The sequence below is a fragment of the Dermacentor silvarum genome, chromosome 1, assembly GCF_013339745.2.
Source record: "Dermacentor silvarum isolate Dsil-2018 chromosome 1, BIME_Dsil_1.4, whole genome shotgun sequence".
In the NCBI taxonomy this organism is placed as follows: domain Eukaryota; kingdom Metazoa; phylum Arthropoda; class Arachnida; order Ixodida; family Ixodidae; genus Dermacentor; species Dermacentor silvarum.
The window spans coordinates 110315695-110442913 of NC_051154.1; the positions used below are offsets into that span (position 1 = coordinate 110315695).

Here is a 127219-nt window from a genome sequence, read left to right on the forward strand (position 1 = left end):
ACCAGTTTCGAGATATTATTTCCCAAAGTGTGGGACGAAATAAATGGGCGTTCCAGTTACTTTTGTGCTTCAATGTATAAAACAGCATTTTGGTAAAAAAGTAAGGGGGAGAACAATGCATTCATTCCAAGTGGATACACCTGACAAGCTCACCGGCTACAATTCCTAAATTGCAATATGTGTCGTAAACTAATTAGCTAAGAAGTTAAGTAGTGAATTTTGGTTAATTAGTAGAATATGTGTTTTGATTTCTCGTGCTACTAATGTCCGCCTCATCGAATAACCCAGCTCAATGATAAGAATTATGCTACCTGCCACAGGCGATTTCAAAAAATTCGCAAAACTTAAAAATCAACACTCTGTATACCACTCCCGTAGATCGGACAAGGCTTCGATCATCATCATCATCATCATCATCATCATCATCATCATCATCATCATCATCATCAGCAGCAGCCTATATTTATGTCCATGCAGGACGAACGCCTCTCCTTGCGATCTCCAATTGCCCCTGTCTTGCGCTAGGTTTCCCAATTCGTAACTGCTGCTAACCTTCATACCGGCATCACACATGCAAAATTTCTGTATTCCGCCGAACGCGAAAAAAAAATATACATATATATATTTTCATTGAGACACGTTTGTGTTCATATTGATGCGTCGCAGCCTTAGTAGTGCACATTTGAAAGACTACGGTGGTTTGTTTCATATCGAGCTTTCCGCTGTCTCTTGGGAAAATCTATTTTACACAAAGGAATTCGATAGATCCTATTTGATAATTTTCTTGGTAACTTCATTAAAGGGTGTATAAAACGGCAACCGTATATATTGAATGGCTCGCTTTCTGGGCAGCCTCAAGTATAAAGACTTCGCCACAAGTTACAGTTAAACAATAAAAATAAACACCAAAACTGGAGGAGCATTGCTAAAATACACAAAGAGAAAATTCAACTTTGTATATATGATTTCATTTTGACAGGTCCACGTACTACATATGGCAATAATAATTATTGTGTGGATTAGCAGGCTGCAGTAGAGCTTCTGCATGGGCTGGTTGGTGGTGCCAAGTCGGTATTACGTGTAACTGTTTTTCTAAGTTGTTTATGCAAGGATTTGGCAACTGAAGTCGCTAGCTATTGTCTTCCTTACAAATATCACCAATGTCTCCTCCTACTACTCAATATGCCAAATCGTGCTGAAAGCTGTAGTTTTCCTTACAAGCTAAGAAAAAATGTGGCGCGGGCTTTTGTTATGTTCCGACTTTGCAGCCTGGTTGTTGCTGCACACGTGGCGCTTGAACGGTAGTAAAGAAGAAAGAAACAGCAAGATGACAGGCCACAAGGATGAAAGTAAAGCAAAAACATACATGCAGGAACAGAAAAAAAAAAACAAAAAACGCGCAGGTCGCACTAATCACAGAAGGATGTTGCTTGTGAAAATAATTAGAACTCCTTCTCTACAGGGTTTAGCGTGTTACGTTGATCATTTGAAAGCTTTCAGAATAACATGTTTTCGGGAATCGTGGCCCTGTAGACTTTTCTCTTGGCTCTACAAGCATAACTTTCTCGCCATTTTCAGTCATTCAAAAATGTACAATGTACCTCAATCATATTGTTAATGTAAACTTTGACTATCAGTTTAATGTATTTAGCACAAGAGCACCTTTCATATGCATTTTATGCATAAGAATGAGTAATGTTTATTAAGGTAATCGCGTTATTTGTATTTTGTTGAATTCAACACGACTGATCTAAGCCTAATAAATACCATATTGGTCGTTTTCTGAAAGTTCAGCCGCAAGATCAGGGGCTCGCATATGCTACAAGTTTGTCGAAATCAATAATTTCCACGAAATCAATGATTAACTGATACCCAACCCAATAAACACTTTCTGAAAAAAGAAAAGTGCAGGTGGTCAATAACTACTATAGAGTCGGCACCTTAAAGAAATGCTACAGAGTCTGTCATTAAATTGCCTGTTTGTATGCTTTTTGTTTTGCATTTCCTCGTGTGCTCGTCTTTTTTTCGCGATGTTCATGTACCCATTAGATATATGTCGTTACTTTTCAAACAGTTGGCGCAGGTTGTCCGAGTGCGAGGTTTTTCTTGCGCCGCTTACTGTCGCAATGTTTAAACGTGGCAACAAACGCAAAACGAAACGACGCCCTAGTATTCTAGGTTTTGTTACTCTGCCAGGATCGACGACCCACTTTCGGGTCCATGTGGACTTGATCCAAACGCTGTCTAATCTCATCTTGTGAATGAGTCTCACTACACGACCGGATGCAAACATGCTATGCGTGCCCACTTGTAATGAAGGCCGCCGCTACACGCACAAATGGTGGCCCGAACCTGTGACGTGACGTCGCTTCTCTATCACCTGGGCAGGTGCCATTATCAGCCATGGTACTTAGCCCTCGTGAAAACGCATCTGGCGGCTTTCGATCGCTCACTGAAAGCGGGCAGGGGACGAACGCTGTTTATACACAAAACGGTGCCATTGAAGTCCCTGGTGAGACAAAAGCCGACTCAAGAGGGTGAGCGAAGAGAGCCGCAGGAGGGCGGTTGGGACCGACGGAGGACAAGGATCTGAGCGCAACCGCGCCTCGTTACAACTATGTTACAAATTCAAGCTTCTCACAGCTAAGTAACGACCACGTTAGGAGAAGGCTAAGAAGAAATACAGACACAAGCAATATATATATATATATATATATATATATATATATATATATATATATATATATATATATATATATATATATACAGGGTGTCTCAGCGAACACTTTCAAAATTTATTTAAGGTTGCCTGTGGCAGATAACCCAATTCTTGTTAATCAGCTGGTCTACTCGAAGATTCGGACATTACTTGCACAAAAAATTCACTAATGAAGTTTTTAACTAAATACATGATGGCCTATATATTGCAATTTACAAATTGTAGCCGTGGAGCTCCCAAGGCGATGGATCCACTTGGGATGAATGAGGATGACACCAGTTTCGAGATAATAATTCCCGAACTTTGCAGAGAAATGCATGGACGTTCCTGTCAATTATGTGCTTCAATGCATAAAGGAAAATTTTGTAAAGAAACTAACTGGAACGCCAATGCATTTCTCCGCAAAGTTCGGGAATTATTATCTCGAAACTGGTGTCATCTCCAGAATTCATTCCAAGTGGATCCGCCTTGCGAACTCCATGGCTACAATTTGTAAATTGCAATATGGGCCATCAGGTAATTAGTTAGAATCTTAATGAGTGAATTTTTGTTAATTATTCAATTATGCATTTCAATTTTTTGTGCAAGTAATGTCTGCCTCTTCTAGTAGACCAACTCATTAACTAGAATTGGGCTATCTGCCACAGGCAACCTTTAAAAATTTTTGAAAGTGCTCGCTGAAACACCCTGTATAAACATACAAGGTCTTTTACTTAACTTGGGCCGAAGTTAAAAATATGCAAATGCTACGTAGATAGGCAGAACATAGGTACTGTTGCTTGCCGTCGCTTGGAGGTACTCAGATTATTTTTTTTGCATTCCGCCTAATCCCGCGACCTCGTGCTTAGCAGCCCGACACCGTAGCCACTAAGCAACCACGGCGGGTGTGACATCCCTACGTCGACATCTCTCAGAGTTCATCCACCTGATTTGGTGTTTGCGTTTCGCCGTAGCTCGTGAACGCTGCGATGCATAAACATAAACATTGTATAAAATAAAGTCGGAACTGGTGCGTTGCATATACATACACTATGCATCGGGTTACACTTTACATAGGATAATCATAAACACAATTGTACGCATCACCATTAGTTGCATAAGATTTAATTAACCGCGTCACACAATTTTTTTTTCGCACTTAAGTACCGCTGGAAATTTGGAGCTGCAATTTATCTTCTGCATAATATTAACGCCTTGCATTGCGAAAGCCTGCCAATAATATTTTATTCATGAGACTCAGAAGTTGAAATTCGTCTCGTCGTGAGGGTCTCATTGAGCTGGGTGGACTACTTACCCACCGCACCGTCTGCAGGTTACGAAAATAACGAAAGGCTTTTGGAACGAATCAACTACATGTATGCCTCATGTCCTGGTAATCAAAGCAATACAGCAAAGCATGTGGACGTTTCTAGATCACTTCAACAACATTAGAGATGCTCGTCTTATTTGATGTGTTCATGAACAGTAGTGAGACGTCAAGAATAAGCGCATAGCCGCTGTCTGTACCGTTATATCTAGTGCTCCACGAGGGAAGTTCGTGACTGTAGAACTCAAATTCTTATTTCTGCTGAGCGGCTCGCCAGTGTCCTTGGGCATTCCTTGCCACGTGGAGAAGATACAGCTAGGCATGTAGGGAAAACAGGAATCGTACTGGGGCAAACTAGCTCTCTGCTACCAAATGGGCAATATGAAGCAAGCAAAAATTACGGCAGATTATGGGGCCGTTGAATATTCTGCGATCAGTATCTTGACATTGCCTGTAAGGTGGTGCTTGGTGTCCGGTGCTATATGGCACCTTAATCACATGGTCAGGCAGTATGTTTAATGTTGGTTCTTGATTACTGTTTGGTTGTATTAAATGAACACTTTCTCAGCCCCTTTTCAGCCATTGCCTATTCTTAACTGATATAAATGTTCAGATCACTACACACACGAAAACGACCAGGTAACTATATACTGATAAGATCTGAACGAAAGTATGATCGAATTAAAGTGAATTAGAGGCATTGCATTCGTGAACATATTTTCTCGCCGAAGGCGTTCTTAAAGCAGGGTAGTTCACTCTGTCAGGGCGAAAAGCAATTTTAGTGCGTGGGGTTTTTCGGACCTACACGTGAAATCGGCCCTACACGCGAAAAGACAGCATGAAACAAAAATGAAACGCAGCACGTTATTTAACTCCTTTATTCCAAGTAAATAGAGCGTATATATATATATATATATATATATATATATATATCCCTTCAGGATCCTACCCCCACCTTAAGCGCACATTTACAAATAATTCGCGTACGTGCAACATCGTGCTTGAGGGGTTGCATGATTTCTTCAAGTACTCATTACTGCGTCAATCGTGTCGCTAGCACTGTTTACGAGAAATGGTCGCCTGGGACGCTTATAGCGATAAATTAACATTTTCTTGGCCATAAGCGACTCTGCCAAACATAATGAGATACTTCAGGGACAAGTCAAAGCTAATAAAAAGAAACAAGCAAGCAAAGAAACAAAAATAATCAATGTGCCTCCGATATCCAGCCCCTGATCTGTGCAGAAGTTCAAATGTTTCTTAAAAACGTCACGTGCGCAACTTTCTTGACTTTTCGCGTATTTTTTTGTACCGTTGTTTCGCTAAGTTTATTATTGCAGATAAAAACAAACGGCAGTAAAACTCAGTAACAGCGAACAGTATAATCATATTTATCTCAAGTGCAAGCGACTGTTGGCGGGGTCTGCCTAATAACATGATAAAAAAATATCAACATTTAAAGGAAGAGAGAAAAAGATTGTTTTGTTAAGCTCGAGATCACATGCGCCACCTGAGACGTAAGTGGGACGTAAGCGGTTGTCACTGATGTATGATAACAGAAATGTGTATCTGTCGCATTTGCTAGAGTATCCGTTTTCGGCGAAGAAAGTGTCCATTTTCGGCACATTGTTAGAGGCGAAGAGCAATTGTAAAGTGGTACGTCAGACAACGATGATCTAGCGACAGCGTTGGGTACACGAATTTGATTGTACCCGTAAAACTTTCCGCCCCTACGTTAATTCTCTTTGTTTCTTCGTGAACTATCACCTGTTATTCCGTATTGTATTTCCGGAATACTCATACGTTCAAGAAAGCGGACAGGAAAGCAATGAAACCATTGACAGGCATTGTTCGGGCAGCTCAACGCTGCATATTTCAGAACAGGCTAGGTGCGCTGAGAACTAGTTATTTTACTTAGTGAACTGAGAATACAACTTCCTTGACTTTTCGGATATCTTACGAATCTTCCATTAAGTTTATTACTACAGTTAATAAAAAAGCGACAGTAAAACTGACAAGTAGGGAACACTAACAAAACCCCAAACCACTTTATAAAGGACTCCATAAAAAAATAACGTCAGAACATGAAGCACGTAGCAGTATAAACAGAAGTGTCAGGAAAAAGCAATGGTAGAAACAATGAAAAATGGGTCCAAAAGGAAACCAGCTACATAGCCACCTATAATGTGCCTCGTGGATACGTGCATATTGTTGACCCCGACACTGACTCAAACAGCGATATAGCCACGTCAGTTCTTCAATATTAATTTCTGACTAACCATATTTTAATCTTATTAACCAATCTCCAATGAATTTATATATATGAAAGCAAATGATCTGCAGCGATCGCGTTACTACAGATGTCCCTCCTTTGAGAACGTGCTTGTGCACTGACTTCTCGTAGCCCATATGGTCTGCCCTCCTGCAAGCGCTCACTAAATCATGATCGTTTCCATGTTTCAGATGTGAGGGGCCTGCTCGGAGCCACTATCATCTTAGATACACGCCCGTCCTCTCGTGCCAGTGAGGCCGCCTCGACCGAGAGGTCGAACGCGTCTGCCTGAATTGAAGTGTGCTCGTATGGTCGGCAACAGCGGCATACATAGCACCCTCTCCGCGCCTTTCGCGTTGATCACGAATCGCTGTTACCAACTCGGCACCAGAGGGGAATCGTAGTCGCACATCGGTCGTGCAAGATGCGTGCTCGAAGGCATCACCTGAACGGAGCTCGCGGTACTGCGGTACATCGCAGGCATATCCGTTGCCACTTCTGAAATCTGTGGACACTAGAAGATAGGCGCGCATGCGGATGGTCGGTCGCCGACAGTCCCAAGGGGTGACCCCTGTGGCGCGGCCCTTACCCGGTCCTTGAGACTTCAGTCGCAGGCCAGTCGAGGCGGATCCGGTGCGAGCGGCGTGCCCGACTGCGGCTCCGTGGCTCCTTTCGCTTGGCCCGGATCCCAGAGAGCGGGCTTTATTTTGGGCCACCCCCTCTCCCCCTGGAAATACTCTTGCGGCTGAGCCCCGGGAGCACGCCGACAATCGCGTCGGCGACGCCGCCGTCGGTCCTTGGTGAGAGCCGCGTGGCCATTCTCCGGGGCCAGCAGCGGCGGGTACCGAAAAAGACCGCTCGCGGGCCTTGCGTGTTAACGCCTAGAGCCGAACACGTGCATCTGCCGGCCCGTACCACGCTTTCCCTTGGCGTGCGCGCGTCGCGTAAGCGTCCACGTGTTCTGTGGACATCGAAGCCGGCAGCCAGTAACAGCAGTTTCTTCAAAGGCTGTGCGGTCGATTTCGGTTCGACTCTTCATAATGGAGTCAAAGGCGAAAATAGTTGTCACGAAGGAAGAATATTCCGCCATAGCAAGGCCATCAGGAGGAACATGTGTATTGGGGTGCTTCCAATGTCGATTTTTATGTTCTACAAAATGAATCTCTTTCCCTTCACCGTGACTAAGGCGTGACACACACACACACACACACACACACACACACACACACGCACGCACGCACGCACGCACGCACGCACGCACGCACGCACGCACGCACGCACGCATGCACGCACGCACAGAGACAAAAAAAAAGAAGCTAGTGGTACTAGACATAAGCACAGAAGCGCACAGAAGTGCACAAAAAGCAAGGGGCATAATTTTATCGCGTAAGCACTTGTATGTGGCTTTGGGCTGCCACAGACATCCCTGCAGGCTTGTCATGCTAAGTAACCATAACGTAACGAAGCCTTGGTTTCCCAGTCTGCCGGTGTTTGGTGAGGTCCCGAGTCCCAAGACTTTGCCTCGGACAGCGATTTATTGTCGGGACCGGCTAGTGGTAACGGTAATTAATATCTGAACTCTGACAATAGGACAGTGCATCAAATGAAATCAGATTGTTCACGTGAATTAGTTGACGTGAAATGCATTTCCGACAAATCACAACACTGAGGAGTATAATCACGTTGAGAACGGCTACACAGCAGACAGCTGAGAAGGAGAGGGGCCAATAGCATGTATAGGAGAGAATGGAAAGCTATCGTGAACGCTACTGATGTAAAGGAAAGTTGTTTGGAAGTGAGAGAAGCAAGAAATAAAGCTTTAGGAGTTGGACCTCACAGTTTTGTAGTATCAAAGCCACTGCAGCATACATTTATTTTGGTGAAATAATTATCAACTGTAAATAAATTAACACAGCTGCAACTTTAGATGTTGGCTGAAGAAACGTGAACTCGCCAACTGAAAAAACACAAAACAACCGATTGACGTTTCGGCGCCCAATACGGGGCAGCCGTATTGTCAAACGTCAATCTGTTGTTTTGTGTTTTAGGGGCGAAGCACGTTAGGGACGAGCCTTGTCCCCCCCTCGTCGTCGTCGTCGTCCGTAGCTCTGGTTTGCATGGAGTCCGATAGGGGCACTACGGTGCACAAGGGCGTTCGTTCCCGACGCGCGCTCTCTTTCTCTTGTCAGCCATGGATGATAACGGTCGCTACTGATAACGGCTTGCCTGCTATGGATGAAAAGGCGAGAGTGGCGGCTCAACTGCAAGCGGAGTAGAGGGCTCGCAAAGCTGCTGCAGCACGGCGACGCCGGCATGCGGACCCGGAGCTGAGGGCTCGCAAAGCTGCAGCAGCACGGCAACGTCGGCAAGCGGACCCGGAGCTGAGGGCTCGCGAAGCGCGCGCTTGAACCGAGCATCGGCGCCATCAACCTGAGGTAGAGAATGCTTCCGGCGTTTTGCCGCCGCTTCCCGCGCTCTCGCCGTCTCTGGGTCCGCTTGCCGGCGTCGCCGTGCTGCTGCACTGATCACAAGGCAGTCTTAATGAAGGAAAAATGAAGGCCGCAAAACAACATTGTATATACTGTACACATGTGTTTTCACTCATTTGCACGTTCGAGTGGGCAATGTACGGGGGATTCACGGTTACCCGAATGATTCCCCGGTGCTTCGCCCACTCATCATCATTCACTTCGTGGATATGTGGTTCTTTTTTCAGTTGGCGAGTGTAAGTTTCTTCAGCCATGTTCTTTCCTCGCCAGACAAGTTTTCGTCAAAACCTAGACTTCAACTTTAGATGTTGAAGTAGATGCTTAGAAGTCGCAATAACTTACAAGAAGGATGAAATGTATATTTAAACGAGAACACGTACACTTTCTGGAAATGCTCAATGCTGTTAACAGTCACACACGGTGCTAGTCTCAAAAGTCGCTTCGGTGGTCTATTTTGGTCGGTCGGTTGATTGATTAGGGCCTTTGATGCAGGTTGAGTTATGCCTGTCGGTCCGGGCCGGCAATTGCTCCATTCTGAGAGTGTCCTTCCGCTATCAGCAACGTGTTGCCTCATGCCCATCTGGCCAGTAGAAGACGCTAGTAGAAGATGTGAGACCTTTTCACACTATATTCGTTTCTTCGGGGAACACTATCTGCTGCACACATGATATTAGATGCTTCTTATTTGCTAGTTGTCAAAGCTTATCTTTCTATCATTGAAGCGCCGACAGGAGCAAAGGAAGGTTCCGCATACAAATTTTCTTGCGTTCTGTGCATAATGGCGAGGAAAATAGCTATGTTTTGAACGTCCAAGCTAGTGCGTAGGCGGTTCCTGCACGTATTTTGTAAATTAAAGTGGCTTCGATGTGAATAAGCACCTTCATTATACGTATAAACCGAGCTCATGTGGTGGTGCCCAAAGCGACCGAAAGTGGCAGCAAATTATCTCCTTTGAGAACTGGTGGCCGATCGGTGTTCCGTCTGTAGGTAACGTCGATATCGGTCATTTTGTAAGACTGCCCACTCCTTCGTTGGCATATACACCAACATGAGAAGGTGCCCACTGAAAGACAATCATATTTATTTTGGTTTTGAAATGTTGCAGTGAAGTCAGCGATTTTGACAGAGTGTGTTAGTAGGTGTGCCACAAAATAGTTAATGAAGTGCAGGCCATGAGTTCATTAACACGACAGCGTTCCGTGCCGGACAACTTTCCAGTTTGTCTTCTGACTTCTCCGCCTCAGAACTTCTTTCAGTAATGCGAAGTCGTGTCATCATATGCCTGTTAATGTGGAACGATAAACCATGATATAGAAGGCGTGAGCCATCCATTCAAATATTCAATGGCCTTCGCGAGGAAAAATTTGATGCAGATGAACATGTGGAATTCCTTACTCCATTTCTTCAGTGAAATTTAGATATACAGATAAGAATTCGTACTGTTGTCATGCCGACCACTTGTCCCTTCCGCTTCTCAGATTGCACAAACGACAGAGAAGTGTCTATTCATACCGTAAAATATTCAAAATTCGACACATTCAATCAACAAGTACAATGTAAACGCTACTTTTAGTGCAGGCGACCAATAATATTCTCGACGCGACGTCTAGGACACTGGTGGATGGGCCGGAGCGGTTGAGGTCGCACCACAGCAGGCTGCTGTGGCTACATCTGACTCAGCTGTTTACGCGTTGATAGTTTTGTCCTGTTGTACATACATTAAACGACAGTTGTGCAAGATCTGGAAGGTGCTATTGAAAAGAATTCAAAACGATTCACAGGATGCAGACGCCATCCCATTATTTAAACTTCCAATGGATGGATGGATGGATGGAACGTCCTGAGGTACGCGACTCAGCGCGCAGCGGGCCGCTCCCACGTTGGGACAGTCAGGCCATGCCCGACCGCCGCATCATGGGCCCTCTGGACAGCCCATAGTTGCGCCCCGGCATCGGGGCTCTTGATAGCGGAGAGCCACTTGTCCTCATTTATTTAAACTTCCAATGAAATAAAATTTTATAGGAATGCAGAATGAGACAAAGCAGAGGCACTATAATTACATTGTTCACAGGTGTGCTGAGTACGAATCACGGGTTCGATTCACGGCAGCCCCGCCAATAAGGTGGCAGGGCTGCCGGTTGGATAAAGGAGACGCGTTGCTTACTTGGGGCGGGCAAAGGCGAGAGGCATTTCCTCTGGGCGTGTAATTTGTGTTGTTCGTCAGCGCAGTTTTGATTTTTCCTGTCCAGTTAGCTACTTAATGCGCCACAGAACCTTATAGCATGGTGCTTTCAAGTTGTCTAAAAAATGGAGCTTAATGCATGCACTTGGACCTACGTGTGTTAAATTAGAACGAATTTAAAAATTAAATTATAGGGTTTTGCGTGCCAAAACGACGATCTGATTATGAGGCACACCGTAGTGGGGGACTCCGGAAATTTAGACCACCTGGGGTTCTTTAACGTGTACCTAAATCTAAGTACACGGGTGTTTTCGCATTTGGCCCCCATCGAAATGCGGCCGCCGTGGGCGGGATTCGATCCCGCGACCTCGTGCTCAGCAACCCAACACCATAGCCACGGAGCAACCACGGCGGGTAGAACGTATACCACCGGAACCGCCAGCTTAAGTGTATTTCAGCAATTTTAGCTAAATTAAGCGATAATTCATCAACTTCCATCACGGGGATTGGGGTGACTCGGGTGAAACCACTGATTAGCCAAACATAAGTACTATATATAGAAAATTTTGGAAGACTAAGCAGAAACATAATGTAGGAAAATCACTGGTGACTTCCGTGCGTGAGTTTCTTTTGTCATTTTTCAGGGTCTTCAATATAAATTCGGAGGTTTTTCACATTAAGTCTAGCCGCCGCTGTAGCTGAATGGCTATACCGTTTCTCAGCTGAGCATGAGGTCGCGGGTTCGATCCAGGCCGCACGGCGACATCTCGATGGGGGCAGAATCCAAAAAAAGGCGAAAGCTTGCACTAGGCCGCGCAAAGCTCAAGACACAGTGAAGCTGGCCGATTGTTTGCGTCTTTTGGTTGTAGCTGGGTTGAACTTGGCTATGTCGAGGTTTAAACTTGGTTAAAGCTAGGCATGTACTCGTGTAGCTAGGTTGAACTTGGTAGTAGCTAGGTTCGGCCTTGGCTGCGCCTGAGTTCCAATGCCGACACCGCGTTCCAGGAGACCCGCTCCGTGAATACGTCTCTCTCTCACTCTCATTTTATTTATCTCTCTCCCGAGCATAGCGTGCAAGACCTCTTCTTCACCTCGCAGAGCATTGGCGCGAGCGCGTGCAAACGCGCCAGTTGTGGACGAAGACGACGACGTTCGTACGCGATCAAATGGTTCGCATAAATGTATGTTCTGCAAGCGTGGCTGTATAGGACGCTCGCCCGCGGGTGCGTGGGCCCGAATCCCGCGTCCGCAAGAAAGTTTATTTCCTTTTATTTATTCCTTTATTACTGATGATGATAATTTCTTGATACGAACCACAAATTACGGCTGGCTTGAACAGCTTCGCTGTTAAAACGCTCGTCTACCGTGGAATGAGTGCACGTATTGCATTGAGTCCCCCATTACAACGTGCCTCATAATCAGATCATGGTTGTTGCATGTAAAATCCCAAAATTTAGTAACATTCAGTCTGGCAATAATGCGGCGTAGAAAAAACTGGCCGCACTTAACCTGTGGTGCAACGTCATTCAAAGACGAATCGCTTACCAATAAGCAAGTTGTGACTTGCTCAACGATGAGCTGCGAATGCGACCGGAGGATGGCGCTACTTAAATCGCTTCGCGCCGGGAAGACACTCCAGCAAATGACATGTTTTGGTCACAAGAAAACGAATGTGTTCCACATTGCCAAGATCTTCAGGGAATGCAAACATACAGGAAGATGTCAATGTGTACCGAGCCAAGCATACAAAGCAAAGAGATCACACAAGAACAGCAAAATTCTGCCGTCAATTGTAAAAAAAAAATCGACCAAGATACTGGGAGTAGCGTGAACAACCTCACAAAAACCATGGGTATGACGTGGTCCACAACCATTGGCGGTGCGTGAAGACTTGCAGTACAATTCCGTTGTATTGAAAAAGCGCCAAGTGTTGACTTAGAACAAGCTTGACAGGAAGGTGTAGGCCCAGGCTCACCTGAACGACCTGAAGCACACCAGCTCTTGGTTTTTGAGGTTGTTCTGGGACGAGGCCTTAATTAAGACAGGACGGTCAGCAGCAAAATTAAGCGTGGGATATGCCAGAATGCATGTGACTGACGTGCCCCACAGTCATATGCGCAGCAAATTGCCAGGCTTTGTGAAAGTGCTGGCTGTGGTGAGCAGTGAGTATGACGTCATGATACCCCACTCCTTGAGGATGGTCTGAGGGTGACTTCCGACAGCTATGTCAACATGTTGGATATGGTTTTCAAGCTCTGGATGGACAACGTGGTTGTTGGAAGGAAGTACGCACTCCACTATAGGACACAGCTCCGGCTCAAAGCGCAAGAAAGACACAGTCCTGGCTTTATGACAGCATGCCCGACGACGGGTCCCCTGACTTGTGGCCCACTTCCCGCGCCGACTGCAAAACGCTCGACGACAACTTGTGACTTATAACTTGTGTTAAGACAAAGCTCAACTCGAAACACCACAACACCAAGAACTGCCTGTTGTAGTAGTGACTTTAAAAAAGGCAACTGAAGAGAAAAGTGCAACGACGTAACTGTATCTCATTGTGAGGACACATCAACAGCACTACACAGGGGAGGGGCAAGGGGAATAAAAAAGAGAAAGAGCGGACGGGCGGGCAGGCAGGCAGGCAGGGCAAGGCAGGGCAAGGCAGGGGAGGGCAGGCAGGCAGGCAGGCAGGCAGGCAGGCAGGCAGGCAGGCAGGCAGGCAGGCAGGCAGGGCAGTGCAGGGCAGGGCAGGGCAGGGCAGCGCAGGGCAGGGCAGGGCAGGGCAGGGCAGGGCAGCCAGGCAGTTAAATTAATGAATTGCTGCACCTAAGGGCTCTTTGCAATTTGAAATATTGCTCTTTCAAGGCTGGAAGTTCTCCGGCATGTGAACTACAGCCATTGTAGGAAGGCGATGCTCATATGTGGAGAAGCCGTCAGTTTCCGCGTTGCCTCCGAAAGCTGTTTGATAGCGGTCGAGTTCAGCCTGTACTTGAGCGAGCAAATAAGCCTAACGCTCTTAAATGAGAGGCTACGCACAAACCATTGCGAAATTTTTTACCCGTCGCGTGTTACGTTTGACTGTGCGATTATACCCATGGCGATTATCAACTTCGGTTTTCGACCATACCTTCGGTTTCTATGCCGACGCGATTGTGCTTCTCGTCTTTCTTTCATGTTTCTGTTTCCTCGCTGTTTTCTCTTTCTTTTTTTACCTTGATCAATATTCAGATAAAGTATCTTCCGTATATTTATTTCTCATTCATTGTCGTTGCCTTTTTTCCGAAGCTTTAGAATTTGTGCAACTTGCGTCCTAAGTCGATCTTAGTAGCTAAATCAACTTAGCTAGCTCGTCTTTCTTAAGAAGCTTTGGGCCTTGTCAAGGTTGATGCACAAAAACGATACACTTTGGTTTTTTTTGTGCAAAGTTAGACATGGAGAATTCAATTACACTTTCACATCAGTAGAAAGCTGGGCATTTCATTTCTTATAAATGAGCACGACGATGCGTGGTAGCATAAAATGTTGGTGCATTATTAAACTCTTGACTGAGGTATCGTCAAATTAAGCTTAGAGCTTTCAGTTTATGGTACCATTGGACTATCTGCTGAATACAGATCTGCCGCCATCGTATTGATATGATAGCTAGGGTTAGATGGATTAGTAGGAAAGTTAACAATCGAGGCTCGACTAAACTTGCAAATATGATGTGTCGTTTTGTTGTTTGCAAGATAAAGTTATGGCAATAAGTAAATGTCACAGGTAACAGCCAGCGGCACTGCAAATTTCAATTGCTGTCTCATGAAAGACAAAAAGACGAATGGAACAAAATGAGAAACATTGCCCTCCACACTGCGGATGGTAGAGTTCTAGGGCACACAATGTTTTTTTTCTTAATTTTCTTTACGTTCCTGTGAGTTATTTATGCTTGTGTTGCTCTTTTACTCCAAGTTATCATTTTCTTTATATCTGCCTTTCTTCGTGATCCACGAATTTGTTTCGATAGTGTTTTCGTATTATGTTACCTCTTTCTTTTTCTTGTTATTTTTCATGTCTAAGATTTTCGTATAGCCGGCACTTCTGGTGGCCAAACTTCCCATCTTTATAATTGATAAAATATAGAAGAATTTCTTATTTGGTTCGCCAGATGAGAAATATGTTGGACACGAACGAAAATATAAAAAAATAAAGGTTGTTTGGAAGGTACGAGGCAAAGTAGTAACGCGCTGTTGTTTTAGTGATAGAAGGCACAGAAAAATGAAACCACACAAGCTCTGTCTTCACGCATTGCTTTTGCCATAGTGGGCGACGAAGACAGGAATGCATTATCTCACACGCTAAGAGCCTATTTCAAGAGTGATTTGTTTTGTGCTCAGTGGCATTATCAGCGTGTCAACTTCACGCCGAACTAACTTAATCTTTTTTTTATCGCATACATTTCTCAGTCAGTGACCACTGCGCAAGGCGGCCTGTATATCATCCGGTGCATGCTGATGTTTCCTTACACGAATATCTCGATTGCATACTAGCAAACAATAAATTTAATTAAGCCACTGCGCAACTACTTTTGTTAAAATCCGCAGAGCTGCAGACTACGTTGGGTGTGTCTCACCGTTTAGGGGAATGTTGGCTGATATGCAAAATACGCGTTGGCACAGTACTATGCCGCTATTATTATCCCATATGTGGGTTTAAATGTTGATCGCCGCTCGCCTTGTGAGCATGCCTTCTCTCTTTCCGCAGAATTTCCTTTACAGCGAAGGACCGATTCTTCCACGGCAAACGAGGAAAGTTTATGTGGTGTGAGTGATATATTCCAAGACTTTGGAAATGTTGGTAACTGTTGTGTAGCCGTCTTCTCCTCAAACAATAGATTGTCCAATGAGCAAAGAATGATAACATGAGGTGATATGAAAAAAAAATCAAGCAAATAAATGATCTGGCAATAAAGCACATTTCGTAAAATGCCTGAACAGCAATCAATATAGAAAACAAAAGAACTCGAATCAATCTATAACCCACACAAAATTGCTGCGATATACCAATAATACACTAGGACATGCAAGTTTTCGATACCATACCTACCAACCTGTGAACTTTACAATTCGTTAAATCCCGTGGCAGGCGAGTGGGGAAGGGGAGGAGAGGGAGATAGCACGCATTTTAAAAAAATGTTTCTCTGTGCACACGTCTTTTTAGGGATACATATGCAGTTTAGTATTGAGGATTTAACTTTAAACACAGCATACCGCGCAGAAACAAACTTGGAACAGCAAATGACGACAAGCAACAAACTGTTTCTAGATCACAGTGACGTTTTCAGCGACTTATCTGTGGCCATTTTCACGTGCTTCAAGAACCTGATTGCATAAACCTGCGCGAAGCACGTATCCCTCTTGCATCCTTTCGCCGTCACAAGACTTCAAACGGAAGGTACGGAGACCGATTTGTGAACATTTTCGCAAGCAAAATTACTTTCTCGTAAAACTTTACGCAGCGTTCGTAAAATTATAAAACGGGCCGAAATTTGTAAACATAGAAAAAATTCGGGAATGGTCGGCAGGTATGGTTTATACATAGATACAATGTTACTTTTAGTAAAGAAAGTTAATAAAGCTTTCAGAGCTGATTGCTTTAATGGTGTGTTACCCCATTGATCCAAGCAGCTTTTATATGCTGAAAAGACTATGATCAAGGGTCATCAACGTTGACGTGAAAGCACATCTTTGCTGTTCAAACTAAGGACACCTATAGAAGGCGTTCTGCATTCGCCCATGAATGGCCACACGTGCAACAAGGCATATCTGAATGAAGTATACGATACAAAAAGCTACCTGCATACGCCACTTCAAACCTGATACGATGAATGAGAGAGTCTATGTCACGGCCAGCGCCAGCAGATATCGGAAACTGTAAATGTGGGTCAGTTCTATACAAAAGACTGTTCATAGAATTGGTGTGTTATTATAAATTATGTATAGACTTGCATAATTGTTTTGTTCTAATGTTAGCATTACATCTCTTGACAGGAGCGGAATGAGGTGCATCTCTAGCCATTTTGCAGTCGGCTTCAGTGTTTCCTGCTATACCGACGTGTCTGGGAATATATTGCAGCGTCTTTTGATGGCCTGATGACGCAGCTGTATATGTTAAAGGAAATATGATAACCATCATTGCGTTTGGATCAAGTGGGCAAAAGCGCCGCAAGCATTTAAGGGACGTCCACACGGCAGGCTTCTCCTGTGCTTGAATGAATTCAGCGGCCAATAGTATTGCATCGAGCTCTGCTACCATTGATGATGTCTCATGTGAACTTTCACCTTTTCCGAAAGATGGAATTACAAATGAAAATATTGATCCCGACTAAGTTGTTGAACCGTCAGTACAAATGGGCACACTTCCATTGCGATAATCATGTAGGTGACATATAATTAACGTTTTAGCAAAAAGGTGCAGATAGCATTTTTCTTGTCCAGTCTGGAAATGTCGGCATTTATCTGCAGTGGAGGAAAAATCCCAGGCGGACAATGCCAGTCAACACTCTACTGCGCATGCTCTGGAATATAGAACGAAAGACTGCCAAGTAACCGGCAGAAGTAGCTGTTACGTTTTGCAAATGTATCAAGTAGCGCACCCGCAGAAAAAATTCGCAACTCGACAAAAAGGACTGCACACTTCCCTTGATCGAAGGGCAGCTACTGGAGGTTCGTGTGCTTTGGCCATCACAAGGGTGCTAGATGCCATAGGTGGCAGTCCTAAGCAAACCCGCAGGCTGCGAGCTAAAATGAACTTAATTCCTCTTTCTTGAGTAGAGGACAAGTTGTTGAGCACCAGTAAACCATAAGCCACGCACTGCCTCACGAGGCTCGTGTTCACCTGAAGGAGAACATCTTGTTGGGCGCCCTACCGAGGCCCACACAGGCATTGCTAAGCATGAACAACCTCATTTAAATTTAACGAGATAGTGTAAAAGCCCCCGTGTCGCAGAAAATCTGGTGTCGGCGTCCGGCGTCGTTGCCGGAGTTGGCGTCCCGTGAGCGAAAATTGCCGTATATATTTAGGTATGTGTATATGCCAAATAGAGGTAATGAATGAAACCGTAACTAGGTTGATCTCAAAAGCAGCAATTGAAGTGGGAGGTAAAGCACCAAGGCTTCCCAATAGGTAAGCTCTCCCAAGTAACAAAGGACCTAATAAAGAAATGACAAAACATGAAAGTGTCAAACTCAAGAGATCAGATAGAATTCGCTGAACTGTCAAAACTGATCACCAACAAGAACAGTAAAAGAATATTCGAAATTATAACGTGTAAAAAATTGAGGAAGCAGTAAAATATGGACACGGCATGAAATAAGTGAGAAGAAAACTTGGCATAGGACAAGGCAAGATCTATGCACTGAAAGATAAGCAGGGTAATATCATCAGCAATTTTGATGACATATTAAAAGCAGCGGAAGACCTGTACAGTGCCCAGAGCAGCCAAGCTACTTTCATTCGAAGCAGTGATGAACAGGATACAGAGGCTCCTTCTGTAACTAGGGATTAAATTAAAAGGCCTTGCAAGACATGACAGGGTAAAAGCTGCTGGAGAAGATAGAATAACAGTCGATTTAATGAAAGATGGAGGAGATATCATGGTTGAAAAACTTGCGGCCCTTTATATGTAATGCCTCACGACTTCAAGTGTACCAGAGAGCTGGAAGAAAGCCAACATTATACGAATCCATAAGAAGGGAGACGTTAAATAATTGAACAACTATAGATCCGTTAGCTTGCTTTGAGTATTGTATAAAATACTCACCAAAATAATTTCCAATAGAATAAGGGCAACACGACTTCAGTCAACCAAGAGAACAGGCTGGTTTCAGGATTCTACAATGGATCACATCTATGTCATCAATCAGGTAATCGAGAAATCTGCGGAGTACAATCAACCTCTCTATATGGCTTTCGTAGATTATGAAAAGGCATTTGATTCAGTAGAGATACCAGCAGTCATAGAGGCATTGCGTAATCAAGGGGTACAGGAGGCATACGTGAACGTCTTGGTAAATATCTACAATGATTCCACAGATACTTTGGTTCTCCACAAGAAAAGTAGAAAGTTACCCATCAAGAAAGGGCTCAGGAAAGGAGACAAAATCTCTCGAATGCTATTCACTGCATGCTTAGAATAAGTATTCAAGCTCTTAGACTGGGAAGTCTTAGGAGTGAGAATCAACGGCGAATACCTCATCAACCTTCAGTTTGCAGATGACATTGTCATATTCAGCAACAATGGGAACGAATTACAACAAATGATTGAGGACCTAAACCGAGAAAGTGTAAGAGTGGGGTTGAAGATTTAAATGCATAAGACAAAGGTAATGTTCAATAGCTTGGCAAGGAACAAGAATTCAGGATCGCCAGTCAGCCTCTAGAGTCTGTAAAGGAGTACATTTATCTAGGTAAATTACTCACAGGAGACCCTGATCATGAGAAGGAAATTTACAGAAGAATAAAATTGGGTTGGAGCGCATACGGCAGGCATTGCCAAATCCTGACGGGGAGCTTACCACTATCGTTGAAAAGAAAAGTGTACAATCATTGCATTCTACCGGTGCAGAAACTTTGAGGTTAACTAAGAAGCTCGAGAAGAAGTTACGGACCGCACAAAGAGCGATGGAACGAAAAATATTAGGCCTAACGTTAAGGGACAGGAAGAAGAGAGTGGTGTGGATCAGAGAGCAAAAGGGTATAGCCGCTATTCTAATTGACATTAAGATAGAAAAATGAAGCTGGGCATGCCATGTAATGCGTAGGATGGATAACCGGTGGACCATTAGAGTTACAGAATGGATACCAAGAGAATGGAAGCTCAGTCGGGGATGGCCGAAAACTAGGTGGGGAGGTGAAATTGGGAAATTTGCAAGCGCAAGTTGGAATTAGCTAGCGCAAAACAGGGTAATTGGAGATCGCAGGGAGAGGCCTTCGTCCTGCAGGGGACATAAAAAAACGTGGGCAGCTCGCACTAGGGGTGCAAGGCTGGAGTAAACAGCGGAGCTGGTGATCGACCAAGCTTCTTCCAGGTTTTACTAGGCTTCGCTAACTTTTTCTAGAAAATGCTAAGTGCTGCTAGGCACGGTATTCCGATTCGGCTCGCCGCCGACGCGTAGATTCTCTCTTGGCCGTGCGAAGCGCTTCAAGATGAGCGGCTTCTTCTTCGGGTGTCCGGATCTTCGGTCGGTCCATGTCAAGGCTACATGTACTCGCCACAGAGTCAACGAGAGTTCTGCCGCCGTCGCGGCGGCTCCGAGGTTTATCTCCCCGGTAACGTCACAGCCAATCTGCGCCTCCACGCTTGCCGGGGCTTGGTTGGTCGAAACCTGCCGAGCCGCTGCCAGAGGCGCCTGCTGCAGTCACGGACACGGCGCGCCTTCGACGCGAACGAGGGGAAACGGGGAAACGCGGACGGCGTCCGCAGCAGCACTGCGCGTTGCCTCGTTGGTTCTGCTACAATTTATCTCTCTCTCTCGCTCTCATTTTATCTTTATTTCTCTCAAGCGTAGCGCGCGCCGCGTGCATGCTCTCCTTCCCTCTCAACGTCCCGTGTCAGGGCAAGATATGCACGGCACGGAGAGGAGGCGAAGCACACGCCGCTCCGCGAGGTGGTTGCCAGGCAACGCGTGCTGCTGTCATCGTTCAGCGAGGCTTTTTTGTACACACTCCACGGACTGACGGTCGGCTTAAAGAGCTCCGCTGTTCACATAGGCTGTTCATGATATGCCACATCTTGCTATATGACATGCGGTATATGCGGGTTATATTGCCATACCATTAAAAAAAATTAGGGTTTTACGTTTTACGCGCCAAAGTTTTACGCGCCAAAACCACAATCTGATTATGAGGCTCGCCGTAGTGGGGGACTCCGGAAATTTGGACCACCTGGGGTTCTTTAACATGCACCTAAATCTAAGCACACGGGTGTTTCGCATTTCGCCCCCATCGAAATGCGGCCGCCGTAGCCGGGATTTGATCCCGCGACCTCGTGCTCAGCAGCCCAACACCATAGCCACTGAGCAACCACGGCGGGTTGCCATACCATCCTATCACTAACGTTGCTCATACTTTGTCTTCCATTCCTGACAAAGTTTTGCTCGGAATTTCGAGAATGACAGCCCACAAACAAATGTCATGAAACAGAACATCCACAGTGCATGACTTTTATGTTAAATCTTCTCAGACTGAAATATTAAAAGTGTGAAACAATAACAGAAACCTGAAGATGATGTAATTTTTTTTATCCGTTAGTGCGTTATCTCCGGGATAGGCCTACGCAAGAGGCCGCGTTTCTACCAGAAAGCTCGCCTTCGTGCATAGCGTTCGCCGCCAGCGTTTCCCAGTAAACATTACGGTTTACTGCAGTTGCCGAAAAGCGGGAGAAGCAGTCAGGGATCTTTGAATGCTATCGCCTTCCACTCTTAGAGGCGAAGCTTAAGCGTCCTCCAAATGTTTTCCTTGTCTTTTCCAGGACCATGCCAGAGACACTTCAAGGACCTTACCAAGAAATTTATGGTGATTAACTCGCTCAATGGTCTTTCGATTTAGAGAAAGAAAAAAAAAGATCCTTAATCGGTTGCAAGTAAATCGCAGCTAGACTGGCTTTTCTAGCGACAAATCCATGCCCCGAGCAAGCAGAAACTCTTCCACAACATCAATGCCTGACTACAATTGTTGCTGCATAAGCAAAGGATTTGTTACGGATACCCATGTGCAAACATGATCGGTGTTTATTGTGATGTGCAATGGCGGGGGAAGTTTTGACGGTAGCAGTCAACATAATAACAATAAAGAAAGTCGGATTCAACATAGGTGCAGCGTGGTCGGAATATACGCCAGCAGATTGGTTGGTACACGCCGCTTACGTTGCAGACGCGTTGAGATGACGTCACGGCAGAGAGGATAAATAAAACTGTGCCGGCCACCGCCACTGGGGCTTGAACTCTTGCAACTGCGGCAGCATGGAACTCGGAGCCGGACGTGCTAACCACTGAGATCTAGAGCACCTTGCGTGTTTGATGTATATTCTACATGCACGTTTTTGAAATTTTTTGCTGTGCCGCAGGGCAACCTTTCTCGAAAAAAAGTCGCAGTTTCACCCAAAAGGCGAAGCATCGATTGCGATAGCAAATTAGGGGACAGCTATACAAAGTAAGGATAGTAGTTTTATCGGCCGTATAAACTTGTAAACGTAGGCATACTAACTAAATGAATAAGCATGGTGTGACGAGCGCACAAGTAAACATGCACATATCTCACTCGATGACCGCGAATACTCGCTGTCAGAACGCTGGAGTGAGCAAGCGCGGTTGCAGCACCGAGCGAATTGACTTTCATGCTGCCTCTCGCATCAGCGCAAGCTAAACCGTGAAAACAGAGCTTACGGCCGGGCGGGCGCCCCGGCCGCCCGGGCTGGCCGGAGTAGAATGCCCCCCCCCCCCCCTCTCTCCCCTGCCCCCGGAGCGTTGCGTGCGACGGTAGACGGCGCGCTTTCTTCCCGCTTCCCTCCCTTGCGTGCGCGAGATTGAGTCATGATCGCCGGCTCACCCTTGCACGCTTTCAGTCGCACATACGGCGCGAGGCGACGATTTTATCACCCTTGGACTTTATACGGAATCTCACGGCGACGGTGACGGCAGAAATGCGCCTGCAGTCTCCCTATAATTGCTATCGCAATAACAAAAGCCAAACTTGCGCATTTAGCAGTTTTTACGAGGCTTGAAGCATACGTGACGCAGACTTGGATCGCGGTCGCGTCTGCGCACGTATTTCAGAGCCAGCAGCAGCACATGCATTAACACAACATAGTTCGCTCAGCCTAGAAATTGTAAAATCAGAGCTGTTTTGTTGCTCGTTATAGCAGACGACGGGGAAAGAAATCCTGGAGTGAAAGAGGACGATGGCCGACGGGGAACATCAACGTAGAGGGCAAATATGAGTGAAGGGTAGAAGACGGCTGCTAATCAAATCTCCGCGATGAATCGCAGAGCGCCCAAAGCTAAATTAACAGGTATAAGCCGGAAAAGACGGTTCTTCGCTATCGCAGACATCAGTAATGAAGTGAGGCAGATACCTCCATAATTAAAAAAGGGAAGCACCTAGCTGAACTATCTGAAGGATGTAGGAGTAATTTCAATCACTTTGAAAGTCCAACACAACTTCCAATGTCCCTCCGAAAAGTGGCTGAACGAAGATCGTGCTCAATTTAAGCTTCAGAAGTACCCTTTCCTCATACGCTCAGACAAAGATCGAATACGTATGGGCGTCCAAAGGCTCACGAAATTAAACAGAATACTCAAATGCCGCGTGTTCGAACTTCGTGATGCATGAATGATTGAGCTGGTTAGCCTTCCCCTCCCACCCCCCCTCCAACCCCGTCTTTCTTCGTGAGTGATGGCTGTTATTTCTTTCCTTCTTTGCTCTCTGTATGCATATGTATGTGTGTATGCATAGGCGGAACGTTTTCATTTTTCCGGGGGGGGGGGGGGCTGGGGCCTGACCAGCTTTCCGAACCCTACCCATGTATGCATATATACAGGGTGTTTCAGCGAACACTTTCAAAAATTCTTAAAGATTGCCTGTGGCAGATAGCTCTATTTTAGTTCATGAGCTGGTCTACTCGAAGAGGCGGACATTACTTGTACAAGAAATTGAAATGCATAATCGAATAATTAACAAAAGTTTGCTAATTAAGTTTTTAACTAATTACCTGATGGCCCATATTGCAATTTACAAATTATAGCCATGGAGTTCGCAAGGCGGATCCACTTGGAACGAATTCTCGGGATGATACCAGTTTCGAGATATGAATTCCCGAACTTTGCAGGAAAATGCATTGGCGTTCCAGTTAGTATCTTAACAAACAGTCGCTTTATGCATTGAAGCACAAAAATAACTGGAACAGCAATGCGTTTCGCCGGAAAGTTCTGACATTATTATCTCGAAACTGGTGTCTTCCTGAGCATTATTTCCAAGTGGATCCGCCTTGCGAACTCCACGGCTACAATTTGTAAATGGCAATATGGGCCATCAGGTAATTATTTTAAAACTTAATTAGTGAATTTTTCTTGATTAGTCGATTATGCGTTTCCATTTTTTGTGCAAGTAATGTCCGCCTCTTCGAGTAGACCAGCTCATTAACTAGAATTGGGATATCTGCCACGGGCAACCTTAAATAAATTTTGAAAGTGTTCGCTGAAACACCCTGCATATATATATATATATATATATATATATATATATATATATATATATATATATATATATTACCTTTAATAATGATTACACTGGAAACTTCGAGTGACCTCGGAATATTGTTCACTGAAGTGACGAGCTTATATGAGTATTTGCAAGACCTCACAGTAGGAGACAATTCAGTTTTACAGCCTGAGTCCCCTCTTACCACCAAGAGAGTGGTATCTCTCGGATGAGCCATGCGACATGCGGATTCAGTTAAACACGTTAGGGAGTTATATTTCCTTTGTGCGCATTACGTCGCACAAATACACATTAATGAAAAAAGCCATGTAACGCCTTGCAAATGTTTTAATACAAAAGATACGATCAAGAAATCTTTTCTGACGAAAGGTCACTTATTCAGGAGATAAGACATAACATATATAAAAATTAAACGATATATAACAATTTCTGAGTCAAACTTATGACGAATAAGTATAATGTGATTTCATAACGCAATAGTTTCATTACTTGTCAAAGCATGCCTTATGCCCCTGGTTTCGTTTATTTTCCGGGGGCAGAATAAAAGATTAGAGAGTAAAAATGATCAGGTGCCCAAATAAATAAACGTATTAACAAATAAATAAATAAGACAGTGATACCTCAAAAGCGCGAAATGACTCGATAGCAAATATAGGAACAGTGTGGATTGTGTTATTGAGCGGCAAATGCAGCCAATGACGAATGAAAATTAATAAGGAAAATGCACAGCATGGACTAGAGAGTTTTACAAATAGCGCAACTACGCCTCTTGTCTTACCCAAATGCCTTCACTCTTCTTGCGCTGTTATGCACCCCATTTTCGTTCTTTTGTATAACTTTTTGCTTTGTTTTCTAAGCCAGGTGGTTTGTTTTGACTTGTAAGTTGGTGCCTTTCACTCTCCAATTAAAGAGATCAGTTCGTTGTCTGATGCGATGATTCCACCATCATTGAGAAAGTGTTCGTTCGGGCACTTGATCTGGAAATGAAGTCGTCGGCAATCTAATTTAAATTGATTTTGTGGAAGAGTTCTTTGCGGGCATGCAAAATTGCCAGATGGTTAAAACGGGCTTGTCCAGTCGTCGACCGCAAGTACATTTTCAGTCGCCGAAAGCAAGAAAAGGACCTCTCGAATGTGGTCGACGAGACCGGTATGGCCAACGCAATTTTTTTTAGCTTGGCCATTTCCGGCAAAAGGTTTCGCGGGTGTTCGCCCTTGCCTCCCGTAAACATGTGCACGACGTCCCCAAATGTGTGCAATGATGTCAACCTTTGATGGCTTAAAATGTCAAACAGCATATCTCTGCGCAAAATCAGGCGTCTTGGTTCAAGGTCGTCAGCGTAGAACTGTTATATATGCTTCGTCTTCCTTCCCTATGCCAAGCTGCTCAGTGTGGGACTTATGCTGCCACATATCAGGTGGATACCTGTTGTTTAATGAAGACAGCACTGTGTCAAGTACTTCATAGAACCTGTGGCGGTACATGTCACTCGCTGATGGAAACACGTGAGCTGAGGAACCTTCTTGAGAGCGGCGTGGAGTCTTCTTTCGCCTAACGGCTAGACCACACGGGTCCTCAACTTCTTCTTTTCCTGCCTCTACCATACATATGTGGGTCATGCGCTTCATTTTGGAGTTTATGTGCGCTGAGTTCAAGCTTGGGCCATCCGAGATGGCTGGTCCCTTCGCGTGCGCTGTCTCCCCGCGTGCTATAGTGTTATGTTTCCGCTGGCGATTATACGGTGGAAAATACGCTTCTTTTTCAGCGTTGGACGGGTTCTGGCGAAGTACCGATAAGCGAGGTACCCACTATTGGTTTTGTCGTTGGTGCTCATGCTGTGTTTGCAGCTCAGTGCACATTGCAACGTCCGCAGCCACCGTAGAAGCGAGCTCGACGCCTGTTTTCTATTTCTCCTTTTATTGCGACAGCAATTGTATCGACACTCCAGACAAATTTTCGCTGTCGTCGTCGCCGTGATATTCCCTATCAAGTCCAAAAGTCATATGAGTGAGCGACCCATACACTGTGGGTGCGAGAGAAAGCGCGTAACAGTGAGCCGAAAAGTATGGCGGATTTATCGACATTATATTCCCACGCGGTCAATATTCGGGTTAGTTGGAGGTCACATGATCAAATGCGCGCATGGGGAGGAGAGCACGCGTCTTCTCATCTAGCCCTGCCGCAGCTGCGAATGACTGTGCGCGGTTGACGTTTACGTGGCCCGCGTGCCGTATCCAGTTATTGGTAATCATTGGGGGGTGCAATGATAAAGGGCGAGCAGGGATGGCTGCTAACTTCATACGCGCTGTCTTCCTTCTTAGGCTGTTTTTCCGCGCCCAAGTGTTGCAGATCGCATAGTCTAAGTTAAGAGACAGGAGTAATTGGAGAGTGCTGACAGAGGCCGTCCTGTAGTGGACATAAAAATAAGCAGATGATGATGAATCTAATTTTCGGAGTCGCGGTGATACGCATGGCTATACGAACCGTTTGCCCCCGCATGCCGGGATTCTTGATAATGCCAGCGTTGTGATAGCGACTGCTCGTGGTCTTCCAGCGAGATAATTACAGGCTTACATGGTCCGTGCATTGCACGATGTTTGTTATTTTAATTAGTAAGTAAATGTTACTACAATTCCTATAGGCGATATAACCAACGTACAGACTTGTGTGGGGGCCGCACTTTTTTGCCGCAATTTTGACGAGCCTTACATGGGATCGACCGGGCCATTTTATCTAATTTTTCTAACTATGAGTATGAAATCCGCCGTAAACCTCCGCGATCGCCTCCTCTCGCCATCTATAGTCGTGTACAACTTTAGAGGGCACGCACTCTAGACTGACGTCATGAGCCGGACGGCCGGTGACCCCGCTGACGCAGGACATGGCAGCCCGCGCTTCGAGCTGGGCCGAGTCGCGTCAGCGGGACTATTTCTTTAGTCGTGGTGGCAAACGGCTGCTGGGCTTCAGTGATCAAAGCGGGGCGCCTCTCCTGTCTTCTTAAGTTGTAACAGACTTTTTTTATATACAGTTGCGACGCGCGAAAGTACGCTGCGCGGGAAAATTCGCAGTGGAGCGTGATCGGAATCAGCGGTGAACGCGATTGCTTCTCGGTTGGATTAAAAAAAATACATTTGCTTTCAAGTTGGGGGTGCGGCTCTAACACGGATTTATACGGGAAGAATCTTCCTTCGTGTAATTGTCTTATGCTTCGCTATCACTAATACTGCTTCGCCTTTGCGGCGAAACTTCAGCCTCTCTTTTTTTTTTAAGTTCTGAGTCCTAGTAAAAGCTCTGCTGCGCATGACTGCTATTGATTCTGATTTCGAGTGAATCCGGCTTGGCGTCACTTTGGTTATTATATAAATTTATGAACTCTGCATGCACGTTGCGATGTTTCCATCCCCAATAAATGTTGTAAATTATTATAAGTTTTTTTTCCTGAGTCGCTAGCATTACCTACTGGAAAAAGAAGCAAGGCTGAGACACATATCACTCACGTGCATTTCACACACCGTTGATAAAAGACTCTGCCGAAGGGGTCACTAAAGTCTGCAGGTCTTTTTCAGTGTCAGAAAAGCGCGCAAAGGAATTTGTAGCGAGTTGAACATAGAGAAACATATTCATTTTCTAGACATAGACTAACAATATCATTAGAAATAATTGTTAGTTGGCTAAATCTTTCTCTTTAAAAATATAACAAACTTTGTCCTGCGTACACATTGAAATATAATGTGTCTGTGCATGGTGTTCACACTTGAAATTAAAATAACATGTAGAAGTGAAAAAATATGGATGATGTAGGTGCTTCTATTGCGCTTGTTTTCCTACTATAAGGGTTTTCTGAAATACAGCGAAAGTATGAATAAAAGCCCTGCACGTCCGCGTCAACAATGATGCAATTAGCTTTTAGCCACATTAACATTTTAAGGGAAACGGTAGAGGCAACTCAAAATAAATCATAAATGATTTGGGTAACAGGACTGTGGTAATGACATTGTAGGAGTGGCGGGGGGGGGGGGGCAGTCCCCCCCTCCTTCGGAAGGGGCTCGGAGGGGGCTCGAGCCCCGGAGCCCCCCCCGTAGTCGGCGCCTATGTGTGCATGTGCGCTTGTGTGTGAGTTGTAAAAAATTGTAATCAGGTCACTCAGGAAGTAGCGTAACGGCGTGTCGTTCTCTTAGATTATGCTTGATTTTGTGCTTGCTAGCTGTGTGCATTTAATCATAACGCGAATGCCGGTACTATAACTGCACTCGAAATTCATAGATACAAGACCGCCAAGTTACAAGCGACGTATTTCATCCTTCACGTGCCGGGTAATATTGCCTATGTATAGAGCCTCTGTTTCAGCAAATATTACTCCCCAACAATGGCCATCGATGGACGGCGGCGGGAGCACGTATGCGCGCTGTTCGGGCGCGGCCGGCGCGATAGAGGGCACGGAGAGGGGCTGCCCCTTTCGTCGCGCCGAAGCGTGTTGCCATCGCCTCAGAGACGCCTCTGTCGGAGCACGAGAGGACATCGACACTTCCTGCGGCCAAAGGAACAATGGACAGGCCGGTGCAGGCTGCGAACGTTATCGCGTTCAGTCGGGGGCACGCATTCGGAAAAGATCGTTGTTTTCAGCCAGCCGTGCGCGGAGTGGCTTTGTATCCTGTTGTCGCGAGCGTCGTCTCATATTTCGTAGTCTCCGGGGCGACGTGCGAGAAAAGGAGAGCAGGGCTCGTGGGCCACTTGTCTCCCTACATAATACCGCCGAATATGTGCCACCAGATTAGGTTAATCCACGCTTACACCAGAACAAAAGTACCAAATAAATGTTCAGTACAAAAAAAAAGAAGAAAAAGAATGATACGCAGTAAATCAACGGTGCTCATTCATCCCGCGTCTAGTTCTGTAGGACGTGGCGTTACTTGGGCGCATACTTACTCCTGAGAAGCACCAGCCGAATCTGTTTCCTTAGAATGTAAATGTCAGATGAAACAAGCCCACAATGAATGAATGAATGAATGAATGAATGAATCAATCAATCAATCAATCAATCAATCAATCAATCAATCAATCAATCAATCAATCAATCAATCAATCAATCAATCAAAATGTTATTTCTATTAAGATAGCGTGAAGGCACCTGAGGCGAAAAGCGCTCAGAGGCACCTGAGCGCTCCTGGGAGTCTGGACACAACACAGCATTTATGCATACCAAACATACATTGCCTACACAGAAAAAACAAACGGAAGAAGCAGTGAAGGAAAAAAAGAACCTTAAAGAAAAATACCAATGCACATATATTTTAACCGATTCACGCGTCGCAAAGGTATACAGGGTGTTTCACTTAACTTGAGCCAAACTTTAAAAATATGCAAATGCTACGTAGCTGGACACAACCAAGGTAATACCGTTTGCCATCGCTTGGAGATACTCAGATTACTTTTTGCATTCCACCTAATGAGATAATTATAATAACTGAGAAGTTGATTAATTAATCAAGGCTAATTATCTGATTAGGCAGAATGCAAAAAGTAATCTGAGTATCTCCAAGCGACGGCAAACAGTATTATCTTGGTTCTGTCCAGCTACGTAGCATTGGCATAGTTTTAAAGTTTGGCTCAAGTTACGCGAACCACCTTGTACATTCCGACCTGGTTTACTAAGAAAACTTCGCTAGTAATATTACACAGGCTTTTAAAAAAAGCGGTGTTTGGCCGCCGCATATAGGTCACGCAAAGCAAATAATATTTAAAATTTACTTGTACCTGAGGTGCTACTGTTAGATTTGAAAACGTTTAAATGACGCTGCCGATTTTATGAATACCTGGCTAGCATGTTCAGCTGCGGCAAGTGGAAAGAACATGACCACGCGTACATTTTCCTTTCTCTACCCTCCCCTTATGTAATGCCTAAACCCAGGGCCCTTAAGGGACAATAAATGATGATGATGATGATGAACAGTTGAAGGTGGTATTAACTTATTTCTTGGCCAAGGGATGCCATTTTTATTTAAAATCGAAGTATTTCTTGGCAAAAAACGTACGGCGCCATAAATACCAACACGCGTACATTCGGTATAGCGTCCTCAAGGGAGGGGCGTGAGAAATGCAAGATGGAAAGACGCAGCCAGTAGACTGCAGAGGGGAGGGTTCACGTGTTAGCGCAGAGCATGAGAGGGGTCGCAGCTGCCAGAAGAGTGTTCCTCTTGTTCTTTGTTTAAAGTTACTGCCGTTTTTGTGAGGCGACGAAGACGGTCAACACACCCCCCCCACCTGGTTATAAGCCACCCCTGCCTGTGACCTCCACTAACCTCTGAGTTCCGCGAACTGGATTACATTGCATTTTTGCCCAGGTGGTATGTTTTGTGATGACGGGCAAACTGTCTTTTATACAAAGTCTATGCGTGTATGAAAAATAAAAGAAACGATAAATGAAAAATTATACGACAAAGTGATATACAGGGTGTCCTCGTAACTTGCACCAAACTAAAGATGTGCAAAGGCCACGTAGCTGAACAGAACCAAGATAATGTTGTTTGCCGTCGCTTGGAGATACTCGGATTATTTTTTGCACTCCGCCTAATTAGATAATTAGTCTTAATTAATGAATCAGCTTTTAAAATATTATAGTTAGATGAAAAGTGTCAATGAGAAAATTATAGAGCAACGTGAAAAACTCCCGATATAGCTTTCTGTTGCTCAGTACGTGCTACATAAAAGTGTTTTTCCGTGCGTGAAAGAAGCCCGCGAATACACGCAAAATTGCCGCACGACTGGCCGCTAGAGGCACTTTGAAACATTCCTTGCAGGTTCTCAGGAACTTTCTCGATATACCAGTTGTTCTTTCGGTCAAGATTATGTGGAGGGTAACTCCGCTCGATAACTAGGTTTTTCCGCATTTGAAGGGCGCCGCTCTGGAGGGAAGTTGAAAATTGAGAAAGGCGCCATAGACGTCATACAAAAGAACTTGCTGTTGGGCTAGTTGGTAACACATCTTAGATAATTAAAAGAGCGCAAATAGGCACACTCGCAATTACGCAAACACACACACACACGCTGACTCACTAGACACACTGTGTTGTGGACGTATCTAGTGTGTCTACGTGTGTTGGTGTATGCGTGGTTGCAAGTGTGCCTATTTGCTCTCTTTTAATTATCGAAGATGCCGCGACCTAGGAAGATGCAGCTAAAGGACATGATCGTGAGCTTTCGTGTGGTTGAAAAGGCTTTCGAATACCGATGCCTGACCGTACGTGACTGTCCTTAATAGACAGTGTATAAATAAACATACGAAAGCAAACTCTAGTGCTTATAGCTGTGAAAGACGCACCAAAATTGTCATACCATCTTTGTCACCATTATGCGCAGCATGTAGTGTTACCGCGCGTATGTAGGCACTTTTCTCGGTGGTGAATTATGTATCACATCCGGTAGGTTATTTTTATTCGAGTGGCTAACAAGATTGTGCTGATTTTTGCGCATACAAATGCAATACATTGTTGCGTTCAGAGGCAGAAATGCTAGCCGCAAGCATATATATTTTTATTTCCACTCGTGTCTTTGACCTAGATGCTTCGTATGTGTAGCACTATCAGTGGAGGTATGCGTGTTTATCATGCACTTCTCGACAATCAGATACCTCATGTCAAATCATTTGACATAAAAACAATTCAATCTCCTTCGTGCAGAACCTGAGTTCCTGAGATGTTAGAGGTCGCGGGTTTGAGCCACATTTGGGTGGAGGCGAAGTGCGAAAACGCTCGTGTCATTAATCCGGATTCCCCCACGACGGCGTGCCTCATAATCAGATTTTAATATTGGCGCGTAAAGCCCCATACTTTTAAGCGAAGCTTTATAGGCTCACAAGTGTCGGCGGTGGTGGTGGTGGCGGCGGCTGTGTCACGCTGAAAAGTGGGCCGATCCTGGCGATAGTGCAGAAAAGGTCCAAGCTCAATGGCACAACCAGGGACAAACAAGAAAGAGAGAGAGACAGAGAAAGAAGAAGAGAGAAAGAAGAAAAGAGAGTGAGAACGAAAGGAGAGAGGGAAAGAAATATATATATATATATATATATATATATATATAGAAAAATAGAGAAAGAGAAAGAGAGAAAGATAGATAGAGATAAAGAGAGAGAAACAAAGAGAGAGAAAGAAAGAGGGAGAGAGAAAGGAAAAAAAAAGTTACTACGAAGATCAGAGTGAGAAAACAAGAGAAAAAGATAAAGAGAGAAAGAGAAAGAAAGATAAAGAGAGAGAGAGAGAGAAATAGAGAGAGAAAGAAAGAAAATCACCACGAAGGTCAGATACACACACGACAAGCTTCGTTTACCCCGATTTTCTCGACAGGGGAAGGGCTGGTGCTTTTTTACGTACTGCTTATTTTTGACGGTGAGCGAATTAGATTTCCACTGTTCAATGAACCTCTCGCTTAGTGCGGTGCTGTTTCTAAGCACGCGCTGCACGCGGAGAATTAGCTCGAAACTTGGACGATCCGTATCGTCTGGTGTGCTGCGCGTGATGCCCGCAATGGCTATGGCATATTAGAAGCAACCAAAATATTGTAAGAAGGCAGTGAAGGGGGCTACTTGGCAAGTGAATGATCTGGGATGACACGATATCGGTATATTCATGAAGCATAGGAAAACAGTGTGCACATGAAGGCCACATTTTTATCGAAGCGTAGTGATCGACCAGTAATAGTTCGTGCGAGATCAACACATCAGGGGAACGCTGAAGGAAAAGATTTTTACTGGAATAACTCAATTAGTAGCAAGATTTACGCCTGAATGTATTCTGTAGAATGTACTGAGTTCCATTTTATCGTACCTTCACCTGCCGTTGCATTAGCGTAAGTACTGCAACTTGAGAGACAGTTCTGAAAGCAGAGATACTCATGACACCTAAGCAGAAAGAATACAAGGGAGCTACAGTGTGTAATCTGTCTCTTTCTTGAAGCTACGATAAACAAAGTGGAGACGTGTGACTGACAAAAAAAAAAGGCATTAGTATATTTCCACTCGCGTTAATCTATATACACTTTGCGGATGATTTCAGCAACAGTGCGCTTCTGTCAACTCCTGCTTGATGTTCAGCTCTCTTTTTGTGCATGCGGTGTTATCTGTGTCACGGTGTATCTGCGTCTCTTGCATGACCGCGACTGTAATTTTGCTGTACAGTTCGTGCCACCTATTTTAGAAACGGACGGATTGTCCCGACATCGTGTAATCACAGTTTCGCTAAGCTTTGCTGGTGTTCATCCTTTTTACAGCTTGCAATGAAATAAATTTTAGAAAAATAAAGCGCTCGCAGTTTAGCCGGGAAGGCGAAGCATTAATATGACGAAGTATTAGACAATTACACGAAGGTTTGTAGTTTTATATAGTCTTCTGACGTGGCGCCAAAACTCAGATAACAGGGCCTCCAACGCTAAGTGCCAACACCACCTAGATAGCCCAAGGCCTACGCACTCCGATCATGACGTCATGCTACCTGGCCCGACTGTCATAGAATCTAATGCCGACGCTCCCGCGATGGCAACAGTGATTTTGACGTCACCGCTTTCGTCACGCCAGCCTTGGCAATGGAAATTTTGGGCCAGGTAGCATGACTTCATAGATGGAAGTGCATAGGCCTGTGCTATCTAGGTTGTGTTGTAAGTGCGCGGGAAGTCAGCGCACACGAAGTCACCAGTCATCTCGGCTCGCGCTCTCATGCTTACCCTCGCACCCGCAGCGAGCCGGTCATTGTTCTCGCACTTAGACTTTATATGGGACAGCACGGCGACGACGAAGATGACGGCGAATGTGCGCCTGGAGTGTTCCTATAATTGCTATCGCAATAAAACAGATACCGGTGGGAACTCTACAAGGTAAACACCACCTGTAACTTCAGAAAAAGAAAAGATCAATTAACCACCACTATTTCCACCACCTTCCAGATGTAGGTCGTGTGATTTGCTTTCTGTGTCAGTCGTATAGTAAATGAATAGGTCAAACCATTGCTTAAGATACTTACCTGGATGTCATAAGAAGCCAACAAACAATGACACCAAGAACAACATAGGGGAAATTACTTGTACTTACTAATTGAATTAAAGAAATGATAAATTAATGGAAATGATAAATTAAAGAAATGATAAATTAATGGAAATTACATGACGAGGGCTCGAATCCGGCAACATTGTTGCCTTCAGGTAGCATATGTGGGTTTATTGACCAGTTGCCACCACCCAAAAAGATCACGTGCTCGTGACGCCTGCGGCAGAAAAGATGTTCCACATTCGCCCCTAGGTTTATGAGTGGTGGCGCTGGATAACACTTCCAGGATTAGTTCTGGTTGTAAAACATAAATACCCCAGAAAGCGGATGGAAGAACGGCTCCGCGGTAGCTCAATGGTGATTGCATCGCACGCGTAATGCGAAGACGTGGGTTCGTTCCCCACCTGCGGACAGTTGTTTTTTCATCAGTTTTCATTTCCGTTAAATTATCATTTCTTTAATTCAATTAGTAAGTACAAGTAATTTCGCCTATGTTGTTCTTGGTGTCATTGTTTGTTGGCTTCTTATGATATCATTAATAAAAATCGGGCCTCTCGGTTTCCTTTCTTCTCGTTCATTACCTAGATGTGAAATTCAGTGCCATTAAGTGCGATCTACTTTCTCCTCACTCCCGATTTGTGGAACTGTTAGAGAATCGCTAGGCCACGTTGACAGACCCGCTGCTGACGACTGCCTTTCCGGAAACTTGCTATCACTATACGTTGGTATAGCGCGGTCAGATTTCGCTTTTAAAAAATTGAGCAGAAGAAAGCTACGTGTGGTGCACCTATGCGAAACAAAAGTGCGCCTCTAATTTTTTGGTCAGACGGGCATAATATACCGGTATGACTTTTTCTATGATATGGTTAATTATCTGTCAATAATTTGTTAAATAACCTTGTGATGATGGACGTCGTGGTTAAATATTTATGCTACCCAGGTAAAAACCACATTGATACGAGAAGGACCCTTTTATAAAATTGCTTTAACAAATACCGTCATGCTACATGTCCAAGTCGCTCTGGGACAGAAAGCACTAAAAAGTTTTTTCCGGCTTCATATCAGTGATCGAAAGAGGGTACTTTGACGAAAAGTGAGGGTAACAATACCGGTGGTATGAGCCTGATAAAAAGCAGCGGAATTCATATTTAAAAGGGCTGAAAGCTAACCATTTCATCCTGAAGTTACCAGTAGAATAGGTGATAGTGGCATTTAACTAGAAGGCAACATCATTCCTGATGTAAACTCCTGTGTCAGGTGATGATGATTCTAATTTAGCCACGTTAGAGCACGGCACGGGCTCGGGCTTACCCGAAAGCCCGAGCCCGGCCCGGCCCACGGGCCGGGCCGGGCCGGGTAGAGCAGTTTTTTCTCGGGCTTAATTGGGCCGGGCTAGGGCACATCGTGTGCTCTTTGACACGGGCCCGGGCCGGGCTCGGGTTTTTTGACGCGGGCCCGGGCCGGGCTCGGGCTTTCTGGTGGTGTGCATGTAACGTGCAGCGAGTTATTCTCGGGCGTCTCAACTCTGACAAACATATATTTTTTGGTCTCGGGCCGGGTTCGGGCCGGTTTCGAGCCGGGCTCGGGCCGGGCTCGGGCCTAGGTAAAGGGGTGGCGGGTCGGGCCGGGCGGGTAACGTAGATTATTTCCGGGCCCGGGCCGGGTCCGGGTCTCATCATAAAGGTTTTGATCGGGCTCGGGCGGGCAGCTCAACGTAAAAAATCGGCCCATGCAGTGCTCTAAGGCACGTAGCGAAAGAATAAAATAAACCATATGTGTCGAACTGGTTGATGAATAAAATTATATGAACACTAAAATTGAGGCTATAGGAAACCGCTTCCCTCTCCCCCCCCCCCCCCCCCCAACATTTTTTTCTTTTCTTTCGCTAAAAGATCGCCGGGATGTAATTCGAGCACATCGAGTTAGACGATGAGAATGATTGAAACGTGAGCCAGTGGTTGTGTCCGCAACGCACTGGTTGTTTCACATGAAATCGCTGGAGACTTAGCTATAATGTGGTCGTATGTTCCTAAGTAAAACGTTAACATACCACATGACGCACGCATCGATGCAAATAGCGTTCATAAAACTGTATTCTTATTTTAAGAAAAGGAGGGTAAAAGCTAACATAACAGCGCATGCGCCAGATCGATCTCATTTTTTCTGTTGCCATCATGCTCGCGGGAGATGGATTAATTGAGCACAGAACGCTAATAACCTGATGCGGCTTGATGTCAGTGAACTCTGTCGCCATGCCTCTGGTTTTGCTCTGCATAGATTGACCTTTTATATCACTATGCATACGCTCTCGTATCTGAAGTCTAAAAACAATTGTTTAAGCCCATGGCCGAGCACAAGCCAACTTCAAATGAGCGGCCAACAAAAGGAAGCAGCGCTCATTGTTGAGGAGAGTCATTGTAGTGCATCTGCAAATATGTCGTAAGGAGGCTGAGGGCATCTAATGTGTTCGCGCAACAAAGCATGCCTTTTGATTGTCATCACCCTAAGGAAGAAATTAAAGAAAGCAAAAATTCATGCGAGGTTCTTGAAGGAAACTCGTGCGTAAAAGTGGTACTTACCAAAGACGCCGTGAATCATTCAGGCGTGAATGCTGTAAGGCGTGTGACCAGGCTAGTTGGTAGTCCAGTATAAAAATAGTGCACTAGTGGACCAAAGGCGGACTGACAAGCGCTTGTGTCCGTCACTCCTGTCAGTATTCCGTCTACTCAGTGGCGCACCGACGGGGGGGGGGGGGGGTGTTTCGGGGTTTGCAACCCCCCCCCCCCCCTTGAGGCCGAGTTAATCCCCCCCCCACGCGTCCAGCCCCACCAGTCCAACGTCTACCTTCAGTGCTCTGTTCGCATTGTCATTACAATTCAGGAGGTGGCTTGAGGTCGAATTTTCCTGAGTAACAAAAACACTCTATAATTGTCTTGCATTTATTCAATTACTCTTAAGTTACTTCGAGTAAAACACTGAAGAAATAAACAGTCCACATCCTTGGTGTCATTATTATTATAATTATTAGGCCTTTTATTTGCTGCTGGATTCCTCTGGCTAAAGCAAGAAAATTGCATTTTATGCAAAGTGCTTCCTCCCCCCCCCCCCCACAACCCCCCCCCCCCCCCCCCCCCCTGGCAGAGATCCTGGGTTCGCTACTGCGTCTGCTAATGCGCTTCTTTCATAATAGTGAATGGGGCAACTTAACACTCTCGGTAATGCCTTCTCGTCGTACGGGGACATGCATAATGTATCAGATAAAGGGACCTAGTGAGCGACAGTCGAAATTAACCTGTAGATGTGCCTCGCGTATACGCGAGGCACATCTACAGGTTAATTTCGACTATTCCACTACTGCATGAAAAGTGGGTACATTATCTGCTAACATTTTAAAGGCTTAAATCAGCCGAAACAACGCACATTTTAACCGCTCAAAGCTGGTGAACTAACACAAACTGATGAAGTCTTTATTGACTTTGAAAAAGCTTTCGACAGGGTGGGCCATAAACGTTTGATATGTAAAATGAGTCTTCTTCAAATAGAAAATAAAGTCACTGATTGGGTTCAATAGTATTTATGTGATAGGCACCAAGCGGTAGGGGTTGAAAACGTTGTGTCCGACTTCGAGCCTGTCACGTCTGGTGTATCCCACGGCTCAGTATTGGGGCCAACGTTGTTCTTAATTTTTATTAACGATATTGACATTGGTATAAATTCAAAAATTCGTCTATTTGCTGGTGATTGCGCTATTTATCATGCTGTTACTGACCATACCAATTGCGAAGAATTAGATAATGACTTGCGGAAATTAAGTGAGTGGTGCCATATGATTGGCAGATGAATATTAATACTAAGAAAACAAAACTAATGCGGTTCACTACTTGTAATAACTTTGTGTCGCACACTTATACAATAAATATTGAGACAATTGAACCCGTCGAGCCATTTAAGTATTTTGGTGTTCATGTAACTTTTAATCTGACCTGGAACACACATATTGACTGGCTATTTGGAGAATCAAATCGGACTCTTGGCTTTCTACGACGGACACTTCGCCAAGCTAATAAGGACACAAAACTTCTTACCTACAACTCAATAGTTCGATCCAAACTTGAGTATTGTTCAGTTATTTGGAACCCTCATCAAGCATACCTCACAAAGAGGCTACAATCATTACAAAACAAAGCTCCTAGGTTCATCGCGTCGGATTACTTTTCTTATTCAAGTGTATCGAAAATCAAAGACAGCCTTGACCTTGCCACATTAGAAAGAAGACGGAAGGCGTCTCATTTAATATTCTTTCATAAATATATCACAACCCTACACCTTACACTACCACAATAATAACGCCGCCAGCTGCAACGTTTCCACGCTTGGACCACTCGTCAAGTTCGTCAACCATTCGCCCGCACCGACCTACTTCGTTTTTAATTTCTGCATTTGGCAATTCAGGAGTGGAATCAGTTGCCGAGATCAGTAGCTGAAGAAGAAAGGGCTGTTAAATTTTCAGAAGCACTAAATCAATTCTTATCGCTTACCAAAAGCCATTGACATAAACTACAAAGATGTTCGGTAGTTTTGACACGTGCGAATGGCATGTCTTTAATTATGGTTCTTCAGTTATTTTGTCATGATGTATCAAATAAATCATCCCACGCTTCAGTATCTGCATGTCTAAATTGCTGTATTCCTTTCTGTAAATATTTCTATTTTTCGCTTGCATATTCGCACCTTAGTGGATGAATTTCATATACTTATTTATGCAAGAGCTTTCTGTAAATATTTTCCTTTTTTTTTCATTGCATATTCCCACCTGTGTGGACGAATTGTATGTCTTTGCAGTAGTTTTATTCCTTGGTGTGTGGTGCTGAGTCGCTCTTTTTGTGCGATTAGCGTGGCAGCTGCCAGTTCTTCATATGTTTTATTTATGCCGATCGACATGAGTCTGTCTGTGCTCGCGCAGTTCGGAAGTTGGAGTGCAGCTTTGTATGCGATTGTTCGAAAAGTTGTGTCTCACAAGAGCGTCCCCGTTGAAAGCCATGCTGGTTTGAAAATAGAATTTTGTTGTCGACCATATATTACATAATTTGCGATGACAAATTGTGTTCTATCAGCTCGCAACTGACAGATGTCAGGAACATTGGACGATAATTTGTCATTTCATTCTTTTCACCCGTTTTAAATATCGGCAACACGTGAGCAAGTTTCCATTCATCACGGATTTGAGTCGCATCTAGCGATTGTTGGAAAAGAAGCGCAAGTGCAAGTGCCGAGTAATGCTTTGTAAGTTTAAGTAATTTTGTGCTAATACCATCGGGACTAGGATTTGAGTATGATGGCAAGCGTTCGATAGCTTTTTCAACTCCATTCGGTGTCATAGTTATACGAGGCATTGGAGAGGCATCACAATCACGTGCACTATTATTTCTCATCCCGTCAATATTATTAAGGGGCTTTTCTTTCACGCTACAAAAATATGAATTGAAAAGCATGCGACAAATCAGTTGCAGGGTGAACCATCTGATGAACATAGCTGAGGTAATTCCCTCAAAGGCTCAGGAGATATCACCTTCCAAAATTTCTCTGGGTTATTTTTGAGGAAGTTTGGCATGTCCGTATCAAAGAACTTGTCTTTGGCATCCTGGATTTTCTGCTTGCAAGTATTCGCCATGTTAAAGTATCCAATCCAATCGTCTTCTGCTTTGGTGCGATTTGCTTTTGCGTACAGACGTTCTTTCTTATTCCGGCAGCGTTTGACATCTCTGGTAAACCACGGATTTTCTTTAGTCTCGGTGATCACCCTTGTCAGAATGTATATTTCCTGCAGCCTTTTCACATGATTTCGAAACAATGCCCAAATTTCATGAAGTGAATGATCTTCATATTGTCACGAGTCAACGCGAACAAGAGGCAACACGCTGAACAAGACGGCGGAACAGCTTGAGAATCACCAGCACAAAGACATCTTCTTCGTCTTCGAATTAGCCTGTCCTACTACTCGGAGTCAGTTAAAGCACATACTGTCATCGTCGTTTAAACGTCTAGATAGAGTACGCGTCATTTGCTCTCTCTCTAAAAGAGCATCGCCCCGATGCTAGGCAATGAAGTTCGCTTGGTGAAAATGAAAGTCGCTCGTACAGTCACTCGATGACGTAGGGCTTCATGCGCACTACGTGCACAAGTTCAGAACGGTGTTGGCGGCGCCTTGTGCAGTAAGGGCTATCTGGAACGACCTCGTATGTGACGTCACTTAGCCGACGCAGCACTTTATAGGGTCCGAAATATCGCCTCAGCAGCTTCTCGGATAGTCCCCGTTTTCGTATAGGCGTCCAGACCCATACTCTGTCACCGGTTTCGTAAGTTACAGGCCTATGATGGGCATTATAGCGACCTGCATCGTATGCTTGCTGCTGGTGTATTCGCACGCGTGCGAGCTGCCTGGCTTCTTCTGCACGTTGCGTAAACGCATCGGCATCCGTGTTAATGTCGTCAGGTGCGTGTGGTAGCATGGCATCGAGCATCGTCCTTACTTCACGTCCGTGGACAAGACTGAATGGAGTCATCCGTGTAGTTTCTTGTTTAGCCGTGTTATAAGGAAATGTGATATAAGGCAGAATCTCGTCCCAATCGTTGTGCTCTATATTCACGTACATGGAAAGCATGTCTTCGAGTGTTTTGTTCAGGCGCTCTGTTAGTCCGTTTGTTTGTGGATGGTAGGCTGTTGTCTTTCGGTGACTTGTGCCACTGAGCATCAGGACGTTATCTAAAAGCGCGGCTGTGAATGCGGTGCCTCGGTCTGTTATGACGATGGTTGGTGCGCCATGTCTCAGCACAACATTCTCTATGAAAAATCGGGCCACCTCTGCTGCTGTGCCTCTCTGGATAGCTTTTGTTTCGGCGTAGCGAGTAAGATAGTCAGTTGCTACAATAACCCAGCGGTTACCACTAGTAGAGGTAGGAAGCGGACCCAAGAGGTCCATTCTGATCTGGTCAAATGGCGTTTGCGGTACTTGAATGGGTTGTAGCAAACCGGCTGGTTTCGTTGGAGGTGACTTGCGCCGCTGACACTCTAGGCAGGTCCGAACATGATGTTTCACGGCAACGGGCAGTCCTGGCCAATAATATCTTTGTCGCACTCTGTTCAGTGTCCGCGTATATCCTGGATGCCCAGAAGTGACCTCGTTGTGGCATGCCTCCAGTACTCCACTACGAAGAGCAGTAGGAACGACGAGCAAATAGCGTGATCCGCTCGATGAGAAGTTCTTTTTGTATAGGGCTTTGTTCCTTAAGCAAAACGATGATAACCCTCTTGCGAAAGCTTTAGGTGCTGTCTGGGCTCGTCCGTCCAAGAAATTAATCAGGTCAAGCAACTCAGGGTCGTCACGTTGTTGTTGTGCAATGGTAGACGTGTCGAGAAGACCAAGGAATGCTGTTTCCTCTTCGTCCGTCGAAGGAGCTGACTCAATGGGTGACCGAGACAGGCAGTCAGCGTCGGTATGCCGTTTCCCCGACTTGTGCAGGACCGTCATATCAAACTCTTGCAGTCTCAGGCTCCAACGTGCTAATCGCCCAGAAGGATCTTTCAGATTTGTGAGCCAGCAAAGCGAATGATGGTCGCTGATAACCTTGAAGTGGCGACCGTACAAATAAGGGCGAAATTTTGTAACCGCCCATACCACAGCGAGACACTCTTTCTCAGTTGTAGAGTAATTTGCTTCTGCGCGTGAGAGCGTTCTGCTTGCATAAGCGATCACTCTTTCTGTGTCCTCCTGGCACTGCACAAGCACAGCTCCGAGACCAACATTGCTGGCATCTGTGTGAAGCATTGTCGGAACTGTCTCGTCAAAGTGGGCAAGCACAGGGGGCGTTTGTAACCGGTTCCGCAAATCATGAAATGCAGCTTGCTGTTCGTCGCCCCATATAAACGTAACGTCACCTCTCGTGAGGCGAGTTAACGGCGATGCAATGCGAGCAAAGTCTGCAATAAACCGCCGATAATATGAACAAAGGCCGACAAAGCGCCTGACAGCCTTTTTATCTGAAGGAACAGGGAACTGTGCGACAGCGGCAATTTTTTTAGGATCCAGGCGGACTCCCGCGTGACTGACGACATGGCCAAGGAACTCGAGCTCCTCAAAGCAAAAGTGGCATTTCTCAGGCTTTAGGGTGCACGAGGCCGGCGGACCGTATAGACTGCAGAACTGCTTCAAGCCGTTCGAGGTGCTCCTTAAACGTTGCGGAAAACACTATGACGTCGTCGAGATAGACTAAGCAGGTTTTCTACTTCATCCCCTAGAGCACGGTATCCATAAGCCGTTGAAAAGTAGCAGGTGCAGAGCACAAGCCGAAAGGCAAGACCTTAAATTCGTATAGTCCATCTGGCGTGACAAAAGCGGTTTTCTCACGGTCTCTCGGGTCTACTTCAATTTGCCAATACCCGCTTTTTAAGTCCATTGAAGAGAAATAACGAGCGTTTCGAAGCCTATCAAGTGAATCGTCTATGCGGGGAAGCGGATACACGTCTTTTTTTGTCACCTGATTTAGCTTTCGATAATCCACACAAAAACGCAGGCTGCCGTCCTTCTTCTTTACCAAAACTACAGGTGATGCCCAGGGGCTCTTGGAAGGCTGAATCACATCGTCTTTAAGCATTTGGTTTACCTGCTGCTGTATCGCTTCACGTTCTTTTGGGGCCACACGATAAGAGTTTTGGTGAATCGGTCTCGCTTCGTCCTCTGTGATTATGCGGTGCTTGGTTAGGGGCGTTCGACCAACTGTCGACATCGTCGCAAAGCAGTCGTGGAACTCGGCCAGTAGCGCCAGAAGTCGTTCTCGCTCGTGTTGCGGTAAAGTAGTGTTTACGTCAAGCGCAGGTGCTGAGTCTTGCGCATGCGCTTCTTCCAGTACTGAAAAGCACCCGCGAACATCAGCGACATCGTCAAAATAGGCGACAGCCGTGTCCTTTGGTAGGTGCCGTCGCTCTGTGCTAAAATTGGTCAACAACAGGTTCGTGCGCCCATCGGTGACATTTACGATGCCTCGTGCAACGGCGATACCGTGAGTAAATAACAAGGAGGTTACTTGGTCTGCAACTCCTTCACAATCAAACGGTACGTCACATGCGACCGAAACAAGGATACAAGAGCGAGGTGGGACGACCACGTCGTTTTCGATTAGACGACAGGCGATGCGTTTCGGCGATAAGCAGGGAATTAAATCCGGAGTCCTGTGAAACGTAACCAAGCGGTCCGGGATGTTGATTATGGCGTCGTATTCCCGTAGAAAATCCATGCCTATGATTAAATCTTTACAGCATGTTTCAAGAACGACGAAAGTTGCCACGAAGGACGAACCTCCTATGGTGACTCGCGCCGTACAGCTTCCAGCAGGCGTGAGCAGTTGGCCGCCCGCAGTCCTTATATGAGGTCCGGTCCAGGGCGTTTTTACTTTCTTAAGGCGAACGGCTAGAGCTTGACTCATTATCGAATAAACGGCACCAGTGTCGACTAGCGCTGTCGCTTGCAGTCCGCCAACTGAAACAATAATATCGGCGCTCACAATTTCGTCGGTGTTACAGTTTGTCGGCTTCACGGCGTCCTGCGGCGGGATCATTGGGGGTTTTTCATCGTCTTGTCGGCCCGCAACCATACCCCCAGAGGTCGCCGCCGTTAGTTTCCCCGGCGTGGACTGGGCGACCTTCTTACCTGGAGGTCAGCAAAAGTACGTCCACTCGGTGCAGATGAATGAGCAGGGGACGGAGAGCGTGACCGCCGGCCAAAATCGGTCTGGTGGTTGGGCTGAGAGTCGTGGTTCAGAGTGCGCGTTGCGGGAGCACCTTGAAAAGTAGCGTCGTCGCGGCGTAGCATGTAGTCGTCACTGGTGCGTCGACCGTCAGACCAGGCTTGATAAGGTCGAAATGAGGCATCGCGGTACCAGCAATGGCGGGAGACATGGCCGACGCCTCCGCAGTGATAGCAGAGGGGGCGCCTAGTGACAGTGCGCCATACGTCCGTTCTTCGAATTTGCGGCCGCCTCGAAGGCTCGTCTTGCTGGCGGTGACCAAAATGCAGCTGACGGGATCGGCACAACGGGAGGATGTCTCAAAGGTTCCTCTGTTGGTGATGACCATGGTGTGGCCCTCGGTGGCTGATGGTGCGACCGCATGGGCGTCATAGCTGGTTGACGTCGGACAACGTCGGCGTAACTGAGGAGGCGCTGCTCGTGAACAGGATCGCCTACCGAGAATGTGGAACTTAGGGGCGCTGCTCGTGAACAGGATCGCCTGCCGAAAACGCTTGCCTAACTTCATCACGGACGATTTCAGCGACTGATGCCATGGGTGGGCCCACTGCCGGTGTCCAGAGCTTCTGAAGTTCTTCGCGAAGAATCTCCCGAATTAGATCACGGAGGGAGTTCTGACTGGTAACGGTCATTGCGGCGGAGTTGATAGGAGGGCTGGTGGGCAAGCGATCATACTGCCTGCCTCTTAGATGGAGTGCGCGTTCAATACCAGTGGCTTCCTTTATAAAATCAGCCACGGTACTCGGTGGATTGTGCACAAGTCCGGCGAAGAGTTTCTTTTACGCCACGCATAAGGTAGCGCAACTTCTTTTCCTCGGGCATGTGACGGTCAGCTCTACGACACAGGCGGGTCATGTCCTCGGCAAACATTGCCACGGTTTCATTGGGTTTCTGGAAGCGCAACTCAATTAGTTGCTGGGCACGGTCCCGTCGATCAACACTTGCAAATGTTTCAGTGAGCTGATGTTGGAAATCATTCCATGTGGCAATGCTGGCTTCACGGTTCTCAAACCACGTGCGAGCACTACCGTCAAGGGAGAAATAGACGTGGGAGAGCTTTTGTTGAACATTCCACCCATTGACCTTTGCAACACGTTCGTACTGGTGAAGCCAGTTTTTAACGTCTTCATGTGCGCCACCATGAAAGCGATCGGGAACCAGTGGTTGCAGAAGAGTTACCTGGGACGGACTGTGAGTATAGAGCTGTCTTGTGGAACTCGTGGAACTTGTGGCGGGCTGGTGGTCGCCATTGGCAGAGGTAGACAGGGCTCGGACGAGCGTTCTTGCAGGGGGTTGAGCTCGGGGGCAAGGCCTAGCAACCGCCGACTGAAGCGATGCACAGGAGTTATTGGAGATGGGCTGGTTGAACGGCTTCCGGGAGGAGTCCGGATCATCAAGCGGGGTTGTGTACCCAGCACTTCCACCAGTGTCACGAGTCAACGCGAACAAGAGGCAACACGCTGAACAAGACGGCGGAACAGCTTGAGAATCACTGGCACAAAGACATCTTCTTCGTCTTCGAATTAGCCTGTCCTACTACTCGGAGTCAGTTAAAGCACATACTGTCATCGTCGTTTAAACGCCTAGATAGAGTACGCGTCAATATGTTAACAAAAACTCTGAATAGAACTTCTCCATTTGGTTTTCTACCTTATCAAGATTAGCTTTAGAAAAGTCGTGTATTTCCTTAGTACGGGACTGTTTATTGATTTTAGTTTCAATCAGACAGTGAATGACTCTGTGGTCACTTATCTGTTCCAGGACGTTTGCAGTAGCTTGATCTGGATGCGTTGTGATCAATAAATCAAGGATCGCATCACGACGTGTTGGCGTATAGATCAATGGCGCCATTTCAAAGAATGATAAGATGTAAATGAAATCGGCGCACTCCCGAGTTTTACCAGTATTACTTGGCGGTAAAGATAACCAATTGATACCAGGGTAGTTAAAATCTCCAGCCAATGTAACCTGCGTATTAAATTTGCTTTAAACATAATTAATGACATCGGTGAGCTCCTCAACAAAGTTTTCATGATAATTAGGGGGCCGGTAACACGCACCAATTACAAGTGTTACATGCTGTAAATGGCACACGACCCATGAAATTTTAAGAGGGCTGTCAATAAAAATAGGCTTAGATCAAATGTGTTTTTTTTTGCAGCGATCAGTACGCCACCTCCCTTCCCGCAGAGTATCTTTGCGAAACACGGAAAACCTGTTAGTTATAAGAAGTTCACCGGTACCAATGTCTGGAGTTAGCCACGTTTCTGTGCTAATCATGATATCAGCAGAACACGCGTGAACTAAATCATCTAGATGGTCTTGTTTGTGTTTGATACATTGCGGAAATTGGCATAGATTATCGAGCAGTTGGACGCCTGCGTTGCTATTTGCGAACGGTTAATTTATCAGGGTGTTCTTTTCTCTGGAGGTATCATGCAGACACTATCAGTCGCATCATCATATCGGTAGCGCCTGTTGCCTAGAACAAGCGTATCGAAATTCATCCTCATTTTCTCGTTTGGGCCACGTTTCTCGCGCGCGTAGCCGCGAAGCTTCTTTCGGGCTAACTGAACACGTGGCGATAAGTCTTCTTCAATCCTGACTAAGCTTGACTTCAAGTTTTTTAGTCTGAAGGCATTGCCAAGGACTTGACTTTTTGTTTTATAACTAAGGAATTTAACAATGAGAGGACGGTTATTGTATCCTTCTCGATGGTGGCCAACACGATGAGCCCGCTCTATGTCACCGATTTCGACGCCCAGATGGTTCTTACAAAAATCAACAATTAATGACTCCGATACTTTGTAACTTTCCTTTTCTTTCTCAGGCAGACCTTTGAATATCAAGTTCTTGCGGCGCAGCCTATTATTCATATCATCGGCAAGGTAATACCTTCGCCGCAGCCATTAACCCAAGACAACAAATAGATGTGTTTGCTTTGGATTTGTCAAAAGCGTTTGACAAAGTGTGTCATGACAAACTTGGAAAGATGTATGCATATGGCATTGATTTGCAGATTAACTAGATTCGCGCTTATTTTACCATCAGGAGAGAAATTCTTCAATTAGCCGGAGAAAGTTCAACGCCTCTAATGCATCGTCCGGGGTTGCCCAAGACTGTTTTGGGGCTTGTACTCTTTTTACTGTACGTTAATGATATTGCAGAGGATATAGACCATCACGTGGAGGTGCAACTGTTTTCAGATGATTGTCTCTTGTTCTGTCACAGAAACATGTTAATGATCAACTGTTGCTACACCAGACTTTGAAAAAATATTTATAATTGTTGCATGAAATGGGACATGAAAATTAATCCTAGTAAATCTATCGCCATGAGCGTTACCATTAAGAAATGTTTCCTAGTATTTCCTTATAGTATTAACAACATTCTGATCCCAAAGCGTAGTAAACTGAAATATTTAGGCGTCCCAGTTACTGAAACTTTACATTCGGGTAAACACATCAATCACATATCCGGTATAGCTCAGCGTAAACTTGTCTTTTTAAACGGAAACTGAAACGTGCCACATAAGATGTTAAGCTTGAAGCATATAATCCTGTAGGCCGACCAAATCTAGAATATGCAAGCTTAATATGGGCCTCACATAGTCAATATCAGATCAACCAACTTAGAGAAAGTGCTTATAATTTACAGTTTTCGCTTACCGTAAAACACAGTCCGTGGTAGCTCTGCCCATCTAAGCCCGACTCCCCAAACTGGCCACACGTAGAAAAATAGCTCGTGCCAAGTTTCTTTATATGCTCCGTGAAAATAAGTTTAATTTAGAGTCTACTCTGTATGAAAGAGAAGCGGGATAGCGTTTCTCTCCCTAAAGGAATACCACGCCCACCAGCTTGAAGAGGAGACAAAAAAGAAGGAAGGACGGACACAAAAAAAACAGACAGGAGAAAAAGAAGATGAAGGTATACCACAAACACAACACAACACATCACGTCACGGGACTAGACTCTCGGCTGTAGAGTATGACCACTACAGCCAAGAGTCTAGTCCCTTGGTGGAGAATTCTAATAGAGTTTTGCGAGCGCGTTAAAACTCGACCTCTCAGAAACATGAAATGATGGAGCGCAGTTTGAGAAAGGTTAAGTTGGTGGAACTTGCTCAGCAGCACAGAGCGGCAGCTGTTAAAAGTTGGCCATTCTAAAACCAAGTGCTCAAGCATTCCAGCTAAACTTGTTTTGAAGGCAAGCGTCGTCTTGATGTCTTTTATGTCGTCAGTGTTGGTCGAGAATGTAGTCCAGACACAGTGTGATCATTGCCACGGGGCGACCGAGCTTCCCAAGGACAAGGCTATTCATGAGATTCCTAGGCAACTACTCGTGTGGCGCTAATTTATCGATGGCAATAACATTCGTATTACAACGCTGATGCTGTTGCCATAAACAAGTATATTTCAAGCCGGCCGTACACTATTTATAGCGGTGCCTGAAGCTATGACTATGGATGACCTAAGGATACGCGATATTCCTGCACATTTGTTTCTTTAAGCCCGGACATATATGCATAGATTACTTGGAATTTTCTCAAATCATGGTTCATGTGTGCGAATAAAGCATTATTTGCAGTCCGGAACAGCGAATCGGAGTAAGATGGTGTTAATAAGCGAAGGACAACAAAAATTGACACCAAGCATTCACACAATGCTTCGATGGCAATGGACAATGACGAGAAAACAATATTTTGGAGCAGAAAACAGGGAAGAAATATTGGTGGTGGCAGTGGAGTTCGCAGAGTACCGTGCTGTACCTTGCTTTTCGTGGAGATCGTGAAAGAGAGAGATGTGACCCTTTTAGAAGGCTTCAACCACCGTTCTGGTAGAAGGGGCTCATCTCGAAGCTATGCCTCTCCATTTCACCCCCGTTTCCCACTTTTCTTCCCTCGGCTGGCTTTCTGTCATACCACTTCCCTTGTGGTCGTGTTGTATAATACTTCAGTATGGTAGAAACTTGGGCCGATTGGTGTAGCATAGTTCTAATTATGGATAAGCAGCGCTTAGACAACGCACACAAGAGCGACACACACCCACACAGCGCAATGTGTGTGTAGCACTTTTTCCCGCCTGCTTCCTCTACGCGCTGGTCCTCTTAATTTTGAACTTTGGGTAATAAATTTTAAGGAGGACAAGCCATGGGTGATGTAAGTGTAAAGAGAGAGCGGTGAATATCGTCTAAGACGCAATGGATTTGAAGATAATAAGAGTCAAGGCAGATTTCGCCAATCTTTAGTGCGTTCACGAACGAGAAATTGTGCATAGCATATTAAGTTAGCAATCAAAAGTTCATAAATATGACTTGTTTCTAGCTCATGCGCTAAGAATTCAGTAGTTTTCGCATACTCCACGAAACGATCACGCAGCACCCAGTGATGAGAGAGGGGTACAACTGCACAAGCATATTGCGCGAAATTTTTTTAAAGGAAGACAAACACGGCAACACAAGATAGTAGCCTTTTGCAGTTTTCATCTATTGTTATTTATCATTTTTGCTTCAATTGCAACAAAAATTATGCCGATCCTGCATAATCAGCAATTTTATATCGGCCCAGCGCGACAACACGGGTCGCTTTGTTCTCCAGCTACAGTGGAGTATGTAGTGTTGTTAGCTGAAGCAAGTGTGCAGTGTCATGAGGTTTTGATTTCCTGTCACGGCAAAAGTCAGTCAGCTTACAGGACAAGGTAACTTTTTTGGGAAACCTCTTTGTTTGGCAGAAACTGTTCCGCCATGTTATCTGGCAGACGTCTTTTTTCATGATGTGCACGCCGGCGCGTATGCATATGTTAAGTACATATATAGTAGCAAGTGCGTGCTGATGTGGCCTAATTGTTTTGTGCTTGTAGACGTGATTAGGCCACAACCGCACGCATACTTTCTTTCGTGCCAACGCCAAGTAGCTATTTCCGACACTTGCCGTCTGTATCACGAGCACGCGACAGCATGTTTGCGCAAAAGCTCATGCCAGCACGTTAGTTTTCATTTTGCCACATACGCTGTAAGGAAACGGTCAAATAATAGTCAACATTACTACTGTCCTTCGCGTCGTAGTTCTGCCTGTGTGAACATCTTCTCGTCATTCTTCCTTCAACAAGCATCAAACATCAACTTCGTCCTCGTGACATCACTACGTCGACGTCTCACAGTGTGCATTCGCATGAACTACTATGAGCATTTCAGGATAGCTTATGAACGGTGTAGTTCATCAACCTCAAACTTATATGAGATTAAAGTTTTAAAGTTGTCCTGCGCAGTGCACAAACATAAATATTGCACGTGATTATACGTTAGGATGTCAATCAGTTGTAGGCATTGTATTTAGTTTTATAGTTTTAAGTAACCGTCTCACGAAAGATTTGCTTCAGATAGATTCCAAAAAATGCGTTGGATATGCATATTTTTTTACTTCAATAAAAATACAAAGTTAAACCACTTAGTACACCATCCCTTGTGCTTCAACCTTGAGGTGCCCCAACCGTAACACATTCCTGCTTGTCGTGGCTACATATCTTTGAATGACGTGCAAAACCGTTTACGCCTTCCGAGGGAGGACGTTAACTTGTCGTTATGGCAGAATGAGAGAGCAATAAAACTTACTGTTATCGTTCTATTATTAATATTACTTGAAACTCTTGCCTACTCTTTGAGAAAATTACCTCATACTGAGACACAAAATACGACGGTGTTGGAGGAACAGCAGGGCATTGGTGTGCACCGATGCACCCTATAACATCCAGTGCAAACACTTATATGCACATCCGTAGAGCAAAAATATACTATATTTAGGGTCCTTTAAGACGACTTATCAAGCAGTCGGCAGCATTGCTCAGCGGAAATATCGTTTAAACGAGTAACAGCTGTCGGGACTTTCCTGTCTTATCGTTGCTGTCTTTTGTACTCTGGTTTTGTTGAGTGGACACCGGGGAAAGGGGCGAAATAAGAGGAGGCGGAACCAGTTTTTCGCCATATGCCGATGGTTATGCCCTTCCGGGAAAGAGAAAACAAAAAAGCCAACAAACAACAAGAAAGCAAACACAAAACAAACAAACAAGATGCCTCTTCAAACAATGTTTGCGGGAATCCTCACGGTGTTATACCAAAGTTATCTTACTGCAACAAGGGATTGTATGTTTCGCCCTGGGAATGCTGTCTCCATGTACGCACCGTGCGGCACCCTTTCTGCTGAAGTCACAGGCCTTGCTACTCTACGTTCGTTTGGAATATTGAGCTGGTTCTTAGTTTAGATTTGACACTGGTTATGGTGAAAACAACTATTTGATGAATCGACGGTGCATCCATCTTTTAGAGATGATTTGCAACTTTAGTGCTATTAGCAACCCATCTGATGGTTTGTGGGCAATCATTGTTGATATGTTTAATATAATGATTATTATGAAAAACGCCACATACCCAGTGACACAGAATCAGTGAACGAAGTTGGCACCAAAGATGTTTATTGGAGTTTGGTATATACCCACTGGTCCCTTTCCAGTGCCCCAAGTTTGCGTGAAAGAGGGTCATTGAAGAGCAACACAGACCCAGAGTTACATACCCATTGACCCAACTTTTGTCACTGGGTATGTACTGCTGGGTGAGTCTTCAATGACCGTTTTTGACGCCAACTTGGGTCACTGGTTATGTGCCACTGCAATGGTATGTGCTGCTCTTCAATGCCCCTCTTTCACGCAAACTTGGGGCAGTGGGTATGGGCCACTGTCCAGCGGCTGGCGTGAAAGAGGTTCATGGCAAAGCGGCTCATACCCAGTGGCACAAGTTGAGGCCAGAGAGATTCATTAAAGAGCACCACATGCCCAGAGGTACGTTCCCAGTGACCCAAGTTGGTTCGATGGTGAGCTTGGAACTCGGTTTCCCGGCACAACCCATTGGACCATGGACTGCCTAATGACCCCAGTTGGCGGGAAAGAGGTTAGGCGTGGACATAGATACATAGAGACATACCGAAAACCGGGGAAAGTTCCCAAAGAATGATAATAGCATTGAAAGCGCGGATGAATCAAATAGGGTCTTAAGCGAGAATTACCCCCCCCCCCCCCCCCCCATGATCCATAATAGCCTGAAGCACGCGAAGTTGTCTAGACATGAGTCCACTGCTTCGAACCGATAGGGATCCCTACGTTATCTTATCGTACTGCTATTTAGAAGAAAACTACAAAGACTGCGCTGGCTCTAGCACCGCGTTTCTGATTACCGCGCTGGTGCGTCAGAGGCTTCCCTTCTGCCCCTGCGGACACGCTGCGCTCCGACATAGTTTGCCTCAAAATACATGCGATGAGACCTCGTAAGGTCAATAATTTTCACATTAGTTGGACCTAGCTTTATACTGTCCCGTGGCTTACTGAGGAGCAAACAGGAACGGCGGAATGTGCATTTATAGAGGGACCACAGTGCGTGACGGAGATATGGCATAGTAAAATCAAATTACTTCTAATACACTGGGTGAAGCTCCAGTGGTTCGCTATATCGCCATGAATAACATAGAGGATTTAACATGGCGTTGATATTGATACGACGAATATATTCAAGAGTTGCACGTACCCGCTTTGTTCTGAGGCCGTGTAAGCGCCCATGATAACTTTATACCACGAGGTTTGTTTCGGTACAATGAATCCATCACTTGAAGTTCGAAGTTCGTTCGCGCTTCATACACAGTGAGCTTAACGTTGAACGTTTACGTGTTAGTGGTGTGGCATGGTGAAATTAAATCTCGCGAGAGTTCTTTTTTATACAGCGAAGCTGTTAAGGGCTAGTTCCCCTAGGATCGTGTCCGCATGTAGAAAAAAACTATCATCATTATTTCGGCTCCATGTGCGTGGCGGTTTCCCGCCAGTTGTGCCTTAGCACAGGTGTGAAAACGGATGACTAACATGACTGATATGTCATGACATCAATAGCATCACATGCTCGTTAGTTACGTCACGATTAACGATAATAAAATCACGCGTGGCGCATACCCACATTGCATATGCGGGTATGAGCCAGGGATATGCGGGTATGAACCAGGGTTATGCGGATATGAGCCAGGGTTATGCGGGTATGAGCCAGGGACAAGAATGGAAGGAAGGAAGGAAATAAAGAAACAGAGAAAGAAAGAAATCACGTGTGGCTCATACTCGCGTTGGATATGTGGGTATGAGCTGCCGAGAGCAGGAGCGGAAGAGATTTCACAGGATCCTGACGCTGCCGTGCAGTGTGCCGTGGCTATGAACGTTGTGGCTCATAGACTATTCTATGACGATGGGGCGGACTTGGCGCAGCAAACGCACTACTTGGCCATAGCGCGAGGGGAACACAAGACGCCGGTGTCCTTTATCTTTGATGAACTTGCCGAAGACGCTCAATATACAGGGTGTCTAACTTTAGCTGCTCCAAAATTTTAAAAATTGCCTGTGGCAGATAACACAATTATAATCCTTGATCTAAACTACTCGATGAGGCGGCCATTACTTCCAGAAGAAATCAAAACGCCTAATTGAATAAATAACATAATTACGCTAATTAACTTCTTAACGTGTCCGATGAAATGCATGGACGTTCCACTTAACATTGTGCTTCAATGCATAAGACAGCGTTTTCCTCAAAAAGTTAACTGGAATACCCATGCATTTCGTCGGACACTTTGAAAATTAATATCTCGAGACTGGTTCAGTCCCGAGAATTCGTTCCGAGTGGATCCGCCTTGGAACTCAGCGGCTATATATCGTAGATTGAAAAATGTGCCGTAAAATAATTATTTAAAAAGGGAATTATCGTAATTATGTGAATTATTCAATTAGACGTTTTGATTTCTCGTGGAAGTAACGGTAGCCTCATCGAGTAGTTTAGGTCAAGGATTATAATTGTGCCATGTACCACAAGCAATTTTAAAAATTTGGTGCAGCTAAAATTAAACACCCTGTATAATCAATAATGATAATATAGAAATTCGCTATAGCAATATTCACAACAGCAGGCCTCCCATAGTCCCAGCTTCGCTGGCTTCCATCTTTACAGTAGCGGAAGGGCTCTGATTTTTTTTTAGAAACAACAGCACTGGTACCATTTCATTTCAGCGTCACCTAGCCACTGTTATTCAGCTTTGCCGATGAACAAATGTTTGGTTAGCGACACAATGGAATTTGCAATTTGATGAGGGTTCTTTGATTTTTAAACTCTGATTAGTGATGTAACGAACGTAGTTACTACGCATTTAAAAATCGTTTCTTTTCTCATTCCTTAGTACAGGCAACACTATTTGACGTCATTGCCCAAGACAATGCTATGGTGATCGAGCAACACGCAGAATAACTAAAACCATGACTGATTTTTGTGTGAAGGAAAACGAAAGGGGCATTATATTGATATGCGAAAAGAAGTCGCCGTCACCACTACACGTTGATTAAATGTGCTCTCCTATTGTGAACAATTTCCAAGGTCAGCAGTAAAAAAAATCTGCATGAAACTCCTTCCTTCTACCAGCGCTTTCGAAAACGTTCATATTTATATGAAATATGAACGACGACTCTCGAAAGAGTCCGAAACTCTAACAAAGTTATTGACTGTTCAGTTGGTGCGTAGGGGGGACACAATGACGAAAAACGCTAAGTAGTAACACGAGAACACAACACAGGCTAGACGAACCTTTGACTATAGAATTGATTTTGTCCGAGTTCGTTAGGTTGCCTTTAGAGCGTAAAATGCATAACGCGCTGCGAAATAAGGACGAAATAAATAGCCTTCCTATTGGAAAAGACGCACGTGTCGGTTATTCACTTGCGATGGCTACGCTGGATTGGTTGCTCGGCTTGCCCTTTGGCTTGCACAACAACTGTTGCAATTGTCGAAATAAGCTTAAGTTATCGAGCTTTGTTATCCCATCTTTTGTTCCTTCCTTGCCTACAACACGCTGCCATTTCTGCAACCATTTCGATAACCGCTGTCCTTAAGCGTAAGAAGATACTGGTTGTCAGAATGAAATTGAGCTTTTAGTCAACGCAGGTGTTTGATTATTGCCGTTTCCTCGTCTTCAGAGCTGTTCTCGTCATCTTGATGCTGTAACTGTCGGCAGTGTTCCTACGTTGTTTTTCTGCAACAGACACTCTAACGCCCCGCACTGCTTACTTTGCACTGCACTCTTTCGATTGAACATGTTTTTAAAGTGCCGTTTACCACTCAAAAAATTCACCTGCATTCCACCTTGTGACAGTGGATGTACAGCGAAGCTGTTGCCGACGTTAGACGACGTTAGACAAGCACCACCACCACAAGCGACGTACGTGACGTCACGCACGCACCGCACGTCTGCGGAAGTGCAGCATACATGCTCATTCCTCTAGGCCATCCGCCTAGCGCAACTGCCTTATTGAAATAATTAACATTTTCAAAGTGAAATGCGTCAGACAATTCGTAAAGTACGACTTACACACAAGCTGCAGACATGATAGCTTCGGATTGTAATTGGAATAGACGAGAATAACGGAATCGTCACATGGCGATATCGCCGATGACCTAACTTGATGACGTCAAACGTCAAACGTGACGTCACGCGATGACGTCACGTGATGCGTTTTAGAGAAGTAGCCCACTGTGCACTTCCCGCTTCTTTGCACGGTCTCCGGGATCGGCCCAAATTTTTGTGTGAGCGAGAGCCGCGCACACGGGCACGAAAAATCCCGACCAACTAGAGGCTAACAGCTTCGCTGTAATAACATCCGTAGTCTACATGCAAATAACAACTTTGCGCCGGCTTTGAGGAGGAAGTTTAATATGGCAACGTCACTTCCAAGGACACCCGTGGAAAAAAGCGAGATGCTTTGTTGTGGAATGCACCACTCGCTGAGATTTTAGCCTCTTTGACTTGAAGTCTGTGTTTGCTAATTGTTCTGTTTTATGGTCGTGTATTGCATTTACTTTCGATTGTCGTTTTTGAACTGTCTTGATTAGCTATTCAATTGACTAGATTTTAGGACAGGGGAATTTTTATCAGCTGCTTATCTTTCATTTTGCTTATTACAAGCGTGGCGGCTCATCGTCGACGTTACTCTCAAGCAAAATCGCTTGGCAACCGCGTTTACGCTCGAGGTGTTATCTTGGCCCCCGCGAGTCGCACAGGCTAGTTGAATGAACAGCGGAGCCTGTGGTGACCACAGCGCAGACAGCGGACACAGTATATCCGAAGCGTTCGCGCTGCACGTAACATGCGAAGAAAAAGTGCCACCGCACGACGTGCGTAGGGAAACACAGGATAGCAGGAACCTAGCGCGCCGCTCTGTACACGCCGCCTACTCCATCGGCGATAAGCAAAGACAATGGGCTCCAGCGACGAATTGGCGCCCGACCGTGGTCGATACTCGGTGGCCGATAAGGCCAGCTAGTGTGTCCAGGAGCCAAAAGCCCTCCATGCAACGCGACCAGGAGCAGACACGCTTCAGCAGCCGTCGTGCGACGTCGTTCATCCGAAGCTCTCTCACTGAGTCAGTCCTATCCTAGACGCTCCGCGGCGCTGACACTTCCGAGCAGGCACTGGTGCGGCGGGCGACCCCGTGAATCCGGCAGAAGAGACCAGCCAGGCGAAGCTGAGTAGCAGTGGCTTTTGAAAGACTCTCTCGTCGACGCCACTGTCGAGTCCAAGCCGTCCCATGGTGATCAAGAGCGGATATGTGGACGTGAAGCTGCCACAAAGCGCCCGCAACAGCTCCACTTGGAAGGTTCGAGCATCATTTGCACTTTACATCTGCGGCTATGTTGTCCAATGCTTGCGTTGCTGTTCAATGTTTGCGTGAGAATGCGCTTTTCTCGTGGGTGTAGAAAAGATGAGCAGTTGAGCACTATTCAAAAGCCTGTAGTTGATTCTTTCCTTGGTTGTCTTTCTTTGTGCTCCCCTCATCAGGCTTCAGAGAGAGCGAATACGATGTCAAGTTTATTGGAGAATGCACGTAGTTCAAAAGCAGTTCGGAAAAGGTACCATGTCAAAGAAAGAGCTGAGAAAATGCGCTCTGCTAAATGGGAATAGTCGCGCTAGCGATCAAGTGCTGACCTCATGATCGCCAACGTGACATATGGGAGCTGTTCCAGCAATTAGTATCTGCATAATGTCCTTGTGTAGCAGTTGTTATGCTCCATGCGGTCGGGAGTGCTTTGCTATTGTGTGCTTGCTCTGTGCGTTGTACGTCATGAATTGACATGCGTCTTTTTGGTTTACCTTGAATAAATTTACCTTGTCTCCACAGACAACACAATGAAAATAATTTGCTTTACAACGCACAAGCTCGTAAATGTCGACACTGCAGGGGATAAATTAGTCTGGAAGTCCCAGCGAGCACAGTCCGGCCAACTCTGTCGGTAGATAACGATAGTATTTCGTGTTTTAAACACTTAACTTTACTCTATTCATCGATGAGTTAGTCAAAGATGAGTATCGAAGATATAAAATGTGCGCTTGCTGAAGCTAGGGATTGTACATGAAAAATGGTACCAACATGAGAGCTTGCTGGCTGGGGAAATAAACTAAGCCATGGTAAAATAGGGTAGCAAACGAATTCAGGATTTTATTCTAAGTAAGATGACCTATTTATTTGTAAATAGGCGCATACATTGTGCATCATATATTATGCGTCAACGAAGAGAACGGAAAATATTCTCTACACTTCTGATATCCTACATAGATCGAATTTTACAACATTAACATGCCACGGCCCTTTATGTCCCATGTCAACCTGCTACGAGAGACACTGCTGTGTAAAACACCATATTTATTTTAATCACGAGGAACTCCTTATCGTGCTCTGAGATGTCAGTACACAGCTCTTTTGCATTCAGCGCCTATTAGAACGCAGCCGGGAATGGAACATGCTACTTCGTGCTCAGCAATGGGACGTCACAGCCGCGGAACCATAGCGAAGGCTGCAAAAAGTCATCATTGGGAATTGTGTTTCTCAACATTTTTGCGACAGTGACGAATGACCGACTCATACGAGTAAGCAAGCGAAACGGTGAAAGAAATAAGAACGGGACAAACACTACTCCTCATGTCCCATCAACGTTCCATTACGAGTTCTACGCTGACTCTCCACAGACTTCGTATATATTTGTAACAATTTTCACTTTGGTTTTTTGTCAGACGCTTTGCTTTAGATGTATCTTGCCCTGGTTATGCCACATGGCCATTATAAGCAGTAGCCATTATCTTTTGCTTGCTTTCATCCTTAACTAGACCAAGGAAGCTTAGAGATTTCTTTTTTCATCAAAGACCAAAGTTTATTTTTTGTTGTAAGAAAAGAAAAGGCCGCTTATTTCGCACGAGTATGTAGGTGCATGGAAGATATCGACGAAATACTTTGTTGAAACAGTTCGCGTCGGAGATGCGCGCGCTACATAAAGTTCTTCGACCGTACCCTCTTAGCAGGCTCGCTCCTGCACTTCCTCATCTGGTCTCCGCCAGCTCTGTATTCCCCAACAATTACGAATTAGAGTTCCCAATCACCACCTTGAACTCTGTCTTGGTTGTCATTCGACATGTACTTTGCAAAATCAGCAGCTGCGCTTCTGTAAATAGCCTACCGTCCAGTCAATTCAAGGCACACTGGAGAGTCTGGCGTTGTTTATTGAAGCGAGAACAGTGACACAGAAGCAAAGGTGTTGGGAGCGTGGCCTCACAATCATCAGCCCAGAAAGCCATTCGAGCTCTTCTACAGTACCTGAAGCCGACGGACTTGAGTACCCGACTTTAGATATGCGCCACCTGGATTAGTGCATCTGAAAGTGCGACCAAGACTCGTGTCTTTTCTGTTTCTTTCTTTCATTCCCCTCCTCACGTGTAGGGTAGCAAACTGGACAAAGTCTAGTTAACCTCCCTGGCTTTCCTTCCTCCCTTCTCTCTCTCTCTCTCTCAGCAGCTGCGCTCAGAGTATCACGCTGGTGCTCGTGAGCTCGCGGCTTACAGTCGCTAGAGCGCTCGGCTTGGAATCTGGACGTTTATTTAATTAGTTTATGGGGTTTTACGTGCCAAAACCACCATCTGATTATGAGGCACGCCGTAGTGGGGGACTACGGAAAATTTGGGCCACCTGGGGTTCTTTAACGTGCACCTAAATCTAAGTACAAAGGTGTTTTCGTATTTCGCCCCCATCGAAATGCTGCCGCCGTGGCCGGGATCCCGCGACCTCGTGCTTAGCAGCCCACCACCATAGCCACTAAGCAACCACGGCGGGTGAATCTGGTCGTTTGCTTGCCTGCTTGACAAACAGATGCAGTGATTTCTTGCCTTCACGACATGGCAGCCGAGGAACAAGCGTCAACAATACTACTACTACTACTACTACTACTACGACTACTACTACTACTACTTCTACTACTACTACTACTTCTACTAGTTCAGTAGTAGTAAGGAGTTAGTACTACTACTACTACTACTACTACTAGTTCAGTAGTAGTAAGTAGTTACTACTACTACTACTACTACTACTACTACTACTACTACTACTACTACTACTACTACTACTACTACTACTTCTACTACTAGTAGTAGTAGAAGAAGAAGAATTGTTGCTGACGTTTAAAAATGTCGACGAACTTCACAGTGACATGCGATATCGCCGTATATAGGACGGATTTCGGTCACGGGGGTTTTTCTCACGTGCTTCTAAGTCTTAGCGAATGAGCTTCAAGAACTAAGGAAAATAAATGACATTTATGAGTTCATAGTGCGAACGTGCGTCTTCTATGGTTCCGCTTCCAGAGGTCGGTTCTTTGCCACGTCAGTGCTAAATTTACAGATAGGTCGCGCACTGTAGTATATGTCCTTGCATTCATAATCGCGCGCGCGCACACAAGGGAGAGAGAGAGAGAGAGCGAGAGAGAGAGAGACAATGGAAAAGGAGGAGGTTAACTAGGAAAAGTCCGGTTTGCTAGCTAACAGGTGGGGAAATGGAAAGGAATTTTCCTTTTGACCGTTCCCCATTGGAGTGTTAGTGAACAGGGGCATTTGTATTGAAGGTCCCGATGCGCCGCGTGGCGGCAGAGCAAGCAAACCTAACCCTTATGACCATAATTTAACGGGCTTCTGGACTTTTGGAGCCGGGCTTCTGGAAATGTACAGTCAACCACAAAATTTTACTGACCACAGTCTGAGAAAAAGCTGATTGATTATATCTGCAGCCTCACAACACAACCTGGCATTTGCCTTTCCAGCCTCTACTATATACGGGAACAACATTGTGACGCATGGTTGTACTGGTTACATTACAGGCTTCTCGGAAATGCAACGTTTCCTGGGATACCTTGGTCCATAAACTTTTGTGGTGGAATGTACGTAACATATCTGAACGTTACATTGTCCACGAGATACGGCTTGTGTTGATAAGTAGATGCCAGAGTTCGTCGAATATGTCCACTGTATCTTTTAGCTTGCAGGTACTTGTATCTTTTAGCTCACAGATACTTGCACGAAAGACAAAGTCGAACAGTGCAAGAGATAAGGAACGCTTTGAGCACAGGTTGTTCATTGTGTCTATCTGAATTCTTGCGCCGCCGCTTGCAAAGCCCGGTGCTATGCTGGCAGCAGCGATATTTTGGGCACGCTGAAATGGCTGGAGAAAGCGACCTAGAGCACGTTCGCCGCTGACGGTCGGTGACATTCATTCAACAAACAATACAAACGACACCCATAGAATACTTGAAGTATTACAGATTATATTTCAACGCACCTAGGGAAACAAAACTAAAAGAAAAAAAAAGTACTGTTAAATCGAAGCAGATATGTCCAGGTTACAATAAAGTGAGCGGAACATACCAGCTCCTTACTGAGAGCGGGACATCTAGTGCTCCAATCCCCCCGTGTGTATGCCCCTTTGCTCGTAAGCTAATTAGGATGGAGGAAGCCTCTCTCCGGAGACTTTGAGCTGGGGCGGCCCTTACCCCATCCGTAACCTGAGCCTTGCGTCCAGCACTTGAAGACCTCGTGAAGTGTCCGAAGTGCTCTGCCCCCGCGTCCGCAGCAGATGCTTGACACCTGCTGTGGCTGACCCCGGCACGAAGGCCACAAGAAGTGCTTTGAGATGCCGGGAAACGGCCAGACCAGCCCACAGATTAGCAACAGTTAATTAAGGCCGATAATTTCCACAGGCAACTTGTGCATCTTCTACGCGAAGAAGGACTGCACGCATTCAGTTAAATAAAATGCCGTAGGGCAAACTGAACATGTTTGGGCTAGTTGGGGAGGCACGCATTTTCGAGGGCGTCCCTGTTGTTACCATTGCTTGTTACCTCGAAGTAGGGCAAACCGTGCGATTAAAAAAAAAAGAAAGAAGATCAATATTTTCCTAGATCTTTTGGGGTGCTCACGCATGCAACGCAGAGTAACTACTTACACCAGGTTGTTATAGCGTTCAGACAGAGAATTAATGACATGTACCAATTCTGAACGGCTATATCCACTGTCAGAAAGCACGCGCCATTACAGCGCATCGTTTATTGTCTTATTCTACGTGCTTGAAAGCAGCAGACGCGTCTTGTGGCGAAAACATGTGCAGGAGACAAATAAACACAATATCACCCGATAAACATTCGTAGAATAGCATCAGCGCGGAGTGTTGCGAAACACAGCGCAGCGAGCCGTGCTGTTTTTCTCGGCCGCGAGCACGTACTCTGCGCTGAAACTCTCCGCGAGCGTTTGTTGACGCGTAGAGTGTGTGCACCGCGGCTGTTTTCCTCATACTGGCTGGCACGCTTCGACGCAGAGCTGGAAGCGGAAATGGGTCGACCTGACCCAGCTGGAGTCGGCATCGGGCCAGCCGTGCGACGTGCTGCTCGAGGTGCGCGCCCACCGCAACTCGGGCGTCCAGGCTCGTGGCACGCTATCGCCCAAGAACGCCCAGGTGTTCCGGTGCGGCTCGAGCTCGCGAGAGTTCGCCTTGGCCGTGCGCGCGGGCCAGCGGCCACCCATGGTCTACCTGGCCGGCGAGAGCGAGACGCAGAGCCAGGAGTGGATGGCCGCGTTGCGAGCGCTGCTCTGGCCACCCGTGCCCATGGTGGAGCTTGAGAACGGTATGTTTTCGACCATGCAACGTCGCGGATGTCTGTGATCACGGAACAATAAAAAAAAAAAAAAAATCTGCGCGCGAGTACACCGATGGCAAACCAATCGTTTAAGCGAGCCCTGCAGCGCGTTCTGAAAAGGATAAATACACCTGCTCTCCGGTTTGGTACGTCTCGTGAGTGCAAGAGCGAAATAGGATTCCCCCTGTACACTCGATAAGACAGCTGTTGTACAAGTCGCGCTTGCCCTTTGAGTTTGCGGATTTTTGAAATCACCGCCATTTGAGGGCTTGGAAAGCCGGATTCCTTCACCTGCCCTGGCTTGTCAATTCTAGCTCATGAACAGTAGGAGCAGTGAACTGGGAGTGAAGTACAGGAGAGAAAGCAAAGGCGAAAGAAAATATAATAAGAACACAGCGTGTTTTTATTTATTTATTTATTTATTTATTTATTTATTTATTTATTTATTTATTTATTTATTTATTTATTTATTTATTTATTTATTTATTTATTTATTTATTTATTTATTTATTTATTTATTTATTACGGCCGCACTAGAACACGGGAAGGTGGGTGAGCACTTGATTTAGAATGCAGCCGCATTTTTGTGAGAACAGCTGGTCGTTGGGAAGGCCACGAGGCTTACTAGAGCAGTCTACAAAGCGCTTCCAAGAAATGCTGCTACCCCAACGATGCTTAACCACTTAATCGTGCAGGTCGAAAACGCCCTGTAGAGCGCGTTAATATGTCTTCCCGTGATAAGAAGAGCAGTGAGATTCCTCTGCATGCAAGGAGACTTTGTCACAGGCGTGTATACATTAGCCGCAGAACTGTAGCACAATCTTCATTTGTCTGTGTCGCAGAAACAATCTATACCTTTCTTAACATTCAGGGTTTTAGCGAGACAGTGGCGTAGAAATAGCGATGCAAGAGAAACAAACCCACGGAGGAAGTTGTTCTTTGTTGCTTAATGAACGAAACAGCTGCGCTGTGCAATTTGCAAAAAGGTTAAAAAACAGAAAAACCGGAGATATTCGCTTTCACTCCATCGTGAGTGACATGCGCCACCGCGAAAAGCCGTTTGTTTTTCTCTGGCAGATCGCGGCTGATTTCTCTTTGAAAACGTCAGCGATTACTGCTATCTGGGGAACCTAGTTTACAGCTACTTTCTTCCCTTCGCACATACTCGCCCTATGTTGACGTTTCTCCTCAGCCTTCTTTCTTTCCATTGTAGAATGTAATTCTAGTTTAAATTTGCTTTTACAATTTACAACCTGGGCATGATCATCTGCTGTTATGTACCCGCAGTTCTGGGCTTCAAGTTCGAAGCCTCGCTCATCGACGACGCATGGAGCGGCCGCGCTGGCCTCTTGGGCAGCTACGGGAACCTGTCCATCAGCGGTCACAAGCTGATCCTTACGCACCCGCACACGGAACACGTGATTCAAGAGTGGTACCTCAACACCCTCGTCCGGTTCCAGGTCTCACGGAACAAACACGAGGCGGACCACGGCAAGCTGCTAGCCATCGAGTGTGGAAGGTGAGCATGCAGTTCCGAGCTCCGGCGACCAGTACGCTAGACACGGTGTCAGGACCCCTAGCCGCGTGCTGAATTCGCTGCATGTCTCGCACTGCACCGCTGTCGACCGCATATTAATAAAATAATAATAATAATAATAATCAACATCTCGCAGATAGTTATATTGTCCCCCAAATATTGTGAGGAGCGGCCAGATCCCTTTGCAGGCGTCAACACATCTTCTGACACTCTCGCATTAAGAAATAATAAAGAATAAAGAAAAGAGGTGTAGACAAATGGCCAGATTCATTTCTTGAAAGTATCAATGTGCTTGTTCGCAATGAAAATCCTCGACCAGAACGAGTGTTGTGCCCACGTAACCTAACCACTTCTTTATTTCTATCCCGCAGCGAGAGCTCGACGGGGAGAGGCATTCTCCACTTCTACTGCCCGGAAGCGCTCAACTTTGTCTACACCCTGCGCGGCGTCGTTCAAGGCATCCTCAAGCGCATGACCCCCGAACAGTACAGCTGGAAAGAAGTACATGAGATGCGTGGCCACACTTCTGCGCGACGCCAAGGCTCCGCTCAGCAGCATCGCACAGCCGCCATTGAAGACAGCAACGGCTACAGCGTGCCCAAAACGAACGCCATCTCCGTGCTGCAGATGCCCACATTCAAGGGGCCCCTGCCATCTCCTGGACTGGACGAAGTGCAGGGATTCCCCTGCTCCCGCCAGTCCCATCTGTCTATCTCCACTTTCGACTCCGGAATCTCGATTACGTCCGCTAACGTCGACAGCGAACTTGAGTCGCCCGTGTCCGAGGTGGCGTTCAGCGTCAGCAGCGACACGGACGAGCGCATCTACGAGAAGCTCGACGACGTGCTGCTGAGAAGGGCATCGCTGGAGAAAGAGAAAGAGAAAGACATACCGCCGCCACTGCCTCCCAAAAATCACAGGCGGCGCAAGTCGGAGCCAGCCAAGACAGCGTCCGTCGAAGAAGCTGCGAGCGTGGTTGAGTCGTCCCCCAACGAACGGACTCTGAGACCGTACTCGATGCCAGTCGATATGGCGCCCTGTCCTAACCAAGGCGGCACGCACGTCTCGCCATACGGGTCCATAACGAAGGCCACCGCCGTGAACAGCAAGACGGCGGATGACACCGCAACGCCTGCTGCTACAGAAGTGCACGAACTTCGGGATGCGGCCACCCCGTCGTCTCAGCCGACTGATTGCCTTTCTCCTGAGGAGAAGAGAAAGGAGGACGCAGACACGGTTTCTCGAGAAACGGCGGCTTCGCCAGAAGACGATTGCGTCTCCACCAGTGAAACTCCACATGCAAGGAAGGAGACGGCGCGGCCTAGAAGCCACCTGTATATCGCAGTCGACTGCAAGAACTGCCAAGTTAGCCTAACCGCAGGAAATCTCGCCGAACAATGTCGGCTCAAGGATAGAATTCGTTCCCACTCGTTGGTTCCGTGCCCTGATCAAATGCTGAGGCAGATGAGACGACAGCGAGCCTGTAGCTTGCCCAGCTTGTTTGTACGCTGACGTTTGTGCGATGCAACCACTGCTTTTAACGTTAAGTGCTTATTTATCAATGATGCACAGCAAATGTATGCCGCATTAGGCCGCCTATTTTATAATAGCCGCCGAGAGAGTATTTTTAGGTCATTTCCGCACACGATCGCGGTATGTGAAGATATCACGTATGCAAGAAGGATTATCGCTCCTTTTAAACGAAGCAAGCTATGGTCGAGCTTGGTAGTCACCAATTTGTGTGAAGCGAAAATATTGTCTTGTGGTCAAACCGATATTTGTCTTGTGCATGCTGACGTGTGATAATACTCTTTCCATTTCCAGTTTCTCTTAAGCCATCTGGGTACGTAACTGCGGCTGTACCCCTGACATCTCAGGCCCGAGCCCTTATGTGCTCCTTTGCTCCTTATCGTGAACCTGCACAGTCGCTTCTGGTTCTCTTAGGCATTTACGAAAAATGTATAGAAATATACTATGATAGTATGTCTGGACTCGACGGTCACTACGGCCTCATCAAGAACAACAACACTCGTCGTGTGACGTCTTGCGCCTATGAAGCGTAGTTTTTTTTTTTAAACACTGATGGGATGAAGCCTTCATTGTTTTTGCGCCATGTACGGCACACACTGACGGCGACAAGATGAACACTGACTGGGAACCGAAGAAACGAACTGTGTGTCAGTTTCGCGCTTTTTCGTGTCTTCGGTTCTCAGTCAGTGTTCATCTTGTCCGCGTCAGTGTGTGCCGTACATGGCGCACGAACAATGAATGTACACCAGCTAGCCCAATTCATCGCTCAGTTAAATGTTGAAGCATGTCCCTAGTTACAAAGACAGTAAGAATACCTTTTACTTGATATCGCTACTATATATATATATATATATATATATATTGAACACGAGCTACTTGAAATGTAAGCATTGTGAACATAAAAATGGCGCAAATCTGTTTAATTTTGAAGATACTACAGCTACTACAACTAACTCTAGTGCCGCAGATAAGAGACTGCAACAGGCAGGTGTATATAGCACATGACAGTAAGCCCTGGGGAAAATAAAAAACTCGAGTGCAATTGCAGGCAGCAATTGGTATTACGTATTCTCGTAGTGGGCTTTGTTCGATCTTTTCTGTGTTTGTTTATAATATAAACAGTCTCACTGTCGCTGGTTGTAATCAAAAGATTTTTCAAACACGCACTCGTTGATACATTAATTGGCGCTACTATTCAGATGACAACGAGCCGGAGCATGTGCCTTGCTCCACGGCGTAGCCTAAGAGATAGTTTTGACGCGCAGATGTAGCATCGTTAGACAAAGTGCCATTTTGTCTAGGAGCATTTTCCACAAATAAATAGTGATATCTGTCTCAAGTACTAAACTACAGGAAAGTTGTTTAACCTCATTATAATGAACACGGTGTAAAGGTAGGACGGCTCTAGCCGTTCTATAGGGGCTGAAGAAGCAGCTCATAAAAATTCACTTCCTGCTTTAGATGTTGAAATTCAAGTTGGTGTGAGAAAACAAGAAGTTATGCGCTCTGAATACCAAGAGAACAGACTGGTGGGCTAGTTGGTACTTGGGGTTAAGCGCAAGAGAGCATGCATAGGGCAGCAGCGCCGTGATTTCGTTCCCTTTTGTTGTCCTACGTGGTCTCTTGTGCTTAACCTCAAGCCTTGAATATATTGTCATAGTAGAAAATAAAGCGCCACCAATCAGGAAAATGAAAGCATAGTATTACTTCGTAGCAGGGTAACTGTTACCGACAATGTGCGGTAACAGCACTACGATCGCTAACATTACATTGAGCGTCACTTCTAGGTGATACGACGGGATTACCTCAGATGTAGACCTTGAGAGCTGAGCTTACTACCCGTTTGTCTTGGTCGCTTACATTTCAGGCTTGCATAAGCGAACGATGAATATTTTCACGGCTGTTAATTGCTCGCCGCGTTTCCCAACTCTCTTAATATGACATATCTGACAAGTCGCGAAATTTCAGGGTACTTCCTTTTGACCCCTTTGGACACTTGGATTGACCTGCATGAGCTATGAAAATACGCTCAGCTGTTGTCACCAGTGGTTAGCTCCAACAACAAGAAAAAGAAAACACCGACAGAGTACACAGAAGCGCTACAGAAACACTTTGGGACTTTACCTGAAAATTATGTGAATGATGCAGCGAGCTCCTTGTGCATTAGTTGTAGATCTGATAAAATAATCTGCGTTCAATAGTTATTGCTTTCACGCCATTTGTGATACTGAAAGCAACAACGAGGATTCGCAGCGCACTGCACTTGCGACGCGTGCTTGTCGGGAGGCCGATATGATGCGTTGGAAACACGCAGTGTCCGTTGCAGCCGCTATTGTAATTTAGTAATCGTCGGAAAGCGTGAAAGCCTGATCATATTCGTAGGTACCGAACGGTTATGCATGTTTTGACAGGAGAAACCTCAACGGACGTGCGTGCATGACGTCAGCCGCTGGTCGGACTGATGTCCTCGCTTTCTGTCTATCGCGAAGTTTCTGTGCCATTGTGTCGCATGGTGTGGCGTTTTAACACGCGTGCTTCGCGGCATTTCCGCCTATTGTGAGCACCGCTTTATTACAAGCGGTGAGCGTGCCTCATGTGTTATTTGTTTAACACCAGTGTGTCGTCTTGATTACTTAATTCACTCATCGAGTCCACTTTATCTCTTAGCCTGTATTTGTAGGTGCATTCTGTATCAGCGTGTGTATGCAAGTGGCGTCACGATATATCGAAAGTTGAACCCACGGCAATACATTGAAAGCAAGGAAGTGTACATATGTGCCATTTTCATTTTGTACCATAAACATTCATTGATAATAAATGCATCTTCAAGCAAATGGGCGCAATGTTTGGAATTTGGGACCATTCGCAGTATGCACCGTTTCTATTACTTGGACTTGATGGTTCATGGAACTAGTTCACGCACAACGCGGAGCAGTTAATACCACTCTTTGAATCTGTTCCTTAACGTTCCATTGTAATTATCAAGAACATACTCAGCTCTGCACGTCACTGTCCTCAATTGCGGTTGATAGGCAGTTATACATATCGTCGCACATATAATGCGATGTTTCAAGTATTCGCACTCACTATAGTAGGAGGTGAGCTACTACGGGCGAGAGGCTCGATACCATTTACTACCTTCGCAACAGATGTAATCACGTTTCCTCAGACATGAAGGTGCCTGTAGCAATAGGTATTTGTTTTTTTTTCTTCTTTCCCTGACGTAATTATGTTAAGGAGGTGCTACGGGTACATGTGCATTGGAAAGTATTGGATTATAGTAAATATCGTAGTTTACGAGAGTTTTATGATGACTTTTATTTCTCCTCGCCTTTAACGGGAATCCCGCGTCATTATTTGTCAATTTCTTAGATTTGGTGCTGCTATATCTTTACATTGGCGCAGATGTTCATGATTCATTTTAGTCACGTAGTTCGATAAAAAAATGCTTTCCTTAATGCTACTTGGTTCAGGTTTGTTGCTTCAAGCTCCGAACCTAAACATTGTTCAGGTTATGAAGAAATCCTGTTGAACGCTTAGCAATGTAGAGGGCATTTTTATTGTGATAGTTCAGTTCTCACACGCCAACAAAGAAAAAGAAGAGAGAGCTTAATTCGGTGCTAACATCTTAATTGAAGGTGAGGGCTCGATTGGGACACAAGCTAACAGTGAAAAGGCACTTAACATCCCAATGGAGCTTCGCATGTGAAGCTTTCATAGTGAGTCAGATTTAGCCCGACCTCCCTTCCACTTACCCATTTCCCCAAATAGGCATCAAGCCATTATTTAGATGCGTTATTCTAATACGATCTGCTTACTTACGTTGTTCTGCTGCCCCAATGCTTATATCCACATGGCACTTATTCCATGCACAAAGAGCTGTTACGATTGGCGCTCTACATACCCAGAGGCGTTCAAGCGGAGACAGTACATGCCTATTTCTTTTGCCATATCACGGAGTGCAGCTCAATAAATGCACGTTCTTAGATTTTTTCTTCATAAGACACTTTCAGTTAGGGTAAAATCGCGTGACAAGACAATTTCCCAAGTCTGACTCCATCAATTTAAATGATCGCTGAGGCATAGGTACAGAAAAGAGCAGAAAGAAAATGAGGTGTTCATTGTAAAGTACTGTTTCTTGGAGGAATGAGAGTCATTGAACCTAAAAACAAGCTGCTATTTAATGCAGGCAATGGGCAGTCAAAGGCTAGAAGGTCTTTGTTGCTTTAATTTCTCTGATACCGCTCCCAGCCTCAGATAGCGGCCTGTATGGAAACAGAAAGAAATAATTTTTCTACAAAAAAAAATGATGCAGCCATGGAACAAAGGAATAAACTTATTTCATGTATCGAAGAGACAGGCCATTATCATCAAATAATTAAGATTATTGTTTCTAAGCATGCAATATTTTTTTTGTCGAAAAGTGCACATTATAGTGCAATTAACAAGAACAGTGTTTTTCTTTAAGAACGCATGGATTTAATTATTCTTTGACTACAATGGTGAATTGTGACTTGTTGACACATTCTTGAGCGTGGCGAACTACACAACAGTCAAAGGCGTGATATGCGCGTGAAGCTCACTGCGCAGTCGTATACAGCGCACACGTGATCAGAGTATATTATGCGTGAATACGATGATTGCGCAGGAGCTGTTCGCTATGAGCACACGTACAAAACTCTGAAAGCCGGAGGTCGCACCGAGGGAGTGCATATAGCTAACTGTGTAGCGAAGTGCGACGCCGGCGTCTCGCTTTATCGCGTCCAACGGTGGCGCAGTTGTGGCACGCCGTTTTGTGGGCTTTGGCACTGCTGTTCTGATGTGCCTTGACCTCCACGGGTACGAAGGTCAGAGGAAACAGTAAAGTAACATTAGTGTGCGATATGCTGCTCCTGGTCTTTTCTGTTATGACTACCTTCAAAATGGGATCAGCGCCGAGACTGTCAAGCTGAAAATGAACTTCCACTAATTAAATATTTACAATTTAAATACTTTACCTATCATAAAGCCGTCTTCCGCGCATCTTACCGACAGCAATCGTCCTCGCTTCCCGAGGCGTACATCTTGCTTGCGTGAAAATCCTCGACCAACAAATAGAAGTAACTTCGCGCATGCACTATTCTTAAAGATGGTACGTAACGCTCTGGCCGATGATGCTGTTCACGTTGTTGTTGTTGCCACTCTCCAGGTCGACGGGCGCTTGGCCTTTTTCTACTGCGCTATCTGTCGAGACAACCCATGTTTTGACGAGTTGAGAGCCGTTCTGAAGGGGCAATTTCTGCCGCCGCTCGTTCGTTCCGGCGCCCATGAAAATGAGTTTGTCCAGTTGCGCTGTCGGAGCTTCGCACAGTACGAACATCAGGTACGTGAGGCAGTAGCTCCAAAGTAAGACCGCGAAGCACAGGGACACCTGCGTAGCAGAAAACATTCATAACTTACACTTGACTGCGTACAGAGTGAATGTGGTTCAAAACAACTATAATTCTGAATGCGCAACTACTCGAGACAGCTCGACTACGGTGTTCAAAAGACGCCGACACCACGAAGTGCTGACCGGTCCCGACGAAAAATAGAGTAAAGTGACTAACAAAAAGCGGGAGCTAATCTCAAGGTCATTACTCACGAGCTATGAGAGATGCCGTAGTGCGTGTGAGCTCTAGTATAACTTCGATGACATGAGATTCTTGAACAAAGCACGCCACGTGAGCGTTTTTGCAGTCCCTCCTCCTCCCATCTGCCGTCGAACCGGCAATCTCATGCACAGGAGCGCCACGGCACTGCAGAGCAGCCCGCTGCAACATCGTGACCCTTTTCATGTTCTTTAAACAAGGAAAATTAACTTCATTGCGCAAGACGTAGGGGAGAAGAAAGAAAGCGACAGGACAGGGCGCACACTAAAGGCAAAGGTGTCGGGGATATAAGAACTATCGTAGGTGAGGGGAGGGGGGAAGAAAAGGGGGGAAAAGGATTTTTCCTTGTCTAAAGAATGCTTCACCAACCAGCCCAAGCAGCCACGCTTTTGCCGTCTTATATGCCCTACACCGCATCTGTTCCGGGCCCCCCAGTTTCAGAAGCCAGGCCACATTTTAATAATAATAATAATAATAATAATAATAATAATAATAATAATAATAATAATAATAATAATAATAATAATAATAATAATAATAATAATAATAATAATAATAGTAATAATAATAATAATAATAATAATAATAATAATAATAATAATAATAATAATAATAATATAATAATAATAATAATACTCAATCACTCAGTCAATCATGCTTATTTAACGTGCCCAGGAACAACCCTAAGGTCTGAGTGCTGGCGCACGCATACATTGCAAACCAAAAACAAAACACTGCAGGGGAATATCACGAAAAAATAAATGAATAAAAATAAATATTGTGAAAAGATGAGAGTACCGACAATAAAGCGCAAAGTAAATACAAAAGAAAAAGGAGGAGAAGGGCACTTGAACAATGCATGAAATTATAACACAAGGCAAAGCTCGGAAAAGAACGAACACAATGAGTTATGAAAGATGTCAAGATCACGGAAGTAAGCGTTATAAAGACTCTGTATTCTGTGCAGAGTTGAGTGTTAGTTATGACAGGCAGGAACATGGAAAGGTCTATGTTCTCTGGTGATCTTGCGTGGGATACGAAACATGACACAGCTGAGTAGTTCGGGACACGTCATGTTACCGTGAAGGAGTTTGAAGAGAAACAGAAGGTCAGCGCGATTACGTCGGTCGCGAAGTGAGGGCAATCACAACAATCCATCAGTGCTAGTACAGGGTGCAATGCCCAGGTTTGCAAAGCGGTGATTATATATGCTTAGAAACTTTTTCTGGACACGATCTATAATGTCACTGTTGGATCTAGAAGAGCCATTCCAGACGACCGACGCATATTCAAGTTGAGGAAGACAGATGGTTGTGTACAATTTGCGGAACGGTGTAGGAGACTTGAATTCCCACGATAGTTTGCATACAGAACCAAGAGAGCGCATACCCCGCATTGAAACACTTTTTGTGTGAGCCGAAAAGTGTAAGGTTGCATCAAATAGTACAACAAGATCATTGATCTCGCAGACCTTACACAACGGCACAGAATCTACAGAATAAGAAAAAGAAATACTTGCAGCATTGCGTGTGAAAGTCATGACTTTGGTCTTAGCAGCATTCAAGGTAAGGTTATTATCCTTGCACCATTTAGAAAAGAAAAACAGGTCAGACTGCAGGGCGCGACAGTCATTAATAGAGTGAATTTTCTTTAAAATCTTGATGTCATCAGCATGTAGAAGGAAAGAAGAGTTCCGAATAACAGGAAGAATGCCATTAATAAAAATTAAAAAAAGGAGTGGTCCTAATACTGACCCTTGAGGGACGCCGCTAGTTGCCATGTAAGAAGACGTTTGGCCATTGACGTTAACATAACACGATCTATCAAGAATATAACTGCGCAAGAGATTCACAACTGACGAATCAACATCAAAGTGCTTAAGCTTGATCAGAAGCAGCGAGTGGCTGACTACATCAAAAGCCTTGCTGAGATCACAGTAAATGGTGTCAACTTGCCCCCTTTAATTGAAGTACTGGCGTGGAGATCTGTGTCATGAAACTTGCAAGATTTGTGATAGTGGAGCGGCCGATGAGAAATCCATGCTGATTCGGAATGAGCGAGTTCTTCACAGTAAAAGACAATATGTTGTGAAGAGCAAGCTCAAAAATCTTGGACGTAGCACAGAGAAGAGAAATTGGGCGATAATTCGACACATCTGATTTACATCCAGACTTAAATACAGGAAAAACACGAGCAGTTTTCCACATGTGAGGGAAAGTGGAAGTAGTCAAAGAGTTATTAATTATAGATGTCAACACTGGAGCAAATATACTGCCGTAAGCTTTTAGAGTTGCGGAGGGGATGCCATCAGGGCCGCAGGATAGGGAAGGCTTCAAGCGCTTAAGGCATTCGTGGACAAGCTTTTCATCAAACAACACCGCACTAGATGTAGGAACCGTCGCGTGCCGCTGACTGACACAAGCGTTGAAACCTGCATCTTTATATAAGGAAGAGAAATGGGCTGCAAAACAATCTGTGACTGCTTGGACTTCTGCCCCTCTAGAGTCAAGTAAGCGAAAACCCTCTCCACGTTTATTGGAGCGCTTACAGATATACTTCCAAAATTCCGCCGGCCGGTCGGAGGCGCTCTTTTCCAAGAATGCCATGCGAGTCTTGATCCCGCTTATAGAGACGTTTACAGAGAGCCCGAAAAAAGCGGAATTCTTCTTTGCACTCACTAGGCAACGGAATTCTAGATTTTCGGTGTGCGCGATCTTTATGCTTTAGGGCAATTATGAGTTCAGATGAGCACCAGTGGGGATATCTAGAGCGTTTAGGCCTGTACTGGGGAATGTATTTGCGCCTACTGCTCAAAACAAGCTCCGTAAACTGATTTACTTCGTCATTAACATTGTTTTTTTCTGTAACCAGTGACCAGTCGGTGGTAGACAAGAAATTATATAAACCAAGATAATCACCACGCTTGAAAGCAAAGCGTGGGGATTCATTTACGCCACTGGAGGAGCTCTGCCTCAGTGCTGACACAGAGGCAGTTATCTTTAGTGGCGGATGAAACTTATCGGTACGCACAAGAAAAATTTAGGAACCAGAGACTTCTAAAACTTGAGCATTCGAGATGCAAAGATCTAAGACGTTGACACAGGAATTAGTGATCAAGTTATGCTGCTGAAGGGAACAGAAGGACGGAAAGTCCAACAACAGGCTGCATTTCTTCTCTGTGTAATGATTGTAATGAGAATATCTAAGTGTGTTCGAATCAATACCTGGTGTATTAAAAGCACCAAGAAGAATTACTTTGTGCTTACTATGGGAGGATATTACACTTTAAATGGAAGAGATGACCTCATGAAACAAAACAGGGGAATATTCGGCTGTACATAGAACGATCCAATCAACAATTTTTCACATCGGGCTAGGCTAACTTCTAGCCATATCGACTCCCGTACACTTTCTATATCGATGCGCCGTACACATCTCAGCGAATTGTCAACTGCGATCAGTACGCCACCACCTTTTTGTTGAGATCCATTGAAGTCCCAGTCACTGCGGAAGAAGTTGTAGTGCGTCTGACGACGAAATGTCACGACAGAGCCAAGTTTCAGAAATGACAAAAATATTAAAAGAAGATGAGATTACATATAATAATAATAATAATAATAATAATAATAATAATAATAATAATAATAATAATAATAATAATAATAATAATAATAATAATAATAATAATATAATAATAATAAGCCGAGGACTCCTAAGCACTTCTTATGAGTTGTGAATGCGCAAGCATTAATGTCCAATTGAACGCTGCTGAGCGGTCCTTTGAGTTTTGCGCCGCGAGTAACGTTTTCGAGTTTTACTGCGGGGTATGTTATCGAGCTTTGCAATTAAATTGGTGTGGGGTATTTGTTTTACAGTTTCTACGTTCACACAATACTATGTGATCGAGTACTTTAAGCGCATCGAATTCCAACACAGGGACAGGGCACCTGCACACGTTCTGTTATGGCTGAATGTGACGCCACATTATGGCTGAATGTGGCAAGGCAGAGCGGTCGAAACGGAACACCTGCTGCTTCGCTAACGTGCCAGGTGTTGCGTGAGGGGACAGGGCACCACCGCGACGTGCCTTTGCTTCTTCGCTCGTCTTGCTGTTTTCTTCCGCTTCCTCACTTCGTCTGCTGTGGTCGGCCCCGTTTCGCTACTGCCGAGGTTGCGTCCGCCGCCGATGTAGATGCTTCAGACTCCATAGCGGCACGTGCTACCCGAGCTAGCAAGCAGCAGCAACCTGCGGTGCCAACGCCGCATTCCACTGACGTCCTCCACCACGAGAGACCTAGGAGGCAGCAGCGGCCACCAAGGCCGGCAGGCGCGTGCTGCAGCTAAGCGCAGTGGGGGTGAGAGAGAGGCACGTCGCGGCGATGCCCTCTCCCCTCACGCAACACCTGGCGCGCTAACGCTCCCACCAGGCGTCTCCGTCGAGGAGTGCTCGTGACGTGGCATCGCAGCCAATGGGAATTTAGGTGCCGTTTCACTGCTACAGACGCCGGCTTTTCCGCTCAATGGGCCATTTGATACTGTTGCATCAATAATAATGCTGTACGACACTTTGTTTTGTTGTGTAGCATCGAGCCGCCAAAATGGCGTTCAGCGTGGCGAAATGCACACGCTCATCGTCATCAGCCCATATTTATGTCCACTGTGGGACGAAGGCCTCTCCCTGCGATCTCCAATTACCCCTGTCTTGCGCTTGCTGATTCCAACTTACGCCTGAAAATTTCCTAACTTCATCACCCCACCTAGTTTTCTGCCGTCCTCGACTGCGCATCCCTTCTCTTGGTATCCATTCTGTAACCCTAATGTCCACCGGTTATCCATCCTACGCATTACATGGCCTGCCCAGCTCCATTTCTTCAGCTTAATGTCAACTAGAATATCGGCTATCCCCGTTTGTTCTCTGATCCACACTGCTGTCTTCCTGTCTCTTAACGTTAGGCCTAACATTTTTCGTTTCATCGCTCTTTGTGCGGTCATTAACTTGTTCTCGAGCTTCTTTGTTAACCTCCAAGTTTCTGCCCCATATGTTAGCACCGGTAGAATGCAATGATTGTACACTTTTTTTTTCAACGACAGTGGTATAAGCTCCCAGTCAGGATTTGGTAATGCCTGCCGTATGCATTCCAACCCAATTATGTTCTTCTGTAAATTTCTTTCACATCATCAGGGTCCTCTGTGAGTAATTGACCTAGATAAACGTACTCCTATACAGACTCTAGAGGCTGATTGGCGATCCTGAATTCTTGTTCCCTTGCCAGGCTATTTAACATTATGTTTGTCTTCGGCATATTAATCTTCAACCCTGCTCTTACACTTTCTCACACGCTCATAATGACACTAAATTCGCCCATCTGTGAACAAACAAACAAACCAAAACAAACAGAATGTTCCTACTTACCAAAGTGAAATGCGAGAACAAAATACGTTCTCTGGAAATGTGCAGGAACAAGATAATGAAGGGAGCATGAATCAGGTACACTCCAAACGTGAGTCTGCTCAGTGGTACAAAAGCATTCCAGGAAAGGAACTTGTTAATGTATCCTGAAAAGAAAGAAGGGAATGGCTACGTTGTATGAACATCATTAACCGCAAGATCTGTACTTGTAGTCATTTTGTATTTATACTCTGTGAAATTTCTAGATATAGCAAGAAGCACACTAATTGTTTTGTTAATGGTGGCGATAGTTATGAAATGCCTTGATAGATATCGATCACCGAACTACACTGAATAAACTCTAGTGAAAGCGTTGTCATTTAAAGGGACACTAAAGATAGACAGTTAATCAGTTTACACTAATACAGCCGACCTTCAAAGCTCTACTTTCGTTAATTTCCCTGTAAGAGTTTCATTATTACAAAAGAAAATGAGGTCAAAGAACCATTTTTAAATTTCGCGCCGGAGCCCCAGCCCCAGTATGTCAGTGTAATGTCACGTATTTCAAACAATTTTCTCGTATTTGGGCCTTTGTGATTCAGTAAAAGTTCTTGAAACTGTCAATGTTCAGTAGGCTGGCTCTTTTAGAACAAAATGTAGTCCATTTTTACCGAATAATTAACTACGCCCGAGCAGCTGATGTAAAAATCTATGACGTCACGGCAAGCCGATACGAGAACTTGAAGGTGGCGTTGCCACCGGTCTCTCGTCTTTACGTCTTTTTCTTACCTTACCAAGCCTCCTCTCACGAAAAGAGTGACTTTTCTGGTGTTGTAGAAAGGAAATTTATCAATGCAGCTCAACCAATTGTTTTTTGTCTTTAGTGTCCCTTTAATATATTCGTACTTTCTCGTAAACCCTACCGGACATCGCCCTTCGGGCGTAACAGAAGAAATAAACTATTTATGTCTTGAGTATCAGCGAACGTCCTCAAGAATTCACAAATTTCCACTGGAAAGACGTGGGTCGTTTATGTACGTAACTGCAGAAGACTGGCGCATGATGAGCTCTACTAGTTGTAATTTTAATGTGGCAGTAGTGAAGAGCTGGATGCTGTGAGTATAAGCTTTGTGTAGCTGACATTGTGTATACGATTATCGCGAAGCCAAATTGTGGGCATATCGCATCATCTGCCAGCTGCGAAATAGAGCATATTTGGTTGTCGAGCTTCAGATGTCACCAATACCAAAGTTCAAAGATGGTATAACCCTTTGTTGCACGCTTGGACCTGTCCAACAATGCAAAGTTTCTCATTCAGATGTGTCACAAACTAAGGGACGTGAATGTAGGGTCCAAAAACGGTGGCGCATTGTCGCCAATAAATTATACACTGTCAAGCGGGACCTTTAAAACACTAGTGGCTCTCATGAGCCTGTAAGCATTCGAGAACAACGCGTCAAATGGCAGAAATGTCTTGCCTCCTCGTCCCGTAGCGCATGCGAGCGTAATCCAGCTGAGGAACACCGACCACAGTATTCGGTCGAAGAATGCCATACACAGTTTTCCAACCTCAGACGTCGGATGTCGCTCCCAGTACCAGGGTTGCTTATCAAAGACGCAACCAGCACCAGCTACGAGGGCGACAATCCAGATGAGTGCCTCTACGATCTGGATGCAAAATAAAAACACAGTTATGTTGCAAAACCTACTGAACACAAGGTACACCAGTTACAGGAGAAATAAAGTTATCATCCCGTTCTCTATGTGAGTATCAATCAAATGCAAATTTATCTCCTAGGCACGTTTAAAGAGAGACAGATAGAAAGAGAGGAAAGGCAGGTTATAACCAGAAGGAAGCCTAAGTTACTATTTGGCAAATGAGATTTAATAAGATAGGAAGAGAGAAAGACAGGAGTAGCAAAATGGAAGTCGGTACAGAAAATTACGAGACGGCACGCGTCACTCTCCCGGCCTACCTTAGACACGTTTCAGAAATAAAGTGCAACGCGCTCGTCTATGGTGACGTAGCTAGGCCAAAGCAAAAAGAACGCGAGAAGTGCAGCGTGAATGAAGTGTGGGGTGAACATTGCCGCCGTACAAATCATAAGTAATACCTATTTTGAATTTCGAGTGAAATGTCTGGTTAGAATACATACTCTTCCAAGTGTTCCGAATTTCATTAGGCAGCCATAATTGCAGGGCACCGTGATACCTCCTTATGTACGCAAATATGCAGCTCAAGATACTGCGTAGGAGCCCCACAGGCGACTGTATGTTTTTTAAGGGTGCAATAAGTTGTCCCCTTTTTTTATTTAAGCAAACGTATCAAGCTGGCAAAGGCGTCAATGTCTGATTTCAGTCTTTCTTTCCGAAAAAAATAGAAAAAAGGAGAGGGGGCACTTGCTGTTTAGTTGAATGATTCATAGCCATACTATTAGCATAATAAACTTTGTTGAATTACTATTAAGCTATATTCCGGTTAAAAATTACTCTTGGATTCATCAACTTCCCAATAGCGAAGTTACACAGTTATTTTTTTTTCGCAAGTTTATCGGGACAAATTTATAAAGCTTATCGACTGGTCGCGTTTAACAATATTTTCACTATTACGATAAGCTGGCACTTGTTCTTACAAAGCACTCTAGCGTAACAATCGCTTCGTGTATATGGGCCCTCATACCGTACTCACGAACCGATATAAACTTCTTGCTGACTTCACTCACGCGAGATTGCACTGTAGCTTACTGGGCCCAACCACACCATCGGTAAAGGCTACCGCGGAAAATAGTACGCTCCACCGGATTCGCCCGGGCGTCGCCTTCACTCGACGCTGCGCACATTTTATCAGTTATGCGGACAGTTCGAACTGTGAACACTGCCAAGTGACTGAGACTGCAAGATGTGTTTTGCGACTGCCCTTAGTATGCGCGTCACAGCGGAAGACGCTGGCTTCTACGCTGGCAGGCGTTGTAAGGAAAAAAAAAATTGCCGGAAAGTACTATTTCGGCCGCAATGTGTGACCACACAGCTAAAATAACACATACAAAGGCTGTTATGGACTAAATGAAGATCACTGTACCCCTAGACTGAATAATTTAAGAAAACCAGTGTGTTATGTGGTTATTGTATATATGTATTCCTTCTTGCTGCCCTAACAATCTTTCGTCATTGTTTTTGTCCCCCTTCTGCCTTTACCTGCCGTGTGTTTCTCTGCCGAGATTTCCTTCAATAAATTATCTTTCTCCTTTTACCAGGAACAAAACATTCCTTTGTAGTAAAAACCGCATTTTGCAGCATAGCGCTTACGTGCCTTCCCGGCAAGACGCGGCGACCCCCACCACGCGATTCACGTGACCAATGCGACAGCGTATTACACTGGATCGGCCAATTTTACTATTACCTGCCTTCGGTATTGGCCTAATTAACTCGGCGAGAAACGACCGAGCACAAGCGCCCAAACACCGGGGAAAAAGGCACATAAAGCTCTAAAGAAGACGTAGAAAATAAACGAATTTTGCGCTCGAACGTTCACATTTGCTGCAATGAGGATATTTATGTACAGTTTCTAGTTTGATTACGTAATTCCTTAGCGAACATATTCTGTCACCGGCACACTTGTAGGGGTAGTACAGGTGAGTATATATAAGCCGACTCGTTATAAGAATGCCGTCCTGTGCCTAAGCAATTCAGCAAGACAGCAGCAGCAGCCACGGTCAGAAAATTTCAGGAGAGTTCGCAAAAAAAAGTTTCAAGGTAATACGATTTACAGGGATGAACGACGAGGCCTACGTTGGGTTGGCTTTACACACACGCATGCACACACACACACACGCACACACACACACACACACGCATGCACGCACGCACGCGCACACACACACAGACGCACACACACACACACACACACACACACACACACACACACACACACACACACACACACACACACACACACACACACACACACACACACACACACACACAAGAGAAAGAGAGGAGAGGGAGGATTGAGTAGAGAATGCTTGGCCAGTATTGCACGCTGGAGAAACAAGCTTTGCCATGAATGTTGTAAACACGCGAATAAATATCATCCTCCGCTTTCAAGTAGCAGACGCTCTCACTCCAGCAGAGCGTGATACTCCCCGGTCGCTCGAAAGGTCGTTATGCTTCCTTCTTACAAAATTTGTGGGTTGCACTCACGTAGCTGTTAAAAGGCGAGCGCGGCCCTCCAGAGAAATGCCAAAATATAGAACACAAAATACAAAGAACAGAGCTTTCTGTTCTTGGCCTGTCGCCTCCTTTCGATGAAAGTATATTGCGCGCATTAGTGGCAATATGAATTATAGTCAACAATAACATTACTCACAGTTCACATCGATCTCATTAAAAGCGACACTCGGAATCGTATTTCACTAATTTGAGTAGACGCCTGTTCATTTTTTTTTTTGCTATGCATGTTTTCTACGTATCGGTCGGAGATCAGGCCAAGTGTACGCAAAGACGTTCTTACGCTATAAATTTGGTCTCAAGAGCAGCCACCAGCCAATCGTGATGTTGTACATACTAGCGAAGGCGGTCGGTCAATGGCAAAGAACACTTACGAACGAAAAGCTCTTCGAATTCAGTCTTGAACGATAAAAAGGTACAAGTATAAACCAACCCTTTCAACTTAAGGTGTATTTTTCGACCAAAGCTAGAACACGCTTGGCGGGAAAAAAGAAATAAAAAAAAAGAAATAAAGAAAAGAAAGAAAAGAGGAAAAGTTGTCTATTAGCGAAAAATTGTGCCCACTTACCTTCGACAACTTGACATCCTTGAAGCTTTGCAGCATGTAGAATGCAATGCAGCCGGAAAAGTAGCATACGGCGTGGTAGAAAGGCAGTATGTAGTAGTTGTTTAATGTGTCTTCCAGTATTCTGGTACAATTCAAGGAGAGCAAAAGAAAGATTGTGGTGATTAGCAGGAGCACGTTAAGTCTAACATAAATTTATATGTCAATGTTCTCATCAAATGAAAAACCAATGCCGCTTTCACTTTTTTGGAAGACAGATATAGCAAATTGCAGAGTACGTATGAATGCGCTAAGGGACTTTGACTCGAAGCGTCACTTTCGCGAATGCATGGTGAGTTCAAAATGCTTAACGATCAGGAGTCTTTGGGCAAAGTACAAAGGTTTTACGAAGCATCGCTTACGAAAGTTCGCTACTTCTAATGCTCGGAAAATCGGCCATTTCATCTTTACTTATTCAGTGCTAAATTTTTTTAGGACAGAATGCGCGGGATATTAAAAATAGTCCACTATAAGCCGTCCTGCTTTATCCCCTGAGGTCGAGGAGTAATATGTACTTTCAGAACATGAAATATAGAACATGCGATGTTGGAACTAGTACACGAAAGTTATTTCATCGTTCGGCTCTTATTGCAGCTGCTCAAGAAGCAAGGGAAGTGACGTTAAGGTGTACAAATGTATTATGAAGTACCTCTATTTTCGCGCTTAGTTTGCAAGCTAAATACTCGAGATAGCAAGTACAGAAGGTAAAACAAAAACGGTACAATGAACATATGTTCCTATGAGTGAGTGTCAAGGCATTAGATTGCCTTGGTCGTCAAACAAGCAGTGGTGGAATTCACCAAGCTGCGCTGTTCGTACGCATTTTCATAGCCGAAACGTTCTTACGCTGAGATAAGCGTGCAACGAAGTGGCCGCGCATTTAACTTACGGCATCGTATGAGAACGAAGAGGAAGGAAAACTCGGATTAAACGACAAGAAATGAAAGAAGCACGGTCAATTGATAGCATGATCGCACATCATGCATCTGTAGTTGAGGCTATATTCTTATTGTAAATCACTGCACACCCCTATTCGACAACTTCCTTTTCCGGGCGTCTGCTACGGCGCCGACAAGCGCAACCATGCTCACCCGTTCACCGCACCGCCGCCAAAAGAATTGCAGTGAAAGTGTTACGCATTCTTCTCAAATTTCTGCGAGAGACAGGACTGATGGACAAGTGGTGACATATTTGGCGCAGAAAGAGACGCTCATGCGGAGCCATGTCTGCCAGGCTAACCTTCACCTGAAGCAACATCAACACCACCACTACCATAAAAACCGACTAAATGTCTTTATTTCGATACTAATTACGAAAAGGGAAAGAAAGAGAGCTGCGTAATATATAGTTCATATGGCCTCAAGGCAAGGCGATCAGCCCCCGTATGTTCATCGGTATGGTACGTCATCGCGCTGCACACGGTTTCAGCTGTGGTTCTAATGCCGCGCATAGGTTCAATATCAGCTCCCTCGGCAGCCGGTACCGTCTGTATTGCGCCAACCGACGACGAAACGTGCCCTCCCTTCGCATAGGATTCCTGTCGAGGACACGGAGAGCTATGAAAGCAGCCCTAAGGAGGAGGAGGAGGAATAAACTTTTATTGCGGAACCAGCACTTTAAGATGGCCGGGCCTAAGCCTCCCATGAGGGGACGTCGAGGGCTTGCCTCGCCGCCGCCTCACGGGCGTGCTGGGTAGCCCAGGTTTGGTCGTCGAGGGCGGAGCTCCGCAGAGCCTCACGCAACCTCGACGAGAGGGTCGTGGTGTTAATGTTAATGGCAGCCCTAAAATGTTTAACTTTAATTTTTATTTTATTTTATTCAGTTACCTCACAGGCTCCCGAAGGAGCATTGCGTGAGGGGAGGATACAGTGAATTAGCAAAAAGAAAGGAGTACAAATAAATTATACAACTTCAGCGGGTAAACATGAAAGAACAAATATCTAACAATATAAATAACGCAATAACGGAAACAAAACGACTGTGTGAGATAGCAAAAAAAAAAAAAAAAAAAAAAAAAAACAAGGAGCACCAAGAAATGATACGAATAGTAGCGGGTGAAGATGAAAGAACAAGTCTGCAACAATTTTTAAATAACGCAATAAACGGAGAAAGAAAAAAAAAGCTGCATACGACCTCACTGAAGGTAATTACTTAGGTGCGCATTAGGGTTAGTTGTGATGAATTATGGAAATAATATGTATAAGCATGCTTGGAAAGATACAGGATCAAGAATGTCAGCTATGTCGTTTGGTAAGGAAGAAAGGAAAGAGTGGAGAAGGAAAGACAGGGAGGTTAACCAGTTCAGCACAACCGGTTTGCTACCCTACACATGGGAGCGGGATGAGGGGGAATGAAAGATGTGGAGGAGAGAGAGAGAGAGCACATAGCACAGCGCACACATCGTCACTCTTGCGTGGTACGTGACATCACTGTCACAGCCACTTGTCCAAGTCCGTTTCTTTTAAAAACCTAAGTAGACCGTTCGTCGCCTTCAGCTGCGATGTCTTCTGTCGACGACACGTGAGAATCGTTTCAATTGACATTGGCCTGTTGTCAAGGTGCGCTAGAACGGACGCCAGGGACTGTCTCGGAACATTATGTTCAGGACAGTCGCATAGAATGTGTTCTAGGGTCTCCTCGCAAAGACAGGCATTGCAAAAAGCGTTGTCGACCATTGCAATGCGTTCCGGGTATTGGCAGGTGCCTTTAGCAGAGGCCGACCGTTAAAAGACAGCCTTAGTCACGCCTGACGGTCTATATGAATTTAATGTCATGCCCTTCGGCCTCTGCAATGCGTCTGCCACCTTCAAGCGCATGATGGACTCGGTTCTGCGGGGTTTGAAGTGGCACATATGTCTCTGCTAACTCGATGACATTGTTGTCTTTGCGCCAGATTTCGCAACCCATCTCGAACGCATCAACCATGTCCTGACGTGTCTGAAGAACGCTCAGCTCCAACTGAATCTCAAGAAGTGCCGTTTTGCTGCGCGAAAACTTACAATTCTCGGTCACGTCGTATCAAAGGACGGTGTACTTCCGGACCCAGCTAAACTACGTGCCGTCACCGACTTCCCCAAACCGACGACTCTAAAGGAGTTACGAAGCTTCGTAGGGTTATTATCCTACTTTCGCCGGTTTGTGCGCAACTTCGCCTCTATAATTGCGCCTTTGACCCAACTTTTAAGCAGCGCCACCAGTCTCACGTCGTGGTCTTCTGAGTGTGACCAAACCTTCTCCTACCCTCCGCCGGTAGGTTATTGCAATACTCGCCGCGGTGGCTCCGTCAGCTAAGGCGTTGCGCTGCTGAGCACGAGATCACGGAATCGCATCCCGGCCGCGGCGGCCGCATTTCGATGGAAGTGAAATGCAAAAACGCCCGTGTGCTTGCGTTGTAGTGCACGTTAAAGAACCCCAGGTGGTCCAAATTAATCCGAAGCCCTCTACTATACGGCGTGCCTTATAATCAGATCGGGTTTTCGCACGCCAAACCCCAGAAAAAAGAAGGTTATTCCAATGCTGAATAGCACGTGTTAATGCGGATGAATAGAAAACATTGGTTCGACCAAAGATACGCTGGAAACAGATGATTATGCAGACACCGAGATGTACGAGTGAGCGGCAAGGTGGACGGGCGCATGCCATGGATTATTTTGTGAAACAGACAAAGCAATGCTATGGTTCTTTGTGATTCAAAAGATGAGATGGATAAAGATGACTTAATGCTAGTCACGCCAGAGTCGCGGTGATAATCTTTGACAGTGAAGCGGGCGGCGCGGCTTTGGACTAACTCGAGAGTCGTGATTAGGTAAGCTTGGTGAGGTGACCAGATCGGGGCCGTAAATTTGAGTTGAGGGCTTACGAATGTCGGAGAGGCGATTTGTCTGGTGAGGGCAGGAGCATCGCGCAGGTTGCGTTTCAGATGACCGAGCGTACGTGAAGCTTTAGGAGTTATTTTTTCGATGTGGGCCGACCATGACAGGTTAGGTGTAAGGAGAATGCCGAGGTACTTGTATGAGTTGGTGCGTGAACGGGGTTCTTATCCAGTGAGTAAACGAAAGCGGAAAATGTGTTTTTGGGGGTGAATGTTATTAGTTTGCATTTGCCAGTGTTTAGAGTCATTTGCCAAGAAGAGCACCAGTTAGTAATACGGTAAAGATCTCCTTGAAGAGCAAAGTGATCGGAAATTGAGCAGATTTGATGATAAATCTCGCAGTCATCTGCGAACAAGCGAATGGGTGACGTTATTTCGGATGGCAGGTCGTTAATATAGATTAGAAAAAATAATGGTCCGAGTACGCTTCTTTGTGGTACACACTAGATGTTACATCGCTGATACTGGAAACGTAGTTATCGACGACGGTGAATTGCTTACGGAATGACAAGAAATTTCTTATCGAAGTTACTGTTAGGGAATCGATGTTTAAGCATGAAAGTTTAGCTATGAGACGGCAATGAACAACACGATGGAATGCCTTCACGAAATCTATGGAAATGGAATCTGTCTGTGGGCCAGTATCCATAGGCGCTATAACGTAAAATGATTCCAAACTGTTTTGATTCCAAACTCCTGACGTCAAGTTTACGTAACCACAGACGCAAGCATCGGGCGGTGACCCGCAGCGTTGTCTGAACAACCCAATCAAACACTCTCCTCGTTTATAGGAGGTCACGTTTGTTCGCCTTCAAAACCAATAACATTGTCTACACTCAGCGGTTTTTCTTATCTAATTGGCTGACAAGAGGCGAGGAGCACGCTCTAGTGGAGAAGGTTTCGATGGGACCGAGCCAGCACAGTGAAAATAGATAACCGCATGAAGAGGGTGGCGCCGGCTTCTCCGATTGGTCCGCTTCGCCTTACTTAGCTTGCGGTGGCTGGTCGAAAATCGCGGCGGCGTGCAACGGAAGGATAAGAATGCCGCTAAAACGGATCCTCAGCAAGGAAGAGTTGGCAGAGCGATGTCGTACGCATGCTGTAAGGGCTCGATAACGTTTTACTGCCTTGAAAAAAGCTTTATCATGCGCAAATAAATACATGCTCACCGGCAGGTGTGAATAGCAAGGGCCTGAGCGATCGGCGGGCAGCCATCTTCTATTCCTTTCGTCCCTGTCATCTTTGTGTTCCCTTTTCCCGTTCCCCCGGTGTAGGGTAGCCAACCGGACGTTATCCTGGTTAACCTCCCTGCCTTCTGCTTTTCTCTTGCTTCTTCCTTTCGGAACGGGGCAGTCTGTGGCTATTCAGAAGAATTTTCCGTTTTGTTCGGCATATTAATACATTCTTTTTTTTCGCGTACACGTCACTTTGACGTGGTGATTTTTCGCGGTTTTGTGAGGTCGCGTGACAGACAGGCGAAGTGGGTGTAGCCAGAAAACATTGGACCAATAGCAGAAGGCTAATGGTGAAAAGGCGTCGAATCAGGAATGATTATTTTTCTTTTGTGCGGTTTAATCATGCATAATCAGTGTGTACACGTTATATCAGAAGGGGAGCTATCGCGGTTTTCGTGAAGTCGCCTGACAGACAGGAGAAGTTGGGAGTGGCCCGAAAAGGTTTTGACCAATCGTTGAGGCTGATTGCAGAAATTGGAATCAAAACAGTTTGCAATAATTTTACGTTATAGCGTCCCATGTTTAGGAAAATGCCTGTAGTCAATCAGATTAGCTGTGTTTCACATGATAGTCCATCTACCATCTAACGAAATGTTTATGTTTACGCATTGCACCGTTCACAAACTGTGCCGAAATGCAAACACCAAATGTGACGGATAAACACAAGTGAGACATCGACACATTGATGTCACGAGGACTAAGGTGAAGTATCAGGTTTGTCGAGGGAAGAATAGTGATAAAATCTGTAGGGACACAGAGGAGTACAACAAGTGTATAATGCATTCAAATATTCTGTACCCCTTGCGCCACATTGACAATGACCTATTCTGGAGGATTGGCCAAGAATGGGCACCAACCAAGTGCCACCGAAAATGCAAAAAATATATCAAAAATGCAGAAACCGCTTTGATCTACATGGCTACATGGATTATGTCGAGTTGGTGCTTTAATACTATATTTCATTTATCTAATGTACTCTCGCGGGGTGATCGGCTAAAATAGTGGCCAATATTTCTAATATGAATAAGCATAACCATACATGGTTAAGCTAAGAACATTTAGGTTGAAATATTTACGAAAAGCAATGTAAACGCTTACTTATTCTGATTAGAAATATTTAGTATTTATTTACAGAATGCCTACACCGACGTAAAGGCACTATGTTGGGGAAACAAGTGCGGTAACAGAAATCACATTTCTTGTGCCGAATCAAAAAAAAGTCAAACAATGTAGATGCCTAAACATTTATCCACACAGATGCTGGCAGGCAAACTACGCACACAATACACTAGAACTTACACATCACATCCGTATAGGAATATCTCGAAAAATACATACAAATACACTGAATAAATATTGAAGAAAAGCACGTGCAATATACAACAAGACAGTTGTAATTCATGGGCAATGTCACAGTACAGGAAACAAAAATTCCTAATAGGATATATATATATATATATATATATATATATATATATATATCACATCATCTAAACGATTCCAACCTCTTATAGTTTTTGGGAAGGAGTAGTGGAAAGATTCTTCTGCAGTTATGTTCCGAATTCTTCTTAGTTCTATCACAGCGAGAGTATGTACTATAAGCCGGGTAAAAATATAACTCAAATGGTTTATGCCTGTTTGACGGAAATATAGGGTGCAGTAGCATTAGGTCTTAGCTTTTGGGTACGTGCACGAAACACTGTGAGACGCCATCCCTATATAGCGGCCTTTATTTCTGAAATGCTTGCGTATGGATCGTAATTATTGTATAAAAATCTTGCTGCTTTTCGTCTGGTGATAAGATAGCCTAGCCTTCTTGATAACTGTCTATTATGCTCAGGCATATTCAAGTATTGACATGACATGTAAAAAATAGTTTGTTTGAATTCTGGCGTTGCTTGCTCAAAACACCTTAAAATACCACCAAATCCTACCAGCCTATGATAGGGCAGTGTCAGCTTGTTTGTTCCAAGTGAGTGATTCGGTGAAATAGAGTCCTAGACACATATATTCAGACAGTTTGTCCATAAGCGTTTATTGATTGTCTATCGAAGCTATAATTTGCGTAATTTCTTGAAAAAACTGCACTTTATAGTATTCAAATACGCGTTCTTTTATTGACATCAGCTTTGTATTTTGTCTAAATCTGCAAAATATATGTGCCATTTTCAGACGTAATTTCTTTGTATATGACACAATCATCGGGAAATAATTTGATCGGTTGCCTAATGTTTTCAGTAGTGCTGTTTATGTAGATTAAAAACAATATTGGGCCCAGCACGTTGCCTTGGGGGACACCAGATGTCTGTTGTTTGTGAGGAGTTTGTACTTTGCAGGACAACGGAGGCAGTCGATTTAGGTAGCTTTGTATCTAATAGCGAAATTTCGCGTTTATATTTAAAGCAGCAAGTTTGAAATCTAAGAGGTGTTGTGACACTGGTATTTAGAAGCTTTGCGTGAACAAATAATAATAATAATAATAATAATAATAATAATAATAATAATAATAATAATAATAATAATAATAATAATAATAATAATAATAATAATAATATTAATATTAATAATAATAATAATAATAATAATAATAATAATAATAATAATAATAATAATAATAATAATAATAATAATAAACGAAACCATGTTTATCTGGCTGTTATCATTGACTCCGGATACGAAATGCTGAAATTCTATGAGTTGTGTATTACAGGAATAACCTTTGCCGAAACCATGCTGACAAGGTGCAAATAAGGCAACAGAATCAAGAAGTGGGAATATGCAAGCGGTAATAGTATGCTCAAATATATTGCAACACATTGACGGTAATGAAATAGGGCTATAGTTTTCTGTAAGTTCCCCATCGGCTGATTTCAAAACAGATGTCACGTTTGTAGACTTACAATCTTCAGGAGTGCGCCCTGTTTCGAGGCAATCCTTGTAAACGGTCATTAAGTACGGGGCACTGACGCTATGACGTCTTTAAGGACTACTGGAGATATTCCATTAGGCCCAGTCTCATTTGTTGAATGTATGTAAATCATGCACATATCAAAAAAGCTGTCACAAAAAGTTAGGCCTTGAAACTTTCAGCCTGATCTTTGATTGTGTGAGTGTTGTAATTTGATTATGACCTACATCGTTCGTGTTATTAAAACGCTGCATTTTGTTGTTATTCCCATGTGGTCATATTTACCGAGAAAGTACTTTTGCGAGAAATGCTGGTTGCCTGTGGAATGTTTGTGCATTAATATTTGATTACTTTGCCGGCTTTACCTCGTGACCTCCTACTGTAACAACGGTACTAACTGTACTTCATGTTAGTTATAATAATACAGATGTACTGAAAGAGTTGACAAGCTTTCGCAAGCACTTCTGAGCATTCTGACATGAAGAATGGCAAGTTCAGTTGACAGAGAAGTTGTGTGCGTCCACAAAATTGCTCTAAACTTTCTTGCAGAACACAGCCGACTGTACTCCTTAACCAAGACAAAGAACGCTAATGAAGGCTGCGTTAAGATTCCTCCCTTGAAATTATATCATCTGTGTTGTGGACAACATGTGTACTTCTTTCCCTACCAATAATTTATCATCCTCGCGAAGACTGACTATCCGCACAGGCCATAAAATTGACAAGCACCCTTATATATTCGCATTGTCTTGTAAATATCAAACTAAATTACCTCAGAGATTGCCCCCCCCCCCCCCCTTCAACCATACATATAGATAATTTTACACATACTGTTCCTCATCGCCCCTTTTGAAATACCAACCCAGCCTTTTGAAGTATGCCAGTCAAACTAAACGAATCAAAAGGCGGATCACTACGTTTTACAGCAATGCAGTATGCTAAAATACTGCCGTTTGGGAAATGTGCGTTACTGCACTAACAAGAGCAAAATTTTAGCCTACAAAACTCCCCCCTCGTTCATGCAGAAACAATGATGACGTGCAGTTGATGAGAGCGAGCACTCGGAATCGAGGTAGTCGTGAAAGTAGCATCAAATGTATCTTTGTCAGTAGAGTTTCTGCAACCCGCCGCAGTGGCTTAGAGGCTATAGTGTTGCGCTGCTAAGCACGAGGTCGCGGGATCAAAACCCGGCCGCCACCGCGGTCGCATTTCTATGGGGGCCAATTGCAATAACGCCGTGTCCCGTGCATTGGAGGCACGTTGAGGATCCCCTGGTGCTCAAAATTAATCCGGACTCCGCCACTACGGCGTCCCTCATAATCACATCGCGGTTTTGACACTTAGAACACCAGAATCCAATGGTGCGTGCGCAGGCAGGCAGGAACGCACACGCACGCACGCACGCACGCACGCACGCACGCACGCACGCACGCACGCACGCACGCACGCACGCACGCACGCACGCACGCACGCATGCATGCATGCACGCAAGAGCGTTTTCCAGAAATGCTGCTTCTTCTCGAAGGAAATTAAAAATTCATCACTTACGACATTGTTTCGGTGATAGCAATCACGGAAGGCGTATTGTGGGTTCCGCTGATCTGCCATGCTGAGATTGAGCAACTTATTATAGAAAGCAAGAAGAAGACGCCAATCGCCCATCGTCGTCGGCTGCAATGAAAGCGAGTACACGAGATTGAAGTCGCTTGCACATTTTTATGCACGTCTTCCTACAAATTGTGCAGCCTTTGCCAAAAGAAACGAAACTGCTAGGAGATTGATCGCTGATTAGTCTCGGCTGCGTAGTGCTGCGGAGCGTGGAACGTCTAGCGACAGAAAGCTTTGAAGAGTGAGACAATGGTTCGCCACCCCATACGGAGCTTTGAGAAGACCTGCTGCAACAGGAGGCTGACTATAGACATCCCGTAATCAGCTGAGGTTATCTGCTGAGCGGCCTTGCTTCTTTTTACAAAGGCTGTACCTGTGAAAGAAGCTGCGGCTGTATTACAGTTTTGGGAAGACGTACTTTTTCAGGATGATGGCTATCGGGAGGCTTATAAGGAAGAGCTGGAAGTCGACGGAAAGGTACCACAGGTGCACCAGTATGGACTGCGAACGAGGTAGAAAAACAAAGAACAAGAAACACCTGGAGGCCATGAGGACAAAATTCGCACTGAGAGGAGTGACAAAATCGACTAAAGATTATTTTTAAATACGTTAGTGGGATTGTTAATTATAACACTCAGAGCTAAGTGCAAGTACTCAGTGCAAGATAATGAATAAAAGCTTGCAGACGAGTTGCACTCCGCATGTTTTGCTAAATAGTAGCAGTACACAGTGGCCCTCCTGTCTCATTATTTGCCGTCAGACGTTGTCTTTAGGCCAACATGGCGACAGTGGCCTTCCAGAGAGAGGAACGGAAAGCACCAGCACTTGCTGTATCGGCTGCGTCACTGGGAAACGTTCCGGGTTTGGGTTAAGTTGGCAATACGAATAAGGCGACTTTGCCACGAAGATAACAAGGAAGCTTTACATTCACTTGATATTGACGTGTCGCAGTGCAAGCTGCTTCAATGCGCTAGGCTGCAACAGTTTCTGTGATATTGCCACATATTTGGTTTTCATTTCACCAAGGAAGGGAGATGTTATTACGTAGGCCTATTTGTCATCCCCGGTTGTTGTTTCTGATTGTTGGCTCTGAGAAGTGTCGTTACTTCTTTCTGGAACTTTCAAGATGACAGCCGAGCTAGTTTGAATAGTGGATGGCGCATCTAGGAGGGAGGAGTGCTGAACTAAAAGCGTGTATTATATATATTTATGAACTTTATGCCAGCAAAATGGTAGAAGTGTGCCATTTTGTTTCATAGAATTCATATTTTAGAGCGCAACTCTTAGGCTCCCGTTCCTGCGTCGAGCGTCGGCGTCGGCGGTCGACGCTCGCTGACGCCAACCTTTTATTTCTTGCAACACATCTACGCACTGCGTACGCAGTGTGAAAACCGTTTTACAGTGATCGCTGTTATGAGTTCTTTGCTAACTCAAACGTAACTGACCCCAACCACAGACTGAAAAGAAACGTAGGCACACATGTCAGCGTATTTCGGTTGCCATCATTGGGTATTGCTGCTTTACAAGCTCATATCGTGCTCGTTGTCGGCGAAATCTGGCACATCCAAGTTCAAACGGTAAGAATGTGCAATTTGGTTTGGAATACTTACGAAAGCACTTGTTTTGTAGTTTTGAACCTGAAGTAGGATGTACAACCAAAGCCGGTCCATTTCGTCGTAGAACATCTCAAAATAACTCTTTGCGTCTGGTCCAGATGCCACCAGCGGGAGTAAGTACATGCACATAAGGAGGAAGAATACCGGCACCATGGTCCTGCAAGAGTTGTGAATAAGCTACGTTGTAAAATTTCGCGGGAGCACATCTCACTTTATAGAATGGACACCTCACCGTTCGCGAAATTTGTAGAGTACGCGGAAGCGGAGGGCTTACCTTATAAACCGTCGGATCACTGCAAATATGAAGACGACGATGGCAGGTTTCCTTTGTTTTGATACCGCGTAGCACATGAGGAACGCACTGCAACGAACCACACATTCAAACACTGATATTAAGAACGGTTCATTTCAGCGCATACATTTTCATGATATATATTTACCGCGAACAGGACTACACTGCGCTTTGTCATCATCGAGCGACGAGGACGAAGCACTCATTCTCCCGTCCTGTTGACGCTAAATTTATCATACACAACACAGGATTACTTCATCAAAGAAAATGACTAATACGTACTCTTGTCTACATGTGTACACAGACAAGATAGAGGTTGAAAGGCCTACAGGCACATGAGTTCTTGGGATTCAAGGGTAAAGCTTCTGCATGAAGTTACTACAGAACTATAGTACTTGAAAATTGTTTGACCTAAGAAAGAAAGCGAGAAAATGCAGTACTTTTCTAAAAAAAAAATCAATGTCCCTCCGTTTTGATACCTTCTTCTCTAGATGTTAAGCTTTACAACAAAACTTGCGTAATCCGTTACTATAGAGTAATAAGTAAGAAAACGCATAACATTCCAAAACAACGGTAGTTATAGTAAAGATAAGCTCGTTAAGCGCCCTGGCTTCTCTCTTTCTTTCTCTTGTTTTGCCGTTATATGCGGTTTATAGGAGATGTTAGTGCCTGCTGACGGTACCGCCAACTGGTCCCCTCTTAACTCACAGATGTGCACCACACAATAGAAAAGTCTCAAACAAAGAATTGAGAAAGTAATATAGTGACAACGATATAAAGCTCATGTATAGCGTACATACACAGCACAAGTACACAAAAACAAATGTCCCTGAGCAGTTCATAAAATACAAATGCTCTTGTGGAAGTACAAATACCACCTCTAATTTGTGCTTGCACATAAACTCTTGTGGCACCCAATAATGTTATAACAAGGTGGCTCATGCCTCTGGACAGCTTGACCAATAATTTCAGGAGACTGCTGAGCTTGAGTGAATTGCATCTTTGCCATAAAAGACGGAAAATTCAGTTCCGGCATGCTACATCCGTAGGCCCTGGAGTCATTTTTGTCGGCAAAAAGGCAAGCAGTTCTTTTTTTTAACATCGTTGATCCGGCACTCTCGTTTTTAAAGGACATTAGCATAAACCAGTTGACATCTGACAAGGAGAGATAACCTAATATAATGTTGACGTGCGAACAACGGAACTGAATATGTTCCTCCTACGGGCTCTAATCGCAAGTAATGTATTTTTTTTTGTGAGGAAAAGAATTTGTGAGGAAAACTCACCATTTTATATGGCTAGGGACGACATTAGTATACCATTTTTTCGCTAAAAGCATACTACAGTTGGAGAAACAAAAAGACAGGTACGCGTGTTCGAAAGATGCGAATGTAGCCTCAACTGCAAGACCACAAACAGCGAGCATGCGTTAAGCACAATATAACTTCGTAAAGGAGGTGACATGCCTGAGGAAGAAGAATGTGTCCACCGCTACATAGGCCGCCGGAACCATTAAGCTTGGCGTTTGTTGGGCCATGATCAAGTTGTTCAGCAATCGCGCTGCAAGAGAAAGAGCAGAACCAACTGCAGTTGTGCGGCAAGGTGCAGCGCACAGCAACACCTCAATGCCCCAGAGTTATTAGAGTTATTATAGGCGTTTATTAGTCCAGTTCTTGCGCGTGGTGGAAGCCATCATCGCAGGGACACGCAGCAAACACCACACACGAATAAGTACGTTGGGAATTTTGTGTCTTTATACAAGACATAAAAACGGAGTTTGTCCGGCAGGGTGGTGGCCCTATTCCAAGGCCCCACTGGCACGGGCAATCCACTCAGCTCGTTGGATTAGTCGTAGCTGATCTTCCAGGGCCGGGCTATAGACAGCAGCGCCTACCATTCGTTCCATGTGCCGTTTGTTTCATGCTCTTCTCCGTGTTCTGCACACTCCCACGTGATGTGAAAGAGCGTTGGTATTGCTCCACACCACGGGAATATGCCGCGGGGGGGGGGGGGGTACTGGGGTAGGAGCTCCTCCGGATTCTGTATATAATCAAGTTTTTCTACTACTACTACTACTACTACTACTACTACTACTACTACTACTACTACTACTACTACTACTACTAATACTTACAAGGCACATCAACGGGACAACGCGCATAGTATACAGTGCCAATGTTGGCATTGGAGTATATTGGTACTTGGACCACCGAGCACAAGAAACAAACTTCGCTTCCAATTTGGGAAGAAAGCCAACGGCAACCACTTCTTTCTTTGTTTTTTACTCCCTCTATATAATGCGCAACTATGAATGAGGCAACAAATTCCAGTTTTGTACAGCTCGCTTCAGCTTCATGAAGCGTGCCCAACAACAAGGAAGAGATTTTCAAACGACCTTTCCGCGTTGACTATAGCCGCGGGACTACTCTTGGTTCTTTGCGACGCAAAAGATGTCGACTTGCTGCACAATAGTGATCCAGTCAGTACGCATTATCAACACATATTTGTGCACTTTGTTCGGGTTAGCGCTGCCTTTGTTCAGTTCATCCCCCACTAAAATAACTGGGTCAATCACCCTGAATAGAATCGAGTAGCCTACAGCAGTTGAAGCTACAAATGATGGCTGACGGGTGCGTTGTTAACTGTTGAACATTGTACGCAGGCATAAAATGCCCAGCAGGTACACCTCACTGCTCGATCTATTAAGTAATATAGCTGTGGGCACCGATGCTAAGCGGGCAGCGATATGCCTACTCGCTGCGAACATTAGACTTAAAGCGAACCGATGAAGTGTTTGCATCTAATCATACTGTTTTGATGCAGAATGGTGTGTTTAACTACTTCGAGCTTTCTGTGCTAGTTTCTTCACAAAAAAAAAAACTTTGTCGAGACTAAAGTGTGAAACGGCGGCAGCCTGACACCATTGCCTATTAAAGTGTCTGTTAAAGTAGTTTGTGGCCGCCTGGAACTGTTGCAGCGCCGTTTGTGGATCAGGAGGAGACGCGTCTTCCATGGTGGTGCTATGCCAGCTATGCGCGCTACAGGCGTCAGGGCATGAGTGGAGCAGACGACAAAACGGATGGGCAAGCTGGCGCCGTTGCTATAGCAACTGTAGCAACGACGAAGAAATGACAGGCCCGCGCGGCGCCCAACCACCCTGACACCCGCACTTGACTACAGTGACGTCCCGACACAGAGGAGACCAATTGGTGTCCGGAAAGCTGTGACAGTTTCTGCTAACGGCAGATGACCTCGACAATGAGTCATTACAGGATTCCGCCTTATTAACTACAGAAGGAAGGAGAAGGACGAAAAACTGCGCAGTTGGCCTTCTGCTCAGTTGGCCTTCCTTGTGCTGGCTTTCATGAGGAAACTAACGCAGAAAATAGGATTTGATATCACACCTACTTAGATTTGGGTGCACGTTAAAGAACGCCAGGTGGTCCAAATTATTCCGGAGTCCCCCACTACGGCATGCCTCATAATCAGATGGTGATTTTGGCACGTAAAAGCCCATAATTGTTATATCACACCAACTAGCCACAGTTTAAGCCTTATTGCGTTTTAAGTCAAGTTTTTTATCACTTGGATAGTTCCTCACAGTGCACTGCGGCCTCGCACATACCATGATACATACAAATCCTCACTAAATAACTTGGAGACTCCTGTGAGATTCTTGTGAAATAGACACTCTTTGCGATATATAAAAATACATTTTTTAGGAGGCAGTTTCGCAGAAACTTACCAGGGCATCGCGTTTTAATTGTGCACTGTTTTAGCCATATCTCGATCAATCTTTGCTGCATTAGGACAATAAAATTTGAAACTGCCTCAGCCTACTCCAGCCAGATATTGCAGGATTTTGGAGCATGCTCACGATTGTTGTTGCCTCAATATGTCTGGTAAATGTGGACGCAACTCCTTTTTCTTGGAAGCACAAAAAAAAATCATTTACTATACTAAGCGGTTATGAGCTAGAAATCGGGCTGTCCTGGTAGCACCGCTCTCGAACACCTCGGCAACATGAATAAAATGAGAAAACAAATTATCGCCTTTGGATGGGCTTGAACCGGAAATCCCAAGAATGTGATAAAGGCGCTTTACGAATACTCTACAACCCAATTGCATTGCTCGTGAGAAACGGTTGCGTTGTAACCTTACTGTCCTAGTTCATAAAAGGGTTCTGACTGTTCATATTAAAGGACTCTGAGAGAGGGGGGGGGGGGGGGGGGGCTTAGTATGCAATATGAGCTCCTTCTTTTCTCTACTGAATTCACACATGAAAAGTACATAAGGAACGATCTAGAAAGATACGCTGCGCCGAGTAGTCTTCTCTTAGCCAGCTACCTCTGACCCAACGTCGGGTGGCTAACAGGTCCGCGAGGTAGAAGAAGAAAGGCGCGCCATACATATCCGTAAATCTGGTGCCAGCCAAGCAAGGCTGACATTTATCTCATTTTTGCGTCACGGCGTTCATCGGAGTAAAATTGGCCCGCCAACCTTACGACGTAAAACCTCTAAGCGGCTGTAGTGTGATATCGCATACGTCTTTTTGTAGTTCGCAGAACACTGACTCGGAGTATCTATATTCTGCTCAACGCGCCACGGTGGCTTAGCGGCTGTGGTGCTGCGCTGCTAAGCACGAGGTCGCGGGATCAAATCCCGGGCCGCGGCAGCCGCATTTCGATGGGGGTGAAATGCAAAAACGCCCGTGCCTCGTGCATCGGGGGCACATTAAAGATCCCCTGGTGGTGAAAATTATTCCTGAGTCCTCCACTATGGCGTGCCTCATAATCAAATCGTGGTTCTGGCACGTAACACCCCAGAATTCAATTCAATATTCTGCTCAAAGTGCCTGTATCCGCTAACAATAATTTGGAACCCCCTAAAAACGCTCTTCGGTTGTTGATCTACTGCCCTAAGTAGTTACGAACTGGGATTGGGGCTATCTCTGCAACACCACACTCGAACGTGTTGGCGTCATAAATAAAATAAAAAGAGATCTCGGCACTAAAATTTTCGTTTGAACCAAACATTCACCAGCCCTTCCCCTGTCGAGAAAATGGGGGTAAGTGAAGCTTGTCGTGTGTGCGTCTGACCTTCGTGGTGATTTTCTTTCTTTCTCGCTCTTTCGCTCTCTTTTTGTTTCTCTCTCTCTCTCTCTATCTTTCTCTCTCTCTCTCTTTCTGTTTCTTTCTTTATTTCTCTCTTTCTTCCATTGTCTCTCTCTTTCTGACCTTCGTGGTGGCTTTCTATCACTGTCTCTTTCTTTCTCTTTCTCTCTCTCTATCTACATTTCCTTTCTCTCTCTATTTCTTTCTTTCTCTCTCTTTCTCTTTCTCTCTATCCTCATTTCTTTCCCTCTCCATTTCTCTCTCTTTCTTTTTTCTCTATCTTTCTTTTCCTCTCTCCTTATTTCTCTCTTTCTCTCTCTTTTTTCTCACTCTCTCTTACTTTCTCTGTCTGTTTTTTCTTTCTTTATTTCTCTCTTTCTTTTTTGCCCCTGGTATGTGCCATTGAGCTTGGGCCTTTTGTGCACTATCGCCAGGATCGGCCCACTTTTCAGCGTGACACCACCGCTGCCGCCACCACCACCGCCGCCACTTGTGAGCCTATAAAGCTTCGTTAGAAAATAAGACGACTCTGAATAAGACGACCGTGAGTACTATGACACAGCCGCATTGCATCTTTCGTAAATTAATTAATTATTGATTTAATTAAAGTTGCATTATAACCTCGCCGTGCACAATCGTTTCACACATGGTTTTAACGGGTCACATTAAATGCATCATCGCAAATAGGGAAATCCTTTCTTTCATGTTTGAAATTGTATCCTAAAAAGTTGTAAATAAACAAAATGCCCGAAGGTGGTAGTTTACAAGCGGCGTCAAGCGCAGCGTACAGAAGTGCATTAGCCAATTCCATTGCCTGCTCCTCGCTGTCCCTTTCTCAAGTGTATACGTATTTTCAAATAGAATACTACTACTATTACTACTACTACTAGCAACAACAACAACAACAACAACAACAACAACAACAACAACAACAACAACAACAACAACAACAACAACAACAACAACAACAACAACAACAACAACAACAACAACAACAACAACAATAATAATAATAATAATAATAATAATAATAATAATAATAATAATAATAATAATAATAATAATAATAATAAATTTGAATAGTGTTACTCCTGATTCACGCATCTGACTGGCCGGAGAACTACAAATTCCACCGTGTTACCGATGACCTGAACAGCCACTAAGTGAATGAATTTTCCCGCTTGCAGAAGGACAAAGGGACAACACTTACTGACCTCACATGGTCACCTCAAGTGAAAAAAAAACTGAGTGAGAAGATTTCCTCGGCGTCGCACGTATTCCGATTTTTAGCTGGATCACAGGAGGGCAACTGTCGATCAATGGTGCTCCTCCATAAGGCCTACGTTGACGGAACACTACGGTATTACCTCCCGATCCTGCACAAAATGTCTCCCAAAAGCAAGAGAAAACTTGAGGCAGCACGGAACAACTGCCTTCGAGTATGTCTTGGCCTTCAGAAGGGGTCGTCCCGCTTAGGAACTGTAGCAGGAGCTGGATGCCTGCCTCTCGAAGTGCTATCTTCGCAGGAGACACTTCGGATTCACCTCAGACACGTCATTCATACGAAGAGCCACTTCTTAAAGGATATTTCTAGAACCCGTGCTACATCTAGCTTTGGGCTAGCCGTCGCAAGCATATCTAGTTCGATTCCTGCTCAGGCGTCACACATTATGCCACGAAAAATTTCGCCATGGACACTGTCACCCCTGTAAATCGTGTCATATATCCCTGGAATCAGCGCGAAAAAGAAAATTCCTCGAGCAGTGACTTATCAGACAGCCTTAGAATATATGCACAAAAAATACGCAGCCGCAACGCATATTTTCGCAGATGGCTCTACAACTCCACATCGCTCATCGTGCGGACTTTTTGTGCCCTCTACAGGGCATAGATTCTCGTTTCGTCTTGAGCCAGCGACATCATCTACTTCAGCAGAGCCATATGGCATTAAGCAGGCCCTTGTGTATGTATTTCGACAGCAGCCGGCAAAGACATGAGTGATTTTCACGGATTCAAAAGCTGCCCTACAAAGTATGTGGAACAGGCACAGGCGATGTGACAACCAACTTGCAGCATTTGAGATTGCTCGTCTTCACCACAAGGCTAAGATTGCTGGGCATTGCATCAAGTTCCAATGGATACTTGGCCATGCCGGTATTTCGGGAAATGAAAAAGTGGATGAAGCTGCCCGAAATGGACTCCAATACCGCAATTTCAGAAGAACATTTTTTACCAAAGCCGACGCTTCAAACATGGCAAAAAAATATGCCTATCAAGAAAGAGACCGCCTCTGGAATCTGCCGCTTCACCAAGATAACTTTCTGCGTTATATTGACGCCGAAATGAGATCGAAAATTCCACGACCACTTCCTCGACACTTAGAGTTACATCGTCTTCGACTAAACATGGCATACACGAACAGTTATCTGTACCGCATAGGGCGTACCACTAACCCCTACTGTGATAACTGGGGCAAGTTAGAGACAATGGAGCACATATTACTAGAATGCCCCGCGTACCGCGACGAGAGACAATTTTTTGAGAAACAAATGAACATGGTTTGCCACGATCCGTTAACGTTACCCAGCATCTTAGGTCCAATGCCCGGCCCTCCAAAACAGCGGCGGGTTTTGAATTTATTGTTCAAATACCTGTCAGAAATTGGTCTATTCGGAAAGCTTTAAAAAATCACCTTTTCATATAGAAAAGCCTAAATTTACCCGCCAACTCACCTGTAGATATTGGTATCAGGTCCACTTGCGCATTTCATATTTATTTTTATTACTTTTTTTCACTCTCCTCTGCAATATTTTAATTCCATTCCTCATCCCTATACAGAGTAGAATGCCAACGGTTGTATATGCGCCGGCAGAAATTTGTTTTTCTATTAAAGAGCCTCTCTCTCTCTCTCTCTTTCTTTCATTATGGCATTAAAGCGAAGAACAACCTTGAAGGTTGCTTGTGTAAACATTAGATTGATCGCAGGGTTGATGGTAGGTCATGTGAAGGGGTGCATGGCATTGGAGTTCCTTAGCGGAGTGATTGATTCGGGACAGTGGAGGTGTCGCGTTCGGGGCCGGCGCTATTTTTTTAATGCCACCCAATGCGCTGATCTGCTCGGGAGCTCTGTCATATTGTGCTATAGATTGCTTGCTCTGGACTCGGGTACCTCGTAGGCCTCGTTTCTAGCAATTTGACAGTGAACACAAAACAAAAATTTGGAGAGAAAAATTACTGAAAAAAGGAAAGTGAAAAGAAATCACAGCATTAAGTTTATTACAGAATGCCCGATTCCTCCGTGCCCGTTCAGCTAAAATATATTATTCCTAGCAGTTTTGAAGGTGACTGAATTTGCATGCTGAACATTTATCATTAAAATTTATTTAATAATAAATTTAATGACAGCCGAGTGAGCCGCGTGAGTGAGGCTATGGAGTGAGGGAATGAACTAAAAAATGTTTTCTTAAAAGGCAGGGAGATTAAGCAGAGTAACATCTGGTTTGCGACATTCCTTTGGAGGAGAGGAACACAGGGTAGAGGAAGGTGGCAGAAAGAGACGGTTTATTTTTAACACAACCGCCGACGCAACTTACTGGAATAATTACAAAATGATTTCCGACCTGCTTGACACAAACATTTTTTGAATGCGGCATATTGCAGTGCAGCATATACAGTGGAAAATAAGCTACTAATCACAGACGAGTAAAATTCACTCAGCTTTAGCTCAAGCTGAGTCGAAGCAAACAATTTGCTGCTAGTCACTTCGTGACAGACTAAATAGAAGAAACCCAATGCGGTCTTGGAGCTGTTGTTTCTAATTAGGTGCAACAAAAATGCAAATGTGGATTCTAGAAACCCGGCGCATCAAAATAAAAGCTAAGCAAATTCAACTGCCAGAATTGCGTAAAGAAAACCAGGGACCCAAATTGCAGGAAGGCCTTAACCTTGTCTATAAACGAAAAGCATGTCCGGTAAGACAAATATTCAAACTATGAAAAGGAAAGTAGCAAAAAATTCTACAAATTCTACAAGCATACCATACCAGACGTAAGTGCACAGCTAACGCACAGTTTGAGAACAATATGACTAGCTATCACTCACTGCAAGTAGCGTGCTCTCAGGGTGTTGCCAACAAAAACGCGCATACACAAACAACATCCACGCGAAAAAGTAAGAATGCATTAGAAGAGAAGAAAAAAAAATAGAAAAAGAAAGAAAGGTGTAACGGGTGTTGTACAGCTCTATAATCTCGTAGAGCTCTGAAAGCACACCTCTGAAAGTACGACCAGAGTGCAAAACTCTCGTGACGTGTCTTTGATGCGACCGCAACACATCTAACTCTGCTGATCATAGAGCGGGCACGATGGGAAAATGTTCGTCAGAAGCGTCTGCGGCATCAAAATGAGCGCAGCACGAATACTTTCTTCATCGCATAGGATACAAAAACGCGGAGTGTGCCGTCTCTTTCCGGGAATGGACGGAGATGGGTGGAGTACGTGTAGTACACCATAGATCTCGAGGTCTGGCTAAAAGCGTAGCAGAGGACCTATGCTGAAAAAAAGGGATGATTTCGCTCACTCATTGAATCCCATGGTCTCGCATAGCCTGTGTCGCAATTCCCAAAAGATTTTCCTACTGGCTAGGAATCCGCAAGCGCACGCACATTTAATGTCTATGGCGCAACATGATGAAGGTACGTCCGCTACGTCATTGTCCAACATTTCGACAGTTATCGGAGTCCACGGCAAAGGGACTTGTTGATCGTAAAATTATGCGAGACAGGAGTTGTTCCGACACTGAAAAGCCTCGACTCCAACGCCGTAGCAGAGCCACTTACACCAAGTTGGCGATATGGCTCCGTAACAGTGGCCGAGCACAATCCACGTTAAACTAAAGAACCTCAATCCGTGGAAGAAACGAAGGGTGTAGGCGTCGGAACTTTTGTCCTTGACCACTTGGAGCAGTGTTTTCGTATTCGAGATGAGGGAAAATGCCCTGAGACACCGCAGCAGAATACCTGCAAAGAAGGGGTGAGAACGTTATTTTCTGCCACCCGCGTTGCATTTCACAGCTCTTTAGCAGATGTGGCTCTTGTCTCACCGCATGCTGCGTTGTTCTTGGGTTGTGAGCGCACGAAAACATCGGTGACAGTTCCAATCACCAAGAATGTGGCGAGGACCCCTAGAGTTATCCTGAAGTAAAAAAAAAAAATAGAAACAGGAAACAGAAGTGAAAATAAGTGGAATGTGACGTCAAAAAAAAAAGAAAAAAAAAAAAAAAAAAAGGAACGTGTAGAAAAGGAGGGTAAAGATGGAAGGTCAAAGAAAGAAAATAAAAAAAAAACGTAGCAAGGATTCTGGAATAACTTCTCACACCGAGTATTCGCGCCGTTCAGACCCTTCGTGAGATTTGTTACGAATTACCCGCGAGTTTTAACTAAGCTATACTACATTACCCAGAAAGTTTGAGGAAAGTAGAACTGCAATCGATGTACTAGGGTTTTTCATTTGGCTTGCCACGTGGTAATGAAATTGCGAGATCTCGTTGATATTTGCATAGTCGAAAAGTAGGCAAATAAGAAGAGAAAAGAGAAGAGAAAAATAAGAAGAGAAAGAAAGAAAGTAATAAATGCGTCGATGTGTGTGGGCTCCATTCTCGGGTTTTCCTTTTCTAACGCAACTATATAGGTAGTTTCGTCACGCACGTTTTAGCCTGAGAGGAGAGAAATTTTCGCATTAACCCAGGAGACTGCCCGCGCAGCTCTTTCCTTTCGTATTTAAGCAATGTTATACTGAACAGTAGGTACGACTAAAGCGAGGAAAAATGTCGCCGAAGAAAACTCTCAAGGCTGCTCACTCAGTGGATCGGGTGCCACCTTTCTTAATAACCTCAGCCGCCGTGACGCATCAACGATAACTGCGTTGAATGCAAATGCGGTCAAGCGAGCAACACTCAGTTCTCGTGCGGCGTGTCCACAACAGCGGCTTTCCCGTTTCTGCGGAGCAGCTGCGGAAAGCATTCCTGCTATATTTATTGGGAGCTGGCATCGCTTCAACAGCTATTATATGTATGGCTTTTTGGGCTAGTTGGTTAGATACATCACAGGTGGTTATAGCGCTAAAAGACACGGACAAGAACGACAAGCGCTCGTCCTGTTTTCTCGTTCTTGTCCGTGTCTTCTAGCGCTATGACCACCTTGGATGCTATTATATGTCGGATGCGCAAGGCACGTAACGCGCATTACAAGTAATCGATCAGTTGTAATTATACGTTTACAGCGAAGCTGTTATTGAGACTAGAAACGTTCGAAAAAGAAAACGTGGATGCGTAGACGTTAACGAGATACATGGTAAAACAAACGTCAGCACAAATGTGCACCTGGTGCGTGAGCAAACTCACAAGCGGGGGAGGTGAATAGGTGCGTTGCGGAGAAATTATGTAATTTTCAGCAATTGCTTGCGCAGGCCTATTTCGAAGCTGTACAAAAGCGTACTACTTTGTGTGCAAGATATTTGTACGAATAGAGTATACACATACAGTCGAGAACATGCTGGCGAAATTTGAAAGTTGTAGAGCCAGAAGATGATGCAAAAATTGTTGTAATTTCGACGCACCTCAGGGCATGCCGGGCGTCCAAAACGTTTGGCGTAAAAATATTAATGATTGCATCGGGCGGACAATTTCGCACCCATTATCTAGCTCTGCTAGTATTGGGTTGGGATTATAGCAAGGTCGCACAAGCCTGCCATCTCCTTTTTTATTTGTCAATTTCTAAGGAAGTGAGTGCTTCTATGAATTGGTAACGCACGGGCTAGTTTATTTACTCTTTTGAATAACCAGTGACCAACTACAGAATTCCGTTACAATATTCAGCAAACAAGTTGCAAGAGTACTACTATGTGTGCAAGATATTTGTACGAATAGAGTATACACATACAGTCGAGAACATGCTGGCGAAATTTGAAAGTTGTAGAGCCAGAAGATGATGCAAAAATTGTTGTAATTTCGACGCACCTCAGGGCATGCCGGGCGTCCAAAACGTTTGGCGTAAAAATATTAATGATTGCATCGGGCGGACAATTTCGCACCCATTATCTAGCTCTGCTAGTATTGGGTTGGGATTATAGCAAGGTCGCACAAGCCTGCCATCTCCTTTTTTATTTGTCAATTTCTAAGGAAGTGAGTGCTTCTATGAATTGGTAACGCACGGGCTAGTTTATTTACTCTTTTGAATAACCAGTGACTAACTACAGAATTCCGTTACAATATTCAGCAAACAAGTTATACGAATTGACGCAGCTTTGAGACCACGCAAAAGGCAGCTAATAATTCTTCTTGTATGTGGCAATGTATAGAACAGCGATCAACTACGGAGAAGGCGCTCACGAGAACACGTTCAGACATGCCCGCCAAAAGCTGCCAGTACTTTTTACATTTGCAAAGAGAAGCCAGAGAACAAAGCGATAACTCTGGGAACAACAGCAATCCCATGCCGCGGCGTGACGAAATGCCAATCGCGGTACGTGGGGCTTCATCGTGTATATCGAGTATTTGCGGCGCCGCAAGTGATAATTTTGTGAGGATAAGGCCTTGAAGGTAACGTGGCACCGACAATAGACATTGTATTGCAAATGCTATTCTTCATTCTATAGCGTGTATAGACGGGAAATTGTAACAAACGTGCTTAGCAAAAAATAACCATTTTTTGCATTTTTGTAATCATTCAATTAATTAGGTTTGCGAAGGTCTAATTGATCATTAGAATAAAATAATTCTTCAGCGAATTAACTGCTATTACGCTGAGTTACATTGTTTTTCTGAAAAGCGCATAACATTGCTATTTTAATTCTTTTCACTTATTTGTAGCCTACTTTACAGTGGCTTTGCACGCTTGATATTGTTTTTCTTCACGAAAATTTATTAGGGTTTCGTTTGCAGCATTTTCGCTCCACTAAAGCACTAATTACGCAGTGTAAACTAAATACACGCAATTTCGCGCACAGAAGACACTGACAGGATAACTGTAGAGGTTTTTCCAGTTTCTCTAAATACATTATGTTGATGGGAATGTTGGTGCGAATAAGTGACCCAAGCGGCTTCTTTTCACATAGAATTGTGCAGTAAAAACGAATGAAAAAGACGGCACTGAACAGAAGGCAGTCACAGGAAGGAAAAAGTCCCATAAAACACACGCACCCAAAGTCCGGTCATATAAATGCACTTAAGACAGCTCACAAAAGAATAAGGTCACGTAAAATACACTGAAACACAAATTGAGGTCATATAAATACGCTGAATGCAGGAAAGAAAAGAAAACACGAAGTCATCGAAAGGCACATGAATTGCTGGCCTCGATCGCCAGGCTAAACCTGCCTGCTGCTACAATCCACCTCCACCACGAAATTATGTAAGGGCCAGAAAGGAACTTAAAGTAAGGTCGAATGAAACACATACAGTCCGCTTTACAACAGGTGATACAAAGTTACAAACTGTACTCAAGATTTGCCAGAAATAACGCCCGCTTCCAGATATCGCTGGAGGGCGACTACAGCGCTCGTCTTTGAATCTGTTCATCTATATAAGATCTTCTTGGGGTGTTTAGGGGCCTGCAGTCAAATGCCATTACATCACGTATAAAAAGTCGCCTTCCAGCGTCGTATCATGGACATTATAGTAGCTGATGTTGTTCATCCTCATTTGCGGGGCCACAAGTGCATTTTGGACTACCAGTGCGACAAATTTTATGATGAAAGTGTTTTGTGAACACGTTATAACGATCCGCAATCGGGGACCCAGAGTTTCGAGAAATCTGCGCGCGTTCAATGTGCGCGGGATATTAATTACAAGGCAAAGGTAAATGTGAAATAATTACAAAGATTTTGAAGTTTTAGGCATGCCTATGCGGCAACCGCAGGCTGCAGCCTGTCTGAATGTATGCCAAGATTCGCCTTGTAATAGAAGTCCCGATGTTACACTCTTTACCTACGCCTTGCCGTGCTGTCTCATCAACTGCAACATTTCCAGAGATATTGCATTGGCCAGACACCCACTGGAGCATTATTAAGTGATGGTTGCTTACGTGACTTGCGTGAGCTTGTTTAGGGTTTTATAAACTACAATAGAGTTTTGCGAACTGATGTTAACATTATCAAGAGATGATAGCGCTACTTGGGAATTACGCAAGATCAAACGATTTCCTCCAATCTTATACTGAGTTTATCGACTGTAGCAGCAATAAAGCGACAAAACGCTTTGCTGCAGCTGTATATATGCTGCGTGAGGTGTCTGCTTTCGGTTCTATTCTAATAACCGCAGAAGTTAACGAAGAACGCATCGGAATATTTTGCCAGGCGGAAACTCAGCTGACTATTGCTCGGGGCGACCCTTTTCAAGGGCGGATAGATTCGTTATCGCAGCTGATGGTATGCCAAAGGCGTCGCAAGGAAAACAAGCGACGCGTACCGCTGTTCACGTCCTTCATACTTGAAAAGGACACAGACGGCAGGCCTTCTCGGTGAGAGTAAACTAAAGGCATAGACAATCTCATTAGAACATATACTTTCTTGGTCGACTTTTGTGAAGAACAAACAAACAAACTATTAAGAAAGCTTGGCAATGTGGCATACTTACAATATCGCTTTTTGTCCGTTGGTTAGTGGAACTGGAACATTTGTCACGCAGTTGCTTACTTTCAAATTAAACGCAGGTGGTACCACTGCAACGTGTGAAACAAAATGTAAATCCAGTCAGTGTCAATAAAGCGATATATTTTTAAACATTACTTAGACTGGTTTAACTTTTAGAATATACATGGTGTTTATTTATTTATTTATTGTACCCTCAGGGCCGAAGCAAGGTCGCCAAAACCTGTTATCGAACTGTAAGTACTTTTTAGAGGTACGGACACTGCCATGTTACAATTCGTGGACTGACGTCACAAGATTAGCCGCCATGCTTAACTCCCTTGTTCAAATGGGGCACATAAAGCAATAGAGGTATTGTAGGGCAAAGAAAAGTTGATACTTCAGACTCGCGAAACCATGAACCCATACTATCATTCACATGTGACTTGATGGTTCCTATCTCTGTGATGACCCTCCAACAATATGATTAAGGGAATAATTATGTCGTTGAGGAAGCTATAATTTTTAAGCTTAACTGGAGGAATAGTAAACGCAATACGTTTTGTCGTTGGTCTGAGAATTGAAAGTTATGCTTAGTTTTAAACTCCGACGCATTAAACCACTCAGGCCACGAACCATAATCTACCTCGGGATGCAAACGGCATGCCCTTATACGTTATAGGCATATTATATACTCATGGTAGCCACATTTCATTCTATGTATGTGTGCTGGTTACATTTTTGCTTTAGAAAACCATCTGTTCGCGAAACAGGTTAACGGATTGCAGTATAATAATCAAATGCGGTCAGTTAGGTAAATGTAACACCATCGACGAACGAGTAAACACAAGCCCCGTGGCGGAAATATAGAAGAAGAAGCTATAAGACACCAGCACGTAAAAAAAGCACGAAAATTTCGGGGGAAAATAATAACGACGAGGAAAGCGTACGTTGAAAACCACTTTCTATAACGGTTCAGGGTCATTGAAAGCAGTGCCCATTTCTAATCAACACGGGACGCTTCAAGCTCATTTAGCTCCGTGCGCTTTGTCCCTAGTCGCTCGCACTTGCGGCACTTGGCTACAGCGAAGAACCCTGCGCAACTGAGATGGTGCAAGATTTTATACGAATAAGTTATAGTGATGCCAGAAAACACCGCTTCGCTTTTCGTCGGCCACCTCGGTAGTTGAGGGCTTCTTTGTTCCACCAGCACTCTTCAGGTAAAGGAACATTCGCAACTGCACGAAGCGAGACCGAAAAACGCTCTGCGATATCCCTCTGCTTTGGAAAAGTGGAGCACCGGCAGCCCGGGATGCCCACAACATTTTTACAAGCATAGCACAAATGGCATTGCACTGACGGGGTCATGACTATAAGGCGACGTCTCAGGACCTATGATAATGAAAACTGTCACTGTCGCACAGAGAACCAGCAATGTTTTCCTCCATTTGCAATTTACATTTTCCAACTGCCTAATCCATAGGTGACTGCCCAGGCCACGTTCTAAAGCGACATCTTGTTCATCGTACTTCGTACAGGTCCACTGCACGACAGCCGGTGTGTTTTCAAGTTGCGCATACCCGTTGCCCTACTCACTTTTGTTGATGAGTTCTTGCAGTTCCTCCTCGTTACAGTCGTTCGTGACGCAGATTCCAAGGCGAATGGGTGGCAGACGTAAGTCTGTTACATGCTCCTTGTATCTGAGGAGCTGCAAAGTGACAGTTTGCGCATGTTAAAACGGGTACAAGTTGTACAAACAGGTACAAGGTAAGAAGTACAAGTTGTAATGTCAAGCGTTAAAGCGACAAAAAAAAAAAAAAGGCGGGGGGGTGGCTATTCTTCCGCGGTAATTTTCTTCAAAGATGACAGAAAAAGGAGTTTTGGTGCACTACGCGACCCGAAGTAGCATTCATGCGATTCTGGTGTAGACGTTGGTTTTGACGCAGCCGCATCCAGGCCGTTGATAGTGTTCATTATAATAGTGTACTTGACACTTATTTGTTCTATGCCCCAGTTAATCGCTCTTTACAGGCGGGGTTGCAAAATGAGCGTCATCGTATCACTTCTGCGGCCCCGGCTGTAAGAAGAGCTCATTTTCACAGAAAGCTATCACGATCTAAAGTGAAATATTTGCGTATCACTATGCATACAACAGCACCACCATGAAGACATGCTCAACCTAACTGTGCAGTCTTCAGCAAAATATTTAGAGGCACTGTGCAAGACCGATGCTGTCGTCGAGCTACCATACCGAGGCCTCTGGGAAAACTTAGTTGCTCTCAAATTTAAACTTCTTGAATGAAGTTTCGCAATGCTTAAACTATTAGCGAAAGCCAAGCCTCTCTGGTTAGTAAAAGATGATTGCATAGGTTGCTACGCTTTTACTAACTTTTGCTTAGTAAAATTAACTGGCCGTAAAATTACGTAAAAGAGAGAGAGAGAGAGAAAAAAAGAGCCTCCTCTCCTTTTTCCTTAGTAGGCACTCAGCTTTTACTAGTCTAAAAAAGAGTAAATATGGTAAACTCATGCACTTACCCAGAATAAACGGTTATACTAGGCTATGATACTGGCCGTTTGCGAATAAGTATCACGATTTTTGGAAATGACATGACCGTGAGACGGTATTGCCTGATTATGATTTAAATATTACAAAGGCAACTCGGGACTTAGAAACATGGGCGACAACCATTTATTATATTTTTTTCAGTAAGGACGGATACATTTTCATAATAACAGCGTAGTTATTAAAAGCAACAGCTGTCCCTTTCATCAGCGCCGACAGTGCTACAACATCCTCGCCAAAGGGTCCGGCGGCAGTTCTTGGCACTTGCTCACTGCCATCCGAATGTTTAGAAGAGGCTATACAAGTTTCCCGTAGCTCTTCTTGGCAAAGGGAATGGAGGCGGCACGCGCCTAACAGCTGAATTTTTTTTTATTATCCTGCCACATGAGAAATTGATTGATATATCGATAGTTTCCACAGACGTCATAGCGGCCGCCTTCTTTGGGTACTAGCACGTCAAGAAGCGGCATAAACGAGAAACGTGACAGCATGACAGGCGCGTCTCGCGGCAAACGGCGATAACAGTGACAAACTCGCGAAAAACAGTCGCCGTCAAAAATGAAAACAATGTGCGCCTGAATACACGGTGCACCTTCGTCATCGTGGACGACATGTTTGGGTTCTAGCGCGGTGAGAGCTGCGTCCGTGACGTCCCATGAAAACTACCTATTTTTCTACACCGCTTCCAAATACTGACTTCGTAATTCTTCTATGAGCAGTGCCAGGCGTTTTATTACTTTGTATAATTCAGATTGAGAAAAATGCTCTCAGGTTCTTTTGAGAAAACGTAAAAATTATTTTAGTTTGGGCTTTTGTTGGGTGATTTTCGGAGAGTTTACTCAATTTTATACAGAACGTCTACGATCAATTAGTCTGCTTTGCTTCCGTTAAGAATACCAACGGCTAAGCTACAATTTCTGATATGTCAAAGTATACTTCGTGGCCAATATTTCCTGAAATGAAACAATAAAACATGAAGTCACTCAGAACGAGTACATTTTCTGCGGTAAGGAAAGTGTTAAACTATGGAGGTACATGAAGTAGAGGTAAATTACCAGAAGACCCAGGAATCTACGGAAAAAGCATTATCGCCGGGTGCGCATTAGCTTCCTTCTATGATGCCCTATATCTGTTAATGATCTTATATTATATGAGCATTATCATATAGACGCAGTGAGGGCGTGCATGCGCGCCGACGGCGCCACGCAGTCCGAGACGTTTGCACAGCCCAGTCATTCTCGAAAAGCACAAAAGTGCACTTGTTATTTACATGGTACAATTCAGTTTTTGGGCTGAACACTGGAACGGGGGCCAGGGAAAACAAACAGAAACAGTATTCACAACGGATTTACAATAAGCTTACCATATCTTTGTAATTAATAAAGTCTATTTCGCGTGTTCAATTACAAGTGTGAATACATGGAATACCTACACAGACAAATGAGGCAAGTTCAAGACTTCAGATGAATCTGCGAAACAACAAGCATCTCTAACTTTAGCGAAAGACACAGAAGGCTTTCGGAAAAGAAATATGATTACTTACTTTCGGGAAGGCTATTTTCATTGCAGTTATCGTCATATCCACAAAGGAGCTACCTTTGTCTATGCGCATGTCCAGATTACAATACTGCGCTCGTGTAACCTCGTGACCAAAGCTGTCATGTACGACAGTTTCCAGGCACTCGTCGAATGCTCCAAGGTCAGCTTTTGTGGCTTGCAATAGTCCCGTAGGGTATTTGCCCATCGCATCGATGACTGAAATAAATGAGGGACGTATATCGTGTAAAGTATTACTCTGAAGCATGCGTTGGCAATGGGGACAAGTATGCGTATAAATTTTACACCAGAAATACCTGAGGCTTTCTGAATGCATACAGCGCAGAAGTAATTATTCAAACCAAGCTCCCTGTTGATGCTATAAAAACACAGGAAATATAAGGGTCCACCTTTACTTTTTGAGGTGACTACGGTTCGTCGCTTAGTGTCAGTAAAATAAAGTGTTAGCATTTATAACGATCAAAATACACTTAATGATGCATATTTCAAAAATAATCGATCGCACAACAAATACACTTATGGTTCTCGGGCACGTATTTTCAGAGAGGCCAGCCTCCAAATGAACGCAAATGAACAAAGGGAACTTTCACATAAACAAAACTACGATGCCATTTTTGTATTAAAACGAATTATATCCATTTTACGATAACAGCGAATCAGTTTGCCTGTCTACATCGGTTAAAGGAAACTACGATGAAGACTGCCTTGACCCCACTGACTATCGAATGTTGGATGTGCCTCGTCGTCTGGCAGATTGGCAAGTATGCTGTGGATGAGCTTCACGTGTTGTTTCCGCCTTTGGGGCTTGCATTGGCGACATGCAATTCATGAAAGTAATGATTCATAAGGCACATTTCAGCGCAAAGTCATTCAGGCGTAACTACTATAAGAGGCAAGTTCATCTGGATATGATGCCATCTGGTTATCACTGGGACATCGTAGCACAGCATAACCGTCGAGCGTCTGAATTGCGCCACGAATTGTCAGGGTGACACTGTGAACTGTGTGACGTATCTATCTGTGTGCTATAATGACAATAGCTGTGACTGTGTGACTCCTTGACAGACTGTGTGACAGGACCCACAAGGATAGTCTAATATTGTTATTTCTGATCCTTTCTTTATATTTCTTTCTTATCATCCATCATTTCGTATCCAATTTCCATTTCCCCAGTACAAGGGACAGCCAACCTGAGATATGCTCTGATTAACCTTCATGGCTTTCCTTCACTTTTATTTCTCTATTTCTCTCTCTCTTTCTCTTCATAGAAAATATTATAATACCGAGTTTCTGAGCGAAGTTGTGTAATCGGACATGTCTGCAGTGAGAGAGAAAAGTCAAGGAGAAGCAATGATATTAACAGGACGCAACTCCAATTTTCTACCCTACGCAGGGGAAATGAGTTATGAGATCAAATGAAATAAAGAAAGCAGAAAACACTTTGGATGTAAGTTGGTTCGGAGGTGCACATCTAAACTAGAGCCGCTCACTGAGGTATGTCAACTTCAGATATGTTGTTGAATGCACGTATCGCTTTCTGGGCATGTGGTGCATGTGGCCACGGTCGAAGTACTTCTGTCACTGCGAATGATCTTGAGTCTAGGTGATCTAACATGGCGCGGAGAAAAATGCACTGGTCGTCATAGCGGGGAAAGATGCAGATGAGTTGTTCGATAGACCCGTCACATCCACAACTGTCGCACGAAAGAGAGAGAGAGAGAGAGAAATAGAAGAGAGGAAAGGCAGGGAGGTTAACCAGACGCACGTCCGGTTTGCTACCCTGCACTGGTGGAAGGGGGTATAGGGATGAAAAAATAAAGAAAGGAGACAGAGAGAGCACAGTTTCGCGCACACTTGAAGCTTAGCACGAAGTGTACACCTGGTCGCCAAGACCGGTCGACTTGAGGTAGTGCAACAACGCTTTCGTGGCTTTCTGTGCCATCGACGCATACGGCCACGGTCTAAGGATCTTCATTTCTGAAAATGGTTTAGAGTCCAGCCGGTTCAATGCTGTCATGGAGAGCTTCACGCTCGACGTCGAATTAGGGATAGAGACTTAAGACGTGTTCAATCGTTTCTCTGGTTCCACAAAAGTCGCACCCCCCATGGGCGTATCCCTCATTCCAATGCGGAACGAGTAGGCCTTTGTAAATGGCACCCCGAGCCAGAGGTGGCACAGTACCGTTGCCTCAGAGCGGGAAATGTTTGATGGCACTTGTAGCTTCAAGAATGGGTCAATTTTGTGAAGATTGAGGGAGATTAAGAGAAGAACAATATTTGTGGTTATAGCTTTAGCCACGATATTGTCACGACTAAAGAAGACAATGAAGGGAGGGAGACGAGCGCAAGCATCTCTCTCTCCGAAGAAGATAAAGTTGGCGGGGACAATTATTGTTGGGCCTTCAATATAGAACCTGTGTTTGTTGTCGCACCACCGTCGTTCTGTGTGCCGTTCTTCGCATCTTGCGACACCTGGTTTTCTATCGCTTCGCGTTCTCGCGCTGCCACCCGGTATGAGTTTTGCCGTATGGGTCTGGCCGTTTCGTCTGTAATAATTCGATGTTTGGTCAGTGGCATTTGGCCAACTTTGGACGTCGAAGAGAAACAGTTCCGAAACTCATCAATAAGCTCGAGGAGTCTTTCTTTCTGTTTAGGTAGCAAACTTGCGCCGACATCAATGGATAGAGGCACGTTCGGCAGACCGGGGGAATCGTCTTATTCAACAGTCATGCAGTCGGTAACATCATTCAGCTCTTCCACGTACGCGACTGCCATACCTCTTGTAAGATGCCGGCGTTCAGCACTAAAGTTTGTTAGCAGGACGTCCGTCTGTCCGCGAGTAATGTCAACTACACCTCTTGCAACTGATACGCCATGATTAAACAGCAGACCAGGGATTTGTTCGGCGATCATGTTGGAGCACCTTGGCGAGTCGCATGTTACAGGCACAAGAGCGCTTGAGTGCGGAGGGATGGTCACATCGTCATTGAAGACGTAAATGCTCATGTCGCTGATCTTCACAGGGTACGGCCAAATCTGCACTCATCCAAAACGTGACCGACCTGTCCGGAATGTTTATAATAGCGCCGTATTCGTGCAGGAAATCCATTACCAGTATCACGTCTCTGCAGCACTCCAGCAATATAACGAATGTTGCAACAAACGTCGAGTTACCAATATCAACTCTGGCCGTGCATTTGCCTGTAGGGGTCATCAGTTGACCTCCCGCCGTTCTTATGTGGGGAACAGTCCATGATGTCTTGACTTTGGCTATCGGAGAGTTTCTGGCTTCCCGGGATGTGTGGTAGCTGGTGTTTCATGGAAGGGTCGATAATTCGTATATGACAATTCTAGAGACGGTGGGAGTTACTAGTCAGCTCGAGTCAGCTCGAGCTCGAGTCAGCTCGAGTCGAGCGTCCATTCTAAACAGAGGTATCTGAACTGCCTGGGCAGTGTTGTGAGTGGACAGAGGGGCACCATCAGCGAGGTCATTGCCAACGATGCCGCTATGACCCGACAACCACTGAATAGTGATATTATGGCGCTTTTCGAAAGCAAGATGGTGAGCCTCCCGGATCTAGGACACAAACTGGTCGTACGTTCAATGGCGTAGACTTGGCAGCACGCTCTGAAGGGCTGGCTTGGAATCACAAAAGGGACCCGATTTTCTAGGTGGTTCTTCGATGACTTAATTATTCGCGTTAAAGAGAACGGCAAGTTCTGTCGTCGTTGAGCTCGTTATGTGAGACACTATGAACTTAAAATTATACGTCTACTTCACAAACCGTACTAACTGGTGTGCCACTGGGTTCTGTTCTTGGACCCATGCTTTTCCCACTCTACATAAATGATTTCCCTGCAGCGCTTAGGCACTCACAGGCTTTGATGTATGCTGACGACCCCGCTCTTCTATTTACTGGAGACAGTCTGCTTGATATACAGGATAAAATAAATGCTGAGTTAAAGAATGTTTTTAAGCGGTTCACGTCCAATGAGCTGACCCTTAATCTTAGTAAGACTAAGTATACAGCTTTTCATTCCAGGAAGAAAAAACTCAATACTGAAACACTGGATATATCATTACGACGTATAAAACTACAACAAATTTTCTTCTACAAATATTTAGGCATTTTGTTAGACTCAGACATTCACTGGAAAACTCACATTAAACACCTTTGTTCCAAGCTTGCTTACGGATGTTATATTCTTCTTAAGGCTCGTGAATGTTTCGAATATCCTGTCCTACGCATTCTGTATTTTTCCTTCATCCAGAGTCACATATCTTATTGTATTGATTCATGGGGAAACACCTTTACAACTTACCTTGATCCTGTATTCCGTCTGCAAAAACGCTCATTAAGAATTATCACTTCGTCTAGGTGTACACAATCCAGTACGTACTTGTACAACTTATTGCATGTGTTGCCAGTGCATGCATTATGTGAATTGAAAATTGCTGAGGTCATTCATAGTATTATCGAAACCAATTATTCACTTAAAATTACATTGTTTAATATCCCGCTACGAAATACAAGAGCTGCAACTAATCAGTGTTTTAATCTGCTTACATGTTATAATTTGTACGGGAAAAGGCTCGTGAAATTTAACGGCGCACTTATTTGGAATTCGCTGCCAATACATATAAAAGAAGCCCGTAACTTCAGGTCTGCTGTCAGAAAATACTTTTTTGAAAAATACTGTCGATGAAAGTACACTTCTTTACATTTACATTCTTGCATAAGTTGTGCATGTCCATTGCTTAAGTTGTGCATGTCAATTTCATTGTTATGTATTTGTTTTGTTTGCTCGCGTGCGTGAAGGATAATAGAACACTGAGGTTATATTTGCATTAGTGTATGAGTTATGTATGAGTTATGTGTATGAGTTATATTACTATTATATATTATGTCGTCTGTTTCTGTTTGCTCGCGTGCCGCGTTTTATGCCCTAAGTTGCCTGTGGACCCGGGACTAGCCAATGGCTGTGGGTCCAGTAATGCTTTTGTGTTTTGTAAAGTATGTTGTAAATAAAGAATGAATGAATCAACTTGATCATTACTAATTGCACCAGGATTGCAAATGAAGCAGTCGGTATAAATGTGTACGCAATCACCATACTCGTCTACGCGCAGTGAGCGTGGACGTAAAACGTTGTGCTTGGCTCCGGGGTACGGTCCCAACTTAGCTGCCTCTTCTAAGGCATCGCTGATGATTGCGAGGGTGGAGTGAGAATGAACATACAAGCAGAAGCGACTTCAATTTGGGCAAGTCTGAACGGAATCATTATAAGCGATTCGCAAAGGGAGCGAGTACGCAAGCGAAGAACGCAGTGGTAGCTGGAACGACAAGGACGCAGTTCTTTGCGCTTAGTTTATATTGAAGCAAAATTTTTACTTCTAGATAGGAAGAAGTCGCGTTAAAATACAGAATCATTACCAGAATGCAGTTTCCTGCGCATGATGCAGACAGCAGAAATTGGAAATGTGACGCTGTTGAGCTCTCACATAGTTTTTTCCCCTGCAATTAGGCATATATTTGTAGAAGGAGAAAGAAGGAAAGACGGACAAAGGAGAAACATGGAGGTTGATCACGACCGAGCGTGGCTGTCACCCCAGAACGGGGAGAGGCAAGAAAGATTTGATGCACTCACGAGGTGCATGGGAAAGGCGTAATAGGCGGCCACTCAACCCGCTTGATTTCGAAAAACATGACAGCAGTCTCGATGGTCCCAGAGTCTTGACCTATAAGAAAGCTAATCCACTCAACTGACTTTGGGCGATGCGAAGATTAGCCTGTTATCTTCAAATGGAGGGTAGTCCCGTAGAAAGCCTTTTATGGTATCTTCGCCAACACCGGTGTTAGATTGAACATTTTATGTAATTTTAAATTAATGATGTCAAACCAAGTCAATGGGTGTCATTTATATTAGGTTCAATGTCTTTTAAATTAACGACCACGAATAACACCTTGTAGTCGGCGGAGTTGCACAGATCGGTCGATTGGTGAAAAGCGATGGTGAGTGGCAACGGGCGAGTTCTATAGACGGATATTTATAGGACAAGCAAGCTTGATAAGGTGTGATGCTGTGTCCGTTCCTGAACACGAAAGTGATGGAGAGCCTCCTTCATGTGCTGTGCAGGGCAGGAAGCTTCATCTGATGCCGCAATGGCCTATAATAACCACGGAAAGACGTTATGTCCTTTCTTGATTGCATGGGGGTGTAGTTCTCGTGCGTCCGACCAAATTTTTTTCACAGGTACACGACAAATATACCTCACAGGAGACTAGGGCTGTATTCGAACGTTGGTCGCTTGGTTGTTTCTTAGTGAAATGGCGCGAGTAACACTGGTGGATCGACCATAAATCGGGTGGTGCGAGGCTTCTAAAATAATATTTATTTGCAGTAAAATAAATTGAAAATTAACTATTAACGGGAAATAATTGTGCAAATAAAAGTGATCTGATATAGATATGAAGTCTATAGTAACTAATTAAAGCAAATTTGAATGAAAATAAAGAAAAAAGAAATGGAAAACTTTAGCATGGAGTTACTTTTATCTGGCACAAAAAATTGCAGAGAGCATGTCACACGTTCCTATGGCTAAGACCCAGTTCGGTTGCACTGAAGGAAAGGACCACCGGAAGAATCAAATTCACGCAAAGCTTTCATAAAGCTTCTTCCAAAAATATTTCCTTTTGAATGGTAAAACGGTAAAACACCAAAAAGAAATGCTCTAGTGATCCATTCTTATTGCAGAAATGACACAAAGGTAATATGGCCAGACCCGACCTGTGAAGGTAAATGTTGAGTAGGGGACTTTGGCAACGTAGTCACGAATGGCAGGATATAGCGCAGTGATTAGCTGCTATCTATTTTCTTAGTACCAAATAAATAGCTCCAGAAAGGGTTGCGAGCTCGGAACCCGTTGATGTTGAAACGTGATAAGTTTTGTACTTGCTGTCGACTGACGTTCACGTAATAACAACAACAGGCATGGAGCTGGTCAGAGTGTTAACACTTAGCGCTATTGTGAATTCAGTCATGGTAGGAAGGATACATTAGATGTTAGGTTAAGGTGGATAAGATAGTTACACACGTCACACCTTCCAACGCTGTGTTTGAAATATGTCGATGCGGGCACTGAATTTTACTCCGTGCCTCTGTTATAAATGACTATTGTTGATGATCACGGTACATGTGATTCTACCATAGTCCTTATGCATCACGTCTGGGTAGAGGTACTAGGTGAGTGAGTGAGTGAAATAACTTTATTGAGGTCCAGAGCAGACGCAGGGGAGACCCCGCGCCACCCGGCTAGCCCCACGTAGGGACCGCCAAGCCGAGCTTGACGGCCCGATCGTGGACACTCTGGACGGCCAGGGTTTGATCGTGTTTCCTAGGCACCATATTTTCATTAGATATTAAAGACCGATAATTTAACCAGCGGGAAATCAATTACGGGCAACTCAGGGAAGGACTCCGAGAATGCTCTCATAAAGCCGAATTCACAAAGGTTTACACCCGTAGGAATTGTACTCTTTCTTTTTATCACTCAAGGCCTTCCAGTAAGCGCATTTTGAAGCTCTCAAGTGCGTTGCGTACGGTTAGGTTATGGATTTTTCTGTTCACGCCATTGCGCTTACGATGGTGCCTATCAATTTGCCCTTCTTCCAAAAATACTTTTTTTTCTTTTTCTGTGCTATTTGCTTCTTCCCTTTTTACTCGCATTTTCTCCCAGAAATGTATTTCCTGAGTCTTGAAGCTCTGGGCTTGAGGCAGGGCTTGTTTCCTTCCTTAGAACCTTTAACGAACAACACCTGGGGCCGTGTTCGCAAAAGCTTCTTACGCATAGTGGTGTTCGTAAGAGCAAATTTCAGCCAATCCTGATGCTGGGCATATCATTAACGAAGGCGGCCAGCCAATGGCAAAAGAGCACCCACGATCGAAAAGCATTGCGAATTTCGGCCCCTAGGGCCAGATTCACAAAGCTGTTCTTTCGTAAGTGCTCTTTGCCACTGGCTGGCCGCCTTAGATAATTATGTGTCTTGCACCCGGTTTGGCTGAAATTCTTTCTTACGAACAATTCTAGCGTAAGAAGCTTTGTGAATTCGGGCTATGATTTTTAAAGCACCTGCTGTACCGCGGGCCCTACGCGTCTGCAAAAATTGATCCGGAAAGTACACTGGTAGTGCGAAACCACAAAAAGTAAACAAAAATATATTTGGTATTACGAAGGCGTGGGCAGAGATGTTTGCAACATATAGAAGAGGCAGTCACGTAATTCTTAATATTTTTTGACTGTATTATCTGTCTCCTGCACACACACGCGGGTGCGCACGCACGTACGGCCAAAGCTAGGGCCCAATTCACAACAATTTTTCATTCCTAAGACCTTCTCAGGAACTTAAGTCGTATGAACTGGACCGCAACGATGACATTATAGTAGCTGTGGGAGGCCGACTAGAGCTGCTGCCGGCTATCTACATTAAAAATACGTACAAACGTGTTCTGCCAAAACAGAACCTCGACGCTTGGAAAGGGATAGATGCTCCCTACCCCCGAGCATCCCCACCTATTATGTGCTTTGGAGTGCCACATGAGAATGGTGCCGCAATGGAAGCTGCCTAGATCACCTGACTAGATGGTTTCTTTGTGCCCACAGGGTTTCGACGAGTTAATAGCACGGTGCGGGCCCCTTACCCGTGCTATTCACCCCTGAAGAAAACCTAGTGGCGTGGGCGTCTCTACCAATTTTTACAACTGAGCACCCAGTGAGACGTCTATTTCAAACCCAGGACACCCCGCAGCCAAGGCGATGCTTGACTACGAGGACCGCAATGACCAACAGTTCGCAATCTGTAGCAGTAACGGAAAATATAACATGAAATAGTGCTGCGTAAGCAGAAGGTACTTAGAACAGCTGCTAAACGCCCTGCGGTATGAAAATCACTGTGGTTACGGTAATAAACACCAGAGCGAAGTAATCACAAAATACCTTGAAATATTAAACCTCACCCCCCCCCCCCTCCCCCTCCAGTGGCGCGTGACAATTGAATCAGCAGGTGTTAGCTTCATTGAGTTCCTTACTTTGAACGCCAAGAAGAGCGGGATACTACAGCGTTTTAGAAAGGCTGTAATATCCCTCGAGTGGGGCTATGTAAAATCGTCTCTGGGCTTCTTAAGTTGTTTAACATAATAAAAAAAATCTACCTTTCTATAAGAGCAAGAATATTATAATGTATAAAGTAACTCACGTCTAAGAGCCCACGGCTCGGCCCTTCGAATTGCGCCGACGAGTTTGAGGAGTCCGATGCTGCAGGTCGGCGAAACTTCAGCCGTCAACAAATTTCTCGTCATTTCGGGAGATATTTTGTCCATCATGCTGGCAAAAAACGCCTGCACCTTTTTGACGAAGCCTTCGTCTGGTTGCGGTGTAGTAGTCGTGGTTGTGTTGCCTTCATCGTAGCACCAAATCACTGGCACGCACACTAGCAACAAGCAAACGAGCGATACCGGTGGTAGCGCTTTTACGGTGGCCATTTCGGCCAACGATCCAGGGTATACGAGAGCCGATCTGATTTAAAGCGGCACTGGCGACCGAGAGACGACCGAAAACGAACGTGTTGTTGACAGCGAGTGGAAGCTGCAAATTACTATCTGCTTTTCGGAGCCAGGTTAGGCAGCGCAGGTGCGCAACCGTCGTCCGGGAAGTCGCTCTCGTCGTGATGTGTCCTGTGCTGACCATGCGAAGCGACTCTACGACTTCGCCCTCGCCCAATCTGGCCTCGGGGCAATCTTGGCTAGTCTGTGCTGTTCGTCTGTTTTAGAGCCGTGCCGAGCAGTTAAGAGAATGAAGACCGCTTGTGGCGAACGTCACCCGGCCGCCCCGGTGGCTTTGCCCGGCTAGTGACGCTTGCGTGCTCGTCACGCCGGTGCCGTCGCCGGATAAACGCGCGAGCTGGTTGCGAAACGCCGTGTGCTGAAATAAACATTACTGGGAAGGGGAAAGAAAATACTCCCGTTCATACGTAAACATTGTGGAAAGGGAAATACCCCCGCCGCCAACCTGTTAAAGGGCATGCGTGGCAATGAGCGGCCCGGCTGCCAAACGAACGAACGAACGAACGAAAAAAAAAAAAGAGCTGCCAAAGGGCGATTCGATATCGTTTCTGTTTGGAAAGCATTGCGAAATAGGTGAATCACAAATGAGCGGGGCGATGTAAAAAGTTAACAAGGAATATGGCGTATTTCCCGGTCGACTATAGGACGCTTGCCAACGCGGTAGTCTCTGGAACTGCGAAACACGGGCCTCTGCTGACGTTTTGTATATTTATTTATTTATTTATTCAAAATACCCCTAAAGGCCCTCGCGCAGGAGGGTATTACATAGGGGGTGTTCAATACAACAAAAAAAATGTTATAAAGTGGGATTAGTCAAACGTGGAAAGAACAACGCATGAGCGAACACAAATATCACAAAATAATATTAGCTCCAAATAACACAAAGATAGACATGGAAGAAGCAACAACAAACAAAGAGAGAACAATGTGTCGGAAGTTATACAATAAAAATAGCGATAGTTTTATTTTCACTTCACAACTTCCGTCATTATTAGTTCATGAAATTTAACTGAATCAATGACGGTGGCTATGTGTAATGGCAGTGCGTTCCAGTCAACGATTGTACGTGGAATGAATGATTGTGAATAGTAAAAGGTATGACTCGCAAAACGCTTCACTTTGAAAGGATGGTCACGTCTGGGAAGGATGGCAACTGGTGAAGAATAGAAGTCGTCATGAAGCAATGGGGGATGATAAAGTTTGTGCAACACTGATAACCGCGAAACTGTGCGTCGTTGAACAAGTCTGGCAGTTCTGCACGAATTTTCAATGCTGAGACACTAGAATGACGGGAGTAGTCTGAAAAGATGAAGCGAACTGCGCGGTTTTGAAGTGATTCGATGTTGTTGATTAAGTAAGCTTGGTAAGGGTCCCAAATGGCACATGCATACTCGATTTTAGGCCGTATTAGGGTGATGTAAGCAAGTTTACGTAGGTGCGATGGAGCATGCTTCAAGTTATGTTTTAAGAGACCTAATGAGCGGTTAGCAGATGCGAGTATGACGTTGATGTGATAATTCCAGGATAAGTCTGAACTAAGGTAAACAGCAAGGCATTTGTAAGTAGTAGTAAGTTCAACTGCAGTATTATTTAAAGAGTACGAGGTGGCAATGCGATTAGGGCGTTTAGTGAAGGACATAAACTTAGTTTTAGAAGTATTACGGCACGTTAACCATTTAGAGCACCAAGAGGCTACGCAGTCCAGGTCAGCCTGGAGTGCCCGTTCATCATCTTTACATAAAAATTTGCGATAGATCACGCAATCGTCCGCGAAGAGCCTGATCTGGGATAAAACTGTGTTAGGCAAATCACTAATAAAAATTAATAAAAGCAAGGGGCCTAGAACGCTGCCCTGAGGAAAGCCTGAGTACACTTTCCCAAGGGATGAGGAAGGAACTGTTATTGACGGATGTGAATTGGACTCTTCTTGAAAGCAAATCTTTAATCCATGCGAGTACAAGCGGATGAATATTAGCCTGTGTTAATTTGATTAGCAACCTGTGATGAGGCACACGGTCAAAGGCTTTGGAAAAATCAAGAAAAATTGCGTCAGTTTGTATGCCAGCGTCAACGGAAGAATGTAAATCATGAAAGAACCCAGCAAGTTGAGTGTCGCACGAGTAGCCCTTTCGAAAGCCGTGTTGGTATTTTAAAATGATGTTATGCTCTTCCAGATAGTTAATTACCTGCGAGTGAATTATACGTTCGAGAAGTTTGCAAATGGTGCTAGTTAATGATATTGGCCTATAATTAAGTGGGGATGAACGATCTCCAGATTTAAAGATGGGTGCTATTTTAGCGATTCTCCAGTCTTCAGGGATTAAACCAGACGACAAGCACTGAGTAAAGAGAGCAGATAAGATGCGATGAATGCCCTGAGCAACATTTTTTAGTATCTTGTTATTGAATCCAAGGTGATCAGATGCTGAAGTCGTTTTAAGTTTGCCGAGTAAGGAAAAGATACCGGCTTCGTCAATAACTATTTCGGGCATTGAGTTAACGGAAAAAGGGATTACACTTGGCGATGTCGTAACGTCCTCTCGAGTAAACACTGACAAAAAGAAATTATTTAGGACCTGCGCGCACTCGTCCTCGGGAATCGCGTCACCGGTAGCATTTGAAAGGGTGATGTCGGGATGATTACAAGGGTTTATTGTGCGCCAAAACTTTCTTGGGTTGTTGGTTAACATTGATGGCAGATCGTGAGTGAAAAAGTTACGGCGGGTTGATTTTAGCAGCGATTGGTACTGACTGTCACAAAATTTGTACCGGGACCAGGAAGCCGATTCTTTATTTTTATTAGCTTGCCTGTAAAGGCGTTTCTTTTTGTTATTAAGTCGCCTAAGCTGGTTATTAAACCAAGGAACTGTGTTAGTACATGGAATTGTTATGACGGGTACAAATTTGAGGTCGGCAAATTTAGTTTTAAACAAACTCCAGTTTTCATCTACTGATCGGGTTTCATGATCGTCGAGAAACACTCCTGCGAAAGTAGACAATTCCTCGTTGATACGATCGTAGTTAGCTCTACCGTAACACCTAATTTGCTTTTTAGTAACGCTTTACTAAAAATATGATACGGCCGTCACCGCAGATATGATACCAATCTGCGGTGACGGCCGGCCGGTGAACGACTCACCGGTGTTGGGTGAAGGATTTGCCATTGCGTTAACTTGGGTAGTTAGATTGTGATATTCTCAACTAATGCATAATATTCTTGTCGCTGCCTCTGCATATACGAAGTTAACCGCCCGTTATTGCTTCGACATAACGAAGTTTCCGCTTCGACATGACTTCGAGATAACGACATAACTGTTTACGCACTTAAGGGTGCTGGTTTATCTCGCGGTTAACACCCTTACCCTTAAGGCCGTAAAGAATGTTACTGCAGACTACAGCGGTGGACAAACTACAGCTGCAATAAGAAAAGGCGTAGTTGAAAACTGTGCGGTAATTCTAACCCAGCTGTTTCTGCGCAGAAATATGTGACACGAGAATTTGGCAGCGATAGCTACAAGAAGAGTATTTGACGCAGTTCTCGTGTCGTCTGTCGCAGCTATGCTCACATTTACAGGCCACAAAAAGTTGCGAAAAAAGGAATGTCTATTTGTCCTCATCATCGATTTGATCTCACCCCTTAAAGGTGAGTGCGTTATCTTTGGGACAAACCAAGTAGTTTTTATACACACGTAAGGGTGTTAAAATATTGCGTTTCCCAGTTTATACAGTGTGCCCCGGCGAGGCGAATATAACCTAATGTTTCCCTCTTCTTAGTTTTTCTTTTGAAGCCAAACATTCTACGTGGATGAAACCAACTGTATGTTAGCACCCGGCTAAGTAAGCCTCGAGTATATTTAGTGTTCTCCTTGCTGATAGATAAATAAATAAATAAATAAATAAATAAATAAATAAATAAATAAATAAATACTTAGTGTTTATTATTTACCACTTAATTGATCAGCATTATGGCAACCGTGTCCGTGCTATGCCTTTAGAGAATATTTGAAAACATCACTTTTTGCGTAGCTTCTCTTGCGTAAAGAAAGCCTGTCAAATAGAAATAATGAAAGAAAGGAAAAGAAAGAAGAAAATACTGGTTCGCTGCTTTCGCTCCACAGCAGGGCTGGATCGGGATAGTGCGAGAATTCTGTTGCAATTATTTTCCTCTTCGCATTCCAATGGTCCGTGAGCGGCGCTCCGCCTGTGCTCGTCTCCCTACCCGTCTCGACGACACCGGCTGCTTGTGCCGGTCGCCGCACGAAAAGTCAGTCAAGGCGATATTGAAGTTTCTACGTTCGAGTAGTCTTATTAAAGAGACTTTGATACTCCCGGGCGTTCCCCACCCCTCCGTTATTATTATTTGGTATCGCGAGTTTGCTTTCTTTCTGCGCTATTATTTACAGTTTTCTATCCTCCTTTAACCCTGTCCCCGTGTAGAGTAGCAAACGAGAAGTCTCTCTTGCCGCTGACCGCTGTACCTTTCCCATCTCATTTCTCGCCTACGCTATCACCACCGCCGAATATTTATAAACCAGATGCACGTGTAACACGGCTGTTGTATCAATTTGACGTGATGTTTCATTTTCGGTCCAAGCACTCCGTTTCCGCTGTAAGCGAGCCTCGCGCCTGAGCCCGGTGCATTTCTTGAAAAAAAAAAATATTCATCGGCCCTTCGACTCCGTGAAGATGGTTAACCAACGAAGCTGAAACGTGCGGCTCCATTGTTTATCACTGGGTGAATCCTGAGGGTTCATTAAAGTATTTCTCAATTATGAGGTTACACATACGTTCGGCTGCGAGTAGAGAACGACGTCATTGACGGTATGCCCGCCGTCCACCGTTGTCACTTGCGTTCGATGTTTCGAGTTTGCTCGGTGGCGTGGTTAGCAGCATTCTCCCACCATTGCGGCTTGCGATTCTTCGAAATTAAATTGCTTCAAAATTAAATATGTCCGTTACGTAAGATAATGAATGGCTCATACCTCTGTAAAGGCGGCCTCCCCATTACGATGACAGAAGAGAAGTGAAATTATATGCTGGAATGATTAACGGCAACGCAGCCAGCTGTGGACGCAGACGATGACGACGACAAACGCGGGAGCAGTGGCACGAGCGCATGCCGAGCACGAGCACGAGCGCCACCCGATCGAGGGGCGCCTACGAGCGAGCTGCGGAAGAAGACGACGACGCTCGAGCCAATGCTGATGATGATAGTTTTCCGTACACAGGCGATTTCGCCTAGCCATATACGATTTCGCCCACAACCCGCCGGGGTGGCTCAGTCAGCTAAGGCGTTGCGCTGCTGAGCACACGCTCGCGGGATCGAATCCCGGCCGCGGCGGCCGCATTTCGATGGAGGCGAAATGCAAAAACGCCCGTGTGCTTGCGTTGTAGTGCCCGTTAAAGAACCCCAGGTGGTCAAAATTAATCCGGAGCCCTCCACTACAGTGTGTTTCATAATCAGAACTGGTTTTGGCACGTAAAACCCCAGAGAGAATATTTCGCCCAGACATGTCAAGCTTCGCTTAAAGAAAAAAAGAAATCTGGGTTGGTTGAGATTATTCGGCCAGGTAATTTCCTGCTATCCCTGTATGTATACCACGTGTTTCTGCGACGACTGCCAAAAATTTCCGGAATTATCAGATTCAAGGCTAAGTTACAATTTTTACAGTTAAATCTTCATATCAGAGGTGGACATCAAAAGTTGCACGGTAATCTTCAATATAAGCTTTAATAAACAAAATCGCACTAATTAACTTTTTCAATTCATGACTTTAGGGGGCTTGTTGTAATCACAGAATTGAAGACATGCAGCGCTCAAAGCCCGAGCTTTTGCTAGAAACTCTCCACTTTGCACTGGTTTCAATAAATGCTCACTCAAAAGGTGCCATAAATGCACAGTTAACATTAACTTAAAATTCTACTGCATTTATGTACCCTGATTCCTGGTTCACATTTGGTATGATATAGATTGAAACAAGCGCCTTTGGCTTTACCATCACGCGGATTATGAATGGGTCATGACGAAATAAACAAGATTTAGGGATCGAGAAAAGAAAGTGATCGAAATGTCCACGACGGGCATCCTAAAATTAGCGATAAGCTATAGCTACCTTGAATGCCCATGCTCAAGCAAAGTACCTACGCAGCTGCATGTTTTTCTTGCTGACGTCTGATAAAAG

The 127219-nt window shown here is 44.7% G+C and overlaps 2 protein-coding genes across 2 annotated transcripts; one reads left to right on the forward strand and one right to left on the reverse strand.

Annotated features, from left to right (window-relative positions):
• Nucleotides 1-55864: 55864 nt before the first annotated feature.
• Nucleotides 55865-69495, forward strand: LOC119434878 (uncharacterized). The gene is made up of 4 exons (XM_049672306.1): nt 55865-56765; nt 61794-62100; nt 63400-63631; nt 64021-69495. Exons 1-4 carry the CDS (start codon nt 56697-56699, stop codon nt 65159-65161), a joined length of 1749 nt encoding a protein of 582 aa, XP_049528263.1. The 5' UTR covers nt 55865-56696; the 3' UTR covers nt 65162-69495.
• Nucleotides 69496-69635: 140 nt separating this feature from the next.
• LOC119434891 (nose resistant to fluoxetine protein 6) lies at nt 69636-121341 on the reverse strand. The gene is made up of 15 exons (XM_037701929.2): nt 120671-121341; nt 111403-111614; nt 108893-109004; nt 107304-107388; nt 102774-102865; nt 102511-102690; nt 94026-94119; nt 92542-92628; nt 92262-92424; nt 91070-91152; nt 90592-90714; nt 80994-81114; nt 77677-77866; nt 76223-76365; nt 69636-70589 (listed from the first exon to the last, which is right to left on the reverse strand). The coding sequence occupies exons 1-15, from the start codon at nt 120954-120956 to the stop codon at nt 70302-70304; spliced, it is 2259 nt and encodes a 752-aa protein (XP_037557857.1). The 5' UTR covers nt 120957-121341; the 3' UTR covers nt 69636-70301.
• Between the last annotated feature and the right edge of the window lie 5878 nt (nt 121342-127219).

What these genes read in the sequence shown, in the direction of transcription:
- LOC119434878 (XM_049672306.1), top strand. Translation starts at nt 56,697, where the DNA reads ATGGTGATCAAGAGCGGATATGTGGACGTGAAGCTGCCACAAAGCGCC. An exon ending in CATGGTGGAGCTTGAGAACG is followed by an intron (nt 62,101 to 63,399) that starts GTATGTTTTCGA and finishes ATGTACCCGCAG; the next exon opens with TTCTGGGCTTCAAGTTCGAA. An exon ending in CTAGCCATCGAGTGTGGAAG is followed by an intron (nt 63,632 to 64,020) that starts GTGAGCATGCAG and finishes TCTATCCCGCAG; the next exon opens with CGAGAGCTCGACGGGGAGAG.
- LOC119434891 (XM_037701929.2), bottom strand. Translation starts at nt 120,956, where the DNA reads ATGGCCACCGTAAAAGCGCTACCACCGGTATCGCTCGTTTGCTTGTTG. An exon ending in ATGCGCTACGGGACGAGGAG is followed by an intron (nt 76,366 to 77,676) that starts GCAAGACATTTC and finishes CTTTCTTTTCAG; the next exon opens with GATACATTAACAAGTTCCTT. An exon ending in TGTTCTCGCATTTCACTTTG is followed by an intron (nt 70,590 to 76,222) that starts GTAAGTAGGAAC and finishes TCTGCTACGCAG; the next exon opens with GTGTCCCTGTGCTTCGCGGT.